Source organism: Cannabis sativa, chromosome X (assembly GCF_029168945.1).
Source record: "Cannabis sativa cultivar Pink pepper isolate KNU-18-1 chromosome X, ASM2916894v1, whole genome shotgun sequence".
Taxonomy (NCBI): domain Eukaryota; kingdom Viridiplantae; phylum Streptophyta; class Magnoliopsida; order Rosales; family Cannabaceae; genus Cannabis; species Cannabis sativa.
This window is the reverse complement of record NC_083610.1, coordinates 54,186,403-54,330,581: the sequence shown is the minus strand read 5'-3', so window position 1 is coordinate 54,330,581 and position 144,179 is coordinate 54,186,403. Positions and strand designations below refer to the sequence as shown.

The 144,179-nt window shown below is 32.2% G+C and overlaps 7 protein-coding genes across 13 annotated transcripts; 2 read left to right on the top strand and 5 right to left on the bottom strand.

Annotated features, from left to right (window-relative positions):
- Positions 1–2,794: 2,794 nt before the first annotated feature.
- Positions 2,795–6,528, bottom strand: LOC115712879 (serine/threonine-protein kinase PEPKR2). Its single transcript, XM_030641297.2, has 4 exons — positions 6,007–6,528; positions 4,815–5,640; positions 3,777–4,070; positions 2,795–3,428 (listed from the first exon to the last, which is right to left on the bottom strand). Exons 2-4 carry the CDS (start codon positions 5,566–5,568, stop codon positions 3,067–3,069), a joined length of 1,410 nt encoding a protein of 469 aa, XP_030497157.1. The 5' UTR covers positions 5,569–5,640; positions 6,007–6,528; the 3' UTR covers positions 2,795–3,066.
- Positions 6,529–15,595: 9,067 nt separating this feature from the next.
- Positions 15,596–28,953, bottom strand: LOC115722422 (uncharacterized). The gene is made up of 2 exons (XM_061106520.1): positions 28,555–28,953; positions 15,596–17,051 (listed from the first exon to the last, which is right to left on the bottom strand). Exons 1-2 carry the CDS (start codon positions 28,910–28,912, stop codon positions 16,843–16,845), a joined length of 567 nt encoding a protein of 188 aa, XP_060962503.1. The 5' UTR covers positions 28,913–28,953; the 3' UTR covers positions 15,596–16,842.
- Positions 28,954–45,063: 16,110 nt separating this feature from the next.
- Positions 45,064–74,761, top strand: LOC115722410 (chaperone protein dnaJ 1, mitochondrial). Of its 7 annotated transcripts, none has more exons than XM_061106779.1 (20): positions 45,064–45,413; positions 45,499–45,592; positions 45,683–45,763; positions 45,846–45,937; positions 46,157–46,240; positions 46,659–46,697; positions 46,998–47,105; positions 47,229–47,270; positions 47,358–47,445; positions 48,059–48,123; positions 48,273–48,335; positions 48,423–48,495; positions 55,098–55,189; positions 56,058–56,129; positions 61,720–61,776; positions 62,758–62,806; positions 62,906–62,978; positions 71,834–71,923; positions 73,619–73,806; positions 74,196–74,761. In XM_061106779.1, exons 1-19 carry the CDS (start codon positions 45,387–45,389, stop codon positions 73,716–73,718), a joined length of 1,389 nt encoding a protein of 462 aa, XP_060962762.1. In that variant the 5' UTR covers positions 45,064–45,386; the 3' UTR covers positions 73,719–73,806; positions 74,196–74,761. The 7 variants fall into 7 exon arrangements, with proteins under 7 accessions (XP_060962762.1, XP_060962767.1, XP_060962764.1 ...); XM_061106782.1 differs by having other exon boundaries at positions 45,072–45,413; positions 73,583–73,806; XM_061106781.1 differs by lacking the exons at positions 73,619–73,806; positions 74,196–74,761 and adding an exon at positions 72,887–73,544 and having other exon boundaries at positions 45,071–45,413.
- LOC115712946 (small ribosomal subunit protein uS15-like) lies at positions 69,081–69,741 on the top strand. The gene has a single exon (XM_061106786.1). It carries the CDS (start codon positions 69,147–69,149, stop codon positions 69,600–69,602), a length of 456 nt encoding a protein of 151 aa, XP_060962769.1. The 5' UTR covers positions 69,081–69,146; the 3' UTR covers positions 69,603–69,741.
- Positions 74,762–74,853: 92 nt separating the features above from the next.
- Positions 74,854–77,765, bottom strand: LOC115712939 (purine permease 1). The gene is made up of 2 exons (XM_030641372.2): positions 76,861–77,765; positions 74,854–75,325 (listed from the first exon to the last, which is right to left on the bottom strand). Exons 1-2 carry the CDS (start codon positions 77,578–77,580, stop codon positions 74,975–74,977), a joined length of 1,071 nt encoding a protein of 356 aa, XP_030497232.2. The 5' UTR covers positions 77,581–77,765; the 3' UTR covers positions 74,854–74,974.
- A 2,949-nt stretch (positions 77,766–80,714) lies between these two features.
- On the bottom strand, positions 80,715–81,230 carry LOC133032278 (secreted RxLR effector protein 161-like). Its single transcript, XM_061106160.1, has one exon. It carries the CDS (start codon positions 81,228–81,230, stop codon positions 80,715–80,717), a length of 516 nt encoding a protein of 171 aa, XP_060962143.1.
- Positions 81,231–107,064: 25,834 nt separating this feature from the next.
- LOC115712930 (purine permease 3) lies at positions 107,065–116,327 on the bottom strand. Its single transcript, XM_030641361.2, has 2 exons — positions 115,515–116,327; positions 107,065–107,719 (listed from the first exon to the last, which is right to left on the bottom strand). The coding sequence occupies exons 1-2, from the start codon at positions 116,268–116,270 to the stop codon at positions 107,324–107,326; spliced, it is 1,152 nt and encodes a 383-aa protein (XP_030497221.1). The 5' UTR covers positions 116,271–116,327; the 3' UTR covers positions 107,065–107,323.
- Positions 116,328–144,179: the final 27,852 nt, after the last annotated feature.

Genomic DNA, 144,179 nt, shown 5'->3' with positions numbered 1-144,179 from the left:
ATGATTTCCTTTGAGCTTGGCTAAACAGAGATAAATAGTTGAGTACTCATTTCAGTAATTATGTTAGTTCACTGAAATATCATTTATAGGTGGCTAAGTGTTTTAAGGATAAAATACATTGAAGGGTGTAACGATAAATTAATCCCTATACGATGTAAATCATCTATAGAGGATCATTGATTATTGGGATTATAACAATGGATAATTAATAGTGTATCTATATCGTGGAGCATATAGAGCGTTCTATGTAACTGAGAGTGCAATTCCAAGTTCTATGGTGGATGCAACGAGGAATTAATAAGTTAGTGAATTTACTTGGTAAATTCTAGATGTGCTTATTGGAAGCTCAGATATATAGGCCCATGGTCCCCATACTAGTTGAGACAATACTACTTGTAAGACTCAATTAATTTATTTTAATTAATCAATTATAATTCTAAAATTAGACTATGTCTAGTTTATGAATTTTTCACTAAGCTAGGGCTTAATTGTGAAGAAAAGAGATTCCAGGGTTTATTTGTTAATTAAGAGATTTTGTTGAGTCTAATTAATAAATATGTTAAATGACAATATTATTTAATAATTATTTTTTAGCTATTAAATAATTAGAATTGAAATTTAAGTGGTTAAATTGGAAAAATAATATTTTTGAGAAAATAAGATGAAAAATTTGAAAAGTGGCAAAATTGTAAAGTGGGGCCCAATATCAATCCATGGCCGGCCACTCTATAGTAATTTACCATTTAATTTTTTTATTATTTTAATGTCAAATAAATCTAACCTAACCCTAAGTGGTTTCCTATAAATAGGTAGTGATGGCTAAAGAAAAAAGATGATGCATCTCATTCCTTCAGTAAAAAATTTGAGCCTCCTTTCCTATACAAAACTGAAACCCTATCTCTCTCTTCCTCTCTTCAAAACCGAAGCCTCATAGTAAAGGACTGAGTGCCCACACACATCAAGTGGTACTCAATCATAGTGTGTAAGGCTGTGAAGAATCTAGTTTCAAGAGAACGAGATTCGAACTCAGATCTTGGTGATACTCTGCTACAGAAAGGATACAAGGCTTAGAGATCTGAGTGGAAGGAGACATTATATTCCGCTGCAACCACTGTAAGGTTCCTGATACTTTATATGTGTTTATTTCATATCGTTTTAGAAGTTCATGTTTAGGATGTTAATAACATACTTGTTAGTAAATCTATATCCTGGTAAAATAATTCCAACAATGCCCACACATAGCAAGTTAGTCCTTAATCATAGTGTGTAAGACTATGAAGAATCCAAACAATAGAAGGAGTTTCGGGCTCAGATCTTGGTGATACTCTGCTACAGAAAGGATGCAAGGGTTAGAGATCTAAGCGGAATGAGTCATTTAATTCTACTGCAACCAATGTAAGGTTTCTCATACCTTTTATGTGTTTACTTTATATCGTTTTAGAAGTTCATGTTAAAGATGTTAAAAACATACTTATTAGTAAATCTAGATCCTGGTAAAATATATTCCAACAGTACGAACACGACTTAACATAAAAAAAAATATGGACACGACACGACAAATTCAAAAAACACGATAAGTACTGAATAAACTAGTCTAAAAATACAGTTAAAAACCTTATAATAATAATAATAATAATAATAATAATAATAATAATTTGTGTTGATCAATTATAAATAAATTAAAATGATGATAAAACTCAAATATAACACAAAATATTATAATTCTGTAATTAAAACTATTAGATAATATAAAACTAAAATTATATATTAATATATTTGTAGGGTATAACTTAAAAATTTAAGTATTTATCAGTAAATATTAAAATTTTAATAATTTTTTTTATATGATTGTAAAATATTATTAAAAAACTATATAAAAATAATTAAAACTATAACAAACACATATAGTTTAGTAGTTATCTCATTAATTATATAAAAAAAAATGTGAATAAGTAGAGCACGAATTTAAACCCGTGTAAAAAAATGGGCTGACTTATTTAGAAAAAATGAACCAGCACGAGTAAAGCTTACAAGTTATATCGAGCTTACCTTTCAAAATTGTTGGCACGATACTGCACTATTCATATTTTTATTTTATTTTTTTACATAATATGGTACAACCTATATTTTAAAAAGCACAAAAAAAAAAATATAGGCCAACACAAACTTATTTAAATCAATTTGAGTGTGACTAATGGGACATTAAGCCTTCTATAAAGTTTAAAGATAAAAGAGTATTAGAGACTTAAATACATTTATATCCATATTTTATTTATCAATCGCTATTTTCTTTATAATGTTATACCTGATAGTGGGTTTGTGTTAAAGAAATAGATTTTATTTATGTTAACTGGTAAACTTTGTAAATGTCTATGAAAAAAATAAGGAAATTTACATGGTATACTAACTTTTGTCATTTTTTTACAAAAATACTGTCAGGCGGTATTTTTTACTTTTTTACTGTGTTTTTTTATAAGTTTCATACTGCAGTATACTATGTTAAGTTTTCACTGGTGTTTTTTAGTTGTTCTTCTGTTGTTTTGAGTTGTTCTGTTTTGTGTTTTACTGGTATTTTATAAAAATACAGTATTTTTAAAAACTTTTCCGTATAACAATATTTTTATAAAAGTTAACCCAAATTCTAATATTTTTGTAAATTTCTCAAAAAATAAAAGTGGTCCAATTCCCGTAGATATTAAAGAACATCACCACATTTGCAAGGTCCAAAATAGAAATAGGTGTTTAACTACTAGTAAATTAATTAAAGCTTTGAATTGTTCCAGTAAACCAGAAATAGAAATATCCAATCACTAAGTTTTATTATTAACTAATATTTATACAAATTAGAGGAAAACACTCCATTCTATTTACACAATCTGTACATGGATTCTCTCAGTTTCATTAGGTTAAAACCGTTATTAGATTAAAAGAAGAAGTCATAGTGAATTCGTCAGATTGTTATTACCCTTAACCCTCTGAAAATTCCACTGGGGCAGGCAAAATTCCGTTCCCCAGCTTAAAAGGATTGGAGATCGTGATACTGGTGTTAGTTTGCCGTCAGCAAGATCAAAATGCTTTACAGAGATTGTTAGCATTTAGGTTAGATGAACGTTGCTGCTCAATTGGACCTGCCGGAACACACAATCTGCTCCTTTTTGGCTCAGAGATTCTCACCCGTGAAACTGCAGTGGCCAGTGCATCTACCAGCTCACTATCATCATCCTCATCTGCTGACTTGCAACTATCAGAAGATGAAAATGAACTTGAATTATCATTGAAAGAACCATCATCAATCCTGTTTCGGTCAAATTTTAATCTGGATCTAATAGCAAGCTGATGGGAAGGTGCTCCAAGATGGTTCTTCATTTTTGTCTTTAAAGGAAGTGTCTTTAAGGTACGTGCAGTATAGAATAGTATCCATGGATGTCCTGCATCAATCATATGAACAAATACACTCAAAACAATATCCAAATTTCAACAAATGTTCATAACAAGATAAACCGGTCACAAAGGACAATCATGCGTAGTACCAAAATCAAAATCATATAAAAAGGAAAAGGGGAGAAAATATAGAAAAATAACTTTCATATATCCTGTTTTGGTTGAATAGTCAGATCATCAAAATTAACCCCTTCTAAACCTGTAGATACACAATTTTATAAATGTATTCAACTATGCTGTACTCCAAGAACATTTTAGCATGAACCTTCACAAATGAAATATGTGGATACACTGAAATAGACTAGTCAATAAATTTAAGCAGAACTTCAACTTACTCAAAACTTCATCAGCTGTAATTCTTGCAGAAACATCCCTTGTCAGCATCCTTCCAATAAGATCTCGTGCAGGCTTAGATACTGATTCCCAAATCCCAGTGTGGAAATCAAGCTTCACAGTCTTGATTGCCTCAAAAACTCCTGCAGAGTCTCCTTTAAATGGCAAGGCACCCACCAGAAGAACATGTAGCAGAACACCAGCACTCCATATATCTGCCTTCTCAGAATATTTTCCTGACAAAACTTCTGGTGCAACATAAGCAGGACTTCCAGCTAAACCAGTCAATTGCTGACCTGTAGTGACCACAGAAAAATTTCTAGGTTTTAATATTTCTGAAGAGAGAGAGAGATGCTTATATACACTGAGCCTAGATTTCAACACAAAATCCAACTACTTGAAATTCTAAATTCATGTTAAGGAAATATGTTAGTAGCTGAACCTTTGGCGTTGTTACTAGTAATATATTGGCCATCACACTAGCGTAAAATTTTAATCCCATCAAAGTACTATAAAAATAAGTTCGTGATAGACAAACTTAACCAAAACCTTTCAGATAGGAGTTAGAACAGACGTAGGTCTTAAGTGGGGCTTCATTGGGTACTCATAGTGGCCAACTTAGATAAAGACACACGGGCACCATCCTACATGGCATAGAGGGACAACAAAATAACTTGTCAAGCTTTAAAGATCCATTCAGGAAACGACTTATGAATGCTTAAATTGGCAATCGTTTGTAAACAGCACATACTGGACAGACTTATTACAAATGTTCCAACATACAAGTACCTGGAGAAAGAAAAGCGCCAAATGCAATCAAACATAAGCATCGTGTATGGAGGGAAAAAAAACACATTTTTGTCAATCTACAGAGGAACCTTAGAAGACAACTGATTAACTCTTCTAAATTGATAATTGTTTCCAATATTAGACATATATATTGCGCATTTTTCAACGTAAAAGTAAAAATATGTACAAGTAAAAAGAATAGTTATCAAATGCATAACACAGATATGAATATACGTGTATATGTTACTGACCATCAGTTATTCTCATGGCAAGCCCAAAATCAGCAAGCTTTATCTTTCCCGATGTAGTAAGAAGAATATTCTCAGGCTTTATGTCTCTATGAACAACCCCCATATCATGACAATACTTGACAACTGACATAACTTCCTTGAATACATTAGCAGCACGGTGTTCTGAATATCGACCCTCTCCCAAAATCTGATCAATCAAGCGTCCCCCAGAGCACAACTCCATGACAAGATGAAAAGACTCGGAATCCTCATACACCGCTTGTAATGTGACAACTCCAGGATGACCAGATAAATGCTGCATTATCTCCACCTCTTTATGAACTGTCTCCTCACCCTTCATGAGAGTCTTACATGCAAATTCTGCACCACTAGCCATAGACCGACACCACCGAACTGAACCAAACTTTCCATGACCAATTGTGGCACCTGATACATAGTCATTTTCTATCTTATTCTTCCTACCAGTTTGTGTAGCGACATCGATGCAACCGATTTTCCTCTTAACACCCCTCCCGGGTGTGCCTAAAGATGAAGCCCCGCATGGTGGTGCAGTAGCAACACCTGCAAGCCTGCTTTTATAGGAAAGAACAGGCTTATTACAAGAATCTTCTTTGCACCTCTTCTTCAGCCTAGTATAATCCTCTAATGAATAATGCGAGGTAATGATCGACGATTGTGAATGGTGGGTTGACGATAGAATGTCTGGTACATTAGGACATGGGTCTGTATCACTTCCTTTTCTCTTCTTCCTCATCAATTATGAATTTTTACTAAGAACTGCGCCTAAATTGCTACAAATCCAAAGACACTATTCTGGGTTCTGATTCTAAATAAAGGAAAAAGAAAAAACACAAACATAGTTAAGCGAATTCTGATCTAATAAACTCATAGTTACCCAGTTAGTAGAAGAATAAATGAAAAGCAAAATAAAAGAAAGTTGCTAAAAAGAACCTTTCCCAGCTTTTTTTCAACTAAAACAAGACCGCAAAATTCACTAAGCCAAATCTCACCATTATAACCCAGGAAAATATCAAGATAGCAAGAAAATCAAAACCCATCTAAGAAATCAAATTACTAAATTTATGTTTCTGAACAACTAAACACCAGAACAAATACCAGAAACCCAATCACCCCCATTATCGAATCACTATCAGAAAACGAAAATATGTAGCGGAAGGAAATAGGAAAATACCTTCTGCAATAAACCAATGTCGTTTAGATTTCAACGTTCCAAAAAGAGATAATAGAGATGCAGAGATAAGCGAGTGATGAACAAGTAAAGGATAAAAAAATAAAAATATTCAGACAGCAAAGTGGAAGATCCAGGATGAAACCCTAGAAATGTGATGTTACTGAGTTTGGGGAAGATTTTACGTAACGAAACAAAAAGATCACACTAAAGCTAGAAAAAGAAAGGTAAAGATAAAGAGGATATAAGATAAAGAGTGAAATAAATAAGAGATATTTTCTCTGATAGTGAAAAAAAAAAAAAGGAAAAAAAAAAAAAGAAATAAAGAAAAACTGGCGGTCGGAACAGGAAATGGATCAACGGGTCAACTTTTTTTTGGCTTAATAATCAACGGGTCAACTTGATTCTTGAATTGTATTGCGATTTGCGATAAGTGGAGAGAGAAAGATCGAGTGCGGCGCGGGTACACAAGAGAACCGTGGAGAGCGGGAAGGTGATAAGGTGGAATTTGTTAACCTTGACTATTTGACAGTGGTCTCGGGGATATCGCCTCCTTGTGAGTGAGATGGTTTGGTGTAAAGTAGAAAAGAGTGAGTAAGAGCATGTGGGGCGCGTGGGGACACACAGTAACCGAGGTGCACGTGGGAATCATGTAATCTGCGGTTGGTCGGTTTATGATGAATAAAGAGCGCAGAGGAAAGATAGTAAGAGACCCTAAAAACTTAAATTTAGTGTTAAATCAATATCAAAAAATTACTATTTTAATTAGGGCTGTGCATGGGTTGGGTTAGCCGGGTTAAAGCTATTTTAGTGGGCCAACCCAATGAGATCGGCCTATTAAATTCTAACCCATTCATATCAAGTTTTAATTATAACCCAACCCAAACCAATCCATTATTGATCAGGTTGGGTTAGGTTGGATTGGGTTACAACCCTTAATTTTTTGCAATTAAAATTTCTCAATTAAAAAAATTGAGTTGAATGATTGAATAAATATAAAGTTCAGGGAAAGTCATAAAAAATTCAAACATCAAAAATAAATTATTACAGTTATCCAAATTCAAAAGAAGTATTAAAATTAGTTAAATTGTCTAAAATAATTACCAACTTAAAATAAAATCGATGTTCTTCTACGTATACATCAATTAACAATGTCAATAGTCTTCACTCTTGTTGATGCTTTGACCTTTACTTTATTGCCTACAATTCAAAAACTAAGTTACTCATGTTATAAATATTATTAATTATGTGGATGTCCAAATCTTTTATTTATTGTCATTAATTGTAATCAACATTCCTCTTTTCCTTAGTTTCCCTTTTTCTTAGTTTCTTAATATCTCACTCTTGTATTTGTATAAATAGGGGTTCACCCCATTGGAATAAACAACTCAGAAATTCTCATTCACTTTCTCTTTCTCTCTTCATCTTCTTCTTTCTTCTCATCTACTTTATATTATTTTATATTATTTTATAACACGTTATCAGCACGAGTCTCTGCCCAAGCTTCAAGCATGAGTCTCTGCCTAAGATCCAATGTAAGTATTTTGTTAAAGTTCTTGAATTGTTTCAAAGTCACGATACACTAAATATATATTTATATATATACTCATCTGACTGAAACAATTTCAATGATCTTTTTTTTTTATTTTATTTTTATCTATATATCTATATATTATATATGTATGTATATGTTTCTATATATTTATTATTGATTTCATATATATATAATGTTCTTATCATTCATAATATTTACAATATATGTGTACCTATGATATGATAGAGAAAATCTATATAAATTATACATATATCCAAAAGATTATGTATTATCGATAAAATATTGCATATATCCTAAAGATTATGCATCATCGATAAAATATTGCATATATCCTAAAGATTATGCATCATCGATAAAATATTGCATATATCCTGAAGATTATGCATCATTGATAAAATATTGCATATATCCTGAAGATTATGCATCATCGATAAAAAAATTGTATATATCCCGAAGATTATGCATCCTCGATAAAATATTGCATATATCCTGATGATTATGCGTCCTCAATAAAATCTTGCATATATCCTGAAGATTATGCAAACGTAATATTCATTATATAATTGATGGATATATAATGAAAGAGATGAATACATATTTATATATATGTTCTTGTATTATTTGAGGACAATGAAAAGTAATCTAATATCGATATAGATTTTGACAAACATTTCCTGAAGTAAATGTTTTATATTTGTCAAAAAAAAAATGATTGTATTTATGTGAATACAACTAAAGAATCATTAAAAATGATTATTATTGATGCAATTTTATAGTGGGTTTTGAATACCTAAAAAGAATATTAAGAAAATTGCATTGAAACATCAAAGTATAAGAATAACAGTGAGCATGACTAATGTTATTTAAATACATGAGACATGTATTTATTGTTCATCATTCCCTGCAGAGAATGATACGAATTGAAGTCAACTACTTTTAAAGATTCTTTGTATTAGTCATGTTATTATACACTGTTATTGCTTGCAATGTTGAAAATTATTGCATGTGACATATATTAAAGATCAAATTTTGCATACATCTTGGAGATTATGCAAAAATTGTATTCATATATTCTTTGAAATATTGTTAAAGAAATTATTGAGTAATTTCTTTTTATATATGAACAAGTAATAAATTTTTAAGAAATTTATAATAATGTTCTACTTGTTCAACGTCATTCCCCGAAGTGAATGTAATGATTTTAAATAATTAATGGCATTGTTTGCTACTCAAATATTTCCAGAAGAAATTGGAAATAACCAAAAGATGAGATACCACACACAATCAAAGTGCATGAAATCTATATATCATGTGTGGAATTGAATAATAGTGGTCGCGTACCTGTAGTACGGACACACTTATACCAAGATAAAAGTATACTTGATTATTTAATAGAATGTGAATTGTACAAACTTATTGTACATTTAGAATATTTAAATATCATTACCTAAAGAGAATGAATAGACATGAAATTCTATTTCAAAGAATATAGATTTCACATATATTGGTAATGCCAGAAGCAAATTAATATATACATATTTTATTATTTCTTGAAATCAATAGTTTCAAACTATTGTTAGTACAGGATATGTATATATATAGTTACTATATAATTCAGTTTGCATATTCCCAAAAGTGGATATATAATTTACTAATATTTGTTAGTGATCCAATATAATCAAAGTGATAAAAAATCACAAAATGATTATTTGAAAAGCTTCCTGAAGAAGTACTCTTACATACAATTGCTACTTTGAGTAGTAAAATATCTTGGTATGTCCCTAGATGTATAACTTTTATCTAGTTATGAAAGTAATAAGAGATGACTTATTATATGTACTGGTTGTACATTTAAATATATAATATATCAAGTCATGATAATTAGACTGATGAATAGTCTATTAATAAATTAGACGACTTGTTAAAAAGATACCAGGAAACATGAATGATATATTATGGTTATATCTATTTGACAATTATAACAACATGATGAAGTTGTCATATACATTTTACATTATACACATCATTGAATTGATGATAGTGATTCCTGAAGAAATATAAAGTTTGATAAACATAATAGTGACTCCTGAAGAGTGTATATGTTTTGGAAAATAATATAATTATATTATTCGTGTATATAAAAATGAAACTTGTAATGATTATGTTGTAATGAATTTACATTACATTTTGAAAGTTTCATTGAAATACAAATTATAGTGAACCTGAAGTTCATGAATTGAATTATTTTGACATGATCAATCATATGCAATAAATTGTCAAAGAATTTGACTAAATTTTGTTGAAGAACCAAAAGATTCTTCTCATTGTTATTTATAAGGCTCAAAAGAAGAATGTGCATATATTTGCACATAGAAAATATTTAAATTATATTTTCTTAACAATCTTGAGCCATTGTTAGATTTTTATTGCATAGTTTCTTATCGATGTGATAAGATTATATAATCATGCATTTACAAAATGTGTAAATTTATGTATTTCTAATTATACACGTATGACTCATTCTTATAAATGAATTAAGTTCATAATGATTGAACTTGAAGCGAAGTTTATTGAACACGAAGTTCAATGTCATATAGTATATATGAGTTTAAACAAATATTGATTCATTGTGATATACTTGAAATCCCTACGGGTATATTAATATTATTAGATATCACAATTTTTAAAAATTCTCTCGATCGGGTGAAAGCAGGATGATGATAATTTTTGAAAAATGATCCTTGCACAAAGTATATAAGAACAATATAGTTCAAAATGATATATACCAACTGCAAATCAATATTATTCAAAGTTGAGATAGAATGAGTTGAAAACGCCTAAAGCGTAAATGAACAATGTAGAAATTATTAATAAATGTTCATTTGATTTGCCCTGAAGTTGTTAAATCTAGAGGTACTCATGGAGATACCTTAATGTTATAAAGTATTAAAATGATAACCGTGATGAAAACGGTACTCGAAAAGACTCCCAAGAGAAGTTAGACATAACACATTTGATCATAATTGAATCCCTGAAGTGATTCTATATAGGTACCTATAAATGATAAACATATTTGAAAAATATGTAATTTAAAGAGATCTCTATAAATTATGTCAATATGGGAGGAAATTATCATTTATTGAAATTTTTGTCGGCAATAAATATTGAATGTTTGCATATGCAATAAACTAACATGAGATAGCAAGGATCATGGTATTAGATTTGTCGAGAATCATCGACATACATTTTGATTTTTGGCCAAAATATTATGACGCAATCCAGGCAAATTTACTCACATAAAGTGAAGTAAGACGTAGGGTGTGCAAATAAATATTTCTAATGAGAAATTTGCATATATGTATTTGTACATAATGAATTGTTGTACAAAGTTTGCATAGACATGAGATTGATTGAAGTAAGGCTTAAATATTGAGAAAATATAATCATTATTTGATTATAGCCTGGAATATATTTTATGAGGATTTATAAGCGTCACATAAATGTTGCAACAAAAGATTATTTATTTGGAGCTCCTAATATAGTGAGAATTTGAAATAAGCCTTATCTAAAAATTCTACAAGAATTTAATACATGTCTTAAGTGATATAAATTCAAAGTCGCGCGCACTATATGACAAAGATCTTTGTATGAAATAAAGACATGTAAGTAAATTATTATTTGAAAAATACCTATGGTTGTCTATGCAATATAAATACGTAAAGTATACGTTGTGATAGAACTCTTGAAGAGTTTTGATTAATTGAAGAACAAACTTTTATTTCTTTTGTATTTCGAGAAATATTAATGTATAAAGTTTGTTCATTAGTATTGAAGTCCTGAAGTACTTCATATGTATCGAGAATTATAGATATATGATCATTTGATATGGAAATTAAGATCATAAAACAAGATGGAATAAATATATGGTCTTGGAGTACCATCATTGTCACAAATGAAAATTTGTAGTACCATTAATGTGTTATGTTCATATCTAATTGAAATTTTAAATTTTCGTATGAACAAAGTTGTGTACACACATGAATGATACAATTAGTTGGATAAAGACTAATGTTCCACAAACCCCTCATCTATAATTTAGAAGTCCATGCATACTGGGAAGAGTTATAGAAAATATATGATCAAAGATTATATATGGTGATATTTTAAAAGTGATAACAATAATCTTATGAGATATATTATCACCAAAAGAATTATGGATCATATGTGCATGAGGGGGAGACATATTCATGTTGCACTCTTTTTCCCTTAGTTCAGGTTTTGTCCCAATGGGTTTTCCTGGCAAGGTTTTTAACGAGGCAACTTGCAAATAGTTATGAATATGAAATATATATTGTACTCTTTTTCCTTAGCTCAGATTTTGTCCCACTGGGTTTTTCTGGCAAGGTTTTTAACGAGGCAACTATAAATCATGTTAACATACTTGCATTTTATGAAGCAAGTAGAGAATGTGTGTGAGTGAGATCATTGACATAGCATATTCGGGAAACATATGGATTGCTCTCAATAAAGAAGTATCAACCCAAGCAATTCTCTATGGATAATACTGCTTGCATCGTTCAACTAAAAGGAGGTACATTGAAGGAGATAGAGTTAGAACACATTTCACGAAATTCTTCTTTATACGCTTCAAGAAAAGGCATATTGGTGTTCAACATATTCAATCAAGTGTCAATCTTACAAACTTATTCACAAAGTTATTACCAACATCAACATTTGAGAAGACGACAGACAAGATCGAAATTCGTCGATTAGAAGATCTCCACAAATGCCTAAATGAGGGGGAGGGAGTTAGTTTACACTATACTCTTTTTCCTTTGACCAAGTTTTCAGCAAGATTTTTAATAAGGCAGCTATTATGGACATCCAAGGGGGAGTGTTATAAATATTATTAATTATGTGGATGTCCAAATCTTTTATTTATTGTCATTAATTGTAATCAACATTCCTCTTTTCCTTAGTTTCCCTTTTTCTTAGTTTCTTAATATCTCACTCTTGTATTTGTATAAATAGGGGTTCACCCCATTGGAATAAACAACTCAGAAATTCTCATTCACTTTCTCTTTCTCTCTTCATCTTCTTCTTCTTTCTTCTCATCTACTTTATATTATTTTATATTATTTTATAACAACTCAAAGTATTTAAATTAAATTAGCATAATAAAATAAAATTATTAATTTATAAAACAATCATTATAAAAAAAATTAAAAAATAAAATAAAACTTCAACATACATGTTCATTATATCTATAAATATACCAAAACTTATGTATCTATAAACAAAACCAACAATAAAGCAACTACAGAGATTAAAGAGACACCAAGTAACTAACATTATTACATAGTGTATCAATAAACAAACTTATGTATCACAACATATCATACAATTTTATTTTATCACTCAAATCAAAGAAGCTTTATTACATAGTGTTAGTAACTAAATAAAATCATAATATGGAGAGTAAAACATATGCTATATATGCATTATTATAGTAGCAAATTGCATTAGTCAAAATTTATATTCAAAACAACAGTAGCTGAGAATCAATTTATATTCAAATTTATTTTTATTTAAATTATAATCAACATACTATTTAAATATCATAGTACAAACTTATAGTGGAACCAAATAATATATAAGAAAAAATAAATAAATATGTAAACAATAGCAAAATAAAAATTAAAACTTCATATACACAATCAAATATTATATTTATTAGAAAAAATAAGGTTAAAAAAAGTAAGATCAAGACCTGAGTTTATTGTCACCAAGAGCAACGAACTCCAACACTTGAGAACAATGAACTCCAGCCTTTGATTGACCGCCGAGATGCTTACGAAACAGAAAAAAAAAATAAAGCTCCAAGTTCCTTCCAACATAGAAAAATAAATGAAAAAGATTAGAGAAGAGAAGAGAAAAAAAATCTTACAAGTTGAAACTTAGTAGGTGGGGCTAGTGTGTGGAGAGTTGGACAGTGGTGGTTCTAGGTGCGAATGGCTGGCGAGGATGGAGATCTGAACGATGGTGCTCGTGCGGCTAGGGTAGGAGAACACTGCTGGAGTTAGAGCCTGAATGAGTGGAAAGGAGGCACAGCAAAGGGGTAGGAAGATGAGTGTGAGGGTGACTGAGTGAGAGAGAAGAGAGCTATGGAGGTTTGAGTTTTTTTTTCAAAATAAAAAGAAAAAGGTTGAGTGAGAGAGAGTGACGGCTGGGAGTGGGTTTGTTGTTGGAGAGAGATGAATGAGTTATGTTGTTGTATTAGGTTTAAGGTTTGCATTTCAAAAATACTATATCTATATTATTTTTTTTAAAATTATTTTTAGTTGGGTTGGGCTGGTCGGCCCAGTTTGGGTTGATTGGGTTGAAAAACCATTAGCCCGATTATCAACCCATTTGGTGCGGGTTGGGTTCTTTTCAACCCATATGAGGTTCGACCCACTAAATGTGACCATGTTTCGGCCCATTTCGGGTTGGGTTGGCCGGTTGGTCGGTCCATTTCCAACCCATGCTCACCCCTAATTTTAATACTAATTTTTTTTTCAATTTCAACTACAACACTAAAAATTACACCAAATATTATATTCTTTATTATTCTATTATTTTATTAATATAATAATAATATTTTAATACTAAATATTTATTAAATCCAATAAATTATATTAGTAAATATTAAATTTTTTAATTTACAATAAACATTACAATATTTTTTTTTACTCTTAAAAAATGGTATTTAATTTACTCTAAAAATTAAAACATCTTAAAAATATTAATTAAATTTTATCTTTGAACTGTTCAATTAATACATTTCAAAACTCAATTAATTAATAAATCATTTATTGAATAACTAGGGAATAGATCCGCGCTTCGCGCGGTTTTAATAATTTTTTTAAAATTTTACATGAAAGAAATTAATTTTTAGTTACGAATAAAATCTCAATTCAGTCTAATACTATTTTATATTTTTTTATGAATAATATAAAGGGGAATTACCCCATATACTGTTTTTTTTTAACTTTTTTTCTTTCAAATTTACGGTTTGGGTTTCTAAAGTGGTTGCAACGCTAGTTGCAATAGAGGTTTCTATACGATTTTTTGTTGCGATTTAGGTTGCAGCGCTAGTTGCAATAGGGGTTTCTTTGTAGAATTCTGTAAAAAATGTAAAAAAAATTGTTTTGAAGTGTAAAAATGAAAAAATCGCTAATATAAAATTATATAATATATTTATGTAAAATTTCTTTTATTTGTAATTAGCACAAATATTAATCATATACAATAAAAATAAAAGCACATTTCGAATAAAGTTATTTATAATAATTAACAGGTATTAAAAATATAATTTTTTTTTAAATGAATCAAATATTATAATGGTATAAATTTTTCTGTAATTAAAAAAATGATATTCATTTATAGTAAAACTTAATTTGTTGTTCATATATTTAAATTAAATATTTTTATAGTTTTTTATTTATATAAAAATATTAATTTAAGTATTAATAATTTAAATATTGTAAATTTTTAATGTTTTTATTGAATGAGAGGTAGATATTTTAAAATATTATTTATTTTGTTGCAGCGCTTCATTAAATTAATGAATCATGATTTGTTATCTTTTTTATTACTATTATTATTTATAATATTAATTGTTTGTATCAATTTTTTAAGTTAGAATAATATTATTATTTTAATTGATGAATATTTTTGTCTCTTCTCTTTCCTAGTGCCATATTTTTTAAACTCAATTAAGATGTATATATACATAAACTAATTAAGATGTATATTCAAAGTAATTATGAAATAAAAAAAAAATTACAACTATTATAAGTAAATAGATAAAAAATAATCAAATCTATAGAAAAAAAAAATATTAATTTTTGGATATTTATGTAAAGTTGATCAATTGAATATATATATATATATTTATATATAAATATATAAAATTAATTGAGTAAGGTATTCAATTGCCCCTACAAAGAGAAATATTAATTTTAGACAAATCGATGTGAATGAAAAAATATTTTACTTGTAGTATTTTTTTAATGAAATATAATATATATTGTGTTTACTTGTAGTTAATAAGTATAATACTCACATAGTTTGTAAACAATGTGAGACTCTTACAAAATATATGTATATATACATTACTTAGAAGACATATTATAAAATAAATAAAATATTAATAGATAAATAGTAAAAAAATGTTCATAAGATGACATCTCATTTGATTTATATTTTTCTTTATATATTGAGAAAAAAAAATAACGTTTAGTTTCATTTTAATAATTTAGTTTGAATATGTTTTTGGCTATTAAAAATATAGAATTATATATATAATCTTGAAATAAAATTAACTCATAATAAATTGTATATTATTATTATATATTACATCAAATATAAAAAACTTATAAAACAAATATTTATTAGATAATTACTTTTAAAAATATAAATTATGAAATGTATATTAAATGAAAGATAAAAAACTATAAGACATTAAAAATAAGATAATAAAAACTCATAGGGTAAGAAATTAATCAACCACCCATAAACAAAAATACTTTTGGATGAATTAATATGACATAAAAAGAATAATATTTATAACCTACATGGATGATGCCTACATCATTTATAAACAATGTGGGACATTTAGTTTCATGTGTTTTTGTAGTTGTTTTCTAAATAAAATAGAAAAAATTCACAAAATTTTAAAAATAGAATAAAAAAAATCTAAGATGTCACATAAACTTATTTTGTGCTTTCCTTTATATTATATATAGATAATAATAATTTATTATAGCCAAATATTTATATTAGTAAAAATATTAATATTACTTCATTTGCAATAAATATTCCATTTAATTTTTACTCTTACAAAATAAATTACATTTAATTAACTCCATAAAATAACACACATTAAATATATTAACTAAATTATACTAATTTTAAGAATTAGTATACTCGTCCCATAGGTGCTTAATTAATGCATTTTGAAGTTTAATGTGGCTTCTTTATCTTTAATTTTTCTATGTCGAGCGAGAAATTCTTGGAATCGAACATTGTCATCACCCACCATCTCAACTTTTGGACTAGGCATTTCAACTCGTTCTTCAATAGTTGCATTAACATCACGTTCATCCTCTACTATCATATTATGCATGATAATACACTAAGTCATTACGTCATGTAATATTTTTTTATTCCATAAGCGTGCTGGTCCTGCCACAATTGCAAATCTTGATTGCAATACTCCAAAAGCACGTTCGACATCTTTTCTACATCCTGCTTGTTTCATTGCAAATAATTTTTTTTGGACCCCGTGGCTCATGAATACTTTGAACCAGAGTAGACCATTTTGGAGATATACCATCAGCTAGATAGTAGCCCATATTGTACGATTTTCCTTTAATGACATAATTAGCTGGTGGAGCTATACCTTCAGCAAGATTAGCAAAAAGATGGGATGTCTCCAACACATTAATATCTTTATTAGTGTTGGAATTTATTTTACCAGGATCTTAGATCTACTCACAAGTATGTTGTTTAAACACCCTAAATATGAACTTTCTAAAACGATAAATTAAACACATCTAAAGTTAAGAAAACCTTACATTGATGCAGCAGAATTAATGTCTCCTTCCACTCAGATCTCTAACCCTTGTATCCTTTCTGTAGCAGAGTATAATCAAGATCTGAGCCCGAATGTCCTTCTTCTTCAAGTTTGATCCTTCACAGTCTTCCAATCTATGATTGAGTTACTGCTTGCTGTATGTGGGTACTCACTCTTTCACTAAGGTCGAAATTTGATGAAGGGAAAAGAAGAGAGAGGGTTTCGGCCAGGTATAGAAAGCGGGGAAGGCTCAGTTTTTCTGAAGAGAGAAATTTCTGTCAGAAAGGCTTGTGAAAACTTGTTATTTGACTGAGCCATCACTTTCTATTCATAGGCAACTACTAGGTTTACGTTAGGAATTATTTGGCATTAAAATAATGAAAATATTAATTTGAAAAAACCTCAATAAGTGGCCGGCCATGGTGTTATGGTGGGCCCCACTTGATTTTGCAGTTTTATCAAATTTTACTTCTATTTTCTCAAAAACGCCAATTTTCCAAGGGCATTTTACATAAATGTATACATTTTTTTAAATAATTACAAAAAATGTGCAAAAAAACACAATTTTAAAAATGCACATATTTGAAAACATATTTACAAAATTTCATACAAATTCTTAATTAAATTATAATAGATATATTAATGATTCAACTTTCTATATTTAGATTTGTATAACTATTTGTATAACTATTTTCTTATTATGTTTTGTTGTGTATGGTATTGTAATATTTTTTTAATATTGCTTATATGTTTTTAGTGTTTTTTTTAAATTTATATATGTTTTTGTTAAACTTGATGGGTTGTTTTTGTTTATTTTTTTAATGTATTTTTTTGGTGGAAGAATTATTCATGCTCCATCTATAAAGGTCCTTTTTTCTTTTTGGTATTTTTATCTTTGTTAGTTTTTTTTTTCTTTTGTTTTTTTTTTTGTGGTGTTTCCTATTATGTTTTGTTGTGTATCGCATTGTAATATTTTTTTAATATTGTTTATTTGTTTTTAGTGTTTTTTTTTTAAAAAAAAAATTTATATATGTTTTTGTTAATCTTGATGGGTTGTTTTTGTTTATTTTTTTAATGTATTTTTTCGGTAGAAGAATTATTCATGCTCCATCTATAAATGTCCTTTCTTTGGTATTTTTTATCTTTGTTAGTTGTTTTTTTTCTTTTGTTGTTTTGTGGTTTTTTTATTATGTTTTGTTGTGTATCGTGTTGTAATATTTTTTTAATATTGTTTATTTGTTTTTAGTATTTTTTTTTTTAATTTATATATGTTTTTGTTAAACTTGATGTGTTGTTTTTGTTTATTTTTTAATGTATTTTTTTCACTTTTTATTATTAATTTAAAACTGTTTATTATTTTTAATCGTTAATTATTTTTTTATTTTATATTTAAAATATTACATCTGTATATTTTAAATATTATTGTTTATAATTAGAATCTTATTATGTTTTTTAATTATTAATATATAAATTTTGTTAATTAGTAGGCTTACTCATTAATATCATATCAATTAGTCATAAAAAATAGTTATACAAATCTAAATATAGAAAGTTGAATCATTAATATATCTATTATAATTTAATTAAAAATATGTATGAATTTTTGTAAATATATTTTCAAATGTGTACATTTTTAAAATTGTGTTTTTTTGCACATTTTTTGTAATATAATTGTTTTTGTTGTACACTAATGAAAAAAACCCTATTTTCCAATTCTAACCTTTTAAATGCCAAAATTAATTATTTAATAACTAAAATAGATTATTAAATAATATTGTCATTTAATTTAATTATTAATTAGACATATAAAGTCCATTAATAAGTAAATAAACCTAGAAACTCTTTTCTTTACAATTTCACCCCTGCTTAGTGAAAATTCATAAAATTAGATATAGTCTAACTTTAGAATTATAATTGATCAATCACGAATCAATTAATGAGTCTTACAAGCAGAATGTTCTCAACTAGAATGGGGACCATGGATCTATATGCTGAGCTTCCAATAAGTGAACCAAATTTACCAAGTAAATTCCTACTTATTAATTCTTCGTTGAATCCACTCTTAGAACTTAGAATTGCACTCTCAGACTTATATAAAGCATATTGTATGTTCCACGATATCAATATGCTATCTCATTTAACCATTGTTATAATCTTATTGTGATTTAAAGATCCTCTATATAGATGATCTACATCGAGATGGGATTTCTTTACCGTTCTCACCCCTCAATGTATTTTTTCCCCTTAAAACACTTAGCTACTTGTAAATGGTGTTTAGTGATCTAATGATTAGTCAGTTAAACAAGAGCTCATCCATTTACTTCTATTTGCTAAGCTCAAAGGGAATCATCACTTTACTTCTATACACCATTAGAAGCTATAGATTCCATATTTATGTTCAGGACTCCCACTCAATCATACTATCATGTTCCCAAAATATACGTATCACCCTGACCTAAAAGTAGGCTTAACTAATAAATCAAAGAACATGAATAGCACTCCTGAGTTGAGCCCAAGCATATCAGGATTTAGATTCTTTTAATCTTAAGATCAACTACTGATATTGACTTGAAAAGATATATATAACGGTAAGTTTGTAATATCTTAACTTAGTTGCAATATCGGTCCAGTCCAATGTATACTCCATACATTCGAAACTAGTATACTTTACTAATGTCTTGGAAAGAACATAACACTTACTCCAAGTGTAAGTACACATCATCGCTGATTATCACATTAGTGTAAATCCAATAACACTGATGAAACAGGGACCAATTCTTTTGATTCATATGATCACAATCACATTCCACTGTGTTGACGATACTGTAATTGTGAATAAACATATGATCTGGATTTAACTGATTCTGTGTGTAAATGTAATAAACATATTCAAACCATTAGCATGTAGAATTCATGCAAACATCAATCACTTCAAATTTCTTATATTGATAACTAATCAGATTGTAAAGAGTTTTATTTAGGGCATAAAACCCAACAAACTCCCACTTGCACTAATATAAAACAAACTGTGCAAATAGGTCAATCTGATGTCTTGATCTTCAGATCAAGTGTAGTATATTTGAATCCACCCAAACTTCTGGAAACTAGTTCATAAATACACTTATGAAACATCCTTTACTATATGCTTTACTCATCAAGGGATACTGAAATCTTTACTGATTTAAAAGTACATCTGAATTAACAGAAGACATATCTCTCATATTTTAAAATATGTAATTGAGATAACACAGTGTAGACTTTTCTTCAGCAATATAACTTTTTGGTATTTTCGAATAGACAAAGTTATAATTCTTCTCTGGTAGAGCTTGAATTATTATTCAATTATTCCTCCACCCCCAAAGTAAGCACCATCTCAAGATCTCGAAATTAGATGGTGAGATACAAGGACAACTGATACACAGTTCCTTAATATCTAACATATAGATCACTTTCATAAATCTTTCTTGAATATCTTCTAATGTTCCCTATTTGATTACATCCCAGATAGCTCCCACTCAATAGCATATGTCTGGTTAAATAATACTTTTAACCTCTGATTGTTTAGAGAGTTATCTAGTTGTGACTTTTGTATTAGTCTGAATCATTAAGTTAAGACTAAGTCATCAACATAGCAGACCAGTATTTGAAGTGAAAAAATACATGCCAGAGATAAAGTAATCAAAATTAAGATACCATCAAATTTTATGAGGATTTAGAATTCTAGGTTCAAGTCATTCGAATGGACTGAACTAGAGTTCTTTATCTTATTCTCATAATTCTGATAAGCTATTCCTATCCATGTGAATGGTTAGATTTGCTTTTCAGTAGTGTTCTTAAGTACCTATCACAAGTATCAACCTAATGAAGATGGGTATAGAATTTTAAAATTCTCCCACTCAATTAAGGTAGTGTGAAACTTTAACAAAGAACTTTTATAGGTATCAAAACTTTTACTTACAACTGTAAAAACGAAATGGAACATACAATCAAGATCAAGAATTTATATTGATAATAGCTGACTCATTATATTACTTCCATGTTTAAAGAAGATATGTGTTACATAGGGAATTGTGGAATAGACTTCACCCCTAAGAATATAGAGATTATGATCCACCCCTAAAGGTTGTAAAGATCATGATTCTCTTAGTGTGATAGAGTTTATGTGGAGTTGAATACTATCCAGAGTTCTATTAGATATAAAAGATCGTTGAACTGCACAGTTTTCTTAACTTTTCTCCACCCCTATCAGATCAAAAGATCTCTTTTTTTTTTTTATTAAACAAATTCTTAATAATTGTATTAGAATTAACAATTATTAATAAACATATAAATAGTTTCTAGTGTATTTATTATAACTCTATGAAGAGTTGTAAATATAATAGAATTTGCATCAATAATAAAAACACTTACACATACAAACATATAAATATAATGTGGTAATAATTGATGAAGATAAAATAAATGAAGCTCATTCTCATAGATTGCAAATTTCGAAAATTAAAAACTTTATTAATAATAAAAATAAATGTATTGCAACAATATGAGAAAAACAGGAATAAATATCCCTAACTAAAATTTGAAATCCAAATTGTCTTTAAACTAAAACAATTAATTCAAAAATAAATTGAAGAGCTTCATCTTCATCTGGACGATTTCACCCTTGGTCCAGCTTTCTGATCCAACTCATCTGAGTTCAAGTAGCTTGGCCTATAAGAAGAAGAAAACAAATAAACAAAGTTAGTCCAGAATCATAAATCCAATTGGATAATAATTCACTAAAACTCTTAAAGTTTATAAAGAGAAATACCTTGTTTCTTTGCAAGAAGTTTAGGACATTGGGGTTTCCAATGACCTTTTTCATTGCAGTAGAAACACTTTCCTTTTAGTGTAGCATCAGCAGAAGGAACAGCCTTTTTATTCTTCATGGCTTTTGTTCGCTTCTTGGTGTTCTTCCACTTCTTCTTTGATTTGGGCTTCGAAGCAGAGGCAACCTTTGCTTCAGGTTTCATCGTCCCATTACCATTTCCAGGATTATGAGGTTTACTCCCTTTCTTCATGGGTCCTCCAATCAAATTTTCATAAGTTTGAAGGTCATTGACTAATTCATGAAAGTCAATTTCCTTCTTATTCATGACATAATTTGATGTGTATGGTAGAAATGCTGGAGTCAGGCTATTCAAGATAAGACTTACTTGAGTAGCACTATCCATTTCAGCACCATGATCCTGGGCTTCTTGGAAATAACTTGACATAAGGAGAACATGGTCACACACGTTTTGATGAGGTTCCATCCGTGCATTAATGTACTTCTTAGTCGCGTCAAAGCGTGACTGAAGTGATGCCTTGCCGAATAGCTCATTTAACTTCGTCATAACTTCAGCAGCCTTCTCGGTTTTAGAAAATCGAGTTTTGAGGGTGTCAACCATGCTAGAAAGCATAAAGTATAGAGCTTTATCATTTGCTTTCTGCCAACGCTCATACTTTTCTTTCACAGCTTTGGAAGCATTGTCCCCAGGCACTTCAAGTGACAGCTCAGTTAAAACAAACAAGGCACTTTCTCCTATGAGAGCAATGTTAATGTTCTCATTCCACTTATTAAAGTTAGATCCATTCAACTTGTTTTCAGTAAACAGTGATAACATGGGATTCATTTTGATAATACAAGATACTACAAAATAATAGAAATCAACAAATAGAAATTAATAATGGTTTAACACAAAATCAATTCAGAAATTATAAGCACATAGCAAGTAGGAATGATATGAGAAAATACTTAAAAAATTCAATCCTAAATAATTTCCAAGGTTTTTCAACAAACTGATATCAGTGTTCCGTTTAGGCGAGAGTCAAAGCTATCATCTATTGAATAGAGTTGTCAGCTCATCTAAAATGTTAAACATTCTAGCAACCTTTTATTCGATCAAGATTGGAATCCAGCGTTGTCCCGTTTAGGCGAGAGTCAAGGCTATTCTATCTCGTGAGCTTCTACCATTGTTTCGCAATTTGCAAGTCAAATATGGTCGCCACCATTAGGGTGATCTATACCATATAAAACACTTACAAACTACTTATCATTCGAGATTAAACGGTGCGAAATTGCTAATGAACGTTCCTCCATTAGGGAGGATTACTCACTAAAACAAACGCGATGTAAAACCCACAATGGAGATCGAATATCTTAATAATAATAAAGCTCATTCTTTAAAATGTATTTTCTTTATTATTCTAATAAATAAATTTTCATTAAATTCGAAATTTAGAATTAAAATTCAAAAATAAGAATTTAATATAATATTTATAAAATTATACTTAGATGGTGATTGAAATAAAATTAATTATTTCCATCTTAGTAATAATCTCAAATATAAATATTAAGGAAATTAATTTAAGTTGAATTAAACTTGATTAATTAGCAACTTAAAAATTTCCTTGAGAATATATTTATTGAGTTTGAAAATTTAAAGTATATAAAAAAAATATACAATTTTCGAAAATAATAATAAAAATTAGAAAAGAAATACTTCAAGCAAAAATATCACCTATCTAGATTTTCTTTTGACTAGTTAATTCAATTTCTAATAATATATATATTTTTAAATTTCTTTTATTATAAATTAATCAATACATGAAAAAACCATTGATTTAAGTTGGCCCAAGAATTAATTAAAATAAATAATTAATTTACAACTCAATCTATTTTTCAAGATAAATTCGAAAAATATTGCATAAATAAAAGGCAATTTTTGAAATTGATTAAGAAAATAAAGGAAAAATATATATATTTTGAAAATTATTTAAATTTAAGTTGAAAAATTAAATTTCAACCTAAAAATAATTTTCTATTTAATTAAGTGTCATGAAAAATAAATATTTAAGTATCATGATGAAAATCAACTTAGATATTTAAATTTTCAAGTTAATTAAATGTATTAAATTCAAGAAATAAATAATTAAGTGTAGAGAAGGCTTAATTATTAATTTCTAGTTTAATACTAGGAAAAATATATTTAAATAAAATTGTACCAAAATTAATTATTTAAATAATTAATTTAACAAAGTATATTATTTTCCTATTTAAATATTAGAAATAATAAGTAGTCTAGAAATAACTATCTAGAAAACATCTTATTTGACTAAGTATCTTTTCAACAGAAATTTGAAAAATATCTAATTTAAGTTATATAGAAAAAATCTAAAACTTAAATAATTTCAAATTTAGATTTAATTAAATATCAAAATTAAGTTATAACCACTTAATTTGAAGATATCTTTTTAAGTTAATATTCGAAAAGATATTAACCTAAAAAATATCTAAAAATATTCCATTTTAAGTTAATATTCGAAAAGATATTAACTTAAAAAATATCTTAAGAATCTTTAATAACTAATGCCTAGGATTCCTCAACTTAATTTTAAATTTAAATAAAATATTCAAATTTAAGTTAGATCAGAAAAATCAGTTGATACAACTAATTTATAACTTAAATAGGAATATTTAATTAAATAAGCTTCAGAAAGAATCTAGTTAGTTAAAATTTTTTATTTAATTAAATACAAGAAAAATACAAATAGTTTTGTCTAGAAGTAATATCTAAAACTAAAGGTGTTTTTCTTAAAATTAACTTTAAAATATTAAAATGAAAATAAATTTCATATATTTTAAAAGTAAATTATGTTGCTAATTCAATTTTATTAGGTCAAACTAATATAATTAACCTAGTATAGTTATTCAAATCAGGCAAATGGGCCTTCACAATTGGGGTAGTTCATGTGAGGGGGTGCTGGGTTCAGTATGTCGTACCCACTTCTATGACTCCCAACTCTCACACAAGGCCCAAAAGAGAGGAATTTAACCTTAAAATCAATAACTGTTATTAATTGAATAGGTCCAATAACTAATTGGACCTAAATAAAATCTATCATATTGTGACATTTTATTTAGCAACAACCTATATGCATCTATATAATAAAATAAATACATAGGCTCACACAGGTACACACTTGGATGGATCCTATCATGTTGCTAGGTCATACACAGATGAAAGAAGATTGTAAAATCTACCTGTTACAAATTATTAACTTGACCAAGGGAGCCATCAGATCATTAGATCTGGCAAAAAGTAACCATGGCTATTTGCAATCAAGTAATAATAGGTTTTGAAAACTTACACACAAGCTAAAACCACATACTCCTGCAACAAGGTTAGCTGGATAGTTGGAAGTAGGATTTATTTAATTTTAAATAAATAAATTTCGAAAATTAAAGTAATTAAATAAATAAATAAAATAAATATTTTATTTTGAAAAATAAAATAAATAATAATATTAATTTATTTTTCGAAAAATAAAAATAAAATTAAAATTTAATTTTCAAAAATAAAAAAAAATATTTATTTAAATTTCAAAATTATAAAAAAAATATTTAAAATTAAACCTACAATTTTGAAAAATTAGGTTTCAACCAACCTAAATATCATTTCAAAAAATTTGCTAACTATTTTTAAAAATTAAATGTTATTTTATAAGTAAAAATTAAATAAAAAATTAGAAAAGATAAATTAAATATCTTTTTCAGATTTTAAATTTAATTTAAATAAATAAAATAACAAAATTTAAAAGTTAGCAAAATATCTTACATCTATTTAAAATTACATGATTATAGTTATCTTATTTTAAATTTAAATAAGGTCAAAATATTTAAAAAAGAATTTAATTTAAAAAATTTAATATCTGACCTTAAATTTAAAAATAAGATAAGATATAATCAAATTTAAAAATAAGATAAATAATTAAGCAAAAAGATAGATATTTACTAATTTCAAATTCAAATTACACTAATATCTTGAATTAAATTTAAAAAATATTAAATTAATTCATTATGATAATTAGAGTTGAATTAGGAATAGTAAATCTATAAATACAAAACTACACAGAAAATCGGAAGTTAATTCCATGAAAAAGCATGAAAAAACGAAGAAAAACGAAAATTTTGGGAGCTGTACGGACAGTATGCCAAGCATACTGTCCGCGCGCGCGTCCCAGGGTGACAGCCGAGAAAACTCGGCGGAACAGTGGAACTTGCAGCCTATGTGCGCACGGAATGGGATGTCATCAGACATCCGCGTGCGTGATTCAGACAAAAACCTGTCTGAACACGCGTATGACCGAGAAAATCTAGGTTGCGCGCGCGTGTAGGTGCTTAGTCACCTTATCTTTTTTCGAATCTTCAAAAAATTATAACTAATTCAAATTAAATCGAAATTGAATTCTGTAAAAAAGTAACTTGCTTAATTTTTTCCATACTATCCAATAAAAATAATTCCAGAAACAAAATTTCAATTATTTTTTACGAAAATTCACAAACATCAATCAATCATCATATAACACTCAATACAACATGAAACCATCCAAATAACAAACAATCGTTTTAAAGTCCAAATTTCATGCAAGTAAATCAATTACCATGGCTCTAAAGCCAGTTGTTGGAATTTATTTTACCAGGATCTTAGATCTACTCACAGTTATGTTGTTTAAATACCCTAAATATGAACTTTCTAAAACGATAAATTAAACACATATAAAGTTAAGAAAACCTTACATTCATGCAGCGGAATTAATGTCTCCTTCCCCTCAGATCTCTAACCCTTGTATCCTTTCTGTAGCAGAGTATAATCAAGATCTGAGCCCGAATGTCCTTCTTCTTCAAGTTTGATCCTTCACAGTCTTCCAATCTATGATTGAGTTACTGCTTGCTGTGTGTGGGCACTCACTCTTTCACTAGGGTCGAAATTTGATGAAGGGAAAAGAAGAGAGAGGGTTTCGGCCAGGTATAGAAAGTGGGGAAGGCTCAGTTTTTCTGAAGAGAGAAATTTCTGTTAGAAAGGCTTGTGAAAACTTGTTATTTGACTGAGCCATCACTTTCTATTTATAGGCAACTACTAGGTTTAGGTTAGGAATTATTTGGCATTAAAATAATGAAAATATTAATTTGAAAAAACCTCAATAAGTGGCCGGCCATGGTGTTATAGTGGGCCCCACTTGATTTTGCAGTTTTATCAAATTTTACTTTTATTTTCTCAAAAACGCCAATTTTCCAATTCTAACCTTTTAAATGCCAAAACTAATTATTTAATAACTAAAATAGATTATTAAATAATATTTTCATTTAATTTAATTATTAATTAGACATATAAAGTCCATTAATAAATAAATAAACCTAGAAACTCTTTTCTTTACAATTTCACCCCTGCTTAGTGAAAATTCATAAAATTAGACATAGTCTAACTTTAGAATTATAATTGATCAATCACGAATCAATTAATGAGTCTTACAAGCAGAATGTTCTCAACTAGAATGGGGACCATTGATCTATGTGCTGAGCTTCCAATAAGTGAACCAAATTTACCAAGTAAATTCATACTTATTAATTCTTCGTTGAATCCACTCTTAGAACTTAGAATTGCACTCTCAGACTTATATAGAGCATATTGTATGTTCCACGATATCAATATGCTATCTCATTTAACCATTGTTATTCTTATTGTGATTTAAAGATCCTCTATATAGATGATCTACATCGAGATGGGATTTCTTTACCGTTCTCACCCCTCAATGTATTTTTTCCCCTTAAAACACTTAGCTACTTGTAAATGGTGTTTAGTGATCTAATGATTAGTCAGTTAAACAAGAGCTCATCCATTTACTTCTATTTGCTAAGCTCGAAGGGAATCATCACTTTACTTCTATACACCATTAGAAGCTATAGATTCCATATTTATGTTCAGGACTCCCACTCAATCATACTATCATGTTCCCAAAATATACGTATCACCCTGACCTAAAAGTAGGCTTAACTAATAAATCAAAGAACATGAATAGCACTATTGAGTTGAGCCCAAGCATATCAGGATTTAGATTCTTTTAATCTTAAGATCAACTACTGATATTGACTTGAAAAGATATATATAACGGTAAGTTTGTAATATCTTAACTTAGTTGCAATATCGGTCCAGTCCAGTGTATACTCCATACATTCGAAACTAGTATACTTTACTAATGTCCTGGAAATAACATAACACTACTCCAAGTGTAAGTACACATCATCGCTGATTATCACATTAGTGTAAATCCAATAACACTGATGAAACAGGGACCAATTCTTTTGATTCATATGATCACAATCACATTCCACTGTGTTGACGATACTGTAATTGTGAATAAACATATGATCTGGATTTAACTGATTCTGTGTGTAAATGTAATAAACATATTCAAACCATTAGCATGTAGAATTCATGCAAACATCAATCACTTCAAATTTCTTATATTGATAACTAATCAGATTGTAAAGAGTTTTATTTAGGGCATAAAACCCAACAATTAGATCCCGGTAGACCAAAATATGCATGCCATATCCAAAGATCATAGTCAGCTACAACCTCAAGAATAATAGTTGGTGATCCACTACGACCCGCATATTGTCCTCCCCAAGTTGTTGGGCAATTTTTCCACTTCCAGTGCATACAATCTAAACTACCCAACATTCTTGGAAAACCTCGTCGTTCACCAATGTGGAGTAGCCTTGCAACGTCATCAGCTTCAGGTGATCGAAGATAGCGACTTCCAAACACCTCCACAACAGCACGACAAAATCGTTTCAAACTTTCTAAAACTGTAGATTCGCCTATTTTAATGTATTCATCAGTAGCATCTGCTGGTACATCATATGCCAACATTCGAAATACAGATGTTAGTTTTTGTAAACCCGATAATCTGAGTTTACCAATACCATCCCTTCATTGGACAAAGTAGTCATTGTGCATTGTTATTGCATCGAAAATACGAAGGAATAAAGAACGACCCATCCGAAATCGTTGCCGAAACATCGACTCTAGAAATCAAGGATTCTCTGCAAAATAGTCACTAAAGAGATTGTGATCAGCATTTTCCCGATCACTGTTGATAACTGTATGACCAGGATAGACAACTACTAGGTTTAGGTTAGGAATTATTTGGCATTAAAATAATGAAAATATTAATTTGAAAAACCTATTTAAGTGGTCGGCCATGGTGTGTTATTGGGCCTCACTTAATTTTGCAGTTTTATCAAATTTTATCTCTATTTTCTCAAAAACGCCAATTTTCTAATTCTAACCTTTTAAATGCCAAAACTAATTATTTAATAACTAAAATAGATTATTAAATAATATTGTCATTTAATTTAATTATTAATTAGATATATAAAGTCCATTAATAAATAAATAAACCTAGAAACTCTTTTCTTTACAATTTCACCCCTACTTAGTGAAAATTCATAAAATTAGACATAGTCTAACTTTAGAATTATAATTGATCAATCACGAATCAATTAATGAGTCTTACAAGAAGAATGTTCTCAACTAGAATGGAGACCATGGATCTATATGCTGAGCTTCCAATAAGTGAACCAAATTTACCAAGTAAATTCCTACTTATTAATTCTTCGTTGAATCCACTCTTAGAACTTAGAATTGCACTCTCAGACTTATATAGAGCATATTGTATGTTCCACGATATCAATATGCTATCTCATTTAACCATTGTTATTCTTATTGTGATTTAAAGATCCTCTATATAGATGATCTACATCGAGATGGGATTTCTTTACCGTTCTCACCCCTCAATGTATTTTTTCCCCTTAAAACACTTAGCTACTTGTAAATGGTGTTTAGTGATCTAATAATTAGTCAGTTAAACAAGAGCTCATCCATTTACTTCTATTTGCTAAGCTCGAAGGGAATCATCACTTGACTTCTATACACCAGTAGAAGCTATAGATTCCATATTTATGTTCAGCACTCCCACTCAATCATACGTATAACCCTGACCCAAAAGTAGGCTTAACTAATAAATCAAAGAACATGAATAGCACTCCTGAGTTGAGCCCAAGCATATCAGGATTTAGATTCTTTTAATCTTAAGATCAACTACTGATATTGACTTGGAAAGATATGTATAACGGTAAGTTTGTAATATCTTAACTTAGTTGCAATATCGGTCCAGTCCAATGTATACTCCATACATTCGAAACTAGTATACTTTACTAATGTTCTGGAAAGAACATAACACTTACTCCAAGTGTAAGTACACATCATCGCTGATTATCACATTAGTGTAAATCCAATAACACTGATGAAACAGGGACCAAAACTTTTGATTCATATGATCACAATCACATTTCACTGTGTTGACGATACTGTAATTGTGAATAAACATATGATCTGGATTTAACTGATTTTGTGTTTATGAATGTAATAAACATATTAAACATATTAAACCATTAGCATGAAAAATTCATGCAAACATCAATCACTTCTAATTTCTTATATTGATAACTAATCAGATTGTAAAGAGTTTTATTTAGGGCATAAAACCCAACAAACTCCCACTTGCACTAATATAAAACAAACTGTGCAAATAGGTCAACCTGATGTCTTGATCTTCAGATCAAGTGTAGTATATTTGAATCCACCCAAACTTTTGGAAACTAGTTCATAAATACACTTATGAAACATCCTTTACTATATGCTTTACTCATCAAGGGATACTGAAATCTTTACTGTTTTAAAAGGACATCTGAATTAACAGAAGACATATCTCTCATATTTTAAAATATGTAATTGAGATAATACAGTGTAGACTTTTCTTCAGTGATATAACTTTCTGGTATTTTCGAATAGACCAAGTTATAATTCTTCTCTGGTAGAGCTTGAATTATTATTCAATAATTCCTCCACCCCCAAAGTAAGCACCATCTTATAGAAATCGAAATTAGATGGTGAGATACAAAGACAACTGATACACAGTTCCTTAATATCTGACATATAGATCACTTTCATAAATCTTTCTTGAATATCTTCTAATGTTCCCTATTTGATTACATCTCAGATAGCTCCCACTCAATAGCAGATGTCTGGTTAAATAATACTTTTAACCTCTGATTGTTTAGAGAGTTACCTAGTTGTGACTTTTGTGTTAGTCTGAAACTTTAAGTTAAGACTAAGTCATCAACATAGCAGACTAGTATTTGAAGTGAAAAATACATGCCAGAGATAAAGTAATCAAAATTAAGATACCATCAAATTTTATGAGGATTAAGAATTCTTGGTTTCAGTCATTCGAATGGACTGAACTATATCTTATTCTCATAATTCTGATAACCTATTCCTATCCATGTGAATGGTTAGATTTGCTTTTCAGTAGTGTTCTTAAGTACCTATCACAATTATCAACCTAATGAAGATGGGTATAGAATTTTAAAATTCTCCCACTCAATTAAGGTAGTGTGAAACTTTAACGAAGAACTTTCAAAGGTATCAAACTTTTACTTACAATAGTAAAATCGAAATGGAACATACAATCAAGATCAATAATTTATATTGACAATAGCTGACTCATTATATTACTTCCATGTTTAAACAAGATATGTGTTTCATAGGGAATTGTGGAATAGACTCCACCCCTAAGAATATACATGTAGGGTACTATGGATAACCTCCACCCCTAAGTATATAGAGATTATGATCCACCCCTAAAGGTTGTAAAGATCATGATTCTCTTAGTGTGATAGAGTTTATGTGGAGTTGAATACTATCCAGAGTTCATTAGATATAAAAGATCGTTGAACTGCATAGTTTTCTTAACTTTTCTCCACCCCTATCAGATCAAAAGATCCTTTTATTAAACAAATTCTTAATAATTGTATGAGAATTAACAATTATTGATAAACATAGAAATAATTTCTATTGTTTATTTAATATAACTCTATGAAGAGTTGTAAATATTATAGAATTTGCATCAATAATAAAAACACTTACACATACAAACATATAAATATAATCTGGTAATAATTGATGAAGATAAAATTAAATGAAGCTCAATCTCATGAATTGCAATAGTGAATTTCGAAAAAAAGAAACTTTATTAATAAAAAAAAATGTATTGCAACAATATGAGAAAAATAGGGATAAATATCCCTAACTTAAATTTGAAATCCAAATTGTCTTTAAACTAAAACAATTAATTCAAAAATTGAAGAGCTTCATCTTCATCTGGACGATTTCACCCTTTATTCCAGCTTTCTGATCCAACTCAATTGAGTTCAAGTAGCTTGGCCTATTAGAAGAAGAAAACAAATAAACAAAGTTAGTTCAGAATCATAAATCCAATTGGATAATAATTCACTAAACTCTTAAAGTTTATAATTTGAAATACCTTGTTTCTTTGCAAGAAGTTTAGGACACTGGGGTTTCCAATGACCTTTCTCATTGCAGTAGAAACACTTTCCTTTAAGTGTAGCATCACCAGAAGGAGCAGCCTTTTTCATGGCTTTTGTTCTCTTCTTGGTGTTCTTCCACTTCTTCTTCGATTTGGGCTTTGAAGCAGAGGCAACATTTGCTTCAGGTTTCATCGTCCCATTACCATTCCCAGGATTGTGAGGTTTACTCCCTTTCTTCTTGGGTCCTCCAATCAAATTTTCATAAGTTTGAAGGTCATTGACTAATTCATGAAAGTCAATTTCCTTCTTATTCATGACATAATTTGATGTATATGGTAGAAATGCTGGAGTCAGGCTATTCAAGATAAGACTAACTTGAGTAGCACTGTCCATTTCAACACCATGATCCTGGGCTTCTTGGAAATAACTAGACATGAGGAGAACATGGTCACGCACGTTTTGATGAGGTTCCATCCGTGCATTAATGTACTTCTTAGTCGCGTCAAAGCGTGACTGAAGTGATGCCTTACCGAATAGCTCATTTAACTTCGTCATAACTTCAGCAGCCTTCTCAGTTTTAGAAAACCGAGTTTTGAGGGTGTCAACCATGCTAGAAAGCATAAAGAATAGAGCTTTGTCATTTGCTTTCTGCCAACGCTCATACTTTTCTTTCACAGCTTTGGAAGCATTATCCCTGTGCACTTCGTGTGACGGCTCAGTTAAAACAAACAAGGCACTTTCTCCTATGAGAGCAATATTAATGTTCTCATTCCATTTATTAAAGTTAGATCCATTCAGCTTGTTTTCAGTTAACAGTGATAACATGTGATTCATTTTGATAATACAGGATACTACAATATAATAGAAATCAACAAATAGAAATTAATAATGGTTTAACACACAAAATCAATTCAGAAATTATAAGCATATAGCAAGTAGGAATGATATGAGAAAATACTTAAAAAATTCAATCCTAAATAATTTCCAAGGTTTTCAACAAACTGATATCAGTGTCCCGTTTAGGCGAGAGTCAAAGCTACCATCCATTGAATAGAGTTGTCAGCTCATCTAAAATGTTAAACATTCTAGCAACCTTTTATTCGATCAAGATTGGAATCCAGTGTTGTCCCGTTTAGGCGAGAGTCAAGGCTATTCTATCTCATGAGCTTCTACCATTGTTTCGCAATTTGCAAGTCAAATATGGTCGCCACCATTAGGGTGATCTATACCATATAAAACACTTACAAACCACTTATCATGCGTGATTAAACGGTGCGAAATTGCTAATGAACGTTCTTCCATTAGGGAGGATTACTCACTAAAACAAACGCGGTGTAAAACCCACAATGGAGATCGAATATCTTAATAATAATAAAGCTCATTATTTAAAATGTATTTTCTTTATTATTCTAATAAATAAATCTCATTAAATTCTAAATTAAGAATTAAAATTCAAAAATAAGAATTTAATATAATATTTATAAAATTATACTTAGATGGTAATTGAAATAAAATAAATTATCTCCATCTTAGTAATAATCTTAAATATAAATATTAAGGAAATTAATTTAAGTTGAATTAAATAAATAATTAGCAACTTAAAAAATTTCCTTTGAGAATATATTTATTGGATTCGAAAATTTAAAGTATATAAAAATACAATTTTCGAAAATAATAAAAAATAGAAAAGAAATACTTCAAGCAAAAATATCACCTATCTAGATTTTCTTTTGACTAGTTAATTCAATTTCTAATAATATATATATATTTTAAATTCATTTATTTTAAATTAATCAATTAAATGAAAAAATCATTGATTGTAGTTGGTCCAAGAATTAATTAAAATAAATAATTAATTTACAACTCAATCTATTTTTCAAAATTAAAAATTCGAAAAATATTGCATAAATAAAATGCGATTTTCGAAATTGATTAAGAAAATAAAGAAAAATATATATATTGAAAATTATTTAAATTTAAGTTGAAAAATTAAATTTCAACCTAAAAATAATTTTCTATTTAATTAAGTGTCATGAAAAATCAATAAATATTTAAGTATCATGATGAAAATGTAAAGCCCGCTTAGTTAATTTGGAAATTAGCAGTTGTTTATGATTAATTATGAAATTATTTATAGCTATTTAAATAATTTATTATACTGTTATTTATGTCATTCAGTAGCTTGCCTATTTTGTAATTCTGGTGCCCGGTAATTTGGAACTCGGCGTTTGGCTCAGTAGAAATCACAGCTTAGTATGTTAGTAGTTTGGGGACGGGTTTTAGACATTGGGAATGTCGGGAATGGCCGGGAATTTAGAATTTCCCAAAAATACCCCTTTAGTATGATTTATGTGATTTTAGTGTGGAGGGGCAAAATGGTCTTTTTGCCCCCAATGACTTCTTGTCTTTTGTGATTTTATTAAATTGAAAAATAAATGTTTAAGTGTTTATTTGATGGCTGAAATAATATGGTATATGTGGCATTTATTCTTTTTTTTTTCTCTCATTTCAACACTTAGAAAATAAAATAGAAAATTTTGAAAAGAACTCTCTCATTCTCTCTCTCTATTTCGGCTGGTGCATGGGGTTTCAAAGGCTGGGTTTTTCCATCAATTTCTAGCTAGATTCTTCATAGCTTTGGGTACTCTTGATTGTGGTATGTATTTCCTAATTGTTCTCCTTTGTTTTCTTGAAAAAAAATGGTGAAAAGTTGAGTAAATGCATGCTTTTTGTGGCTGTTGTGATTGCTGTGTTTGATTGTTGATTTCTGAGGTTTAAATCATGTTTAATTGATGTTAATTGAGCTGTTTTGAAGCATGTTAGTTAGGTTGTTCAAAGCTTTGAATTTTCTATACAAAAATGTGATTTTTGGAAGAAAATATAGTGAATCTGTTTCTGAGTTATTGTTGTTGTTGTAAATTGTTTTCAGAGGCTTAGATAAGCTTGATTAAGTAGAATTAAGCTAGTGAAATGCATGATTAGGTGGTTTTGCTCAAGTTTGAGTTTAGAACTCAAAGCTTGAGCTCCAATGGCATTTTTCGGGTTTGAGGTTTCTGGGTTGTTTTGATGCCTTGGATATGTTCTAGGGAAGGTATAGAACAGGTCTGGAAAGTTTGAGGTGATTTGGGGTTGAATTGTGCAAGATATGATTATTTGATGTTGCTGCCTGCGAGGAACCGGAATTCGGTTGTGCATCGGAATTCGGATGGGTGTCCCGAATTTCCCGAACCGGAATTCGGTTGGGCAACCTGGCCTACCGGTTGGGGAATTTTCAGAAACCCTAGTTTTCCTCGTTTTTATGTTTTAGGGGGTATTGCCATGCTTTTTATCGATAGGGAAACTTTTAGTTCCTAGTTTTAGTCCCCGGGAAGTGATTTAGCGTGTCACTTATAGCGTTGTGATTTTTATGGTTTAGGAGCCAGTAATCCGCCGGCTCGCCTTCCGGTCGGGTTGGCCAAGACACACGAATTCGGAATCCGTAAGATTAGTATAACAAGTATGCATATGTAGATTACATGTTTAGCGTGCATGTAGGAAGCCTGTTAGATTACATTAGATATGTATGTTGGCTTCGAACCATCCAACCCTGTCACGTCGGTACAGCCGGAGTATGACCAAGAATCGAGTATGACCGGCTTGACCGATCAGCCGACACCGGTTGGTGGTTCCGTGCTATTGACGTATCCCGTTCTGCAGACAGCCGGAGTATGACCAAGAAATGAGTATGACCGGCTCGACCGATCGGAGGATATAGTAACACGTCGAGACAGCCGGAGTATGACCAAGAAGTGAGTATGACCGGCTCGACCGATCAGTTGTTACGTGTCAATAGTACCGTCCCTATGAACGTTCGTAACTCGCACCATGTTGGACATGGCAGTAGTGGCTCAGTACCATGTTGGACATGGCAGTAGCGGGACTCAGTATCGTGTTGGACACGGCAGTTAGTATTATGTATGAGTATTATTATGCTTTTCTTACTGAGTCTGTCGACTCACAGTTCTACGTTGATGTGTAGGTAAAGGCAAGGCTAGAGCTGATGGACCGTGAGCGAGCTTATGAAGGTTGTACATGTCGGGGCGGTTAGGCCTGGAGCGTACGATCATCGGGACAGCGAGGCTGATTTTTGTAACTGGTCGTTAGACGACTTTTATTTTATGTATCAGTTAAACAGTTAAACTTTTTGTAAATGTTTTTATAATCGGGATCCCGAGCCTTTTGTAATATTGTTTTATAAGTTTAATTAAAAAGCAAAATTTTAATTAATCACGTTTTTCCATAAACCTCGTTGATTAGCAACGAGCTGCACAGTATGTTTGAAAATCACGTAATACGCCTAAGGTAGTTAGGGTGTTACAGAAAATAACTTAGATATTTAGATTCTTCAAGTTAATTAAATGTATTAAATTCAAGAAATAATAATTAAGTGTAGAGAAGGCTTAATTATTTATTTCTAGTTTAATACTAGGAAAAATATACTTAATAAAATTGTACCAAAATTAATTATTTAATTAATTAATTTCACAAAGTATAATATTTTCCTATTTAAATATTAGAAATAATAAGTAATCTAGAAATTACTATCTAGAAAATATCTTATTTGACTAAGTATCTTTTCAAAAATTTGAAAAATATCTAATTTAAGTTATATAGAAAAGATCTAAAACTTAAATAATTTCAAATTTAGATTTAATTAAATATCAAAAATTAAGTTATAACCACTTAATTTGAAGATATCTTTTTAAAGTTAATATTTGAAAAGATATTAGCCAAAAAAAATATCTAAAATATTCCATTTTAAGTTAATATTTGAAAAGATATTAACTTAAAAAATATCTTAAGAACCTTTAATAACTAATGCCTAGGATTCCTCAACTTGATTTAAAATTTAAATCAAATATTCAAATTTAAGTTAGATAAGAAAAATCAGTTGATACAACTAATTTATAATTTAAATAGGAATATTTAATTAAATAAGCTCCAGAAAGAATCTTAGTTAGTTAAAATTCTATATTTAATTAAATACAAGAAAAATACAAATAGTTTGTCTAGAATTAATATCTAAACTAAAAGTGTTTTTCTTAAAATTAACTTTAAAATATTAAAATGAAAATAAATTTCATATATTTTAAAAGTTAATTATGTTGCTAATTCAATTTTATTAGGTCAAACTAATATAATTAACCTAGTACAGTTATTCAAATCAGGCAAATGGGCCTTCACAATTGGGGTAGTTCATGTGAGGGGGTGCTGGGTTCAGTATGTCGTACCCACTTCTATGGCTCCCAACTCTCACACAAGGCCCAAAAGAGAGGAATTTAACCTTAAAATAAATAACTGTTATTAATTGAATAGGTCCAAAAACTAGATGGACCTAAATAAAATCTATCATGGTGTGACATTTTATTTAGCAACAACCTATATGCATCTATATTAAAATAATAAACACATAGGCTCACACAGGCACACTTTGGATGGATCCTATCATGTTGCTAGGTCATACACAGATGAAAGAAGATTGTAAATATACCTGTTACAAATTATTATCTGGACCAAGGGAGCCATCAGATCATTAGATCTGGCAAAAAGTAACCATGACTATTTGCAATCAAGTAATAATAGGTTTTAAAAACTTACACACAAGCTAAAACCACATACTCCTGCAACAAGGTTAGCTGGATAGTTGGAAGTAGGATTTATTTAATTTTAAATAAATAATTTCGAAAAATAAATAATTAAATAAATAATATTTTAATTTTCGAAAAAAAAATAAAATTTTAAAAAAATATATTTAATTTCGGAAATAAAAAAAAAATTTAAATTTCGAAATTATTTAAAAAATAAATATTTAAAATTAAACCTACTTTTTGAAAAATTAGGTTTCAACCAACCTAAATATCATTTCAAAAATTTGCTAACTACTTTTAAAAATTAAATGTTATTTTAAAAATAAAAATTAGAAAAGATAAATGAAATATCTTTTCAGATTTTAAATTTAATTTAAATAAATAAAATAACAAAATTTATAAGTTAGCAAAATATCTTACACCTATTTAAAATTACACGATTATAAATATCTTATTTTAAATTTAAATAAGGTCAAAATATCTAAAAAGATTTAATTTTAAAAAAATATATATATAAAATCTGACCTTAAATTTAAAAATAAGATAAGATATAATCAAATTTAAAAATAAGATAGATTTTTAAGCAAGAAGATAGATACTAATTCTATTCAAATTCAAATTACACTAATATCTTGAATTAAATTTAAAAAATATTAAATTAATTCAAAATGATAATTAGAATTGAATTAGGAATAGAAATAGTATATATACAAAACTATACAAAAAATCGGAAGTTAATTCCATGAAAAATCGAAGAAAAACGAAAAAATTGTGAACTGTACGGACAGTTTTGCGATCGCAGGAAAATTTCAGCACAACCCCGATTTTTTCAAATCTTCAAAAATTCATAACTAATTCAAATAAAATCGAAATTGAGTTCTGTAAAAGGCTAACTTGCTTAATTTTTTCCATACTATCCAATAAAAATAATTCGAGAAACAAAATTGCAATTAATTTTCACGAAAATTTACAAACATCAATCAATCATCAAATAACACTCAATACAACATGATACCATCCAAAAACAAACAAACAATCGTTTTAAAGTCCAAATTTCATGCAAGTAAATCAATTACCATGGCTCTGAGGCCAGTTGTTGGAATTTATTTTACCAGGATCTTAGATCTATATGAACTTTCTAAAACGATAAATTAAACACATATAAAATTAAGAAAACCTTACATTGATGTAGCGGAATTAATTTCTCCTTCCACTCAGATCTCTAACCCTCGAATCCTTTCTGTAGCAGAGTATAATCAAGATCTGAGCCCGAATGTTCTTCTTCTTCAAGTTTGATCCTTCACAGTCTTCCAATCTATGATTGAGTTACTGCTTGCTGTGTGTGGGCACTTACTCTTTCAATAGGGTCACGAAATTGATGAAGGGAAAAGAGAGGGATGATTTCGGCCAGGTATAGAAAGTGGGGAAGGCTCAGTTTTTCTGAAGAGAGAAATTTCTGTCAGAAAAGGTTATTCAAAGATGTGCATTTGACTGAGCCATCACTTTCTATTTATAGGCAACTACTAGGCTTAGGTTAGGAATTATTTGACATTAAAATAATGAAAATATTAATTTGAAAAACCTATTTAAGTGGTCGGCCATGGTGTGTTATTGGGCCTCACTTAATTTTGCAGTTTTATCAAATTTTATCTCTATTTTCTCAAAAACGCCAATTTTCCAATTCTAACCTTTTAAATGCCAAAACTAATTATTTAATAACTAAAATAGATTATTAAATAATATTGTCATTTAATTTAATTATTAATTAGACATATAAAGTCCATTAATAAATAAATAAACCTAGAAACTCTTTTCTTTACAATTTCACCCCTACTTAGTGAAAATTCATAAAATTAGACATAGTCTAACTTTAGAATTATAATTGATCAATCACGAATCAATTAATGAGTCTTACAAGCAGAATGTTCTCAACTAGAATGGGGACCATGGATCTATATGCTGAGCTTCCAATAAGTGAACCAAATTTACCAAGTAAATTCCTACTTATTAATTCTTCGTTGAATCCACTCTTAGAACTTAGAATTGCACTCTCAGACTTATATAGAGCATATTGTATGTTCCACGATATCAATATACTATCTCATTTAACCATTGTTATAATCTTATTGTGATTTAAAGATCCTCTATATAGATGATCTACATCGAGATGGGATTTCTTTACCGTTCTCACCCCTCAATGTATTTTGCCCCTTAAAACACTTAGCTACCTGTAAATGGTGTTTAGTGATCTAATAATTAGTCAGTTAAACAAGAGCTCATCCATTTACTTCTATTTGCTAAGCTCGAAGGGAATCATCACTTGACTTCTATACACCAGTAGAAGCTATAGATTCCATATTTATGTTCAGCACTCCCACTCAATCATACTATCATGTTCCCAAAACATACGTATCACCCTGACCCAAAAGTAGGCTTAACTAATAAATTAAAGAACATGAATAGCACTCCTGAGTTGAGCCCAAGCATATCAGGATTTAGATTCTTTTAATCTTAAGATCAACTACTGATATTGACTTGGAAAGATATGTATAACGGTAAGTTTGTAATATCTTAACTTAGTTGCAATATCGGTCCAGTCCAATGTATACTCCATACATTCGAAACTAGTATACTTTACTAATGTTCTGGAAAGAACATAACACTTACTCCAAGTGTAAGTACACATCATCGCTGATTATCACATTAGTGTAAATCCAATAACACTGATAAAACAGGGACCAAAACTTTTGATTCATATGATCACAATCACATTCTACTGTGTTGACGATACTGTAATTGTGAATAAACATATGATCTGGATTTAACTAATTTTGTGTGTATGAATGTAATAAACATATTAAACATATTAAACCATTAGCATGTAAACTTCATGCAAACATCAATCACTTCTAATTTCTTATATCGATAACTAATCAGATTGTAAAGAGTTTTATTTAGGGCATAAAACCCAACAGTGTCTATATGGTGGAACATATAGAGCATTCTATATACTGAGAGTGCAATTCTAAGTTCTATGGGTGGATTCAACGAAGAATTAATAAGTCAGTGAATTTAGGTTATAAATTCTTGATCTGCTTATTGGAAGCTCGGTTATATAGACCCATGGTCCCCCCACTAGTTGAGATAATATTGCTTGTAAGACTCATATAATTGGTTTTGATTAATCAATTATAATTCTCAATTTAGACTATGTCTATTTGTGAATTTTTCACTAAGTAAGGGCGAAATTGTAAAGAAAGAGTTTTAGGGGTATATTTGTTAATTATGATACTTTGTATGGTTCAATTAATAAATATGATAAATGACAATATTATTTAATAATTATTTATAGTTATTAAATAGTTAGAATTGGCATTTAAATGGTTGAATTAGAAAATTGGCGTTTTTGAGAAAATCAGATGCATAAAAGATAAAATTGCAAAATTGCAAAAAGTGAGGCCCAAATCCACATTACTAGGGCCGGCCACTTTTATAAGAATTATCCTCTGATATTTTCATTATTTTAATGCCAAATAATTCAAACCTAACCCTAGTGGAATGCTATAAATAGATCGTGAAGGCTTCAGGAAAATTACACTTTTCATTCAGAAAAACCTGAGCCTCTCTCTCTCTACCTTGGCCGACCACTCTCTCTCTCTCTCTTCTTCCTTAAGATTTCGAAACACTTAGTGATTAGAGTAGTGCCCACACACAGCAAGTGATACCTCAATCATAGTGAGGAAGATCGTGAAGAAAGACTTTCAGCAAGAAGGAGTTTCAGCACTAAAGAATCAGAGAAAGAGATCCAGGTTCAGATCTTGATAATACTCTGCGACAGAAAGGATACAAGGGTTAGAGATCTGAACGGAAGGAGTCATATTATTCCGCTGCACCCAATGTAAGGTTTACTAAACTTGATATGTGTTTATTTCATCGTTTTAGAAAGTTCATATTTAGGGTGTTAATCAACATACTTGTGAGTAGATCTAAGATCTTGGAAAAATAATTTCCAACATGGACATCAAGTCGTGATTCGAGGTAGAACTGTCAATCAACATTAGTGACCTAAAATTGAAGATACCCTTGATTAGGGTCACATCGGTTTGTCATTCGACGCCTAGGACATGCGTCATCCATCCAGACAAGACTCCAGGTTGAGTGAAGTCTACGTGCGACCAGGAAGGTCCCGCGCAGACTTGGGAGTAAATGTTATCCAGTCTTTTGCACATTGACGTGGCGATAGAATTAGATGACACATGTCCCATACTTCTAATACCTGGGCAAAGGAAGGTACCCCTAACAGCCTGTACAAGATTCGTCAGCATCTACAATTGTCTGTTGCCCGAGCAGGGTTGTAAAGAAGACATCCGACCAGGTAGAAGCGTGTATGCGCTGAGCAACTTACAAGAGATAAAAACTTCAAAATAATCTCGTTGCGTCCAGACACAAAGGCGATCCCTACAATCGTGGGATTGAGTCAGAAAAATATGACAACATGTTCTTGCTTCCTATTCTATATATTGTAATTATAAAATAATTGTAATTTCCTATTTTATGCATTGTAAGCAAAAAGAAAACCATCCCTAATGCATTAAGTCTCTATAAATAGTGACTTAGCCTCACAATGAAAGGGATCGAGAGAATTGCTGCAGAAATATACTCTATAGAGAAAATAGTGATCTAAGAGAGTTACTCAGAGATCAGTTGTAAGAGCTTTCAAGAGGAAAAACACTTTGTTCCTTCTCTTAAGTTAATACAATACAAGGGGAGTAGGCTATCACTACACTCACGGGGTCGAACCTCTTTAAAATCTGGTGTTCACTTTACCTTTATTGTTTTTGTTTTCTTTTAATTATATTATTCAATCGTTTTATTATTTGACTCATTGTCGTCGACTAAAAGTGAGGTCAACAAAGATTGAGTGTAGAATTATCTCTAATTAGAGGTCATTCTTACTATTTTTTTTATTAATTAAGATTACGTGTGTAATAATTTTAAATTATAAAGAGTTTTGTTAAAACTGTTTCAATAACTAAGTGAAAAAAAAATTACTAAAAGATCTTCAGTACGGGTGTGCATAAATCGGTCCAATCCAATGAGAACCGATCGATCAAATTACAACCGACCGCCAAACAATGGATATCTAATCGTGATCTGATCGGATTGGATGTTATACGTAAAATCTAGAAATTATTACATAGAAAATATAAATTGATACTTTATTTACAAAAATACCTCCATAAGGTAAAGACAACATTTATACCTTTTATGTAATTTTAATTACTAAAATACCACTTACACTATCACTTACACAATCAGACGATGGTTGCAGGGTGGGGTTGTTGCGTGGTTGCGCAGTGGTTGCATTAGACGAAGGGTTCAATCAGACAATGGTTGTAGGGTGGTTGCTAGGTGGTTGGCCGAAGGTTGCATCAAATGAATATTTCAATCAGACGAAAGTTTCTGGGTGGTTGGCTAAAGGTTGCATCAGACGAAGGTTTCAATCAGACAAAATAACTGTTAGCAAAATGTTTATGCAACTGTAATGCAGCTGTTGTGAAACATTAAAAATCAGAACAGTATTTCCACATACCTAAATCTATCTACATGTCTCTTTATGTTTTAAAATGAACAAATTCACTATTAGAAATTTAAAAAACAACAAAAATACATCAGAATAAACATTTTACTATAGTATAATAATGTAATTTTTACTAAACATTTTCCCATTATATTATTATTAATAATTTTTTAATTTATTTTATTTTTAAAAAATCGTATCAAATCAATTTCATTTTAAATGTGTCACGTCGTCGTGTTTTATCTCTTTTTATCTCGTGTCTCGTCGTCCGATACTTAATATTCCTGATCCTAATTTGTAAAGGAAAATTTGTTAAAATATACTTAAAAATTTAGACTATTCTTTTAATATACCACCTTTAAATAAATACTTTAAATATTCTCCAAACACCCTAAAACTCCAAAATTACCCTTACAATTCAAAAGCTCTCTTCTCCCACTCTCTATATCTAACTTCCCCCCCCTCTCTCTCTCTGTTATTCCCATCCAGCCCCAAACCTTTCAAGCCCCGACTATCACGAGCTCCGACCGACCAAGATGACCCACGACCGAGAAGACCCATGACGACTCGCGACGACCCACGAGAAGCACCCAAGACAACCCACGACCACCATATTTTTTTTCTCTGGTTTCTGACCCATCTAACGCTTGTTTTTTGCATTTTTTTTTCTGGTTTTTGACGATGTCGCGAAACATCGCGAAATCTTGAAACATCTCTAAATGTCTCCAATTCACAACAATGCTTGTTTTATGCATTTTTTTTTTCTGATTTTTGACGATGTCGCGAAATATCGCGAAATCATGAAAACATTTTTAAATGTCTCCAATTCACAACATCGCGAAACACATCGCGAAACATCGCTAAATATCGCAAATCATCACTAAACTTCATCCCTGACCTCAGATTTGTTCTATCATTGCAAATACATCGTTAAATATCGCAAAAATCTGGTAAACCATAAGAAAAAAATGCAAAAAACGAGAGAAATTTTTTTGAAATATAAGGCGGCCGAACAACACTAGCTCCGGTGATGGGTCGTCCGACTGGTAGAGTGTGTGCATGTGTGTGGTGTGAGTATCCTAGAGAGAGAGAGAGAGATGGATGTTTACTTTTTATTTGTTTAGAGGTAAAATTGGTGTAAGTATATTTTGCATGATGCAAAATAGTGGATAAATTAATTTTAAGCATATAATATCAAATTTTCCTTTGTAAATTTTATGTAGTCTTTGTACACTTACCAAATATAGGGTAAGTGTTAAATAATAGTCCTCTTCGAGACAAGACAAATGTCTTAAAATGCACTCTTCGAGTAACTCTATTTGAGTAAAAGTTCTATTTACTCCTTTTATACCCAACAATAACTACACAATTACATATTTAGAGTATTTCACCTCTTTGCAAATTACTAATAAGCTCTGCACTATTTTATATTGTAAGAGTAAAGTTGCAACCCATATTTTTTTCCCTAGACTGGGCAAATAAACGGCGGCTTGAAGACGTATCCCTTAAACTCTGGTTTAACTTTCTTGGCGCTTCCCCAACTCAAATAAACCTCTCTTATGTAGTCCCTCTTTCCAACAAGACTAGCAACGGCGGAAGGAAACCTTGAAATTGAATCAACCCTTGGTTGTTTATTCTATTTCTTCAGATTTTGACCGGAGTTCATAACTCTCTCTCTCTCTCTCTCTCTCTCTATATATATATATATATATATATATTACTTAGCAGATACTTGTATCTTCACAATGAGCAAACTGAGGTGGCTCAGCCTGGTGAGAATCAAACCTCTAACGATAATCTGTTTTATTTCAAAATGTTCAATAAAGAGCTTTCAGTAATGTTTTGGTTTGGATGCAGTGTCGGCGGCATTTGCTCACGTCTATGGCTGCGGAGCCGCGTAATAAACTAGGAAAACTCGTCTCGTTGCCCCACAATTCGTTTTGTAGTCGAGGTATTGAGTACTGAACTTTTTAATTATTAGTTATTGAATTACTTTTGATACACAGTTTTTGATAATATGCTTTTCTGGATTTCATTTCAGCTCTGCACTGTTCTGGTTCTGCACACGGGGGAACTGTGGATTTGGGCTCTTCATTTCGGAAGCGTTATTTTTATGCTTCAGGTTTTCGTCTGTATTTGTTGGCGCTCCTTTTTATTTGGTTTCATTTGCACTAAGGTTTTTTTTTTTTTTTGTCTATTGCTAGGGTTCTATTGCTCCCCGGAACGAGACTACTACGAAATTCTGGGTGTTCCTCGAAATGCAAGTCGGGATGAGATAAAAAAGGCTTTTCATGCAGTAAGTTTAACAAAGTGAGACTCGTATAGTTGCAGGAAAGGGTTTTATTTTAATGCTCTACAGTAAACCTTTTGCTCGTTTAAATTAGTGATTTGTTCTGTTTCCATATCAGGGACTCGAGGACAATTATCTCATTTATGTATAGTATATACACAAATATTGTTTACTGCAATTATTCATTTATATTTCTAAGGTTCGTTGTGTTAACATTTTGTGTAGCTTGCAAAGAAATACCATCCAGATACCAATGAAAACAATCCTTCTGCAAAGAAAAAATTTCAAGACATAAGAGACGCTTATGAGGTCCGACATTGTGCTTTTCATTCTTCCTATTTATTGCTCTCCTTTGTTCATTCTTGTGCATATTGAAAAAGTAATTCAAGTGATGCAACAGAAGGTTTTATTTGTTTAGACAATTTCCAAATAGAAGGTAGAAATGTTAAACAAGGAGTCGAGCGCAGTTTTTCTTGTTGGATATACATATTTATGTACATGTATATTTATATATATGCATAGTATGTATACCCACACATTGTTATGTGTAATGTAATGATACTTACACTGGAAAATCAATAATAGCTTATTTTAATGTTATCTTTTGTTATTGAAAATCATTCAATATTGGGATGTTTGCTTCTTTGAATGTAAATATGTGTATATGTGCAATCATTTTCCTAAATAATGTGAATGACTGTTTCATTTACTCTTTGGTGAATTCCAGGCTCTGCAAGATTCAGAGAAGAGGGAAAAATATGACGAGGTGAAACTTTTTTTCCTTCTTCTCCCAATCAGAGTTATATTGCTTATGTTCCTTAGTGATATGCATATGTATTTAACTTGTCCCCTTCCCCATTTCGGGTTTTTTTTATCATCTTCTATATCTAAGATTTTGTGATGACTGTTGATGTTAAGCCGATTTGCTGGAGCCGTGCATAATAGAATAATTTCAGGATGCTGAGACTGTCATTACAATTTTTTTTGTTGCAATTGAAAGATTGTTTCGCCTATAACATGCACCAATTAGTTAATTGGACTCTGCATATGCTTGTTTTTAATGAAGATGCACACAAGGGGCTCAGAAAATATGGAAGGTGCTGGTGATACTCGGGGTTTTCGTTACAGTAATCAGAATAATTTCTCCAGTTCATTCCATAAAGTATTCTCTGAGGTATACTTTCTTTCTTATTAAAATTTAGATATTTCCATAAACTCCTCACCTCATTATTATCTTATTAGGTCTTGTTAAAATTTAGATATTTGAAATAATTATACCTTTTGCTTGACATTGCAGATTTTTGAACACGATTTTGATCGTTTTGCATCTGATATTCAGGTTAGCAAAATTTGCCTCTAGTTTCTAGCTGTCAAATTAATTCCATAGCTTGATTGACTGTGATATGTTTCATATGCATCTTCATAGGTGGAGTTATCACTCTCTTTTCTTGAAGCTGCTAAAGGATGCATAAGACATCTCTCCGTTGATGCTTATGTTCCTTGTGATTTTTGCTGTAAGTTGATCTAGATCTTTTGTCCTATTATGTATAAAGTATCAGCTTTCAATGATGATTTATTCACTGTGAAGCAAAGCTGAAACATGCAGATTAACTGCCTAATATACCTTGTTTTGGTGTTACTTTGTGAGGTAAAAAAGATAGCACACTTAAGTGAGATCACATCAAATGTGCAGTCTCCCAAACTTCCTCATCAACAATATACACTATCATGGAACTCCTGAAATTAGGACGGGTGTTCCTTTTCTACACTCCATTTTAGCCCACGTCCTTTTTTTTTTTACAATACTCGCTTTATTCATAGTGTGCCCATATTTATGTAGATTCTTTAGTTGTATGCTGAATATAAGTATTTTTCAAACGGGATATATCTAATTTTATACTTTGTATAACTACTGATGTATTGATCATTTTGGTATAAAGTTCGAAAAATAAACAACCGTTTTATTTGATGTCCAGATTTGGGCATTGTAAAGAGCCCCTAAATATTCTTGTACAAGTGTCGCCTTATATTGCTCTTGCGTTGTAGACAATTTTTTTTACCAATGTTGTTTTCTTGCTTCAGAAGGTTATGTTATGTTTCTTTTCTTCTCTGTCTATGATGACGCAGATGGGCAAGGTTATGCTGTTGATGCCAAGAAAAAAGTTTGCCCTACGTGCAGAGGTATTGGGAGAGTAAGTGCTTGAAGGATATACAGCGGATAATCCTACTTAAATTTGCCACTTCCTAAGGATGATATCTTCTTTCTTTTCTCGTAGTTTCCAAAGTTTGAAAAATTAATAATTCAGAAACTTGTGCCAATTGCTTTTTATCTCTTCTTTAGGTAACCATTCCTCCGTTCACATCTACTTGTAATACTTGCAAAGGATCAGGCCGAGTAATAAAGGTTGAATGTTAATTCCAGTAAAATTTTATGTGTAGCTTTACTGCTACCAAGTAAAATATAATGGCAGTCTACTATTTGTCTTTGCAGGAGTATTGTGTGTCTTGCCAAGGATCAGGAGTAGTTGAAGGTGTTAGAGAGGTTAAAGTCACAATACCTGCAGGTTGGTTGTCATTATGCTTTCTTGAAAACTGTTTGGTATAAAAAGGTTTATTTGTTTATGAAATGAAGTTGCATGAAATCTTTTCACTTGTGGCAGAGTTTGCAATTTCATTAGTGAGTTGTGATGTACTAAATGAGAAAAAATGGAAATGCATCATAGAACTTAAAGAGAAACCAAATCATTGCTGGGTATTGGGAGACCTTTCTCTCCCAAATAGAAAAGCTCATAAAAATTTCCCAATGACGCCATATATGCCTTGACATTTCCTTATATCGCACTCCCTATTCCTTCCTCTAACAACTTTCTAACTACTTCGCAAATCCTATACATACCGTTACAATCTCTGCTTGGTGTAGATAATTCTAATGAGAAGTCTTTCAACTTGCTCACGAAATTTTGTGAATCTTTTTTTGACTATGCACACTTCAATGATGTTTTCTCTAGCTCCATAATTAAATTAGTGATATTTCTCTCTCTTATGTTTACTTTTTTGAAGTTTATAGTACACAAAAAGTAGCTACAATTTGAGTTTGACATTTAAATAAAATCATTTAGAAATTGAGAAGTGATTTCTTATGCATTTGCAAGAGTTTTAGAGGGTGTGAAGGAGGAGAAATATCAATGGCATTGCCAAAATATGATCCCCACCTTCCCTTTTTTATTTTCATGTTGTTATGTGAAATGAAAAGAATGATATTCAACTTATATTTCATTGAAAATTTATGCACTTATATATTTATATTCAAAGCTTAGAATCTATCTTAGGAAACTATACATCTAGGAAATTAGAATTAAGGTGACTAAATAGCTAAATATAACTAATATACATCTAACATCACTCTCCCTCAAATTGTAGCATAGATATTAATCATCCAAACTTGATTTTCAATCCGAATTCTGAACCCCAATCAAGTTTTCTTGAAGTTGCTGATCTCCAGTCTTCACATTTCTTGTAAAAATCAAATCTTGTTGAATTTCGTGAAAAAATAAAATGACAATCAATTTCAATGTGCTTAGTTTGCTCATGAAACATAGGATTAGATGCAATATGAAAAGTAGTTTGGTTATCACACCACAATTTTACTGATATTGAAGTTTTAAGTCCTACTTTAGTCTAATGCTGATTAATCCACATTATCTCACAAAGACTGTGCCATAGCCTTATATTCTAACTCTTCCCTAGATTGTGACATAACATAATGTTTTTTTTACTTTTCCATGAAACCTAATTCTCTCCAACAAAGATACAATAACTTGAAGTAGATTTTCTTTCTTTATTGGAATTTGCCCAATGTGTTCTGAAAAACATTCTATATGAGTGTGCCCATGATTTGTATAGAAAATACCACATCTAACTGCTCCTTTCATGTAACACAAAATTTGCTCTAACATTGCCCAATTACTGGGGATGATACAAACTGGCTAACAAGACTGGCTGAGTATGCAATATTTGGACGAGTCAGAGTAAGGTAATTTAACTTTCCAACCAACCTTCGATATCTTTTCAATTATAAGATGCACATTTGGGGTCATTGGGGCACTACAAGGCTTTGCTCCCAGTTTTTCTGTCTCAAATAATAAGTCAAGGACATTTTCTTTGAGATAGAAAGATCCCTCTATATAAATTCAACATCTAAGAAATACTTTACCACGCCTAAGTTCTTTGTGTGAAACTAAGTATGAATGAACGGTCGAAGATATAAAATTGTAGGAAAATCTTCCATTTATTAGGGAATATTCTAGTATAGTTGCCATATCACTATTCTAAGAAAGTTATGGGTATTTGTTTGCCTATGTGCCGACTCACGTAAAGCTATATATACACTGTTTTGTAGAAAAAATACTTTTACCCTAGTTTACTTGGTATCAGAGCCAGTCGTATTCCTATGCCCTAATCCCTGTTTCTTTTTGTTCAACCCTCATTCTCTTGCATTATTTATGAAACCAATATTATTCCAACCAATTCCACCATTGTTCCGCAACTTGATCCAGCCAACTCCACTTATTTTTTATCCTCCTTCCATCAAAATCACTACCATTCGATTGAATGGTAATAATTTTCTTAGATGGTCGCAATCTGTCCAAATGTACATGAAGGGCTGTGAAAAAATAAGATACTTGACGGGAGAGAAGGAGCTAGCAAAAGGAGACACTGCTTGTGAGGTTTGGGATGCTGAGCATTCCATGGTTATAACATGGCTTGTGAATTCCATGGAAGAAGAAATCGACTCCAACTATATGTGCTATTTTACAGCAAAGGAACTTTGGGAAAAAGTAACTCATATGTACTCTAATTTAGAGAGCCAATTCCAAATATTCGAGATGAATCTCAAACGTGGTGAGATAAGACAAGGTGAGCAGATCGATCATGCATTGCTGAAAACTAACTTGAACTCATTTGGTATTCCTAATGTCTCTATTTGACATACAAGTAATGAAATAAATGCTTTAAATTGTTTTTGGATATAATCTACTCCGTAGATAATAGATTCCAGAGCTTCAGACCATATGACTAGTTCTTCTAACCTTTTTGACTCTTATATACCTTATTCAGGTTCAGGAGATAAAAAAGTTAGAATAGTTGATGGTTATTTCTCATCTATTAAACTTTCCGAGGGGATAGATCTTAAATCTGTTCTCCATGTTCCTAAACTTACCTGTCAGCAAATTATCTAGAGATTATAATTGTTGTGTGGTTTTCTATGAATTCCATTGTCTTTTTTCAAGACTAAATTTCGGGGAAGACGATTGGCAGTGCTAGGATGATTAATGGTCTCTATTATTTTAAAGGTGAATTATCTGGTAATAAAATTGCTCAAGGGCTTCATAGTATCAGTTCTCTTCTGTTCATGATCAAAGGTCATTTGAGTTTTTCTTATCTAAAACATCTATTTCTAGCATTATTTAAACGATTGAATCCCTTATCTTTCCAATGTGAGAGGTACTTATTTGCCATGAGCCAAAGAAAATCTTATATTAAAATTTCTTATCAGCCCTCAAAACTTTTTTTACCTTTTTTCATAGTGATGTTTGGGGGCCTTCACAGGTTACTACTAATTTTGGAAAAATGTGGGTTGTTAGTTTTATAGACAACCACACGTCTTTGTTGGATTTATTTAATGAAAGAAAAATCTGATGTTTTACAAAATTTAATAGACATTTTGTAAAATGATAGAAAATCAATTTCAAACAAAAATAAGTATTTTGAGAACTAATAATGGAACCGAGTATTTTAATTACACTTTGGGAAATTTTTTAAAAGAAAAATGAATTGTGCATCAATCTTCCTGTCCAGAGACTCCTGAACAAAATGGGGTAGCTGAACGAAAAAATAAACACTTGCTTGAAGTTGCTCGTGTTATGATGTTTTATATGAATATTCCAAAATATTTATGTGAGGATGCTGTTCTTACTTCATCTTATTTAATTATAGGATGCCTGCTAAAGTGTTATAATATCTTACTCCCTTAACATGTTTAAGAAAGTTTTTTCTTGAATCAAATTGTCGAGTTACCTGTTAAAGTATTTGGTTGTACTACTTATGGTCACCTACCAAAAAGATCTAGGTCCAAGTTAGATCCTAGGTCTAAGAAATGTATTCTTTTTGGGTTATCCTCCTAATAAAAAAGGTTATAAATGTTTTAATCCTGCCACTTAACATGTTTACACTACTATGGATGTTTCTTTTTTAGAGAATACCCGAAATTTCTCCAAAAATTTAATTCAAGGGGAAAATATAGTAGAACCAAATTTTTGAAAAATTAGTGAGTCTTTAGCAAACACTTATTCTTGATGTTTTGATACAAAAACTTAGCCCTAGCCTGCTGATTCTGAATCTGAGCTTAGTTTGTCAAAAAAAGAAATGTTATGATTGATTAAAAATCGTAATAACCTTGAGTATGTGATTTATTCAAGGAAAAATATCTTTGAGAAAATAAAGATCACCAAATCCCTGCACAAGACCAATCGCAGGCCTTGAATGATGGTTCAACAAGTACTCTGAGTAATTCTCTTTCTATTCCTACTTTTGATTCATCTCCTATTAGCAGTATTAAGCCTTCTTCTCAATCTAATTTAAATGCTATTGTCGTTCACACTAAACCCATTGCTAAATCAATCCTAGTTGCATTTGACTCAGATGATCTTCCTATTGCTCTTAGAAAAGGAACTCGTACTTGTACTAGATATCCTATTGCCAAACACATCTCATACAATCGTCTATCTGAAATATATAAAGCATTTACTACTACTATTTCAGAACTCGTTGTACCTAGAAACATACAAGAAGCATTGGGGGAATCAAGTTGGAACCAAGTAGTATCTGAGGAAATGAATGTTTTGGAGAAAAATGGAACTTGGGAGATTGTTAAGCTACCGTAAGGGATAAAAATTGTTGGTTGTAAGTGGGTGCTTACAATAAAAAGCAAAGCTAATTGAAGTATTAAAAGATACAAAGCTAGATTTTGGCAAAAGGATTCACTCAAATCTATGGGATAGGCTATCAAGAAATGTTTGTTCCTACAGCAAAAATGTCAACCAAACATGTCAATTTTTAATAGGAGAAGAAGTTTTCAGAATAATTTACTTAATAGGTTTGAACATAGCTCTTAGCAACCAGACAAACTTTTAGTCAAGCAAGTCACCTATGTGGATTGACCTTAATTGCGAACATCAATTTGCATCCTATAGAACGTTTTCCTAAAGGTAAATCGACCAAATTCTTGGTGACAATGTTGTATAAAACATTCATCTCTTTCTAACCATTGCATTATGCCAACCATCATTATGGTTTCTTGAATTGTTTTAGGAATAGAGATAGCGTCAATGGAAACAATAAAAGAACAAGAAGAAAATGACAAGTTGTTATAGGAAACAAAAGATGAAATAAGATAAGTACAATGGTGTTTATCTTTGTGCAACACAATAGGAGGATCATGGTTCGATACTTGATTTTGATGATGAAAGAGCAGGTGCAAGACATGAATTACGAGGTGGATGCCTGGAGTAGACTTGAGTAATAGGAGGCTTGTCAAAAGTTGTTTTTATGACAAGTTTAGAAGTTGTGGTAAAATATATCAACAAATCATCTCCCTGGGGAGTAGGAATAGTAGCAAACGAAAAGTACAGTGAGTCCTTTGTGAAGGTAACTGAGACAAGATATTTGTTAAGAACAATAAAATCTACAACCTTTTTGTAGATATTTGTTAAGAACAATAAAATCTACAACCTTTTTGTAGATATTTGTTAAGAACAATAAAATCTATAACCTTTTTGTAGATGAGAATAACGAAGAAAAACACTTCAAAGATTTGAGATTTAATTTAGTTACATGTGGATAAATATCCCGTACAAAATAAGTAATACCAAATATCCTAGGTTCAACAGGAAACTATGATTTATTGGGAAAAAAGGATTTTGTAAGGGATCTCACCATTAAGAACAAAGAATGACATGCAATTAATGAGGAGCATGTTGTAAAAACGACGTCGACCAAAAAAGTTTTAGAAACATGCATTTGAAATGAGAGCTCTTCAGTTTTAAAATGTCTGTTTTTACATTATGCTATACCATTTTCGGATGCAATATCAACACAGGATGCTTCATGAAGCATGCCACTCTAAACAATATTTAGTGAAATAAAGCTAGTGTATATTTTTGACGTTGTCGCTTGACCAAGTAATAATGGGAGTATTAAATTGATTTTTAATTTCAGCACAAAATCTAAAAAAAAAAAAAATGCAGAATGACTTCATTAATTCTATCGTATCTTTTGGTGGACATAGTTAATTCGAAGCATCTATTATGATTGGATTAGTATAAGGCTGTGTTTTACGCAAAACACTTCATGATTTGACATGATAGTGGCGTGAAATTTGTTGTTTTTTTTTTAGGCATTTAAGAATTATTTTTTTTTATATTTTTTGGTCAAAGTGACAGTGTGGTACTGAAGCATGCCTAAAAAGTTTAGGATCATTTGGAGGTGTTTAAGGTTTTTGGACAAGTTGGATAGGCTTTGGGATGATACGATGCCTTCTGGGGGTGACGCGTCACTTGCGTTTAGGAAATATACGATTTTCAGCAGACGATGTGTCACCACAGAGGAAGCGAAACTTTGCTTGTCTGTTCCGTACAATGTACGTTTTTGGCTCCAAAATCTGTTTTAAACAGTTCTCTACTGGTTGGACCTAATGAAGGGATTTTTTAAAGAGTTTTTGGGACTTGATCACTAATTCTCCCTTTAAATTCTCTTGCTGTCAAAACTCTTAAAAAAGAAAAAAACTCTTGCTGTCAAAGATTCTTATTTTTCTCTAGAATTTCTTATGTTTGTTGTATCAAACTCCTTATTCTAAAATTGTAGAAACCTCAGGCAACTCTTTTTTAAAAGTTCTGGACAAAGTTTCTGAACTTATGCAAGTCTTTGTGTTGATATTGTTTGTTGTACTCCTTTGTATTTATAGATTTTGTTCATTGATTTGTTTATCTTCAATTCTTCATTGCTGTTTATAACCACTACCTCCAACAATTAAATTTCCTTTTGATTTTTTATCTTCATTGTTGTTTATAACCACTGCCTCCAACAATTATGTTTTCTTTTGGATCAGGTATAGATTCTGGAGATACTATACGTGTACCAGGGGCTGGAAACACTGGTGGTCAAGGAAGTGAACCTGGTACCTTATACATTAAACTGAAGGTTTGGTTTTATTTCTTTCATTTTCTTACAATTACAAATACTTTAAGACTGTTTGCTGCAGTTTCATCTGCTATTGTTGACTGCCGAATTTATCACTAGGAGATTTCTTTATATTTTTTTTACCTTTATTCATACAATAAAAGGAAAAAGGATCTCTAAGATCTGAAGTCTCGTTGCTGATTTGATTTCAGGTTTTTATTTAAATCCCTGATTTTAAGAGATTATTTAATCATGTAATAGAGGAGAATTGTTGGCAGATTTGCTGTCAAGCGCTCCAATGCTTCTATTAATGGAATCATCATTAGAGAATTTTAACATGCAATTACAAAAATAAAGGGGGAGAAAATGAAAAAGCCAATACAGAGATGCTCGTGCCTCTCTCTTACGTTTAGTGCGGTTCACCTTTTTATTAGCAGATCATATTATAGGTCAAGCAATTAGATCCATCCTTGCTATTTTGACTTGGCTATCCCTCTCTCAACTTTATATGGTTTGAGGGATCAACGAGTAAATATCTAAATTTTGATGCATAAGTGGGTCCAATGCACTGGAAGATGCACTCTTAATTCTTTGCAAACTGCTTTTTATTATTTTCCCTCCAGAGGGTAAATGAGCCTATTGTTCTTGTTCAAAAGAATTCTGCCACATTTAAAATATAAAACTATTTGACAAAATGACCCTTTATGTCACGTTTAAAATATTCTTTTTAAAGTCTACAATCTTTTCCTTATAATTATTTGGAATGCTTATCATTATTTTTCATCCACAATTCCCCAACCCCATCCCTTGAAATGCATAGTATTTTTGGGCTATGTTGAATCTATTATTCAAGCTTGATCAGGAGACTTCCTTGCTTTGGGTCCTGTAGGTTGCCAAAGATCCTATATTTGCTAGAGATGGGGCAGATGTTTATGTGGACTCCAATATCAGCTTTACACAGGTGAGATTTTTGCCTTACATGTAATCTGTAACATTTACCTGCTGCTCCATTTGACTAGACAGATGTGTACTCTTTCGGAACCATTTTGTTGCATCTTCTTTATTTATAATCTGTACGTACAGGAAGTACATTCAAAGTACTGTTAGATACAGTTTTGGTGTAATAATGTCTAAAGTATTGTTGATGCCAATCATTTTGCCTAAGTATTTTTTTAAAGAAAAAAATAGGTTCCTAGATTGAGGTGCTCTGGCCACTTTACGGCGAATATGACTTTACTAGTTTGAAATGGGAAGTCGATGTTCTGCAAGTGGGAACAAATCTCAGTTTGAGACATAGTTACAAAATCATTGCTGACCTGATTTTGTATATATAGTTGAACTCGTTTACCAATATGACTTTACTAGTTTGAAATGGGAAGTCCATGTTCTGCAAGTGGGGACAAATCTCAGTTTGAGACATAACTACAGAACCATTGCTGACCTGATTTTGTATATATAGTTGAATTTGTTTATCAATATAACAAGTCAATCTTGTATAACTAACACAAAGATGTGCATTTGATCAAAAGAATATTTCATACTGTTAGAATATTAGCTGTAAAAATTAGTGTTAATTGTATTTATTAACTTCCTCTTTAGTCTCCTAACTTTGTATATAAATATATATTATTCTATGGAATACAATACACAATTCTATTCACTATTTTCTACATGATATCAGAGTAATACTTAGAATTGTGATTCGAAATTCGAAATTAGGGTTCATGAAAAAAAAGAGATTAGGGTTCCTTTTTCGGAAACCCTAGTTAGAGTGCGAGTTCTTTCTCACCGCCCACATAAACGGATTGCCCAGCCGCTGAATTACAAAACCTTGAAGTCTGACGGCCAAATTCACCGTGCGTGGGCCCCACGCGCTGCCAATTGCCGCCGCCGCGACTCTCACGCGCCGGCGTATGAGGGCGCGTCTGACCTCTTTTTTGGTGAAGGTCAACGTCCGTCACGCTCCTGGCCCTTCCTCGTCCTCCTTGCATCGGGCTCCAATGGTTCTTCTCATTTTGTGGTTTAATACTTTTTTCTTTCTCGTGTTTGTGTTCATTTTTTAGTGTTCGCTTTCTTTCTTTTCTCTTTCAATTGTTTTTCTAGAGATTATGGTAGAAATAAAATCATATTCGAAATCGATAGTTGTTTTCGATGTTATCTCGTGATTTCTAAAATCATGGACCATAAATTGATTGGTTCGAATTATTTGGAATGGAGTAAGACGATTTGACTATATTTGAGGAGTATTGACAAAGATGATCACTTGACTGATGATCCTAAAAAAAAAAAGATGATTCAAGAAAAATATGACTCCATGAGATGCTTGCTTGCTCCTTCAAATTTAAAATTCTATCGATGATGAAATAATTAGTTTGATTAATCATTGTGAATTGGTTAAAGAACTAATGGATTACTTGGAGTTTTTGTATTTTGGAAAAGACAACATATCTCACATATATGATGTTTGCAAAGCCTTTTATCATGCAGAGAAACAAGATTAGTCTCTTATGAGTTACTTTATGGCATTTAAAAAAAATACATGAAGAGTGTAAACAATGTTGAAGAGAATTGTGTATATTATTCCATAGAGTAGTATATATTTATTTACAAAGCTAGGAGACTAAATGTGAAACTACTAAATACAAGTTACCCTAATTTTTACAACTAATATACATTTAATATTCTAACATTGCCCCTCAAGCTGGAGCATAGATGTTACTTATTCCCAGCTTGTTACAAAGATAATCAACTCGCATCCCATTCAAAGCCTTTGTAAAAATATCTCCTAATTGTTCTTCAGTCTTCACATATCTTGTGGAGATCAGACCTTGTTGAATTTTCTCACAAACAAAATGACAATCAATCTCAATGTGCTTAGTTCGCTCGTGGAACACGGGATTTGAGGCAATATGAAGAGCAGCTTGATTATCACACCACAATTTTGCTGGAATAGAAGTCTTAAACTCGAATTCAGTCAAAAGTTGATAAATCCATATTACCTCACACACAGACTGTGCCGTAGCTCTATATTTTGATTCAGCACTGGATCTGAACATAACATTTTGTTTCCTACTCTTTCAAGAGATGAGATTGCCCCTAACAAATACACAATATCCTGGAATGGATCGTTTATCTATCTTGGAGCAAACGCAATCTGCATCAGAGAAACACTCAATCTGGGTATGTCCATGATCCTTGTAAACTATACCTCGTCCTAGTGCTCCTTTCAAGTAACATAAAATTTGCTCCAATGCTGCCCAATGATGAATTGTTGGAGAAGACATAAACTGACTAATGACACTAACTGAGAATGCAATATTTGGATGAGTCACAATTAGATAATTAAACTTTCCAACCAATTTGTGATATTTCTCAAGATGTTCAAATGATTCCCCATCACGTGTAAGATGCACATGTAGATTCATTGGAGCATTATAAGGTTTTGCTCCAAATTTTCCTGTCTCAGTCCCACTTTTATTGTTACTTTAGTTGATGGTTCACTATCTTCTGTTCTTGGATCTGGCTCCCACACCTTTGCTCACTTTGTCATCAGTCTTACATTTACCTAATTTGTCCTTTAATTTGCTTTCTGTTAGTCAACTCACTCGTAATCTAAATTGTTCAATCTCATTCTTTCTTGATAATTGTTTGTTTCATGATCTTATGACAAAGAAGATTATTGGTAAAAGACATGAATCTGGTGGCCTTTATGTTCTTGATCCACATTCAGCAACCTCTATTGCTTGTCCGAGTGTTGCTTCTGCTTTTAAGGCTCATTGTTGTTTGGGCCATTCATCCCTTTCTTTGCTTAAAAAACTCTATCCTCAGTATAGTAAGGTATCTTCATTAGATTGTGAGTCATGACAGTTTGCCAAACATCATCGTGTTAGTTTGAGTCATCGAGTCAATAAATCTGGTAGTATTCCTTTTGAGTTAGTTCATTCTAATGTTTGGGGTCCTTCTCTTATTTTGTCTGAACTTGAATTCAGGTATTTTGTTACTTTTGTGGATGATTATTCTCGTATAACTTGGTTATATTTAATGAAAAATCGTTCTGAGTTGTTTTCTGTATTTGTGCTTTTTGTGCTGAAATTCAAATTCAATTCAATGTGTCTGTTCGTACTTTGCGAAGTGATAATGCCATAGAGTACACATCTGCTCAATTTCAATTTTACAAGACCTCTAATGACATGCTTCATGAAACTTCTTGTGTTGATATTGCACCTCAAAATGGGGTAGCAGAATGTAAAAACAGACATCTTCTTGAAACGGCATGTGTCCTCTTGTTTCAAATGAAAGTTTCTAAATCTTTTTGGGCTGATGCAGTTTCCACAGCATGCTTTCTTATTAATCGCATGCCATCCTCTGTACTTAATGGTGAGATCCCATTTAAAATTCTTTTTCCTTGTAAGTCATTGTTTCCAGTTGCTTCTCGGGCATTTGACAGTGTTTGTTTTGCTCACGATGTCCGTCCACATGTCACCAAATTAGACCCTAAGGCATTAAAGTGTGTCTCTCTTGGTTATTCTCGTATTCAGAAAGGGTATATGTGTTATTGTCCAGATCTCAACAAATATGTTATTTCTATTGATGCTACTTTTGTAGAAAATACACCTTAATTTTCATCTTCACCTACTCCTCGTTAGGTGGAGGATGATGATTTGTTGGTATATTCTGTCACATTCTCTGCGTCTGATACATGTTCTGACGAGTCTCTTGTTCCGTTACCTGCCTCGGTCATAGCTCCCAAAATGCCTACACCTCCACCACCTCCACCACTTCCTAGGCCTCCTATAGTGTACACTAGGCGTCCACCTCCTCCACCTCCCATTTCATGTCTTGTACCTGCATCTTCGTCATCAGATCTAGAACTTAAAGATGATCTTCCCATTGCACTACGTAAAGGTAAATGCCGATGTACATATCTTATTTCTTTTTTTGTTTCTTATAATCATCTCTCCTTTTCTTTATGCTCTTTCATTGCTTCTTTTGATTCTATCACTATTTTTAAAACTATTCGTGAAGCAATGTCTAATAATGGTTGGCTTGCTGCAATGATAGAAGAGATGAATGCTTTAGTTGCAAATAGTTGGGACTTGGGTTAATTTATCTTCAGGAAAGCAAGCTATAGAGTGCAAATGGGTGTATATTGTTAAATTTAATTAAAATGGAACAATTGCTCGCTTAAAGGCCTGTCTTGTTGCCAAGAGTTATGCTCAAACTTATGGAGTGGACTATTGTGACACTTTTTCTCCTGTTGCTAAATTCACATCTGTTCGACTGTTCATTTTCATGGCAGCTACTTATCATTGGTCTGTGCATCAACTTGATATTAAAAATGTTTTTTTTCATGGAGATCTTGAGGAAAAAGTGTATATGGAGCAACCTCCTGGGTTTGTTGCTCAGGGGGAGTTTGTCGTCTTCACAAATCTTTATATGGATTGAAATAAAGTTCTCGAGCTTGGTTTGGTAAATTTAGTTAAACTATTGAGAGATTTGTTTTGTTGAAAAGTAAGTCAGATCATTCTGTGTTCAATAGATCAACTGTTGGTATCATTTTGTTAGTGGTGTATGTTGATGACATCGTTATTACTAGAAATGATACTAAAGGTATCTCATCCCTTAAGTCTTTCATTCATACCCAGTTTCATCCGAAGGATTTAGGGGTGTTCAAGTATTTCTTGGGAGTTGAAGTTACTCATGGTAAACAATGTATTTTTTTTTTCTCAAAGAAAGTATGTACTTGATTTGTTAACTAAGATAGGAAAATTGGAAGCAAAACCTTGTAATGCTCCAATGAATCTAGCTGTGCATCTTACACGTGATGGAGAACCATTTGAAGATCTTGAGAAATATCGATTGTCATTTTGTTTGTGAGAAAATTCAACAAGCCCTGATCTCCACATGATATGTGAAGACCGAAGAACAATTATGAAATATTTTTACAAATGCTTTGAATGGGGTGTAAATTGATTATCTTTGTAACAAGTTGGACTTAACATTTATGCTCCAGCTTCAAAGGGATTGTTATATTAGTTGTAAAAATTAATTTAATTATATTTAGTAGTTATCTGTTTATTCTTCTAGCTATGCATATAAATATATAAGAATATAATACACAATTTTATTTACCATTTTCTACACATTCAGAACTCATAAGAGAATTCAGTTACATCCTTTCATGAACATCCGATAGAATCTGATGAAAGTATAATTAACGCTTAATATGGCTGATTATTGTGCAAACTTCCATATCTTATCCTAAGACGTTTATATGATCTTGTGGAAGTGTCAAGATCAAAGTATTAGGTTTCGTCTGTAGATATACATTCAGTTTTTATTTTGTAGTGCTTGCTTACATATTAACTTTTAGTAAGGTTTTGTTGATAATTATTATTGTAGTTTTGAAAATGATTTATTATATCTATTTTAATTGATTTATTAATATATTTAATTTGGAATTATATTTAATATAATTACAGAAGTTACTCATCTGCATTTATGACTTTTAAGTTGCAATATAATCTGTAGAGATTTTTGTGTTATTTCAGGCAATCCTTGGTGGTAAGGTTGAGGTGCCAACATTGTCAGGGAAGACACAAGTAAAAGTATGATGCTGCCTCTATCCAAGTCTTCTTATTGATTTTCTTGTATATGTATTACATAATATGATGTGTTAAATGTTTAAGCTTTTAATTTTCATGTTTATCATGTTACCATGGCTTTCTTTTTCCATAAGTGAGGCTCCCGAATAAATTTGGGAGGTGGTGTCTAAGACAAGTGATCTTTGTCTTTTTTTTTTTTAAAACACGATGAGTTAAATGAGTGTTTTCACTAGCGAACAAGCAATCTGGATATTTAACAAATTCCCCCTAGTATGAGTACCAAATTTTCTGTATGTGTGCAATTTAATAACATGATTGTGGATGTAGACAAAATTTTTATATTTACTTATTAAGTTCTCCAGCTTTGGAGTCTCTTGCTATTTCTGTATGCCTCTTATGCCTTAACAAGTTAAATTAATGTGTTTCTCCTTTATATCACGAAGATTATATTTCGAAAATTAGGCACATTAGTGCTGTTCCCTGCATCGGTACAGTACCCTAACTTTTCATGTGCTGGTGCTAAAAATACGTGCAAAGCTACTTTTTAAGATCAATTAGTTTTAGAAATTGGTTCGCCATGTATATCTGTGTTAGCTTCTTGTTCCTATATGGTTTTTTTTTGGTCAAGAAGAAAGAAGCTTCATTAAATCAAATTACAATTGAGCTATTGATGTAATCACTCTATGCTCATTCCTAGTGAGCTTTCTATGAGTAACATTTTGCACCCCATTTTTAAGACTATTTAATCTCCTTATCTATGTAAGCAGCAGTGTAAGAAAATTCATTGTAAATACATTTGTTCCTATTATTCCAAATATGTAGACTGTAGCAGCAAACACATTAGCTAGAATGTCTGTCAACAAATCTTGTTCCTATATGTTTTTTTTTTGCTTACTCTTGTTCCTATATGTTGTTATTAAATAAGATTTACTTATATTCAGCTTTTCACTTACTCTTCATTGCTTGTAATTATTGGCTTCTCAGATACCTATGGGAGTTCAGCATGGACATCTTCTAATACTAAGAGGCAAAGGTTACCAAACTAGTCTCCTACTGTGCTTGAAAGCTTGCTACCTTTTTGTTTTTTGTTATCCTTTAATCCTCACATTTTTGTAAATTTGTGATACTGCAGGACTTCCAAAGCCCGGCCTTCTTATTAACCACCATGGAGATCAGTATGTGCGCTTTAGTATCAAATTTCCCACGTAAGGTCTCGAGGTCTCAACGATCAATGAGTTTCTTTCTTTCTTTTCTTCTTTTTACAAAACTGCCTTGTTTAATTGGATAAGAATACAAGGGTGTAGTATAACCACAGGTATCACAGCAATATAAAATGTGGCACGCACAAAAATAAACCAAAAGAACATTAGAAAATAAACTTTCACTCTCATTGAACTAGAGAATGGAAAATAAAATAAACTCACTCTCAATGAACATTAGAAAATAAACTTTCACTCTCAATGAACTAGTGAATGGGAAATCTATTTACATTATACAGCCAAAAAACAACTCAAGGCCTATTCTTCTCCAAAGGCAGTTTGCCTCATTGATGGGTGAAAGAGTAACATTTTTATTGAAACAAAACTGCCTTGTATTAATTTAAAAGAAGTGTACTTCAAAAATCCACAAGTATCATCAACAAAGAAAGTTGATACAAAGAATTAGGAAAACAGAAACTAGAGAGCGGAATGAATAGAAAAAAATAATTACAAAATGTTATGATCCCATATCGACTAAGAGATTGATTGGTGGTATATAACTACTTAAGACTTGTTAGATATTAGATGTATATTAGCTGTAAAAGAATTAGATATTTAGTAGATATTTAGTAGATATTTAGTCTCCTAACTTTGTATATAAATATGTATTATTCTATGAAATCAACACACAATTCGAATCACTATTTTCTACATGGTATCAGAGCATTGTGATTCAAAATTCGAAATTCGAAGTTAGGGTTCTGAATAAAAAAAAAAAAAGAAAAATTAGGATTTGAGTTTAGGGTTGTTTTTTCGAAAATCCTATTTGGAGTGAACATTTTTTCTCACCGCCCACATAGGAGGACTGCCCAGCCGCCGATCTACGAACCCCCGAAGTCCGGTCGCCGGATTCCTCGCGCGTGGGGCTCACGCGCCGCCTGAAGCTTCTGCGCGTGGGGCTCACGCGCCGGCGCGTGGAGGCGCGTGTGACGGCGCCTTCGACGGCGTTCTGTTGCCGATTCTTCACTGGGTTCTTCTAAGCCCACTCGCATCTGTTCTAGGTTGTAATTCGGTATTTGTTTGTTTTCTTCGTGTTTGGGTGTTCATTCTTTGGTGTTCTTTTGTTCTTTTTCTTTGTCCTTTGTGTTTGCTTTTGAGATTATGGCAGAGATAAGATCAGATTCAAAATCAGTTGTTGTTTCTGATGTTGTTCCCGTGATGTCTAAAATTACGGATCATAAGTTGATTGGTTTGAATTATTTGGAATGGAGTAAGACGATTCGATTGTATTTGAGGAGTATTGACAAAGATGATCACTTGACTGATGATCCTCCTGAAGAAACAAACGATTCAAGGAAAATATGGCTCCGTGAGGATGCTCGCTTGTTCCTTCAAATTCGAAATTCTATCGATAATGAGGTAATTAGTTTGATTAATCATTGTGAATTGGTTAAAGAACTAATGGGTTACTTGGAGTTTTTGTATTCTGGCAAAGACAACATATCTCGCATATATGATGTTTGCAAAGCTTTTTATCGCGCGGAGAAACAAGATAAGTCTCTTATGAATTATTTTATGGCTTTCAAGAAAACATATGAAGAACTTAATGTGCTATTACCCTTTAGTCCTGATGTAAAAGTTCAACAGCGCCAACGAGAACAGATGGCTATTATGAGTTTTCTTGCAGGACTCTCATCTGAATTTGACTCTGCAAAGTCACAAGTTCTCTCTGGTTCTGATGTCTCCTCTTTACAAGATGTGTTTACTCGTGTTCTTCGCACAGAGACTACCTCTTCAACTCCTCTTAATAGCGCCTTGGTGAGTCGTAATAATTCTGCACCGGAAAGAAACTCTACTCCCAGTGGATTTAAAGGAGGTAATTCACAAGGACCTGATAACCGCACACCAAATTCTGGGAGCATCATGTGCAATTATTGTAAGAAACCAGGCCACACCAAGTTTGAGTGTAGGAAGTTACAATTTAAGAATCGACAACAACACTCTGCCAATATTGCAAGCACTAGTGATGCATCTGACAAATCGGTCCTTATTTCTGCTGATGAATTTGCCAAGTTCTCAAGGTATCAGGAAACACTTAAGTCTTCATCTTCTTCTGTCACTGCGATTGCTGATTCAGGTAACTCTAATGTATGCCTTCTTTCCAAATCCTCAAAATGGGTCATTGATTCTGGTGCCACAGATCATATGACAGGTAATTCCCGTCTCTTTTCCACTTTTCAGTCTCACAGTCCCACTTCTGTTGTCACCTTAGCTGATGGGTCAACAGCTTCTGTTCTTGGATCTGGCACTATTGTTCCTACACCTATGCTATCTTTGTCATCAGTCTTACATTTACCTGATTTGTCCTTTAATTTGCTTTCTGTTAGTCAACTCACTCGTAATCTAAATTGTTGCATCTCATTCTTTCCTGATCATTGTTTGTTTCAGGATCTTATGACGAAGAAGATTATTGGTAAAGGACATGAATCTAGTGGCTTGTATGTTCTTGACCCACTTCCGCCAACCTCTATTGTTTGTTCGAGTGTTGCTTCCGCTTTTGAGGCTCATTGTCGTTTAGGTCATCCATCCCTTCCTTTGCTCAAGAAACTGTGTCCCCAATATAGTAGTTTATCTTCGTTAGATTGTGAGTCATGTCAGTTTGCCAAACATCATCGTGTTAGTTTGAGTCCACGTGTCAATAAACGTGCTAGTGTTCCTTTTGAGTTAGTTCATTCTGATGTTTGGGGTCCTTCTCCTATTTTGTCTCAACTCGGATTCGTGTATTTTGTTACTTTTGTGGATGATTATTCTCGTGTAACTTGGTTATATTTAATGAAAAATCGTTCTGAGTTGTTTTCTATATTCTGTGCTTTTTGTGCTGAGATTCAAACTCAATTTAATGTATCTATTCGTACTTTGAGAAGTGATAATGCCAAAGAGTACACGTCTGCTCAATTTCAATCTTATATGACCTCTAATGGCATGCTTCATGAAACTTCTTGTGTTGATACGGCACCTCAGAATGGTGTTGCAGAACGTAAAAACAGACATCTTCTTGAAACTGCACGTGCTCTCTTGTTTCATATGAAAGTTCCTAAACCTTTTTGGGCCGATGCAGTTTCCACGGCATGCTTTCTTATTAATCGCATGCCATCCTCTGTTCTTAATGGTGAAATTCCATTTAAAATTCTTTTTCCTAATAAGTCATTATTTCCAGTTGCTCCGCGAGATGGTAGTGTTTGTTTTGCTCGCGATGTCCGTCCATCTGTCACCAAATTAGACCCTAAGGCACTAAAGTGTGTCTTTCTTGGTTATTCTCGTCTTCAGAAAGGGTATAGGTGTTATTGTCCTGATCTCAACAAATATCTTGTTTCTATTGATGTTACCTTTGTAGAAAATACACCTTATTTTTCATCTTCCACTACTTCTACTAGTCCGGGGGAGGATGATGATTTGTTAGTTTATTCTGTCACATCCTATGCGCCTGCTACATGTTCTGGCGGGTCTCTTGTTCCTTCACCTGTCTCGGTCGTCACCCCCGCAATACCACCTCCACCACTCCCTCGGCCTCCACCACCTCCACCACTCCCTCGGCCTCCACCACCTCCACCACCTCTACCACCTCCACCACTCCCTCGGCCTCCTATAGTGTACACCAGGCGCCCCCCTCCTCCACCTCCTGTTTCATGTCCTGCACCTGCATCTTCATCATCAGATCTGGAAATCTCAGATGATCTTCCCATTGCACTACGTAAAGGTAAACGCCAATGTACTTTTCCTATTACTTCTTTTGTGTCTTATAATCATCTCTCTTCTTCTTCTTGTTCTTTTATTGCTTCTCTTGATTCTATCACTATTCCTAAAACTGTTCGAGAAGCGATGTCTCATCCTGGTTGGCTTGCTGCAATGATAGAAGAGATGAATGCTTTGGTTGCGAATGGTACTTGGGTCTTGGTTGATTTACCTTCCGGAAAACAGGCCATCGGGTGTAAATGGGTGTTCACGGTTAAATTCAATCCAGACGGCACAGTTGCTCGCTTAAAGGCCCGTCTTGTTGCCAAGGGTTATGCTCAAACCTATGGAGTGAACTATTGTGATACTTTTTCTCCTGTTGCTAAACTCACATCTGTTCGACTGTTCATTTCCATGGCAGCTACTCATCATTGGCCTTTGCATCAGCTTGATATTAAAAATGCTTTTCTTCATGGAGATCTTGAGGAAGAAGTATATATGGAGCAACCTCCTGGGTTTGTTGCTCAGGGGGAGTTAAGGCGAATTTGTCATCTTCGCAAATCTTTATATGGATTGAAACAAAACCCTCGTGCTTGGTTTGGTAAATTTAGTTAGGCTGTTGAGAAGTTTGGTTTGTTGAAAAGTAAGTCAGATCATTCTGTGTTTTATAAAAGATCAACTGTTGGTATCATTTTGTTAGTGGTGTAAGTTGATGACATCGTTATTACTGGAAATGATACTGAAGGCATCTCATCCCTTAACTCTTTCATTCACACCTAGTTTAACACGAAAGATTTAGGAGAGTTCAAGTATTTCTTGGGGATTGAAGTTACTCGGAGTAAACAAGGTATTTTTCTGTCTCAAAGAAAGTATGTACTTGATTTGCTAACTGAGACATGGAAATTAGGAGCAAAACCTTGCAATGCTCCGATGAATCCAGCTGTGCATCTTACACGTGATGGGAAACCATTTGAAGATCCTGAGAAATATCGCAGGTTAGTTGGAAAGTTGAATTATTTAACTGTGACTCGTCCAGATATTGCATTCCCGGTTAGTGTTATCAGTCAGTTCATGTCTTCTCCAACAATTCATCATTGGGCAGCATTAGAACAAATTTTATGTTACTTAAAAGGAACACCAAGACGAGGTATAGTTTACAAGGATCATGGACATACCCAGATTGGGTGTTTTTCTGATGCAGATTGGGCAGGCTCCAAGGTAGATAGACGATCCACTTCAGGATATTGGGTATTTGTTGGGGGCAATCTGGTCTCTTGGAAGAGTAAGAAACAAAATGTTGTATCTAGATCCGATCTTTGAATCAGAATATAGAGCTATGGCCCAGTCTGTGTGTGAGGTAATATGGATTTATCAGCTTTTGACTGAATTCGGGTTTAAGACTTCTATTCCAGCAAAATTATGGTGTGATAATCAAGCTGCTCTTCATATTGCCTCGAATCCCGTATTCCACGAGCGAACTAAGCACATTGAGATTGATTGTCATTTTGTTCGTGAGAAAATTCAACAAGGTCTGATCTCCACAGGATATGTGAAGACCGGAGAACAACTAGGAGATATTTTTACAAAGGCTTTGCATGGGGTGCGGGTTGATTATCTTTGTAACAAGCTGGGCATGATTAACATCTATGCTCCAGCTTGAGGGGGAGTGTTAGATATTAGATGTATATTAGCTGTAAAAGAATTAGATATTTAGTAGATATTTAGTAGATATTTAGTCTCCTAACTTTGTATATAAATATGTATTATTCTATGAAATCAACACACAATTCGAATCACTATTTTCTACAAGACTGTTGGGATCCCACATTAACTAAGTACGGTTTTGGTTGGTGGTTTATAGCTACTTAGGCACCCTCCTCTCTTATGGTAGCTTTTGGGAGTGAGTTCTACTACCTAAGTATTTCTCGAGTGGTTATAAACCACCAACCAAACCCCTTTCTAGAGAGGACGTCCATGGTGGTCCACTCTATGATGGACTTTTGCAACGTCGATCGATCCCACTTGAGGGTGCATGCCACTGATACCATTTATTACTATCATAGAGGGTGTTCAAGTAGTTATTAACTACCAACCAATCTCATACTTAGTCAATGTGGGATCCTAACAATATACCTTTTCTTAGAGAGGACGTCCATGGTGGCCCACTCTATGGTGAACTTTTGCAATGTCGATCCCACTTGAGGGTGCATGCCGCTGATACCATTTATTACAATCACAAAGGGTGTTCAAGTACTTACTAACCACCAACCAATCTCATACTTAGTGTGGGATCCTAACATAACACTAGAAATTGTGACTTGAGCAAAGGCAGTGAGGATTATTTCAAAAGAACCTGCCTTCATACCACAACTTTTTGGAGAATAGTTCTGATCTCTTCAGTAACCAGAAGGTTGAAGACGGATCTCTTCAGCGCCTCCAACCATGGGTCGTATGCACAGCTGCGGTAAGGGTATCTCCGCCTCAGCTCTTCCATACAAGAGAAGTTCACCAAGTTGGCTCAAGATCTCTTCTCAAGATGTCGAGGACAACATTTGCAAGTTTGCAAAGAAGGGTCTTACACCATCTCAGATTGGTGTGATTCTTCGTGACTCTCACGGTATTGCTCAGGTTAAGAGCGTTACTGGAAGCAAGATTTTGCGTGTTCTCAAGGCTCACGGTCTTGCCCCCAAAATTCCTGAGGATCTGTATCATCTTATTAAGAAGGCAGTCTCTATTAGGAAGCATCTTAAGAGGAACATGAAGGACAAGGATTCTAAGTTTCGATTGATTTTGGTTGAGAGCAGGATACACAGACTTGCACGTTACTACAAAAAGACCAAGAAGCTTCCCCCAGTGTGGAAATACGAGTCAACAACCGCTAGCACCCTTGTTGGTTAGGTTCGCTACATTAATAGTTGCTGCTGTTTTGGTTTAGAATGTACTATAAGAAGATGAATTAAGTTTTGTTTCTAAATGTGGAGCTTTGTAGTTCTTGACTGTATTTGTCTTGGAGTTGTGTATTTGGTTTTTGGCACTACTTATTCTTAGTTGCTAAAAATACACAGGGTATTTATACAGAGGAAAAGATCAGATCTGATCTTTACAAATAGGAAACTAAATCAGCTAAATAAAGACTTGACCTTAGGATATTTAGTGCAATGTGGACGATTAAAATTATCCAAATTCTGTTATACATAATCACAATCTTTGAATTTTAGGAGTCGCATTGACTAGCTTGATTTCCTACCGTTAGAATTGGATCTTGACTTGGTCCTTTATTCTAGGAGTAGGAAGACAAACCTAAACTGGTTGAATAAAATCAAAGGGATTCTTCACCAGTTAACAATCTTACAAACTGATCAAGAAGACGTAAATATTACATACAAATTCTACAGCAAAATATTCAAACATTAAGAGTGCTTTTGGTAATACTTTTTTAATTAGTTTTTTATTTTTTAAATTAAAAAAGCGAAAATATTTTCTAGAAGTATGTTCTATAAAACCGTTTTCACTTTTTAATTTTTAATTGAGAATCAATATTTTAAAAATTTTGAAAACAAAACAAAGTCACTTTTAAAATTTTTTTAAACAATTTTTTTTTCCTTTTAATCAATATTTTAAACTTCGACCAAACCTAGATCTTGGAAACTCGACCCTAACCGGGACCCCGACCTAGACCTCAGACCCAAACCACGACCTGGACCTAGACCCGGATCTGGACCCAGGACCCAAACCCCAGACCTTAACCTAGACCTCAGACCCGACCCGACCCTGAACCTGATGCAGACCCTGGACCCAAACCCTGACCCGACTCGAACTTGGCCCCAGACCCTAGACCTAGACCTAGACCTGGACCTCGGACCCAATGCCGGACCTGGAACTGGCCTCGGTCCCGACCCTGGGGCTAGCCCCGGTCCCAGCCCCGGACCCCGACCCCTAACTCGAATTTGGACTTAGACCCTGGACCCAAACCCTGATCCAGACCCAGACCCCGGATCCCGACCTCGTCCCTGACGCGGACCCCGGATCCAGACACATTTTTGTTTTTAAAAATAAAATTTGAAAATTTTACTTTTATTTTTGTGGTTAAAAAATTCAAAAACAAAAGTGTTACCAAACACCACCTAAACTAACACCCAACTCTGAAATCTCCTTAGCTCCTCCTCAAGCGTTAATCATTTCCAGCTTGAAGAGCTTGTTTATAACCCTAAACCCTAAACTCTAAGTTTGTTTAGGGTCCAAAGTTTGTTTGAATAATAGAACAAAAGTAATATATTCTTTATTTTTTCTACAATACTGAACTGAAGTTTGTCAACTTTAACGTGGAATTAAGATTCTCTTGTCCAAAACAGCTTTCCCAAATTGTGATTAGCCAATAGCTTTAGACAGTATTGAAAATGGGGGAGTATATACATACATATTGAAAATGGGGGAGTATATACATACATATATGTGCTGTTTTTTTTTCTCTTTACCAAAAAAAAAAAAGAAACTTCGCCCCGTTTGCACCTAATCCTACAATTTTTGAGTAACAGGGATTATAGCAATAGCTATGTAGAGTTTAAGAGCAACTCGAATATCAGACTTTGTGGGAGAAACCCACATGCCTGATCATTTGAGTTACCTCTCTTGGTATGTTCATTCTGTTTTCTAACTATTTTAAATGATGTATTTCAATGCTATTAGTTAGTGAATGACATGAAAATTTGAGACGATAATTTTTATCACAGTAAATTTTTTTGTTGGTTGACTTGTAAGAGTATCTTTTGTTCTTTGAGTAACAACTTTGGCCGTAGTGACTCTCGAATCCCATGAGCTATATGTCTTTGTTCACCCTCAACATTAGCTGCCATTATGGTTGAGTTTTTATCCCAAGTCACAATACTATTAGCCTAAGGCATTCCTGAAATCTTCAGTCAATTTTTCTTATGTTTATAATGTTTGCTAATGCTGTGTCAGCCACTTATTTTATAAGATTTAGTTGCTGGTTCTCTAACATAAGATGAAAACCAGTCGCTTTTACTGGGCTTTGAATTGTCAACTGTGCTTTAAAATTGTAATTTATTAAACTATTGGTGATGGACTAAATGCATTTACCTCCATTTTCATATTTGTTGCCCCGTCTTCAGAAAATTAAATGAACGGCAACATGCTCTTTTGGAGGAATTTGCAAAGGAGGAAATAAATCAAGGAGAAAATAGTTTGAACGAGGGAAACTGGTAAGCCAATGCCTGTCTATAATACTTGTTTTTCTTATTATCTGTGAGAATGATAACATGGTAAGGTCTACTAAATTTAAATTTTATGGTTTGTGGTAGGCATGAATAAGAACATTATATTTGTGATGCTTTGCTTTCTTGTTTGTATTGTTATTGCTGTGTCTTTATGTGAGAAAGGAGGGAAAACATGGTATATACATAGGGGCCATCTACAATGGGGCACACAAAATGTCCTTATAGCGGGGTACGATATAATTGAGGCACTTAAATTATTTTTATGACAGTTGTTTTTTCTTTTTGATGAAATGACAGTTGTTAATTAGTCATAGCAGGCCTTCTACAAGTTTTCGAGAATTTCATGATAACTTACACTGTCCAAATTAGAGTTAAAATAGTTTATTGCCCCAGTACCTTTTTTTTTTATTTTAATGAACTGGAATTTCTTAAAAATTTGGGAAAGGGTTTATGCTATGACTATATAAACATCATTATTAAAAAATTGGGAAAAAACTATTAAAAGTGCTTCAATTAGACCGTGTGTTACTGTTGCGTATCCTAATGTAATGGCTTCCTACATATACTTTATACATGTTTTTTTTTTTTAAAAAAAAATAATAAGGTTAAGGTTCTTAGTATTTTTCTTACCTTATATATTTGGTTGGAAGTAATGAAATGAAATATAAAGGATATATTTTTATTTCATTTTTTTGTTTGGTTGTATTTTTAAGTATTAGAATGTTATTTCAATGGAATGATTTTCTATTATTTTGGTGGAACGATTATTCTATTTTGAAATGGAAAAAAAATCATTCCAATGCAAGATGAGAAAAAACTTAATAATTATTTTATCAATTTTTTTTTATACATTTTAAATTTGATTCTATTCCATTTGTATTCCTATTCTCATTCTCATTCATATTTCTATGTTTTTATTCCTCCAACCAAGCCCTATGTTTAATGTAGGAGAAGGAAAGAAAAATTTGAATTGACAAGTGGATAGACGTTAAAAAAATGTTGGGTTGGAGAGAATTTTGAGTGGGAGAAAAAATGGGTGGAAAATAAAATAGTGGGACTCACCTATTTGTTAATAACTTATATAGTAACAGATTTTTGGGAAAGAATCAAATTCTGGACTGTCACTTGGATCTTCAGAACGAAACATTTTGAAGATCTCTCCTTTTTAGACTTAAGCAGAGATTGGAGTGTGCTGTTGTAATAACCTTGGGTTTCTGTGACTGCTGTCACAAACTTTTCTACAGCTTTTTGGTTTTCTTCAAACAAAAATTATTTGAATCATACTTAAACTCATGTAACCACGGTTTTCCTCCGCCACAAGTGAGGGTCTTCAGTATTTATCGGCTAGGGGCCAGTCTAAGACATTGGCCTGTCTCCTTTTCAAAAAAAAATATAGTAACAGAATTATATATTTACCCTTATTTTGAAATTCATACAAAATTATTGATTGTAATTGTAATTGTATTTTTCATTTTATTTTATTTCATTCCATCGCACCAAATGACATAAGAAAAATACCTTAGGGTTAGTGTAGAAATTGCTAACTCAATCTTCCCATACATTGTAGTGGAATCTTTGAGAGATCTCCATTCAATCCTTTGTTCTCTCATCTGACTGTAATAAAGGTTTTTAAATGGATAACAGGCTTTACCAGCAGCTCTGTACTGGTTGAACTTACAGGTTGCAGAAGTTTTTTGAACATTTGGCGGGTCCTAAGTTTGTGCTTGAACTATCCATGTTCATTTTGATTCTTTTCTTCCTGAGCAAAAATGTCGGATGAAGGCAATTCTAATGGAGACTTCTGGGGCCAATGGTCAATGATAGGAGGATTGCTTCTTGTTCCTACTTTGGAATTGCACTGACACAAGGTATCATTGTTTTATCTTTCTTGCTTTAAATTCATCAGCAATTTGTTGTCTGCTTATAAGCGCTCTTTCTTTTGGTTTCTGATATAGTCCTCTCTAGACACATCAAGTTCTGGTTACTTAAATGTTTCAAGTGACAGTTGATTCAGTATTTTTTACCCTTTCTCTTTTAGTCTTAACCTAACATAGAAGTGTAAATTATATTTATTCCATACTTTATGATGAAGTTTATGATTGGTTTAGACATGCTTCTCGGACTCTTTCATGCGCACATCCGCTTATTCTCTCAGTGTCATGTTATTGGTAGTAGATCATATGGTGTTGTGGCTTTATTTAGCACCAAGTTAAGACAGTTTTGCATACATTGATAACTTTGTTGTATGGTTTTGCAGGGTCCATTTATCAGAAGTATTGTCTCTGTCTGAGAGAGGGAAAGGATGCTTGAGGAATTTTTAGTCGAATCATTATTTTTGCCGAAAGCATATTGATTTTCAGATAGATAGGTGACAGATTGAGATCTAGTAAATAATAATAGGTGATAAATACAGGTTTGGAGTGTGATATTTGATGAAGAGATCTCAGGTCTCGTTTAATGTTTTGGAAGGAGACCATTTGTTATTCAATTTTTGTAGTGGCCAATTCAGTTTCACAGGAAACCATTTTGGGAGCTCAAGAAATCCATGTCGTCCATTTCCAAACAGTGTCCACTTTTGTCCAAGGTGCTGCCAAATTTGAATCACCATATAAAAGCCGCTCGTACACTTCTTGGGAACCGCAGCACAGCAACTTGATATTATAGTTTCTTTATCTGTCGCTGCGTTTTATCTCGACATCTTTCATTAACATTTTGGTTTCTCTGTTTAGCATGTTTGTATTTGAAATTGTTGTGATCTGCAAGCTCAGCAGTCAAGTCTTAATTGGCAAAGTAATTTTGTTATAAACTTTTACACTTTTCTTACTTCGATTTTTTTTGTCATATATTAGCATGTTTACCCCTTCAAAGTGATTGTAACAGTAAAGTTTATTGCTACTTTTGCGAACTCAGTGACATTGCTAAACCCATTAATATTTGGTGCCACACCTTTCGGATGTCAAATGTCTAGACCTGGCTGATTGGAGATGCTTGTACTTCAAACTTTCCCAAGTGGAAATTAACAAAAAGAAAATTATTTCATGAAGTATCTAAAATGCCATGAATTTCTGATTCTTGGGGGGCCGGCATCTTCTTATTTTTATTGGTGTGTTTTATCTCACCATAAAAATAGGAGACAAAGCCCCAGAGAGAGAGTGCAAGTGAGACTCCTTTTTCGGCTTTGAAATTTTCACGGTAAAAAATAACAGCCAAAACCTCAGTCACCGGCAGGAGAGATGCAATTACAATCGCAGATACCAAAGATGAGGCGCAGAAGATGATTCCGATTGCTCCCAAGAAAAATGCTTGCCAAACTATTGCACTCCATACCAGCACCACATAGTATTCCGTTTCACCCATACCGAACTTTTTTGCTTCTCTTGGAATAACCTATCATTAATTAAATAAATGTATCATAATATATATATATATATAACTTTTCTAGTTGATTGAATCTGATAGAGAGAAAAAAAGAAAGAAGAAAAAAGAATATGATAGTTATAGCCACTTGAATGGGCAGCGTCCAAACTAAAAAGCAGCTTCCACTCCCAGCCGTCTTTTATTACTTTTTTTCATGATGGAATTTGATATCTTTATTTAGTTGGCAAAATTTGTACGATTCAGTGATAAGAACTTGGAAAACAACGTAAAGCCAAAAGCCATAGACTTTTCAAACTCAGCTATACCTTTCAGAATTTTGGATTTATCATAACCAATGTACAATTATTTTTTGACATGCAATATACAATTTTTTGAATAGGAAAAAAGAAAAAATATAAAATCTCAAAATCTAATTGCATATATTAAGGCAAGGAATTTTTTTTTTTTTTTTTTTTTTTGAAATTAGCGTAAGTATAAGGCAAGGAAAATGATTACTCATAATTACACCAACAAATTATACACATTGAAATATCATTAATTTTAATATAATTGTAAATAAAAAATATTAAGAAATTGCATAAATGGTCCACACTATTAGACTAATATAAACAATAACGAGTATTGGTAGGTGCACAATAAATGTAATCAGTATATACTAAATGATATGACTACTTAGACTTTTGTATATATTTGTTTTAAGTGTAAGTTTGCTATATGTCTTAGAGTGACGCTACACATATACACTTTTTGTATATATTAGAATAAAAAATTAGAATATTATTAAAGTAGAATCTCTATTTAAGAGATTATAACCAAATAGAATTATACTTGAAAAACAAATTCTAAACACCAAAAAATATCAATATAACAATAATAACAATAAACAATCCTTAATGCTACATTATAATAAAATTATTTTTGAGTAAATATAATATTTATTACAATTTAAAATAAATTATAAATTTTACATAAATAAATTTATAAAATAAAAAATATATGTATATATTTTATTGAGATGTAATTATTCTTATATAGAGGCCTATTTTGTTAATATTGGACTTGAATAATGTATAACTAATTACAATTTATAAATTATTCTTATTTATAATTGTCTCAAAGTGATATTTAATTTTTTTTTTATAATAAATTAGAAGTTATTTTTTAATAAAGTATTTTTAGATGGAGGTTATATTGTATTTACTAATAGTCTTTTAACTTGTTGAAATTGTAATTCAAAGAAAATCATGATGCCTTTCTTTAACACACAAAAGCAATAAGCACCGTCCGTTATATTTTACTTTCAAAGTTCATTCTATCTTATCGATCGATAATCAACTATTTTACTTTCCTTTCTTCTCGAAAAAAAAAAAAAAAACTTGTTTCTTTTTCTTACTAATTAGTCCTTATGTTTGTTCATTGTTTTAATTAAAATATTGATATTGTTTCATTCTAAACTCGTAGTGTAGTAAAATAAACTCCACCAACCAAATGAAATGATCATCAGTGAAAATAAAAATAAAAGAGGAAATATGAATAAAACTAACCTTGAAATCATTGTTAATAAGCATGCCGATGGTGCAAAAAACAGTGGCGAAAAAACACATGACCAACTGAACCTCCAAGACCAAGGAGTAAGTAATCCTCTGCTTCGATTTCTTGTACATCAACTCTACAAGCGGCAACACAAAGCCGTACAGAGCGGCCGCCGAGAGTGTCATAAAGAACCCCACTATGTACTCCTTCTCCGACTCTCCCTTGGGCCGGTCACCGCTCGTGTGGAGGGCCAGCACGGCCCCACCCATCGTCAGCAAAACGACAGCGTTTACCGAATACGACGTGAACTTCTGTTTCACTAGCAGATAAGCGAATGCGGCCGTGAATCCCAGGTGGGACGCTATTATTAGTGACAGAGTCGAGACCGGTAGCCGAGCCACGCCTTCCGCGTACAGGTAGTCGTCTAAGCCGGTCAGCAAGCCGATTAAGGCTGAGCTGAAGAACAAGAATGGCTTCATCTGGATGGGCTTAGCGGTTCTTGTGCAGCGGCGGCGGCGTTGGTAGTAAGCGGCGGCTAAGGGGAGTAGAATGATGGGCCAGCCACCGGTCTCGAGCCAGCTGGAGAGCCAGACTCGTTTGCCGCCGTGGATGAAGTAGAGCCGCATGACTAGTGGCCCCCCGCAGTTGCCGAGGGTTAGTAAGATGCAGCTTAGTATTAAAAGGCTTCTTTTTTGTTTGATTTTGGTGTTTTGATCTTCTTCCATTTCCATGGTAATAATATGGATTATGGATTTCGGACTACCATATCCCTTTTTATTTCTTGAAGTTTTTCTTTTAATATTATTATTTATCTTTTGATAATGATAAAGGATATTTTCAAGACATCAAATTATCAGTAAGAAAATGTTTTAGACTTTTTTTTTTTTGGAACATTGAAAATGTTTTAAATTGATGTATCTATTACAAAAAATGTTATAAATTTATATTTATATTTATCTATATAAATGGACACTTTTTAATGGGTATTAGCTATGAATGATCAGTAAATAAATTTAACTATAAATATTAATTTTAAAAATATTAAATCATCAAATTTTAATCTAATAACAACTAATGAAAGAGAAATTTAAATGTCTATACTTAGTTTAACTACTTAATTAAAAAAATATCTCTTTTTATAATATATCAAAAATATATTCATATAAAAATATTGTTGTAAATTCAGCAACAATAACATCAAGAATTCAATCTAAAACCTGCATTAAATCAACAACTTGAATAGCAATAACACACACAAATAAACCAGTTAACAACATAAAGTAACAAAACTGAATTGAACTAGAAGGAGACAACAAGATTTATCCTGGTTCCGGTCCTAGAGATCAATTCGGTCCCTGGCCATACTCCAGCTGAGAAAACATCACCAATTCTTTCATTAACATAGAGAACAAGAGAGTAGAGATACAAGCACCAATACAAGAGCAATCACAACTCTGCAACACTCGAGAAACACACCAGAGAAACAATCTCAGTTTCTCATCTCCTACCCGAGTACACCCTCTGTTCTTGACCCCTTCAAAAACATGGTTTCACAGCTTAGAAAACTAAGCACTCACTCGCTAAACTCTCTCTCAATTCTCTCCTTACAAAAGTGAAAAGAGTAGTCTATTTATAGGTATAACTCACAACTAGAAAATAGGTGTATAACAGTACCAACTAACTAACTAACATAACAAAAAGTTAGTTAAGTTAGTTAGTGTAGGTGAGTTAGTTTTTAGGCTGGTTTAGAGGATCAACTTCCACAAATTTCCACCTTGATTCTCTAAAGCAAACTACCAGCAATCTTTTCACAGAAGCCTTAATGATGTTGATATCTCAAATTTGTTCAGCAAGTACCAATGTTCAGCAAACTGAGACAATGCATCAGTTTACTGAAAGTGAGAACCTTAGTTCCCATGTCTGTAGGTTGTCACTTGTGTGTGTTGGGGATTATTTTACCAGGATATAGATTTACTACCATGTATGTTGTTTAACATCCTAAATATGAATTTCTAAAACAATGGAATTTAAACACATATAAAGTTCAAGAAACCTTATATTGGTTGCAGCAGAATTAAATGACTCTTTCCACTCAGATCTGTAACCCTTGTATCCTTTCTGTAGCAGAGTATCACCAAGATCTGAATCCAATCCTCCTTCAGTTGATTGGATTCTTGACTTCACAGTCTTACACACTATGATTGAGTACCAACTTGCTATACATGGGCATGTACTCTATCACTACAGGGTTCAAATTTAGAAGAGAGAAAGAGAGAAAGAAGGATTCGAAATAGAGAGAAGAAGAGAAGGCTCAAATTTGACTGAAAGGCTTAAGTGCATCAATACTATCATCTTTCAATTTGAGTCCATCACTATCTATTTATAAGAATCCTTCTAGGTTTAGGTTTGAGTTATTTGACATTAAAAAATTGATAAATAAATGGTAAAATCATGCAATAGTGGTTGGCCATAGGATGTGGGCCCACCACTTGCAATTTTGCTATTTTTCAACTATTTATCCTATTCTTTCACAAATGTCATATTTTCCTATTCAACCACTTAAATGCCAAAACTATTTATTTAATAATTAAAATTAATTATCGAATAAAATTGTCATTTAATATATTTATTAATTAGACTCAATAAAGTCTCTTAATTAACAAATAAACCCTAGAATCTCTTTTCTTCATAATTAAGCCCTAGCTTAGTGAAAATTCATAAATATTATATAGTCTAATTTTAGAATTATAATTGATTAATTAAAATCAATTAACTGAGTCTTACAAGCAATATTGGCTCAACTAGTATGGGGGCCATGGGCCTATATAACCGAACTTTCGATAAGCAGATCTAGAATTTACCAAGTAAATTCTCTAACTTATTAATTCCTCCTTGCACCACTATAGATTTGGAATTGAATACACTCTCAATTATATAGAACACTCTATATGTTCCACGATATAGATACGCTATGAAATTTTTTAACCATCGTTCTAATCCCAATAATCAAAGATCCTCTATAGATGATTTACACCGAGTAGGGACAAATTTATCGTTTTACCCCTCAATGTATTTTATCCTTAAAACACTTAGCTTTCTATAAATGATAATTCAGTAAACTAATATAATCACTGAAATAAGAGCTCTTCCATTTATCTCTATTAAGCCAAGCTCGAAGGAAATTATCATTTCACTTCTATGTCCAGATAAAAGCTATAGATTCCATATCTATGTTTAGCACTCCCACTTAATTGTACTATCATGTTCTCAAACTATACGTTCAACCCGAACCAAATGGTAGGCTTTAACTAACAACTCAAAAAATACAAATAACACTCTTGAGATCGAACCTAACCATGTCAGGGTTAAGATATTTTGATCTAAGATCAACCAGTGATATTGATTTAGAAAAATACAACAGTAAGATTATAATATATTTACTAAGATCAATATCGGTCCCAGTCCAATGTATACTCCATACATCCGATGCTAGCATACTTTGCCAATCTTCTGGAAAGAACATAACACTTATCCAAGGTGTAAGTAAGCTTTATCACTAACTATCACATCAGTGTAAATCCAGTGCACTGATGAATCATGGACATTATCTTTTGAAGCATATAATTACAATTACCTTCCACTGTGTTGACATCACTGTAATTGTGAATAACTATATGTTTTGGACTTAATAAAAATTGTATACATTAAACCATAAACATGAAAACTACATGTAAACATAAATGACTTCTAATCTTCTATTGATAACAAATCAGATTATATTGAAATGGGTTTTATTTAAGGCATAAAATCCCAATAGTGTGCACCTTTTCCAATCCAGAACCCTGTCCTCAATCTTCTCTTGAATCTAGTATAGTCTAATGTCAATGTGCTTGCTCTTCTCATAGTATACAGGGTTCTTACATAGGTGAATTGATGACAGAATATCAGAATAGACTGTCCCTTTGTCTTTGAGTAGTTGCAACTCTTGTAGTATTCCCTGTAACCAAATAGCTTCCTTGAAAGTTTCAATGGTGGCCATGAATTCAGATTTTGTAGTTGATAGTGCCACCACTAGTTGTTGTTGTGATTTCCAACATATGCAGCTTCTGTTGACCATGAACACATAGGCAGTAGTAGATCTTCTGTTATCCCTGTTTGATGCATAATCAGCATCAACATAGCCTTCTAATCTCACATTTGATGTGTCTTTTTGATAAATGAGACCATACTTGATTGTACCTTTCAAGTATCTAATCAGCCACTTCACTACATTCCAGTGTTCTAACCCATGGTTTGCCATAAACCTGCTTAATACACTCAGAGAATGAGCTATATGAGGTCTAGTACTAACCATGATATACATTCGACATCCAACAGCCATAGCGTAGGGTACACCTTTCATGTTTTTTCTCTATGTTTCAGTTTTAGGACAATATTCATTCGACAATTTAAAATGCCACGCAAGTGGCACAGCAGTGGCCTTAGATGAATCCAAGTTTAATTTCTTGATTACTTTCTCAATGTAGCTTCTCTGAGTCAGTGTCATCTTCCCTTCTTGCCTACTTCTTATGACTTCTATTCTCAGAATTTTCTTGACAGCTCCCAAGTCCTTCATTTCAAATTTAGAATTAAGTTTGTTTTTAATGGCTTGACTTTCAGTCTTTTCTTTGCTAATGATCGTCATATCATCAACATATAGTAATAGGTACACAACCTTAGGTGTCCCTATTTCCTTGTAGTAGAGACAAGAGTCAAATTTTGATCTTGAAAAGCCAATACTTTGAACAAACTGATTGAACCTTTGAGTCCACTGTCTGGGTGATTGTTTCAACCCATACAAAGATCTTTTAAGCAAGCAAACCAGATCTGTTTTGCCATTTTCCACTTGAAAACTAGGTGGTTGCTCCATGAAAATCTCTTCATCCAGAAAACCATTTAAGAAAGCAATTTTGACATCTAACTGCTCAACCTCCAAGTCATTGTGTGCATCAATGGCTAGCATCATTCTTATGGTTTTGTACTTTACAATGGGTGAGAAGATGTTTGTGTAATCTACCCCCTCAACCTGTGTGAACCCCTTAGCTACCAATCTAGCTTGTATCTAGGTGGCTCTCCCTTTGTCATTCCCTCTTTCTCTTTAAACAACCATCTGCAGGAGACAACTTTCTTATCTTGTGGCCTAGGCACCAAAATCCAAGTTTTGTTCTTCTTCAAGGAGTGCATTTTTTCACCCAGAGCAGCAAGCCACTTTTTCTTTGATTTGCAAGCAGTGGTTTCTTCATAGGTAGTAGGTTCAGGATCACTTTCAGATTGAACCACAGCTAAGGCATAGACTATCAAATCAGCCTCAGCATGCATGCTAGGGGTTAGATCCTCTCTCCTGGTCCTGTCTCAAAGATTTTCAACCTGCTGCTACTTGCACATGTGGTGCTATGAAAAACCTCTTGGATTACTACAACCAGAACCAAGTTCTTCAATTCTCGATTGGTTTAAATGAATCTTATGGCTCTGTCCAAGCTCAGATCTTTTCAACCAACATATTCCCTCAATTTCCAAGGTCTTTTCCATGATCGTTCAAGAAGAACGACAAAGAACCCTTGGATCCTCTCTTTCTTTAGACGCTACCACCCGCCCATCCACAAACCATCCTACTCAATCTCGCACAAAGAAACCACGACCATCTTGCTCCAATTGTGGCAAACCGGGGCATCTTGTGGAAAAATTCTATTTCATCCATGGATTTCCCCTGGATATGGTGACAAGATAAAGCAGACAAAGGCAAATCTGCTGTTAATTTGGCCACTTCCAACGAGTAACTCACTGATTCAAATGAGGCTTCTACCTCCAACATTAATCTTTATTTTTAGTGTCAGCAACTAATCTCTTTGCTTAGTCAACAACTCAACAATCAAGCTCCTCGAGTTGACCCTACACCTGCACCCGCATCTAATATGTCTGGTAACACTCCTTCCCCTTTTTTCTCTTGGATTGTTGACTACGGTGCTACACACCACATGTGTTGCAATAAACTATGTTTTGCATCTTTTTCAAATACTTCTTTCCCTAAAATTGTTCTGTTACCAAATAGAACATCTATTCCTATTGAAAATATTGGCACAGTTTACATCTCACCGCACATTTCTCTCCATAATATTCAATCATTTAGGTTCAATCTTTTTTTAGTCAATGATTATCTCAACAACAATGCTCATGATGTGGTTTTTCGCACAAATTGTTGTTATATTTAGGATCCATCTCAGACTTTGTTGATTGGGACAACTAGAAAGCAAGGAAATCTATACCAGCTTCTTCAAAGCTGTTCCATCGCAACTGCCTCTTGTCAATCTTCTCTTATAGTTCATAAGAATGTAATTGAAAGGCCAAATCGCCTTATTTTCTGTTATGTAGACCAATGGGACAATCGCCTTAGTCACCCTTCCATGTATATTTCCAACATGATCAATAAAAAGATTGATAGTTCTTTTTCTTCACAACTAAATCCTCATTGTTCCATTCTCCATTTAGCCATGGAAAAAAAGCTACCATTTATTTTTCAAAATAACTTTGCTGCTGCTATTTTTGACCTCATTCACATTGATATATGGGTGCCTTTTAATATAATCAGTGTGGTAGGTTACAAATATTTTTTAATAATTGTTGATGAACACTCAAGGTATACTTGGACATACATGCTAAAAACTAAGTCTGAAGTTCAGACCATTATTTCGTCCTTTCATAGCATGATATGTACTCAATTTTCTACCTCTATTAAAATACTTAGACATACATGCTAAAAACTAAGTCTGAAGTTCAGACCATTATTCCTGCCTTTCATAGCATGATATGTACTCAATTTTCTACCTCTATTAAAACTATTCATTCAGATAATGCTAAAGAGTTCAATTTGACAACTTTTTTTTGCCTCTAAAGGCATTATACATCATCATTCGTGTGTGGACAAACCACAACAAAACTCAGTTGTGGAAAGAAAACACCAACACCCATTGAATGTGGCCCGGGCATTGAGTTTCCAATCCAATGTTCCTTTAGTATATTGGCCCTACAACATTCAAACAACCACCTACTTAATCAATAGGATCCCATCAGTCCTATTCAAAGGCAAAACACCTTTCTTTCTTCTACACAACAAAGAACCAAATTATGATCACTTAAGAACATTTAGGTGTTTAGCTTATGCTTCCACCCTTGATTCTCAAAGGCATAAATTCTCCCCTAAAACCAGAGCTTCTGTTTTTCTAGGATACCCTGACGGTATGAAGGCATACACTCTTCTTGACCTTTAAACCAATCAATTATATCACTCCCAAGATGTGGTATTTCATGAAACTATATTTCTTTTCCAAAATCATACTTCAGAAAATGATATACATAACCACTTCACACCCCATATTTTACATGTTCATAGTCCCATTACCTCTTCTCTTCAACCTTTCCCTTCTCCTAAGGATCCTCCTGAGAAGAAAATAACATATGGCCGGACTATCAAAACTCCAAATAACCTTGTGACTACATTTGTCATGCTACATCTACATCCTTTCCACTCTCAAACTTTTTGTCATATTACAATCTATCTCCATCATTCAAAATAGCCATCCTTACAACCTATACTGCTATAGAACCAAAAAGCTATAAAGAAGCTTCTAAATTCTCCAAATGGCTCAATGCTATGGATATTGAAATCGATGCTCTTAAAAGAATAATACTTGGATAATTACAAAACTCCCACCCGGCCACAAGGCTATTGGGTACAAATGGGTGTATAAGATCAAATACAACTCTCGTGGAGAATATAAAGCTCGTCTTGTTGCCAAAAGCTTCTCCCAACAACAAGGTGTCGATTCAAACATATGCCCCAGTCGCAAAGTTCAACACGTTAAAAGTGCTCCTTGCACTTGCAACCATGAATGACTGGACTTTTCACCAATTAGATGTCAATAACGCCTTCTTACATAGTGACCTCCATGAAAAAGTATACATGAAAGTTCCCCGGCTATCCATGTCCTGCCAACTTTGTCTGCAAATTGCAAAAGAGTATATATGGCCTCAAACAAGCCTCTCACCAATGGTATGAAAAACTTTGTACAACACTTCTCAATGATGGTTTCAAACAGTCTCTATCAGATCATTCTCTCTTCATAAGACAAACATTAACATCTTTTATTGTCGTTCTCATTTATGTTGACGATATATTAATTTCTAGCAATAACACAATTGTCATTACCTCATTTAAAAAGTCCTTGGACAGAAAATTCAAACTTAAGGACATTGGTTCCTTACGATTCTTGGCTTAGAGATCAACCGTTCCAAAGAAGGCATAAATATATCACAATGGCCATTCACACTTCAACTCCTCACCAATACAGGTTATACTGGTGTAAAACCAGCCTCCACACTTATGGATCCAAATTTAAATCTCACCAAAGATCAAGGCGAGCTCCTGTCCGATCCTACTTCATATCAGAGTCTCATTGGTAAACTTATCTACTTAACCATTACTCAACCTGACATTACTTATGTTGTCAATAGGTTAAGTCAATTTTTAACTCCCCCCAAGTACCCCATTTAAATCTCACCAAAGATCAAGGTGAGCTCCTGTCCGATCCTACTTCATATCAGAGCTTGATTGGTAAACTTATTTACTTAACCATTACTCAACCTGACATTACTTATGTTGTCAATAGGTTTAAGTCAATTTTTAACTCCCCCCAAGTACCTCATTTACATCCTACACAAAGGATCCTACAATACCTTTAAGCTACTTCGTGTCAAGGCATTTGTTTTCTCATCCAAAACTACTACAAAACGCCCTGCTTATGTAGAAACCAGCCTTTCCCCCCAGATTGTCCCCTGTCTTTTTTCTCAGATGCAAACTGGGGTGGCTGCTAGGATACAAGGCATTCAATTTCTGGCTATTGTGTTTTTTTAGGCTCTTCTCTTATCTCCTGGAAGTTCAAAAAGCAGCCAACTGTTTCTCGTTCATCAGTTGAAGCCGAGTATCGGGTAATGGCCAATGGCCCTTGTGAAGTAACTTGGATCCTTGCTCTCCTCAAAGATCTCGAGGTCAACCATACTCCTCCTGCCAATCTCTACTACGGCAACACTGCTGCAATTTATATAAGTGAAAACCCTGTCTTTCATGAGCACACAAAGTATGTGGAGATAGATTGCCATTTTGTCCGCAAGAAAGTTCATCAAGGAGTCCTCAAGTTACTACATGTTTCTTCTCGGAACAACTTATATAGCTGATATATTTACCAAGGATTTGTTTCTTTTTATTTTTTTTGAAATTGTTTCCAAGATGGGTGTCATATATTTAATTTTATACACACCATCATGAGGGAGGCTATTAGAATTTGTAATAAGCTTTACCTTAATTGTAATTAGTTGTTAATTAGTTGAGTTTGTTATAACGGATTTGAGCTTAACTCTGTCTACTACAACCCTATATAAACTCTTCCTTGCTCTGTAATAAAACAATTTTTTCCAGATATAATAATCAATAAAAAGAGTTTTTGTAACGCCCTAATGCTAAGGCACGCTACAGTGCTTTTTCAATTACAGTGTAATCTTCGCTAATCGAAGAGTTTTCTTGAAAAACGTGTCAAATTAAAAATTTTGTATTAATTAATAAACTTTATAATATATTAAAATATTTACAAGTACCGGGATCTCGTTTTCAAACTTTTAAAGGTAATATTTCAAAATACACATTGTTCAGGTCGCACAGCGACTATCAAAATACAATTTCCAAATGTCCCGAGACCGAACACTCCAGGTCGCGCTGCTTTGACATGTACAATCCCATCCGAACTCAAGTTCACTCCAGTTCAGTTATCGCCTTTCCTTTACCTACACATGAAAGTAGAACTGTGAGTCAAAAGACTCAGTAAGAAAAGCATATAACATATCATACAACTTTTGACTTGTAACTAGGCGCCCATACACCTATTTACAAGGCTTAACAAATGATTAAGAACGTTCTTAATGGTTGGTGCTAATGACCATGATATCACCCACTACCAGCACTATGATCGCACTGCGGGACCGGCACTATGTTCGTGCCGCCATGATAGCATCAATAGCACCCAAGAGTACAATTGGCCATGATATCACTCTTAACCAGTACTATGCCCGTACTGCTGAACCGACACAATTGTTGTGCCGCTATGATAGCGCCAATTAATACTCTCTGGGGTGAATATCACTCTTAACCAGTACGATGCCTGTATTGTCGAACCGACACAATTGTTGTGCCGCTATGATATCACCCAAAACATGTACAGTCATACATACATCATGCATGCATCTCATATAACACGCTATATACAGTTCTTACCTGTTTTCCGAATTCAAGTGTGCTGGCCGACCTGAACGGAAATTCTCGCGCTAGATGGATGCCCTAATCACATTAATTGTAACACTGATGAGTGACTCACTAAATCACTCTCCGGGGACTTAGAATTGAACGTAAAAGTTTCCCTATCGATAAACAACAAGGCAATACTCTAAATATCTCAAAATTGGGAAAAACTAGGGTTCGGAAAATTCTCCCAACCGGCAGACCGGTCCCAACCGGAAGTCCAAAAACTGGACACCAACCGGTCGACCGGTTGGTACAGGTCCCCCAGAATCGGTCGACCGGTTCTGTGCTGGGAACACAAAAACCAACACCCTAAACTCAATTCAATCCCAAACTTAACCAAACTCTCTAGGGTACCTATACAATGCATAACCAACCATTTCCAACCAGAATTTCACAGAATAAACCAAAGAAACTCAACTTGCCATTAAAGCTCAAAGCTTGAGTTTCAAAACTCAAGCTTGCTTAAAACTAACACCAAGCATTAAAATCAACTACCAGAACCCTTAATTAACCAATATTGAGCATAAAAACCTAACCCTAACCATTTCTAAACTTAACAACCACCATAATTCAAAATCATGCTTGAAACCAAAGTAAATTCAACTAAAAACTCATAACTCAAAAGATAAAGGTTTCTAGGGTTTACCTCACTTACTACAACCTTGAATCCTTGATAAATTCCAGAGAAATGGAAGAGGAAAAATTGAACCTTGCCCTTGCTTGGTCCCAGCCGAAAGAAAGAGAGAGAGAGAGTTAAAGAAACAAGTCTCTTTTCCTTATTTTTCTTTCTTTTTCTTGATTTTTCTTTAAATGGAAAAAGGGTTTAATTAACTAATTCATGCTGAGTATTCACTTGCTAGGTGTCATTCACCTAGGGCAGCCACCTATCTCTTAACCAAATAAAATGACTAAAATGCCCCTTAACTTAAAACTAGGGTATTTCTAAAACTAGGGGTAAAATGGTCAAATCCCATAACCCCGATCAATCCCGATAATTATTTTCTCTACAATATTCCCCGCTAAGAAATAAAGTTCTAAACTTACCCATGTGTTCAATCTAGCCATCCATCGCATTTTCCGTTGTCGCCGAGCAAAAATTACAAATATTGCTTTCACATATTAATCAAACAATACCCCTAGAGTTTAATAAAATCTCCGAAATTGAGAATTACAACTCGAATATTTATTTTTAAATATTGGGGTCCAAAATAATTAAATTCATAAATAATAATAAAATAATAGAAATTAGTGCTAATTGTCTTTTCTAATCCAATTTACTAAGGCGGTCATTACAATTATCCCCCCGTTAAAAGGATTTCGTCCTCGAAATCTAACTTGAATAACTCTGGATATGCTGAGTCCTCATATCAGACTCCAATTCACCGATCCTCCAGAGCACTTAATTAGAACAATAGTCTTGTTCCGAATTTGAATAGGTTGTTCTTTATAGGATAAGTCTAATTGCAGTTCAAGGGCTTCATAACTCAAGATATGAGTCGGGTCTGACACGTATTTTCTTAACATGGAAATATGAAATATGTCATGAACAGCCGACAATGCTGGTGGTAAGGCTAGCCGATACGCTACCTGCCCGACCTTCTCAAGTATCTGAATTGGCCCAATGAACCTAGGGCCTAACTTACCCTTCTTCCCGAAGCACCTAATACCCTTCATTATAGTGAAACCCGCAGAAAACATGTTCCCCTGTCCAAAATGTAACATCTCTGCACCTCAGGTCAGCATAACTTTCTGCCTGCTTTGAGAAGCAAGCATCCAAATTTTTGATTTTATCAATAGCCTCAGTGGTCCTCTGCATTAACTCTGGACCCAAGTACTTTCTTTCTCCAATCTCGTCCCAATGAATAGGGAAACGACATTTTCTACCATATAACATCTCATAGGAAGCCATTCCTATAGTACTATGGTAGCTATTATTGTAGGAGAACTCAATTAAAGGAAAGTACTTACTCCATGAACTCTCAAGTCCATGACACAGGCTCGCAGTAAATCTTCCAATATTTGAATTGTTCTTTCTGACTAGCCCTCAGCCTGAGGGTGAAAGGTTGTACTAAACTTTAACTTGATACCCATAGCCTTCTGAAGACTCACCCAAAACTTCGATGTGAACTTTGGATTCCTGTCTGACACAATAAATTTAGGGGCTCTATGGAGACGAATGATCCCCTTACATACAACTCAGCATACTGATCCACTGAATATGTAGCTTTCACTGGTAGAAAGGGAGCTGATTCTGTGAATTCGTCCACTATGTCCCTTACTGAATCATACATTCCCGTAGTTCTAGGTATTCCAGTTACAAAATCCATTGCAATGTCCTCCCACTTCCACTCAGGAAGGACTAAAGATTGTAGTAACCCTGTCGGCCTCTGGTGTTCAGCTTTAATTTGCTGGCAGGTTAAACACTTGGACACATAATCCACCACTTCTCTTTTCATCCCAAATCACCAAAAATAGGGTTTTAAATTCTGATACATTTTGGTTGTTCCTGGATGCAATAAGTAAGTGTGGAATGAGCTTCATCAAGTACCTCCTTCTTGATCTCTTCAGCATTAGAAGTATAAACTCAAGCTTTAAATAACAATATTCCACTGCTCGAGACTAAAAAGTCTTTAGGCCGACCGACCATTACATCGTCTCGAACCTCAACTAATTCAAGATATTCCAATTGCGCTTTTCTGATTCTTTCTAATCGATCAGATTGAAGTGTTAAACTGTGTAACTTTCCAACTACGAATTCAATCTCTGCGTTAACCATTCCAAAGGCTAGTTAAGGGGCTAACAGAACAGTAGTACAAACTTGCCCGGAACCCTTTCTATTCAAAGCATCAGCCACAACATTCGCATTCCCGGGGTGATATAAAATCTCATAATTGTAGTCCTTAACCAACTCTAGCCATCTTCTCTGTCTCACTATTAAATTCTTCTGGGTGACAACGTACTTGAAACTCTTATGATCAGTATAAATATCACACTTTTACCGTAAAGATGATGTCGCCATATCTTTAAAGCAAAACCACCGCAGCATGACCTAACTCATGAGTTGAATAGTATTGCTCATAATCTTTTAGTTGACAAAAAGCATAAACTATGACTCTGTTAGCTTGCATCAGAACACATCCCAAACCTTGTCTGGATTCATCACAATAAACCACAAATTTCTTTGGATCTGATGACAAAGCTAACACCGGAGCTGTTATCAAACGTTGCTTCAACTTCTGGAAACTTGTTTCACACTTATCTGACCACATAAATCTCTGATTTTTCTTGGTCAATTCGGTTAGGGGCATAAATTTTTTAAAGAATCCTTCGACAAAACGTCGATAATACCCTGCTAAGCCAAGAAAACTTCGAATTTCCGTCACAAACTTGGGCCTCGGCCAATACTTCACTTACTCCACCTTGTTTGGATCAATCATAATCCCATTCTACCCAACAATATGACCCAGAAAGGACACTTCAGACAACCAAAATTCGCACTTTAAAACTCCGCATACAATTTGTGGTCCCTAAGTCGCTGTAATACCATCCGAAGATGATGCTCGTGCTTCCCTTCTGATTGAGAGTATGCAAGAATATCATCGATAAACACTATAACGTAGTTATCGAGGAAATCCTTGAATACTCTATTCATAAGATCCATAAAGGCCGCAGGAGCATTAATCAATCCGAATGATATTACCAGAAACTCATAGTGCCCATATCTGGTTCTAAAAGCAGTCTTCGGTATGTCTTCCTCTCGGATTCTGAGTTGACGATAACCAAATCATAGATCAATCTTTGAAAATACTGCCTTTCCCTGAAGCTGTTCAAACAGATCATTGATTCTGGGCAACGGGTACTTATTCTTAATCATCAGCTTGTTTAGTTCCCAATAATCAATACACATTCTGAGGGAACCACCTTTCTTTTTCACAAACAGAATCGGAGCTCCCGAGGGCGATACACTAGGTCGAATAAACCCAATGTCAAGCATCCCCTGAAGTTGTAACTTAAACTCCTTGAGTCTCGCTGGAGCCATTCTATATGGAGCTTTAGAAACAGGTTCGACTCCAGATGCCATATCAATTACGAAATCAATTTCTCGTTGTGGCGGCGCGACAACTCCGGCAACTACTCGAAAAATATGTCGAGAAAATCTTCCACCGCCCTGACTGCCTCAGGCCCAAATGTTTCAGGTCTGCAGAAATCAATTACCATTGCTAGAAATTCTACACAGTCACTGCATGGTAAATCTCTAACCCTTAATACAAAGATAACCAAGATCCAAGACCCCAGGACTGATCCATCCTAAACAAATGGATCTTCACCTTCGGCTGAAAAGTCACCATTTTCTGCTTACAATCTATACTGGCCGAACACTTAAACAGAAAATCCATTCCCAGTATAATGTCAAACTCAATAAATTCCAATTTTATAAGGTCAGCGCTCAACTTCCTATCTTCGATCCTAACCAGCATAGACTTAAAGCGCCTATTAGAGATAACCAACGCCCCACTAGGCATTAGGGTTCCAAACCCTATTTCTAAAATATCACAAGGCCTTATCCAAAAATATTAATTATTCACATAACTATGTATGAACGTATAGCTCCCGAATCAAACAACACAAAATAAAAGAAGTCATTTACAGGGAGCTGACCTGCCACCACAGAAGAGCTCGCTGCGTCATCAGCTTGAACATTAGCATACACTGGAGTAGGAACAAATATCGCTTCTTACTCTTGCTCTACTTTCTCCACATGTGAGAAATTTCTCTTAAAATGCCCAACCATACCACATTGAAAACATACTTTTCGGTTACATTCTCCGGGATGGTGTTTCATGCAACGTGGGCACTCAGGGTAAGAATACCCCTGGCGTCCTCCTTTGGCTTGAAACCTTCGAAACCGCTTATTCTGTCTTAAACTCACCACTGATGACGTAGGTTTCCTCTTCCGCTCAATCATGGAGTTCCTACCACTTCCACCATAATCTGGATTCAGGCAGGTAATATCCTAACCCTCTGCCATAATCTCCTGAGGTCTCGGAATAATTTTCTCAGGGCTTTCAGCCCAAAAAACATTCTTCATATTTGAATCTCCCTGAAGGACTGAAGGTTCATGGATCCAATTCTTTCCATGCAATGATTCCACTTGATTACCAGCCATTCCATGCTTCGCTGGTAATACCGAATAAAAAATGATTGGCATTTGTGGTAAAGATACTATAGGAGACCTTTGTTGCTTCAACCTCTGAATCTCTTCTTCATGTCGTTGAATCACAGCTTCCATTTTTGCAAACCTTTGCTCCAAATCCAACGGAGCCTGTGATTGATAACCATCACTCCTGTCGAAAACCCTCCAAGGACTTTCACCTTGGTTACAGGGACAACTTGGACTCCATTCTCTCCAACCGTTACTAGCCCTGGCCACTTTATTCTGACTTTCCATATTGCACCAGGTGTCCATTCTATAAGACTAACCTGTCAGTTAGTAAGTCAGTCTGGTCAGGCAACAGCCTATTTACATACTTACTACCGCACTTACGGATTTTAAGGCAATGCACTTTAAAATAATTAATTAGTTAAAATCTATTATGCTTCCTAACATGCTTTCACATTCACAATTATTTAAAATACTAGACAAGTACGGGCTTACTGAACCGTGAACCGAGCTTTCTCTGATGAAGATTGTACATGTCTTAGCAAGCTTCGGTAGACAAACCTGGCGGTTCTGATACCAAAATTGTAACGCCCTAATGCTAAGGCACGCTACAGTGCTTTTTCAATTACAGTGTAATCTTCGCTAATCGAAGAGTTTTCTTGAAAAACGTGTCAAATTAAAAATTTTGTATTAATTAATAAACTTTATAATATATTAAAATATGTACAAGTACCGGAATCTCGTTTTCAAACTTTTAAAGGTAATATTTCAAAATACACATTGTTCAGGTCGCACAGCGACTATCAAAATACAATTCCCAAATGTCCCGAGACCGAACACTCCAGGTCGCGCTGCTTTGACATGTACAATCCCATCCGAACTCAAGTTCACTCCAGTTCAGTTATCGCCTTTCCTTTACCTACACATGAAAGTAGAACTGTGAGTCAAAAGACTCAGTAAGAAAAGCATATAACATATCATACAACTTTTGACTTGTAACTAGGCGCCCATACACCTATTTACAATGCTTAACAAATGATTAAGAACGTTCTTCATGGTTGGTGCTAATGACCATGATATCACCCACTACCAGCACTATGATCGCACTGCGGGACCGGCACTATGTTCGTGCCGCCATGATAGCATCAATAGCACCCAAGAGTACAATTGGCCATGATATCACTCTTAACCAGTACTGTGCCCGTACTGCTGAACCGACACAATTGTTGTGCCGCTATGATAGCGCCAATTAATACTCTCTGGGGTGAATATCACTCTTAACCAGTACGATGCCTGTATTGTCGAACCGACACAATTGTTGTGCCGCTATGATATCACCCAAAACATGTACAGTCATACATACATCATGCATGCATCTCATATAACACGCTATATACAGTTCTTACCTGTTTTCCGAATTCAAGTGTGCTGGCCGACCTGAACGAAAATTCTCGCGCTAGATGGATGCCCTAATCACATTAATTGTAACACTGATGAGTGACTCACTAAATCACTCTCCGGGGACTTAGAATTGAACGTAAAAGTTTTCCTATCGATAAACAACAAGGCAATACTCTAAATATCTCAAAATTGGGAAAAACTAGGGTTCGGAAAATTCTCCCAACCGGCAGACCGGTCCCAACCGGAAGTCCAAAAACTGGACACCAACCGGTCGACCGGTTGGTACAGGTCCCCCAGAATTGGTCGACCGGTTCTGTGCTGGGAACACAAAAACCAACACCCTAAACTCAATTCAATACCAAACTTAACCAAACTCTCCAGGGTACCTATACAATGCATAACCAACCATTTCCAACCAGAATTTCACAGAATAAACCAAAGAAACTCAACTTGCCATTAAAGCTCAAAGCTTGAGTTTCAAAACTCAAGCTTGCTTAAAACTAACACCAAGCATTAAAATCAACTACCAGAACCCTTAATTAACCAATATTGAGCATAAAAACCTAACCCTAACCATTTCTAAACTTAACAACCACCATAATTCAAAATCATGCTTGAAACCAAAGTAAATTCAACTAAAAACTCATAACTCAAAAGATAAAGGTTTCTAAGGTTTACCTCACTTACTACAACCTTGAATCCTTGATAAATTCCAGAGAAATGGAAGAGGAAAAATTGAACCTTGCCCTTGCTTGGTCCCAGCCGAAAGAAAGAGAGAGAGAGAGTTAAAGAAACAAGTCTCTTTTCCTTATTTTTCTTTCTTTTTCTTGATTCTTCTTTAAATGGAAAAAGGGTTTAATTAACTAATTCATGCTGAGTATTCACTTGCTAGGTGTCATTCACCTAGGGCAGCCACCTATCTCTTAACCAAATAAAATGACTAAAATGCCCCTTAACTTAAAACTAGGGTATTTCTAAAACTAGGGGTAAAATGGTCAAATCCCATAACCCCGATCAATCCCGATAATTATTTTCTCTACAATATTCCCCGCTAAGAAATAAAGTTCTAAACTTATCCATGTGTTCAATCTAGCCATCCATCGCATTTTCCGTTGTCGCCGAGCAAAAATCACAAAAATTGCATATTTCACATATTAATCAAACAATACCCCTAGAGTTTAATAAAATCTCTGAAATTGAGAATTACAACTCTAATATTTATTTTTAAATATTGGGGTCCAAAATAATTAAATTCTTTTTACACTAAAAATACAAAAAGGCTAACTTTATTACATATATACTACAACACGGTGAAAGCAACTTTTATATACTTTTGCTTAAGTTTTTTACATTTTTACCACATGCACACACAGATCATGCATTTTGACACGTGAGTGACATATATCATCACATCAATCACTCTATACATCATTTCCCTCTTTTTCTCTTCTTTTTCCTATTATTTTATATTTCTTTTCAATTTTTTTTTTTTAAAATATCAACCTCCATAGTTGAACACTTCCCCCTCCACAATCCCAACTCCATTTTTCATTTTTTTTTTGTTCTTCAAATTTTTTTTCAACTCCTATTAACTAAATTCCATAACCGTTTTCTCTCTTTTTATTTTTCTCTTAATCCATATATAAATATGGCTGTAACTTGTTTTTCATTAACTTCTTCCCCTGTTCAAAAGAAAAGCTCTAAAATTGGGTTGAAATCTTTAGCTAATAGAAACAAGGGTAAACGTCTTGTTGTTGATCAGGAGGATGACTCTGATTTTGCTCCTCCATTGTCGAAACATGGGCGAGCTCCTCCAAAGAAGAAATCGAAGGTGGCTGCCCAGAAAAAAATTCGTCAAGATGATGCTCAAAAAAATAATCAAGTTGATGGTGGTCTTCTATCTCAGGTTTGTTTTCGGTTTCTTTTTGGTTTTCCCCCATTTTTGAAATTTTTTCATATTCAACTTTTGTGGGTTTTGTGTTTATTGATTTCTCATTTTGTAATAGTTTTTTCATAGTTTTTTAATAGTGTAAACACCTTCTGTATGTATTTTTTTTTAATATGTTTTTTTATCTAGTTGTTTCCTGTCCATTTTTATATCATCAATGGGTAACAATGAGATTTATCATGGATGTTGATGTTCAAAGAGTTTTTCCTGTATTTTAGTTTGTATACAGTTGTTTTGTAGTTTTATTATAGTTTTGCTACTTGCATATGTTATTTCATTATAAAACTAATATGCAACTATTTTGCACAAAATTTACTATGTATAACTACTATTTCTTAGTCCCCGTCAAATTAAATTCCTGCATAATATATAAACTATCATAAAACGATAATGCAACTATAAGGCAACCAAAACAAAAAATAAACAGACTTATACGTAACTGGTTGTACCTTAATTCGAATTTACTCTTCTTATTGTGTTTCTAAAAAAATATATTTATATTGGAAACCAGTAATCAATCAAAATGCAATTGTATATAACGTAGATGTATTATTCATGAGGTTTTTTTTTTAAATTTTTCACATCATACATTGTTTTGGATTTGGTGGGAGCTCCAGATCTATTTGTTACAGATCTACATTTCATGAATATAGATTTCGATATTAGGGGGAGTTATTTTGATCGAATAAAACAAAAAACAAATGTGTAATTTTAGTTTCTTCACAGTTTTTTTGATTTTTTTTCGTCATTTTCTGTTTAGATCATTGCAGGTCTTCTTTTCCAGTTGATTTCGCCAGAATTAATAGTTGTATTTTTATCGTTTTGGTTTCATTTTGGTTGTTTTGCGGTTTTGAAACGATCACGGTATTTTCACCTTCATGGTTCGCTCTGTACAGTTGAAGGCTTAGTGCATGTGGTGTTTTTGTAAATATTTGTATGTGGACTGTATAAATGTTTAATGGGCCGGCCCAAAGTATTCTTGTAATTTTTTTGGGCTATTTACAAAAATATGGGAAAATAAAGATAAGTTTTGATATATATGGCATAAAAACTTAATTACACTAAATATGACATTTTTTTAAAAAACTTACAAATATGGGAAAAAGTCTTGAGGAATGCCATAAAAAACTTTAAATTTGTGTTTTTTTTATTTATTTTTTATTTTTTTAAAAAATAAAATACTAAAATAAATAAAAAATGATCTCAACTATAGATATTATTTTTTTTTACAGAAATTAAACTTGTTTTTTTTTTTTTAATTTAAACTACTATTTTTTTCTTTGTTTTTTTGTTAAAAACTAATTATTTCATTAAAAGCAGCAGAAAAAAAAAACCAGTTTCATCAACATCATCCTGAAGAAAAAACAATATAAAAAATTATAATCTGAAGATAATATAAACTTTAAAAATCAGTTTCATCAACATTGAAAGAAACTATTAATTTCATTAAAAGAATAAAAAAATAGTTTCATTATGTTATTAGAATTTTTTTTCAAGTTACTTTTTTATTATTTTGTTTCTAGGTTGGAAACTTACACTTATATTTTGTTATTAAATTATTGGTAGGCATTATGTGTTGTTTTGATTATATTTGTGATTAGTATTTTTTTTTTGTATATTTGTGTGTGTGTATGTTTTTATTTGATTGTCTGATGAAACTGGTTTCAATTAACTTTATTATTAACATTTGTATTTTGTTATGATTTTTTATAACGTCAAAACTGGTTTCACATGTCGAAACTGGTTTAACAGGTTTTAACTGTTCTGTAATGGGGTTGCTCAATTTTTATGATATTATTATATATTTTTTAGTTTGTATAAAACCAGTTTTATTATTGTATGATATTTGAACAACAATTTTTAATTTATTTTAATTAATCAGTTTCTGACACACATATTATTTTATTATTTTCATAACTGGTTTTTTTAAGTAACTAGTTTTTATAACTATTTTTTTAATTGTTGTTCATAATTGAGTTTTATTCAATTTTTTATTAATTTATTTCAAGAAACTGGTTTTTATTTGTTTGTTTTTATTTTAGTTGTTTTATTAACTGGTTTCTCACATTCCACTGTTTTTTTTTTGTTATTCTTTTATGGTTTTTATTGCACTTTTGTCTCTTTAATTTTCTTTGTTTCTTTTTTTTTTCTCTTTGATTTTAATTTATGATTCTCTTTGTTATATTTGTTGCATATTGTATGTTTAAATTAACTTTAATTTTTGAGCAAGCAAATAAAAAATTAAATGTCAAAATAAAGAATGAAGTTAGTTTGATTATTAGGTATTGATATAAAATTTATATGTTCGAAACTGGTTTTTAAATTTAGTATCGTTAATTTGTAAAAGTTTATTAGTTATTAGGCATTGTGTATTTTTTATTATGTTATTGATGAAACTATTTTTTTTTGTCTCTTTTAATGAAATAATTCGTTTCTTTTAATATTGATGAAACTGGTTTTTAAAGTTAGTATCGTCTTTAGATTGTAATTTTTTTTCATTATCTTGTTGATGAAACTATTTTTTGTATTCTTTAAATGAAATTATTAGTTTCTTTCAATGTTGATGAAACTAGTTTTTAAAGTTTAGATTCTTTTTAGATTATAATTTTTTATATTGTTTTTTTTTTCCAGGATGATGTTGATGAAACTGGTTTTTTTTTCTGTTGTTTTTAATGGAATAATTAGTTTTTAACAAAAAAAAAAAACAAATAGTAGTTTAAATAAAAAACAAGTTTAATTTTTGTAAAAAAAAATGAAATATAAAAATGTACACTTATTATATATATTAAGAGAAAAAAATTAGGTTGAGAAAAAAAATTAAAAAAAAGAGAGAGAGACACAAACAGAAATTAAAAAAAAAAATAGAGAGAGATAAGCGAAAGAAAGAAAAAAAAAAGTAGGACTTAAAAGTTGAAAAGAAAAAAGAGAGCCAAAATTGACTAAAAAATATATAAAAAAGACAAAAAAAAAAAAAAAACTTTTTGAAGTTTCAATTGTTAGAGATTTTATAACAATGGAAGAAAATCAAGATTTATTACAACTCTATTGTAAAATAATACAAGGACTAAACTAAGAAATTGATTAAATATATGTTACAATACATATATATATATACACTTTATATTATATATATATGAAAGGTAGAAGAGAAGATTACAACACATGTAATATAAAATATGTATATATATAACAAGAGAATAATATATATATATATATACACTCACTCACAACCTTGAGTGTAGATTAGTGGGGATCACCATGACTTGAACAAGGTATTACACCTTTGTCCAAAAGCTTATTTCCCCCTATCTCTAAGCACTAAGGGAACTCTCTAGGAAATAGCTTTGGGAATTATCAAGCCTTTTAGGGTTTTCTAGCAAAGTGCTTTCTTGATAGAAAACTTCTTCTCCAAAATGAGCATCTTAGACCTCTTTATATAGTGTTTAGGATATCACAATTTGAAATTCAAACTCATAACCTCCATAGGTGTTATGGACTCAAATGTAACTCTTACATACACCACAACTCCTATGGCATTAAGAATTTCAAATTAAGATGTGTAACATCTTTTTACACTCTTAATGTTGGTGATAATGGTGGAGGTTACTCATAGTAACAAGTAACTCCCCAAATATTACAAAAAGATGACAACTAATATATTGTCATATGTTACATACTATTAGTTTATTACACATATTTAATCTATATATTATATTATTATAAATAATATAACAATCCCCCACTAGATTAAATATTATCTCTTTAGTAACAAACTTGTAACTTTTGTAACATTTATTTAATCAATCAAAAATATTATATCAAAATATAACATTCCCCCACTTTGATTGACTAAATACACATTTTTAAGAAGTTTTGCTTAGGTGCATTAGATAAAATGTCTTTCGACTTGAATTTTATTTTAGTGTAATTACCACAAAGTTTGATGAAATTTTGGTTGTCGTAGCATTGAACCATTATTCCTTTAATACAAACCGGTGATAACACACACACCCTCGCTAATGCTCACTTGAGACCGCATGTCTCGCTCTTGCACCGTTAATGGCCATGTGCAAATTCCAATTCATGGACTCTCTAGAGAATACTCCCAATTCTCATAAGAGGCGGCACCACCTCTAGTCCATATAGGTGGAGTTTTAGTGTCTCACCACTCTTTAGACACTTCTTAAGCTTAAGTGAGTTTTCTTAAGCTTAAGCTCCATTAAAAAACCTTTCGGTTTTAACCCTCAATTTTCACCACATGTACTCATTCATAGATGAGACAATTGAGTACCATATTCACTCTATTGACTTGTTATTACCTATTGAACTTAAGACTAGATGTTTACTAGTGTTAAGATAGGTTACCATCAATGAGCAAAACACTAAGGAAGTTTAGGTCCCATCCCTCGAAAATTCTTGCTTTAATCTTGTACGGAGATTAAGCGATTTGTTATAACCTCTCACTATTGATTCCATGTGAATCATGCATGCCAAAATATAGTGTTCACTTTGTGACCACTTTTCTCCTTAAGTACTTAAGCTTTGAAAATTCAATCATAAAAGATTAATTTTCACACAACTCAAATTCTCAATAATTTTGATACCAAGCATATCAAAATTAAACATTAATTTAGACACCAAACATGTCTAAATTACGCTTTATTTTGAGACACCAAACATGTCTTAAACTTTTCACATTAGAGTATCACTCCCACACTTTCACATTTCACTATCAAGATAATATCTTGATTTTAAAATATAGAATACCACTTTGTCTCTATAATTTCTCTTAAATTTAATTTCCTTCTTGAAATTATTTTCACCAAAATTTGACACCAAATATGTTAATCTTTTCACATATGCACATAGCCAAACTTGATTTAGAATTTGAATTCAAAATCAAAAATATCAACAATGTCTCATCACGTACATTTTGATTAAATTTGTGGTACACCCCCACATTTCTACCATAAAGTATATAAAATATCACTTTTGTGTATTTTCCTCTTCAAATGACTCTTTAAGGCCACTTTAAAAATACCATTTGACATTTTTAGTTTTCTCAACAAAACTAAAATATCAAACTCACATTACTACTCATAAAATAATGTGATTATTTTTACTCATAATTTTAAGGTTATCTCCTTATTGAGATTAGCCCAAAATTATACCAAAATTAACAAAATTCTCATCAATTTTGTTCACAACTTTGATCATTTAAGATTCAAAATTGCTTCTCCAATTTTGTTATCTTTTCACTATTTTTGAATCCACATTGATTCATTTACTTTTGAGTCCAAAATTGCTCTTCCAATTTATGGCTCATTTCACAAGTTTGGATTCACTTTTAATCCATTTGTTCTTGCTTATGACAATGCAAGTCCAATAAAAGTGTAACTCTCATAGTCCACTTTTTCTTATCTCAAATATGAGATGCTTATCTCTTATAACCCAATAAAAGATGTAACTTCTCAAAAGCCATCTTTTATTATCTCATAAAGTGAGATGTTCACTACTAAATTGAAAAAGAATTTAAAATATTCTTTATTCACAAAATAGATGATAATAATTTCCACATTAATAGCAATAAACAATATTATATTATTACTATCAATATTATTATCATATTATATAACTCATACATTAATATAATATGTATGTTACTAATCAACATCTTATGTGTAACATACACATGAGATCAATATTAAATTCACAATATATATATTACATATCTCATATATATAACATATATACTATAATATACATATATATCATATACACATAATATATACATTAATTACACAACTATATATGTTACATACCTCACACATATATAACATATATATACACATTAATATACATGATATATATTATATACACATATATAACATATATTATGTATGCATGTCTTATATAAATACATAAAAATAATTATTTCTACATATTTAATCTCACTAATATATATTATATCACATGCTCTACATATATATAATATATATTACTCATATATACATGTTATATATTATATATCTCACATATATACATAAAATAACATGATATAAATTTCAAATATCATATATATAATATGATATAAACACATGATCACATATATATAACTCATATATATATAATATATATTACTATTATATAAAATATAGTAAATCACATAATATACACCACCATGCTCACCCATGAATGGTTTTTACATAAAATCTCTTATCCTTGTATTCTCACAATCTTGATTTATCACCTCTTCCATTGAAAATGAATAAGCTTTTGATTGTTAGAGATTTTATAACAATGGAAGAAAATCAAGATTTATTACAATTCTATTGTAAAATAATACAAGGACTAAACTAAGAAATTGATTAAATATATGTTACAATACATATATATACACTTTATATTATATATATATATATATGAAAGGTAGAAGAGAAGATTACAACACATGTAATATAAAATATGTATATATATAACAAGAGAATAATATATATATACACTCACTCACAACCTTGAGTGTATATTAGTGGGGATCACCATGACTTGAACAAGGTATTACACCTTTGTCCAAAAGCTTATTTCCCCTATCTCTAAGCACTAAGGGAACTCTCTAGGAAATAGCTTTGGGAATTATCAAGCCTTTTAGGGTTTTCTAGCAAAGTGCTTTCTTGATAGAAAACTTCTTCTCCAAAATGAGCACCTTAGACCTCTTTATATAGTGTTTAGGATATCACCATTTGAAATTCAAACTCATAACCTCCATAGGTGTTATGGACTCAAATGTAACTCTTACATACACCATAACTCCTATGGCATTAAGAATTTCAAATTAAGATGTGTAACATCTTTTTACACTCTTAATGTTGGTGATAATGGTGGAGGTTACTCATAGTAACAAGTAACTCCCCAAATATTACAAAAAGATGACAACTAATATATTGTCATATGTTACATACTATTAGTTTATTACACATATTTAATCTATATATTATATTATTATAAATAATATAACAGTTTCAATAAGTAAAAAAGAAAAAAAAAATTAATAAAAGTATAAAAGTAAAATGTTCTTGTCAAATTAAAAATGTAATGTTTGAAAAAAAATGTAGTATTTGGTGTAAATTTTTCAAATAAAAAGAAACCCTAAAATGTAAGTGTAAAATAAATTAAAAAATAAATAAAACTAATTAAGCTAAAAACAAAAACATAAAATATGGGATTGGATAATAAGTTTATAAAAATATGGCATATCAAATACCATAAAAAATCTTAAATGTGAAAAAATGCCATAGAAGAGTGGCAAACCTAAAAATGCCATATTTTTCTAACTTTATTATGAAATCTCATATTTCATGTAATTTTCATTTTTTTTTTCTTTTTTTTGTATTTTTCTGTTTTATTCCCTAAATAATAATAAAATAATAGAAATTAGTGCTAATTGCTTTTTCTAATTCAATTTACTAAGGCGGTCATTACAGCTTCACTCTCTCTCTCTCTATTATGGTATTTTCAGTGCTATTGATGTTATCTCCATTAGAGATCAAAGAAGCTGCCGTGGCTCGTGGTTGTATATTCCTCATATTAGGTTGGGATTGAGTATCCATTGTAGAGTCAATAACATTGAGCCAAGTAGCGTATGCCAGATAGCGATTGACCAGGCCATCATCCATCATAGTGGGGAGGTAAGTGTCTAGGCTCTTAATTTAAAGTGATGCCTTATTATTGTGTGGCCATATGGCAAGTGTCCCATTATTAATTATTTTGATATAAAGGTTGTAGGACATGGTTTTCGGACGGAGAACTTGCCTAGTAAACTGCCGCTAGAGTTAAGACACATTTGATTTGATTAACTGAAGGTTCTCCTACACAAAAATGATTTGGACCGAACCATTTTCAAATTTAAATTTACTAAAATATTGAATTTTCTTCAATATTTATTACTTAATCTCTCCCATAAGTGATGGTATTTATTGCCGATTTGCCGTTTAATGTAAGATATATTAATCTCTCCACTCCACAATTTGTCTTCTCCCTATAATATTTTACATTATCATTATTGCTATTGATTTTTTTTTTAATAATTAGGTTTCACATTAAATTAATGACAACTAACTACTCAAAACATCCAATATTTATTGCTTGTATACAACAGATATATATATATATATTTATATAATTTGACTTTTTCATATTGCAGATAAAGAATATATATAATAATGGAAAGATTTAAAATTAGGTTGATGAAGATTTTTCTTTTTACAAATTTTCTATCTAAATTTTTAAGGTCACTTTAAAGTTTTTCTTAAATGATTGAAATTGTTGAATTTAGAAATTTTATCTAATTTTATTAAATTTTACTAATATGACGATTATTTTTGTACCAAATTATATGTTCGAACTTTTATATATATTAAGTCGTGCTCTCGAATTTTTACATGTATTAAATTATACACCTTAAACTTTTATCCGGTCAGACTTCCGTTAGTAAAATTAAAAGAAAATTTTGAATCCAATAATCTTAATAGTTTAAGAAAATTTTTGAATGTGTTAAAAAATTCCGAAGACATAATTAAATACATACAAAATTTTTAAAAATAAAAATCTTAATTAACGCTTAAATTTTTTATATATATATATTTTTATATATATGTACATGGTTCGTGACTTACGTACCTTCTAATTTATTCATAAACCACCACCAAATATAATTAAATTAATGAGACAAAATTTGAAGACAAATATATCGAATTAAATTTTAAACCTATATATATTAGATATTTATAATATGACTTAATTATTAATTTATAATATTAATAAAAAAATAAATCTAATACAGTACTTCTTATATATATATTTAAATATTTAAAATATAATTTTAAATTTATTTATAAAACATATATATATTTAACTAATTTTATTAAATAATAATAAAAAAATAAATATAATTATTTTAAATAATATAATTAATAAATTTTTTATAAAGTATTAATTGATTAAATTAACGTCTAATTCAAATTAAAATTAAAATTTATATAAAAAAATAATTATCAAATTTTGTTAATATTTTTAAATAATTGTCTAAATTATATTTTAATAAATAAATTAAATTTAGATTTTTAAAATTATTTTTCTTTTTTAAAAATAATTAATTGATTGCTAATGGATTAACAAAAATTGAAGAAATAATATTTTAAACTAACAATTTTTGTGGAATATTTACATTTAATATAAAATAGATGTAATATAATAAAGATAAGATTAAAAATAATAATAATAATAATAATAATAATAATAATAATAATATATTTTTAAATATGTGTAATAAATTTAAATTTAAAGCATAATATTAAATATTTTTAGATGTATAAAAAGATTTAAATTTAAATTACAATATTTAAAAAATAAAAAAAAAATCATCACATTTAATATGATATATATATTTATACCATCCCCTCATGGCCAATTATTCATGCATATATATATACTAGCAAAAATTACGTGCGAGGCACGTATACTAAATTTTATGCTAGTTTTTTTCTATGTTATTTAAAAATGATACAATTAAAAATTAAAGAAAAAATATTATTAGTTATTAGGTGAGATTATTATTATGTGTATTTAAATATTATAGTTTATAATGTTGTCAATTAAAAATAATATATTTAGTGTTTAAGAAAGCTTGATGATTTAAATATGTTCTTAAGTTAATCCAAAAATAAATTAAAAGGTGATGTTCTAATACTTAAAGAAACATTACTTAAATGGGTGTAAGATAGAAAGAAAATTAAAAATCAATCTCTAAATTGTTGATAATTGAAGATAGCATTTGTCTGAAAATTGTAGATAAGAAAACTAATGATAGTCATTGGTGGATTTCAATCTTCATTTGCTTCGATAGAGACAATAGTGTAATTTTTGTATTTTGCACTTTTCATTCTAGCCGGGTCCGCATATATCTGGATTGTCCATTTTTTCATTGATAAATTAAATATGGTAGTGTCGACAAAGCGGCGGTGTTCCTACAAATCGTGATGTATTTTCATTTAAAATGATTAGACATGGTGTGCATAGCTTATTTAATTAAAAAAATCAACTTATGAAAGGCATGTAAAACTATTTTATTTTTTTTAAAATTACACCTTTGCGGTATATTTCATTAGTTGGGCAGCAGTACATGGAAATATTTTTTCCACAATATCTGCGAACATGACAGCAGATAGGCTCTTTGTATTGTCATCAATTTCAACATATGCTATAGCACTGTAAAATGCATAATAAGATTGTTAGTATCTTTTTTTTTATTATTATTTTAACTTAATTTCAATAACATCATATGTTTTTTGTAATATACCGTGGTGTAAGAAATCCTTCCTGGCTGCATGATGGCTTCTCACATATAATTTTTTCATTGCGATTGTATAAATCTATTTTTTTATGACATGCGTCACATAACATGTAATAAAAACTCTGGACAGTATCAATTATTTTTATTGCCGCCTCAATCCAAAAATATTTTTTCTACATCCAAATTAAATGGTGTTAATAATAGTAAGATATTGAAACAAAAGTTTTATAAAGTAAATATAAAACTTTAATATTCTAAAGTTCTACATCAACTCTGAAATTTGGATGTTAGTCACTATTTCGCTAATATATTTAATTGTGCTTCTAATTTATGAGCACGTGATCAAAAACAGTGCTGTAATGTACTCTTCTCGATTTGTTTTTTTTTTTTTTTTTTTTTTTTTTTGCATCTAATGCCTCAAGTTTAATTATGATAAGTTTTGGCGGGTTTTAGTAAATGTTTTTCTTTTTCTGGTTTGCATTAATAGCTAGAACATGGAGAAATTAATAAGATTGATATTCCTTTTTGTCGCAACATGTACAAAGCAGCATAATTATAATAATGCTTCAAGTTGCTATTATTTTTATTTAACAGAAGACAAAATTATAAATTTTATGACTTCTTAGTTATACTGTATGTGCTAAAATATAACTTTTTCTTTTAGTGAGTGTTTTTATAGGAAAATGGTAATTCTAGAAGAAAAGAAGAGAAGAAGAAGAGAAAAATCATAAATGTACAACAACAAAAACTCAATCGTATTTTTTTTTTTAGATTTAATGGGATTTATTTTATTTATTTTATTATATATAAATAAAAAGTGACCCATGAATTTCTCATAAATTATTTTATTTTTAATAATAAATTATTTTATTTTTAATATAAATAAAAAGTGACCCATGAATTTCTCATAAATTATTTTATTTTTAATAGTAAATCATTTTATTTTTAATATAAATAAAAAGTCTTCCACGAATTTCTCATAAACCAAGAATTCGGTTATATAGGCATACTTTATATAGAATAGATATATAACATCATTACTAACCCTAACAATGTCTGTATAAATGTAAGTACGACAAGGAGACATTTTGTCTTAACACTCTATTTTGCCATATATAGTCATTACCCTAATTAATGCAATTTAATATATGGATAACTCAACATATTATTATATTTTAAATTTAAAATGAGATATCCCATATGAAATTGTCGTAGGTATATATATAGTGATCTCAGGCTGATGGGGTGTGAATATGAGGCATCTCTAAATGTAGTTGGGGGGAAGTGGTGGACCTATTCTTCAATATCTGCGCCTGGGCTTCTGCCTCTTTTTTAAGTTTCTTGGTTTGTTTGATTTCCCCATAGAAATATGAAACGAAGCCCCACAACGAAAGTGCAAGTGCCACACCTTTCTCGGCTTGGAAGTTTTCTTTGTAGAAAATAACAGCTAATATCTCTGTCACAGGAAGAAGAACCGCAATAACAATTCCAGAGAGTAACGACGACGAACAGAATATTATTCCTATTGCTCCCAAGAAAAACCCTTGCCAAATTATTGCACTCCATACTAGCACCACGTAATACGTTTTTTCTCCTAATTCAAATTTTTTAGATTCTTTAGAAATAGCCTGAAATAGAGTTAATAAACCAAATAATTATTAATTAAAATTATTCCAAAATTTAAACACTTATATTAATGAATATTATCTATTGATTGTTATTAAAAAAATTTAATTATAAATATTAAACTATTACCATCCAATAATCAATAATAAAAAATGAATTTAAATTTTTATGTTTAATTAAAAAAATTATATTGAAAGGTATCTCTTTTAATGCTAAATAAAAAATGTATTCATATAAAAATATTTAAGTTCAACTTAATTTTTTTATAATCTTATTTTTTTTTTTGCTAAATCAATTTATTTTTACTAATTATTTTCAACTAGTGAACAAAGTGATCAAGCCTATGCAATCTAAAATTGAACAAAAAAAAATTAATTAGGTAGAAAAATTAATAGGAAATCACCTCATATGTTATTTTTTAATTTCTTCTTTCTATTTTTATGATTTTTTTTTTTGTTTTATTATTTTTACTATTTAAATTGTTATGTTAGCTGTAATTTAAGTTGCTGCATCATTGAGACTGAGAGTTTTACCAAACAAGCAAGAGAAAGAGATAGAGAAAACAGAACTCTGTGTATTGATCAATGAATGAATATTAACAGAGTACAAAGAGAATGAACTTATATACAGTGATGAATTGAGAGACTTAGCCAACTGTAACTAACTAATTTCTAACAAACTCTAACTAACTACACCAGCTGTCATAACAACCTTCAGCTGTCATAACAACCTTCCTAACCAACCAAGGACACAACTAACTCATCTTGATACTCCCCCTCAAGATGGATGGTATATATTTACCAATCCCATCTTGCCTTTTAACACCTTGAACTGATTAGGAAGTAGAGCTTTTGTTAGAATGTCTGCCACTTGTTCTTTTGAGGAAACATGATCTGTCTTGACAATTCCTTGCTGAACTTTCTCTCTTACTAAGTGGCAATCGATCTCAATATGCTTCGTTCTCTCATGGAAAACTGGATTAGCCGCAATGTGTCGGCCGCCTCGTTGTCACGGTACATGATGGCCGGTCCTTTGTGTTCGACTCCTTAACTCTTTAAGCAATGAAAGTACTAAACCAATTCACTTGTAGTATTAGCCATAGCCCTATACTCAGCTTCTGCAGAAGATCTTGAAACGGTTTGTTGTTTTTTACTTTTCCAAGATATGATTGAATCTCCAAGGAAAACACAAAAACCACTTGTAGATCTCCTAGTATCAACACAAGCACCAATACGCATATATGCTCTCAATTGTATCTCGGATGCGGCAGAACAGGAAAATTCCTTGTCCAGAGTGGATTTCGTATATTGCGTAATCCTTTGAGTGCCTTGTAAATGTTTGGCTTTAGGCAAAGCAAGAAACCGACTTAGCTTATCGACCGAATAAGCTAGGTCTCGGTCTAAAGGATCACCAAGTATTGCGGCTTGCCAATTATCCTTCTATATAGTGTAGCCTACTTTAATTTGTCGGCAAGAAGTTTGTCATTCTCGATTTGTGACAGCTTCAAATTCGTTTCCATAGGTGTATCTACTGGTTTACTTCCAAGATAGCCAAGGTCTTCTAGTAATTGGAGAGCATAGGCTCTTTGAGAAATGAAGATGCCTCTGTTAGACCTTGCTACTTCAAGACCAAGGAAGTATTTAAGATCTCCAAGATCTTTAAGCTTAAACCTGTTATGCAACCGGTTTTTAGCTTGTCGAGGTCAATAATGTTATCGCTTGCAACAATGACATCATCAACATAAACCAATAGAATAATGAAGCTTGTTGGAGAGTGTCTCATAAACATGGAATGATCTGTTGCAGAATGTGAGAACCCCTTCTTCCAACAATGCAAGAGAAAACTTTTCAAACCACCGTGCAGATGCTTGCTTTAATCCATATAGTGATTTCTTAAGTTTGCATACCGCATTTCGTGGTAATGGTGTCTCCCTTATGACAATACCCCGGAGGTAGAGTCATATAAACATCCTCATGCAAATCTCCATGGAGAAAAGCATTGTTCACATCAAGTTGATGTAAGAACCACCCTTTAATGGCAAAGAAGAGCTAAAACCAACTTGACTGACAAGCTTGGCAACAAAGTGCAAAAGTGTCAAAGTAATCTACTCCTTCTTGTTGGCTATATCCTTTAGCAACAAGTCTAGCCTTGTGCCTTTCACCGCATCCATCGGCATTCGGCGCCTTTTCTTTATAAACCCATTTGCATCCTATAACATGTTGCCCTTGGGGAAGAGGAACCACAACCCAAGTGTCATTTTTCTCTAAAGCTTCAATCTTCTAATCCATAGCCTTGTCCCAAACAAGGATACCTTTTGCTTGTTCAAAAGAAGTAGGTTCTTGGAGGGTGGAACTAGCAAAAGCCATTGATCTGAACTTGGGAGAGAGCTTGGAATAATCAAGAACCTGGTGCAAAGGATATGCAAAGGATCGGCATACCGTCCCGAGAAGCAACGTAAAGATTGTTAGATGATAAAAAACGGTGATAATCACTCAAATATGATGGCCTTGTTGTGGTTCTAACAGTCTTTTGAGGGGCAAAGAAACACCAGAAGAACTGGTGTGTTGAGAATGGTTCTGTGATGCAGAACTTGCACCAGATGGTGTGAAATGAGTAGGAGCATCAGGTATTTCAGCAGATTCAGGCAAAGAAAAGAAATTATGATATTCAGCAGGGCAGAGCTTGAATCAACAAAAGGGAAAATGGTTTCATGAAAAGTGACATCCCTAGAGTGAAATATTCGTTTGTATTAAGGTCTAAAAGCTTGTAAGCTTTCATACCAATCGGGTACCCCAAGAAAACACAAGGCACAAACATGGAGAGAACTTAGATCTAACTAAGCAATGTGGAAGCATAGGCAAGGCAACCAAATGCTTTCAAATGTTCATAATCCGGTTTGGTAGAGTTTAGAACTTCAAAAGGAGTTCTAAATTTGATTGGGTGTAGAGTTCGTTAATCAAATAGGCACTCGTACCTACACAATGATCCCAATAGGCAAGAGGAACATAAGATTGAAAAAGCAATGCCCTAGCAACATTAAGAAGGTGTTGGTGTTTTCTTTCTACTACAGAGTTTTGTTGGGGTCTTTGAACACAAGAGTGATAGTGAACAATACCTAAAGAGCTAAACAATTCAAAGAATTGTAACTCTTTAGCATTGTCAGATCTAACACCCTTAATTTGAACACCATATTGAGTCTTAACAAGCCGTAAAATCTAGGTATAACCTGTTTGAGCTTGTATTTGGTTTTGATAAAGCTAACCCAAGTATACCTAGAGTTGTCATCAACAATGGTGATAAAGTACCTACAACCAGCAAGAGTAGGTGTATTGAAAGGCCCCCATATATCTATATGAATGAGATCAAAAATATGAGTAGCAATGTTATGGTGAGAGACAAAAGGAAGCCTTCTTTGTTTAGCATAATGGCACACAGAACAGTGAAAGTTATGAGACAAATCACTGTAAAAACTCAAAGCTTTATTCATGGAATGGTTTTTGATATGCCAGGGGTGGCCCATTCTATACAAATAGTTTGCTCACTTATTCTAGAATCGAAAAAGAAAAAACAAATGGTACACTCGTTTTTAGGATCCGAATGCAAGTAATAAAGCTTCCCAATCTTTTCACCCATCCCAATCATTTGCCTTTGCTACTCGAATATCACAATTTTTATCATGAAACAAAAAGGAGTAAGCATCATTATACTTTAGAGTAGATACGTATAATAAGTCGTGTTGAAAAGTGGGAACATACAATACATTGTACAGAGGCAGATTTGGAAAAACATTCACAGTTCCAATACCTTCAACTCTAGCACTACCACCATGTGGTAATTTAACATGAGTGACAGAATTGTCACTGTGAATATCATGAAACAGATCTTTATCAAAACAAACATGGTGCGTAGCACCAAGATATCAATAATCCATTTAGATTTAGAAAACAATAAATTCTCACCGAGAAAATGAGAGATCATAGGTGCTTCCTTTGGGAAATTTGGAGAGTCTCACGTCTTTGGGACAAGTAATGCCATCAATTTCGACAATCGCATAAAGACTTAAACTTGAAACCAGGATCTTGATCTCCTTAACAACATCACCACCATTATTTTCGTTTCCTTCGAATTGGTCTCAATATTTGCGAGATGGCTTCACATTTCCATTCCCAACAGTTCAAAGATTTCTATTAGGAAATTTACCATATAACTTGTGTCCAGGATAGCCATGCAACTCCGTAGCACTTCGACATAACGTGGCCCCACCACCACTACGTTGATGACAAATTGTCTTAGGTTTAAAAGGCCGGATAAAGACCACAGAATCGTGAGTGGACTCGTAAATGATTTATCATGATCGAAGAATTAGATCGAGATTGAGAAATGTTACTCAAAGATATGATCTCTTGTCTTTCCTCCCCGAATGATAGATGCATAGGCTTTGTTGATATTTGGAAGCTGGCTCTTGCATTAGAATCCGAGATCTAGCAAAGACTTTGTAAGACTCATTCAAACCAAATCAGAATTCAAGAACACGATCTTCCTCCTGATGATCTTGATAGGTCTTTATGGCTCCACAAGTGCAGGCTGGAGGAGGTCGATATTCTTGAATGAGATCCCATAGAGTTTCGAGACGAGTAAAATAGCCAAGGATGACGGTATTAGTTCCCCGAGCCAACGATTGCGTTGTATCCGATAGCTTCAAAAACACGAGGAGCATTTTTCCGGTTAAAACGTTCTTCAAGATTTGTCCAAATCACGTTGCATTCTCCATATACATGATGCTCTCGCCTATTTCATTCGACACGCATGAAGGATCCAAGAAATTACCGTACTATTACATCGATGCCATACCAAAGTCATCATCGTCTTCATCGAGCTCCTCGGAAGTTTGCTATCGACGAACTTCACTGTTCCTCGCGATTAAAGCTACGCTCATGGCCCTCCGCCATGAACTATAATTTTCACAACCCGTAAGAATCTTAGGAACGGCCGGCTCCCTGGATGATCACCGTTGGACAAAAAATAAGGATTTCTAAGATCATCGAATAAGATCTACCACGGGATCCAATGCAGAGAATCGATTCGAATTTTCAGTCGAGCTTCGAGTTTGAGCTCCTCCACCCCGAGCCATGATGAAGAAGAAGAAGAAACAGAAGGAAACGAAAATGGATCTTACACAGAGTCTGGCTCTGATACCATTTTACCAAACAAGCAAGAGAAAGAGATAGAGAAAACAGAACTCTGTGTATTGATCAATGAATGAATATTAACAGAGTACAAAGAGAATGAACTTATATACAGTGATGAATTGAGAGACTTAGCCAACTGTAACTAACTAATTTCTAACAAACTCTAACTAACTACACCAGCTGTCATAACAACCTTCACCTGTCATAACAACCTTCCTAACCAACCAAGGACACAACTAACTCATCTTGATAGAGAGTGCATATTTCTTTTTTACCATTAAGAATATGGAGGACAGTAGTCAATCCAAATGAAAATATACTTTTATTCTTTTATTTTTTTGTCAATACAAGATAGAAATATAGAATATAATAGGGTAGGTTAGAATACGGAAAGAGAGCAATTAATAAAGGAACAAAGATATGAGTGGTGTAACAATATATACCATTGTTATAATCGAATCCTAGTCAAGAAGAAGGAAACGAAAAAGACTATCATTTCACAAACTTTTTTTTGGCCAGGTCAAATAATTATAAAGAATCTTTCCAAAAGTTGTCATATTAATTATTTTTTGAAAACTTGTCAAAAATCTTTGAAAATTGAGGAAAAGCACACACAATAATAATAATAATAAAAATAATGTTTGGTGTAAATGAAATAAAAATTGCACACTCGAGTACGAGGATTGATTTGTGATCGTATTTCTTGAGTGTTTATAATTCTGGAGGTGTGTGAAAAGTTATAGTGCAATTGAATTTGAGTGTTGTTAGAGTTAATTATATAATTTGACATTTTTATTTCACGTATAATTATACTAATTGTGTAATTGGAGGTAATAGAGAGTTCCAATTACATAATTGAAGGTAAATGGTATTAACAAATGATATAGTTACAATTTTTATTAAAATAATATCTCTAAATATCAATTTTGAATTAGATAGGTGTTTTGACACCTTTAGCTTCTCTTTTTAAAATAAATTATAGAAAAAATAATTTCTAAAATTCCTTTTTGTAGTAGTGTACTCTCTTCAATTCTCATGCCCCATAAGAATTAAGAGTAATTATATTCTGTAATTATTTAAAATTTTTCTATTTTAAATATTTACTACTAAAAAATATTATTTTTCTTTATAAATACTAAAATATTAAGAATTCATGTATAATTACTATTTCATATCCAAACCCATCTTATATTTTTAGAAGAGTACGCCTTATTATTAAAAAAATAAACTTAATAATTTTTAAAAAATACTCTTAATTTTTTTTAAAAAAATTTCCTCACATTATTTTATATTAATTTCAACACTTATTTTGATTTTATTTTTGTATTTTTTAAATCATTTATAAAAATTTATATAATCTTTTATTTATTTTTATTGTCATAATATTTAAAATATAATAATAGGTATATTTTTTTTTTAAGAATATAAATTAAAAGAAAAAAATTTAAAAATTTTAATTTAATTAAAAATATAAATTTTTTATAAAGTAAAAATTATTGAAGTAGAGTGCTTTTAAAAATTTGTTAAATGTAAATAAAGTTTCCCTATTCTTAAATACGGTGTAATTACACTTATTTCCAAACTTACCCTAACAGATGGAGCAATCAAAATAGGGGTTATTTTACAACAAAAAAATTACAAAAATATGGTTTCACAAAATTTGAAATAATTTTATGATTTTTTTGATTTTATTTATAGAAAATACGGTATTTTCATGTTGTATTCTTATTAATTTGTTGTTTATTTTTTGTTATTTGTATATTATTTTTTTGTTATTGTTTTGATGTTATTTTTATGTTACCGTAATTTTTTTTTTTGTTATTTTCGTATTATTTTTATAAAATATTATAAAATAAAAATTCAAAAGAAATTTAAATGTAAAAATATAATTTTTTTTTTTTAAAAAAATAGTGCATCAAAATATGTATCATACAGGCCGGATAGAGAGTCGGGATGTTATATCGAGATCTCCGAATCCGAAACGATGAAGATAGAATAATTAATTAATCAAGTATTACCTCAACCTAACCTTTTGTTATTTGGTTCCAAGTAAATAAGTTACGCAAATATCAATATACCGTACTATTATTAATATTGTCAATTGTTAAAGTCAATGTTTTACTGGCAGATGGAGTAGTGGTTATACTTTATAATTTTATTTCTCATATTAAATATTTATATGGTATATATATATAAATAAATTGTAGAGCTAGCACTCCCAAGATACTTCGAGAAAAATGAGATACATACAACAAAAATGAGATACATACAACTATATATATAATATTTAAATAGTTATAAAAAATAATATTTTAACAACATACTTTGAAAAATTGGCTAAAGAAGTTATTGATGAGTGTGCTCTAAGAAGAGACTAAGACGTACTAATAATAATATATATATATAATTAATAAATATGTGCTAAATTATATTAAAAATTAGTAACAAAATGAGTTGTTAGTAACACTAAGAAGAAAAGATCTTTTACTCAAAAAAAAAAAAAATAAGAAAAAAAGAAAAGATCTTGAGCCACCTTCGTCAGCGGATCATGATCGATCATCAGTCAGATTAATTATAACAATAATAATAAATAAGTGAAAGATCAAACCTTGAAATCTCTGTTAATAAGCATGCCGACTGTGCAAAAAGCAGTTGCGAAGAAACACATGACCAATTGAATCTCCAAGACCAAGGAGTATGTAATCCTCTGCTTCGACTTCTTGTACATCAACTCTACCAGCGGCAATATGAGGCCGTACAGAACCGCCGCGGCTACCGTCATCAGAAACCCAATCACGTAAGATTTCTCCGACTCTCCGTTGGGCCGGTCACTGCTCGTGTGGAGAGCCAGCACGGCCGCACCGGTAGTCAGCAAAACGACAGAGTTTACAGAATACGACGTGAACTTCTGCTTAACAAGAAGGTAAGCGAATACGGCTGTGAAAGCCAACTGAGATGCGATTATAAGGGACGATGTCGATATCGGGAGACGAGCCACGCCGTAGGCGTACATGTAGTCGTCGAAGCCGGTCAGCAACCCTATCACGGCTGAGCCGATGAACAAAAACGGCTTCATCTGGATGATCTTGTTGGATGGGTTGTGACTGCGCCGGCGTTGGTAGTAGGCGGCGGCTAAGGGGACAAGGATGATGGGCCAGCCACCTGTCTCGAGCCAGCTTGAGAGCCAGACTCGTTTGCCGCCGCGGAGGAAGTAGAGCCGCATGATTAGTGGTCCCCCACAGTTTCCTATTGTTAATAATATGCAGTTAACTATAAGCAGGATCCTTCTTTGTTTGGTCTTTCTGTTCTCATCTTCCTCCATTTCTTTGAAGCTAATTTGTTTTGGACTTGGAGTTTGCTCCATTTAATTTGACAAGTATTGTTAGTGTGGGGACTTATTTATAATGATATGAAACTGCCACCTTTGACATAACATTTATTTTTCTACAAACATAAATAGACATAAATATGCCTAAATAATTATAATAATGAGTATTGCTATTAGGCACTAGTGGTGCCTAGCACTTCTCGACATGTCACGTTGCGATTGGCTAGCGATGTTAGATAAATTAACAATTAACCCAAGATCTATTTGTATATAACATAGAACACAATAATAAGATATAATAATTAGGTATGTGTACCTGATTGATCCATAGCAATTATCTCTGTTTGATCCACAGCAGTTACTCCACTTTGATAGTGCAATACTATCAACTAAGTCTTCCTCCCTAGATCTCTAAATCAGAAGCAGTTTATTTATCTGATTATCAAAAAGTATACAATTGTGATGAGACAATATGTATTTATAGAGTTAGGGAGGGGACTTAGCTACAAAACCCTAGTTGGGCTGAGCCTCCTCATCAAAGGCTTCAGTCAACTAGAAAAGCCCACACTTCTGCTTCACCTAGACTTTACACACAGATGCTAAGCCCATTAACAATTGATCACCAACAACATGGGCTAACACAGCAAAGAACTATCCAATCAACCCAAGTTTTAATAAAACCAATAAAACTTAATGTAAGCCCAAATAAAAAGTCTAACATTCTCCCACTTGGGCTACATTAATTTTAATACATATATATTATATATCAAAATAATTTTATTTGAAAACGACTCATGGATTGAACAACAAGAAAACATTTGTGGCCACTTTAAAAAATGATAGTTCTCTGATAGCATCTCAACATACCGGTCCAATTTAACCTTTGGTAATGAACTATGACAATCATATTGTTTTTAACTCAACAAAAGACATTAATAATCACAAATACCAAAGTATTAAATCGACATGGTCAATAAGTCTAGTAGTGTGGTAAGGAATTATATTCAACATGTGATCAATTCAAAATAACATAATATCCTTATCAGTCCTCAATTTCACTGATACCGTGATGCTTAATAAATAAGCCAGTGAAATTAAACATACAATACTTAATAAATAAGTAAGTGTCACTAAACTTGCTTAAAACATTAAGCCAACAAAATATCATTGTCATTTAGTAAATATACTTAAAATACAATGATCACAACAAGATATGAACTACATGCTTTCAATTCAATCATTCTCGAGAATACAACAAAACATAACTGAAAGCATAAACATCAAATAATCAAAAAAGTATTAGCCCACAAAGTAGTTCATAGCATCAACAAGTAAATTACATATAAATGTAATCTCAAAAGATAAAACAAGAAACTCCCACTAACCCAAAGGAACAAAAGATTATAAAATGCTCATATCAACAACATGTTATCAAACAATATGGCACTTAATCCTTCGGTTAGAGGATCTACAAACATCAACTCGGTCTTTCAATATTCTATCACAATGTCTCCTTTCTTGACCAAGTCTCTAATAGTGAGATACTTTATTTCCATATGTTTGGAAGCACTACTAATCTCATTATTCTTTGAAAAGAAAATAACAATATTATTATCACAATAGATTAGTATAGGAGAGGAAATAGAATCAACTAGTCGTATCTCTAAAATCAAATTCTTTAACCATAAAGCTTACAAAGATGCCCCATAACATACGACAAATTCAACATATATAGTAGATTATGTGATTAAAGTCTATTTAACACTTTTTCAATAAATAACAGCATCAACAAAAGTGAAAATATAGCCAGAAGTTGACTTTAAATCATCTGCACAACCACCAAATTTGAATGTGAATAACTAACAACTCGAAGATTGTCAACATGCTTATACACAAGCATAAAACTCTTCGTTCTTTGCAAACATCTTAAAACTTTCTTGGCTGCAACCCAATGATCATGGCCAGGATCAGATAAATATCTCCCAAAAACATCGACCATGAAAGCAATGTCAGGTCTAGTGCAAACCTAAGGATACATCAAACTCCCTACTGCATTTTCATATGGGATATTCTTCATTGCTTCTCTATTTAAGTCGTTCTTGGGACAATGTTGCTTAGTAAATTTGTCCCTTTCAGAATAGGAACGAATCAGCTTTATACAAATCCATGTTGAACCTTTTGAGCACACGATTAATGTAAGCTTCTTGAGGTAAGCCAAGAAATTTTCAATTCTTATCATGATGAATCTCAATCTCCAAAACTAAAGATGCCTTTCCAAGATCTTTCATATCAAAATTGGTAGACAGAAAACTTTTGGTCTCATTTAGTAATGATAAATCACTGCTGGCAAGTAAAATATCGTCTACATAAAGAACAAGAAAAATATGATGACTCCCACTGATCTTTATATAATTACACTAGTCAAACTTGTTCTCGATGAAACCCAACAGTGTCACAACCTTATTAAACTTCAAGTACCACTGGTGAGATGCCTGTTTGAGACTATAAATGGATCATTTCAATTTGCAAACCAAATTGTCATTTCCATTTTCCTCGAAGCCTTCAGGTTGAGACATATAGACTTGCTCACTCAATTCTCCATTCAGAACAACAGTTTTAACAATCATTTGATGTAACTCTAAATCAAAATGCGCAACTAAGGCCATAATAATTCTGAATGAATCTTTAGTGGAAACAGGTGAGAAAGTTTCAGTGTAATCAATACCTTCTCTTTGAGTAAAGCCTTTAGCCACTAAACGGGCTTTAAACCTTTCAATCTGTCCCTTTTTATCCCTTTTTAGCCTTTAAAATCCACTTAAAACCTATTAGTTTAAAACCATCAAGTAATAAAACTAACTTCCACATATACATTATTTTTTTGTCCATGAACTTAATCTCATCATCCATAGCTTCTATCCATTTTGAAGAATGTGGATAATTAGGTGCTTCACTATAAGTGAGAGGTTCCACAAAATGACCAAGATTACATTCACCTTCTCCAAGGTAAATAAAATTATCATCACACCTTATTGACATCTTTTGTCTTTGAGATCTCCATATAGGAGGTACTTCTGGAATAACCTCTATTTATTGACCATCATTTTGAATGACATATTCCACAATTAGATTTCTCTGATAACATGACCCTCATCAACAACAAAACCTTCTTCAATAATAGGTTCCTCATCAATAATAGGACCCTCGTCATCTTAGATATTAGGAGCAATATATTCATCAGTAATGGGAGTGTTATCAACTAGAGTAAGAATAAGACTGCTATTATTATCATCTCTTGAAAAAGACATAGGAATAAAAATTCCTTTAGATGACTCCCTCGTTTCAAGAGATGTTGAAGGAATATTTTTAGCAACATCAAATTCTAAAAATTTAGCAGTCTGAGATTCAACAATTCGCGTACCACGAGTAGGATAGAAAAAGCGATAGCGTTTTGAGTGCATTGGATAACCAATGAAATAACAGCGATTGGTTCTCGAATCTAACTTTTTCAAATTAGGATCATAAATCCGTACTTCAGCTGGACAACCCCATACATGAAGATGATTAAGACTAGGCTTCCTTTCAATCCACAACGCAAAAGGATTTTGAGAACAGATTTACTGGGAACACGATTTAAAATATAAGTTGCAGTCATGAATGCTTCACCCCATAAAAACTCTAGAAGATTTGATCTACTCATCTTGCTTCTAACCATATCCATGAGAGTGTGATTTCTCCTTTCAGCAACGCCATTTTGTTCAGGTGAACCTAACATAGTGTATTGAGAAACTACACCATTTTTGAGAAAATATGCAGCAAAAGGCCTCATGCGTAGTCCATATTCTGAATAACAACCATAATTTCTCCTCCACGATCTGAAAGAACAACTTTGATGACTCTTCCTAATTGTTTCTGAAGAACATTTCGAAAGATTTTAACTTTATCAAGAGCGTTGAATTTTTCTTGAATCAAGTGAAGCCATATAGAGAAAAATCATTTTTGAAAGTTATGACATACTTGTATCCTTAACGTAGTAGTCAATTTTGTACAAGTATAATCAGCACAAGTATCCCAGCCAGAAGCATCAACAGGAGGAAGAATTTTAGCTAGAAGTAATTGATCAACTCTTTCTTTAGAAATATGACCCAATCTATCGTTCCATAATAATAAGTATGTTATCGTAATATAAGATTTCTTATCCACAATATTCACAGCATTGAAAAAGGAAGCTAAGGAAGTCAATGATAATTTGAAAAGAATATCAGAGTAAAAACAGTTTCCAATTATTCAGAGTCAAACATATTGTCAACACTATAATTGGCAAAAAGAAAAGAAAATTATTGTTTAACTAAAAGCGGAAGCGAAACTGAATTACTTTAAAAGCAGGAATCAAGAAAGTACTGTTCAAAACAATCTGAACACTAAGCGGTAATTCAAGAATTAATGTGCCAATATAAATAACGTCAACTCCAATATAAGTGCCCACTGTAAGCATTGACTCCCTCTCACTTGGCTTTCTGAGATCCCTTAGCCCCTGGCTGTGGTTGCTTATTTTCATATTTTCTTTATCCTTTGTTGGGCTTGAGTTGAGAAACAAAGTGAGAAGAATCATTCTTCTCATTTTGTTAGCTTGCTTGTTTCAGCTATATACTGAGAAATAAGGTTACTAACACTCCATATTTTACTATAAGTGTTTAGGTTGTCTTGGTAAAGCTAAAAGAAGTAAGAAGTTCATGAAGAACTTGAAGAATGGTGTAAAAGTCAGGAAGAGGAATATTATGATCTTTCAACTTGGACTGAACATTAAAAATTTTAGAATAAAATCTCGCACTCCTTTTAATTCATCATACTTAATGGTTGTCATTTCATCCATAAGATGTCCAGCTTCAGCGTTTTCACCAGTGTCATATAGTTTTTCTACAACATTGAAAAACGCTTTTGTATTTGAGGTGTTTGGCAAAGCATTAAATGAATGTTATGGAATTGAACTTTCATAGCAATGAGACTAAGATGATTTGAATTTTTCCAATGTGCATGAAGAATTTTTGGGCAACAATTCTGATATTAGAATAAGATCAGCAGATTTTTCTTCTCGAAAGCATGAGTCCAAATCTATTATGCCTAAAGTAATTTTCACATCTCGTTTCCATGTCTTAAAGTTGGAAGCATTCAGAATTCAGATGAAAACGTTATTGTTGTTCTTAGAAAGGAGACCAAGAAAAGTCCAAAAATTAAAACTTGATCAAGCTATATGAGCCAAGCAATTAGAAAATATTGTAGAGTCAACTGGTCATTATAAACTCTCCTTTGGGGTGAGAATATAACACACACATGATCTACCTTCATGAAGTTAACAATAAAGAAAAAATACATATCAATTAAGAATTTATTACCTTTGGGCAAATAAATTTCTTAAATAATATATATTAATTCAATCAAAAAATAGTAAGAAATATATATATTTAAATTATTACCTTTGGGCAAATAATTAAAATATACACATTTAATATTAACTCACTTCATGGAATGTGAACTAATATGTATAACTACTACCTTTGGGCAAGTAATTACACATATAGCCAACCAAAATAAATATTTTCTATAACATATGAAATTTGGTGATAAAATAATCATTAAAAATTTAATAATTTTCAACCAAATTTCCAAAAAGTTATATATAAATTGCTTGTAATATATTGATAATAAAAAAAATAAAGTGTCCACCATAACACATTATTTTTACATCAAACAATCAAGTTTTAAAATTTTATAACAACAAATAATGGAAAAATGTGAAAGAAAGAATATTGGTGGAGATTACATAGTCAAGATAAATCAAATAAGAGAGTGACTATGTCATATGTAACCAGAAGAAACCCAAAAAATTTTCTATGATCGACAGATTTCGAAAAATCATCAAAAAATATTTTTAATAATTTTTTAACTACATAATTATCATAAAAATAATAATAATTATTAAACGGAGTCAAAATATTATTTAAAAATCATAGAAAAATCAGAAATTAAATTCTTAAAACGCTAGAAAAAATAATCGTCAAAAAACGACGTCGGACGGCGGCGCACGCGCCCCCACGCGCCGCTGCCGAGAGTGGGCTTCGCTGGCAGGACTTCATCTTCAACCTTGGGCGGGTCTGAAACCGGGTCGCGCGACCCAGTTATCTCCATTCGGGTCGGGACGAAAGAAAACGGCCAGAAACTCGACGAAAATGACGGAAAATTGAGGGGTTTGGGTAGGTTTTGTAAATCTAATCTACCTAAGGATTCAATTTGGGATGAAACATCCAAAATAATGGTAGATCAAGAAATTGAATCCGAAAATTTCAAACCAAAAAAAAATAAAATCTTGAAACCTACGGGTTTTGGACTAAATCGTTAATGGAAATAGGTAGTTGTATTAGAAAACAATGTACAATCATTTATGCATAATCAATTTCAGTCAATTATAATCATAATCAAAAAATCCAAATATAATTTTATCATTCAAAAATACAACAACCCTAAAATTTTAATCTTGAAATTCTCTTAATTTACTCAACAATTTTATGCAAATAATATATCAAAAGAAAGAGAATTTAATGAGGAATAAAACCCCTAAACTTTTAAGATTGAAAAACAAAAAATTCAACATAAAATAATAGCGAAATTAATATGTAATTATGGATAATTAACATATACAAATTAATTATACTAATTATAGGTTCTAAATCATATACAATAGGCTATCTGATACCACATGTTAGATAAATTAACAATTAACCCAAGATCTATTTGTATATAACATAGAACACAATAGTAAGATATAATAATTAGGTATGTGTACCTGATTGATCCATAGCAATTATCTCTGTTTGATCCACAACAGTTACTCCACTTTGATAGTGCAATACTATCAACTAAGTCTTCCTCCCTAGATCTATAAATCAGAAGGAGTTTATTTATCTGATTATCAAAAAGTATACAATTGTGATGAGACAATATGTATTTATAGAGTTAGGGAGGGGACTTAGCTACAAAACCCTAGTTGGGCTGGGCCTGCTCATCAAAGGCTTCAGTCAACTAGAAAAGCCCACACTTCTGCTTCACCTAGACTTTACACACAGATGCTAAGCCAATTAACAATTGATCACCAACAACATGGGCTAACACAGCAAAGAACTATCCAATCAACCCAAGTTTTAATAAAACCAATAAAACTTAATGTAAGCCCAAATAAAAAGTCTAACAAGCGATACTTCTTAAAAATTATTATATTAAACTATGTGGGACCCGATACTTAATTGGACGAATACCGATACTGACACATAAGAGGGTGCTAGATACCACTGGTGCCTTTAACATTTCTCTTATAATTATACACATTTTATAGTAATTCACCCAAAACCATATTAAATGTTATTATTTTAAAACTAGTTAACGAAGCCGTAGCAACTGCGGTATCTATAATAATGTTAAAAATTTCACACTAAAATATATATTTTTTTATTACACATAAAACATAATAAAATTATAAGTTACTATCGAAAATATTAAAAAATACATATAAATAGCAAAAATATTTATTCTTGTTTCTTCAATGTGTTTTTTATTCTTCATGAATCTCCATATTTATTTTCATAGAAAAACTTCAAATTAAATAAAAATATATTTAAACAATATATAATAGAGAATTACTCATGTTGACCGAGGTTTTCGGCAACCAATAAAATAATAATAGATTAAAGAGCTGTAAGAAATTAAGAGAAGGATTTTTACGTGGTTGGGGCGTTAATGAGCCTTAGTCCACGAGTCTGTATATTTATGAGTGTATTTAATACAGAGTATGTTCCTGGTGAGTCTTTACTCTTCTTGCACTTATGCAACCCAAAATTCTCGACCCCCATTAATGAGCTTTGAGGGGGTATTTATAGTGTTTTTGTGGGGTGATTACCAGAAATATAGTACAAGTATTTCTGTGACTATCAATAAAGTTGGGTATTCCCAATGAATATACCATGGGTAATGCATGGTCAAATCCCTAGGTGCTGTAGGGATTTTATGTGGAATGTCCTTATTGCCTTTTGACTGATGTGACTCTTCACAGTGTAGCCGTCATTAGACTTAAGTGATCATAGCTTTGTAGGTGCAGATCGGGGGTTGTGTCGTCAGACTTTATTGCGTGTGGCAGTTCCAACACGTTTCCTCCCATGCGGCATTAAATGCGAGATGAATGCTCAGAGGAAGCCTGACATCTCCCGGAGGTGCTTGGATATCACTTAGGCCTCCGGGAGCATAGGAGGCTTTGTATGCCTTCTCCGAGAGGTAACTGCCGGATAACATCTTTCTTCACAAAGACTTAGCCATTAATTTGAATGTTTAAGACCTTCGTGTCCACGTGTCCCTGTCTGATTGGTCTACGTATATTGGGCAAAATCGGGGGCAACATTTACCCCCAAGCCTTGTTTAATTGAAAAATGAACAAGGCTTGTTTAGATGCCTCCGGTTGGCTCCTCGGTTTCCTGGCACGTGCTTCGGGCGTGTGAAGGTGTATTTAATGATCATCATTACTGCAGCGATTCACTTTTGCAGGCGTTGATTCGTTTCATGCCCATTAATTGATACAGTGCATTAATGGGTGTCAGACGGATACTCAAACTTGTCCACCGCCTTAATTACAAATCAATCTAGCCGTTGGATCTTGGAATTCGAATCGTGCGCCTCCCTGGACGTTCGATTGGTAGGTGATTGCGCCTGTTCCACATGCACCTTGGCCTATAAAAGCCACCATCCTTCCTTCATTTGGTTACTTTCATCCTTTCACCAAATTTCTTTGAATTTTCCAGAGAGAAAGAAAACCCTCAAACCAGAAAACCTTCAAACACTATAGGTTTCTTACTAACCTTCATTCGTTACTGTCAGTCAACATTTCTTCGTCGATCAACAACAACTCCCAGTTCTAACACTTTATGTAAGTTTCTTCGCATCCCTTACTCTATCGTTTGTGTTCATGGCATGCTTTACTGTTCATCTGTTTGTTTTCTGGGTTTAATGTTCAAAGCTTCTGGCAATTTTTCGCCTTGAGTTTCTGTGTAACACGTTTAGATTTCTCTCTTCTGGTGTTTGAGTCACTCTTATTTTCCACATTATGTTTTTCCAAAGGCCCATCTGTTCTTTACGTGATGACCTTCAATGGTACAAAGAAGACTTTGTCTTTCTCGATTTTTACCCTTTCTCTTTCTTTTCCTTTCTTTGCTTACGTGTAATGGTACTATCTGTAAGATTCTTGCACCCGACTTTTATCCAGGAAAACCTTCTAAGGCTTTCTTGTTGACATCGGTCCGGAGGGGGCCTCTTTCCAGCGGTTAGGGGACCAACATTCCCTTTTTTGATTTAGGGTTTGGTATGGGGCCTGACTGCTGGAATTTTAACTCTTTTTCAGAACCACAATGTCTACATCTGGTTCCAAATCTTCCAAGAAAGCAGGAAAACGCCTGGCCACCCTGGAAGAGGTGATGGTGGGTCCCGTCGCCCAGGAGGGGTATAGGCCTCGTGCCATGGGATGGGAAGCGGTCGAGCTTCACTCTACCTTAACTTGCCCTCACCAGCTGGAGCACATCGTAGTGGTGGCCGGCATCAAGCCTGCGACTTCCGGGACGTACCACCGGCCGCCCCGTGACGCGGAGACGCCCAATCACAATTACGGAGGCTTTGGAGCTTGGAGCCAGACGCATTTGATGATCGGGGCTATGCTTCCCCTTCATGATTATTTCATTAATTTCCTTGTATTTGTCGGCCTTGCGCCATACCAACTTATTCCACAAGCTTACCACCTGCTTTCAGGCTTATTTATTTTTTACTCTGCCCGGGGATGGGGCTCTCCCAGTCCGGCAGAGATATTGTACTTTTATGAACTCGTTTCTGTCCCAAGAAGGGGGACAAACTTAAGGACGACTTTTACGGCTTCCGGGCCCACCCTTTGAATGAGGGCTCAGTCCCTTTCAACCACCAAAAACACGTCAAGGAGTATCGTCACCGCTTCTTCTTCTCCTCCGGGTTCCGAGCTGTGGAACACCCGGAGCTTCTCATGGAGTGGGTTAGGATCCCTCCGTATGAGCGGACCGCGCCTACTCAGCTCTTCCTCCAACGGGCCAAGACCTTCGCCACTTATGACAAGAAGGATCTTGATGTCGGGGGATTGGTCACGACGGAGAATTGCCGGAAGGCCAAGATGATCCTAGGGCATCAGTCGGTGGAGGATTCCAACCTTTCTAAGGTTATCTGCCCGAACGTAAGGGTTCCGGCCGCGGAGAAGACCTTTCGGGAGGAGATCATTGCCACCACAGAAGATAAGTACCGAGAGTACCTCTACCGGAAGGCCCAGGAGAAGGCTTATACTAAGGCCCAGGCGGATACTGGGAGGCCCCTTCGCGTGGGGAGCCCGGTTGAAAGGAGGGCCCAGGCGGATGCTGGGAGGCCCCTTCGCATTGGGAGCCCGGTTGAGAAGAGGGCCCCCAGACCAAGGCCTACCGTCCAGGTGCCGAATACGGGGGCTCCTGATGCCAGCACTTCCGGCTCTGGTAAGTCCTCTTTAACAATACATTACGTCCCTCCTGTTCGCGAATATGCTAGCCTTAGGCCTGTAGGGTTTGATGAACATCTCCTTAGGTTTAGGATGCCCTCTACCCGGTGGGGGGGATCATGCAAAGGAGTATTATTTCTCCAACTTAAGAGATTATTTAGGTCGGTCACGGATGGGTTCTGGACCTCCGGTGCCCGTTCCCTTGGATCCTTCGGCCTATCTTTCTTCTAGCTGGTTCCGTCCCTTAGACATCTATCTCGGGGATGATGCAGCCAGTGTTAAGATTCGGAACGTTGATGGGGCCGAATTAGAGAGTCAGGGTAGGACTAGCTTGATTGCTTTTTAAGTGTTTACTGCTTTCACAGATATTCTAACACTTAACTCTTTTCTCTTGTTGCAGTAGCTAATCCCATGGAGGCGATCTTGGCCACTCTTGCTGGAGCCCACAGTCCTGATGCTGCTTCCCTTCCTCCCACTTCTTCCCAGATGGTCACACCCCGTGAAGGCTTCTTCCAGTGCCCCTCCAAACACTATTGACTTAGTGGATGAGGAGGAGGTACTTCTTGAGGAAGCTAAAGAAGGTCAAGAAGAGCAATGGGATCATCCTGGGGAAGTTGAAGAAAGTGAAGAAGAGCAAGAGGTTGCTCTCGTGCGCAAGCGCAAAGGCAAGATGGTTGCAGAGGAACCATCCAAACGGCTGCGGAGGGTGGACACTCCGGCCCCGAGTCATGATTTTGGGATCCCTTCCGAGGCAGAGGAGTTTACAGTGCCTCACGACATTGTGTTAACTCCGGTCCCCGGAGATGAGGCGAGGCAAGTGTTGGAATTATTTTACTAGGATCTTAGATCTACTCACAAGTATGTTGTTTAAACACCCTAAATATGAACTTTCTAAAACGATAAATTAAACACATATAAAGTTAAGAAAACCTTACATTGATGCAGCAGAATTAATGTCTCCTTCCACTCAGATCTCTAACCCTTGAATCCTTTCTGTAGCAGAGTATAATCAAGATCTGAGCCCGAATGTCCTTCTTCTTCAAGTTTGATCCTTCACAGTCTTCCAATCTATGATTGAGTTACTGCTTGCTGTATGTGGGCCCTCACTCTTTCACTAGGGTCACGAAATTGATGAAGGGAAAAGAGAGGGATGATTTCGGCCAGGTATAGAAAGTGGGGAAGACTCAGTTTTTCTGAAGAGAGAAATTTCTGTCAGAAAAGGTTATTGAAAAACTTGTGATTTGACTGAGCCATCACTTTCTATTTATAGGCAACTACTAGGTTTAGGTTAGGAATTATTTGGCATTAAAATAATGAAAATATTAATTTGAAAAACCTATTTAAGTGGCCGGCCATGGTGTAGTATTGGGCCTCACTTGATTTTGCAGTTTTATCAAATTTTATCTATATTTTCTCAAAAATGCCAATTTTCCAATTCTAACCTTTTAAATGCCAAAACTAATTATTTAATAACTAAAATACATTATTAAATAATATTGTCATTTATTTTAATTATTAATTAGACATATAAAGTCTATTAATAAATAAATAAACCTAGAAACTCTTTTCTTTACAATTTCACCCCTGCTTAGTGAAAATTCATAAAATTAGACATAGTCTAACTTTAGAATTATAATTGATCAATCACGAATCAATTAATGAGTCTTACAAGCAGATTGTTCTCAACTAGAATGGGGACCATGGATCTATATGCTGAGCTTCCAAAAAGTGAACCAAATTTACCAAGTAAATTCCTACTTATTAATTCTTCGTTGAATCCACTCTTAGAACTTAGAATTGCACTCTCAGACTTATATAGAGCATATTGTATGTTCCACGATATCAATATACTATCTCATTTAACCATTGTTATAATCTTATTGTGATTTAAAGATCCTCTATATAGATGATCTACATCGAGATGGGATTTCTTTACCGTTCTCACCCCTCAATGTATTTTGCCCCTTAAAACACTTAGCTACCTGTAAATGGTGTTTAGTAATCTAATAATTAGCTAGTTAAATAAGAGCTCATCCATTTACTTCTATTTGCTAAGCTCGAAGGGAATCATCACTTGACTTCTATACACCAGTAGAAGCTATAGATTCCATATTTATGTTCAGCACTCCCACTCAATCATACTATCATGTTCCCAAAATATACGTATCACCCTGACCCAAAAGTAGGCTTAACTAATAAATCAAAGAACATGAATAGCACTCCTGAGTTGAGCCTAAGCATATCAGGATTTAGATTCTTTTAATCTTAAGATCAACTACTGATATTGACTTGGAAAGATATGTATAACGGTAAGTTTGTAATATCTTAACTTAGTTGCAATATCAGTCCAGCCCAATGTATACTCCATACATTCGAAACTAGTATACTTTACTAATGTCCTGGAAAGAACATAACACTTACTCCAAGTGTAAGTATACATCATCGCTGATTATCACATTAGTGTAAATCCAATAACACTGATGAAACAGGGACCAAAACTTTTTGATTCATATGATCACAATCACATTCCACTGTGTTGACGATACTGTAATTGTGAATAAACATATGATCTGGATTTAACTAATTTTGTGTGTATGAATGTAATAAACATATCAAACATATTAAACCATTAGCATGTAAAATTCATGCAAACATCAATCACTTCAAATTTCTTATATTGATAACTAATCAGATTGTAAAGAGTTTTATTTAGGGCATATAACCCAACAAACTTCCACTTGCACTAATATAAAACAAACTGTGCAAATAGGTCAATCTGATGTCTTGATCTTCAGATCAAGTGTAGTGAATCCACCCAAACTTCTGGAAACTAGTTCATAAATTCACTTATGAAACATCCTTTACTATATGCTTTACTCATCAAGGGATACAGAAATCTTTACTGTTTTAAAAGTACATCTGAACTAACAGAAGACATATCTCTCATATTTTAAAATATGTAATTGAGATAATACAGTGTAGACTTTTCTTCAGTGATATAACTTTCTGGTATTTTCGAATAGCCAAAGTTATAATTCTTCTCTGGTAGAGCTTGAATTATTATACAATAATTCCTCCATCCCCAAAGTAAGCACTATCGCATAGAATTTCGAAATTAGATGGTGAGATACAAGGACAACTGATACACAGTTCCTTAATATATATCGTATAGATCACTTTCATAAATCTTTCTTGAATATCTTCTAATCATCCCTATTTGATTACATCTCAGATAGCTCCCACTCAATAGCAGATGTCTGGTTAAATAATACTTTTATCCTCTGATTGTTTAGAGAGTTACCTAGTTGTGACTTTTGTATTAGTCTGAAACTTTAAGTTAAGACTAAGTCATCAACATAGCAGACTAGTATTTTGAAGTGAAAAATACATGCCAGAGATAAAGTAATCAAAATTAAGATACCATCAAATTTTATGAGGATTAAGAATTCTTGGTTCAAATCATTCGAATGGACTGAACTAGAGTTCTTTATCTTATTCTCATAATTCTGATAAGCTATACCTATCCATGTGAATGGTTAGATTTGCTTTTCAGTAGTGTTCTTAAGTACCTATCACAATTATCAACCTAATGAAGATGGGTATAGAATTTTAAAATTCTCCCACTCAATTAAGGTAGTGTGAAACTTTAACAAAGAACTTTCAAAGGTATCAAACTTTTACTTACAACAGTAAAACGAAATGGAACATACAATCAAGATCAAGAATTTATATTGACAATAGCTGACTCATTATATTACTTCCATGTTTAAACAAGATATGTGTTTCATAGGGAATTGTGGAATGGACTCCACCCCTAAGAATATACATATAGGGTACTATGGATAACCTCCACCCCTAAGTATATAGAGATTATGATCCACCCCTAAAGGTTGTAAAGATCATGATTCTCTTTGTGTGATAGAGTTTATGTGGAGTTGAATACTATCCAGAGTTCATTAGATATAAAAGATCGTTGAACTGCATAGTTTTCTTAACTTTTCTCCACCCCTATCAGATCATAAGATCCTTTTATTAAACAAATTCTTAATAATTGTATGAGAATTAACAATTATTGATAAACATAGAAATAATTTCTAGTGTTTATTTAATATAACTCTATGAAGAGTTGTAAATATTATAGAATTTGCATCAATAATAAAAACACTTACACATACAAACATACAAATATAATGTGGTAATCATGATGAAGGTAAAATAAATGAAGCTCAATCTCATAATTTGCAATATTGAATTTCGAAAATAAAAGAAACTTTATTAAAAAAAAATGTATTGCAACAATATGAGAAAAACAGGGATAAATATCCCTAAACTAAAATTTGAAATCCAAATTGTCTTTAAACTAAAACAATTAATTCAAAAATAATTGAAGAGCTTCATCTTCATCTGGACGATTTCACCCTTTGGTCCAGCTTTCTGATCCAACTCAATTGAGTTCAAGTAGCTGGGCCTATAAGAAGAAGAAAACAAATAAACAAAGTTTAGTCCAGAATCATAAATCCAATTGGATAATAATTCACTAAAACTCTTAAAGTTTATTAATGGAAATACCTTGTTTCTTTGCAAGAAGTTTAGGACACTGGGATTTCCAATGACCTTTCTCATTGCAGTAGAAACACTTTCCTTTAAGTGTAGCATCACCAGAAGGAACAACCTTTTTATTCTTCATGGCTTTTGTTCGCTTCTTGGTGTTCTTCCACTTCTTCTTGGATTTGGGCTTCGAAGCAAAGGCAACATTTGCTTCAGGTTTCATCGTCCCATTACCATTCCCAGGATTGTGAGGTTTACTCCCTTTCTTCTTGGGTCCTCCAATCAAATTTTCATAAGTTTGAAGGTCATTGACTAATTCATGAAAGTCAATTTCCTTCTTATTCATGACATAATTTGATGTATATGGTAGAAATGCTGGAGTCAGGCTATTCAAGATAAGACTAACTTGAGTAGCACTGTCCATTTCAGCACCATGATCCTGGGCTTCTTGGAAATAACTAGACATGAGGAGAACATGGTCACGCACGTTTTTAATGAGGTTCCATCCGTGCATTAATGTACTTCTTAGTCGCGTCAAAGCGTGACTGAAGTGATGCCTTACCGAATAGCTCATTTAACTTCGTCATAACTTTAGCAGCCTTCTCGGTTTTAGAAAACCGAGTTTTGAGGGTGTCAACCATGCTAGAAAGCATATAGTATAGAGCTTTGTCATTTGCTTTCTGCCAACGCTCATACTTTTCTTTCACAGCTTTGGAAGCATTGTCCCCGGGCACTTTAGGTGACGGCTCAGTTAAAACAAACAAGGCACTTTCTCCTATGAGAGCAATATTAATGTTCTCATTCCATTTATTAAAGTTAGATCCATTCAGCTTGTTTTCAGTCAACAGTGATAACATGGGATTCATTTTGACAAAACAGGATACTACAAAATAATAGAAATCAACAAATAGAAATTAATAATGGTTTAACACAAAATCAATTCAGAAATTATAAGCACATAGCAAGTAGGAATGATATGAGAAAATACTTAAAAAATTCAATCCGAAATAATTTCTAAGGTTTTCAACAAACTGATATCAGTGTCCCGTTTAGGCGAGAGTCAAAGCTACCATCCATTGAATAGAGTTGTCAGCTCATCTAAAATGTTAAATATTCTAGCAACCTTTTATTCGATCAAGATTGGAATCCAGCGTTGTCCCGTTTAGGCGAGAGTCAAGGCTATTCTATCTCATGAGCTTCTACCATTGTTTCGCAATTTGCAAGTCAAATATGGTCGCCACCATTAGGGTGATCTATACCATATAAAACACTTACAAATCACTTATCATGCGAGATTAAACGGTGCGAAATTGCTAATGAACGTTCCTCCATTAGGGAGGATTACTCACTAAAACAAACGCGGTGTAAAACCCACAATGGAGATCGAATATCTCAATAATAATAAAGCTCATTCTTTAAAATGTATTTTCTTTATTATTCTAATAAATAAATTCTCATTAAATTCAAAATTAAGAATTAAAATTCAAAAAATAAGAATTTAATATAATATTTATAAAATTATATTTAGATGGTGATTGAAATAAAATTAATTATTTCCATCTTAGTAATAATCTTAAATATAAATATTAAGGAAATTAATTTAAGTTGAATTAAATTAAATAATTAGCAACTTAAAAATTTTCTTTGAGAATATATTTATTGAATTCGAAAATTTAAAGTATATAAAAAATACAATTTTCGAAAATAATAAAAATAGAAAAGAAATACTTCAAGCAAAAATATCACCTATCTAGATTTTCTTTTGACCAATTAATTCAATTTCTAATAATATATATATATTTTAAATAAATTTATTTTAAATTAATCAATTAAATGAAAAAATCATTGATTGTAGTTGGTCCAAGAATTAATTAAAATAAATAATTAATTTACAACTCAATCTATTTTTCAAAATAAAAAATTTGAAAATATTGCATAAATAAAATGCAATTTTCGAAATTGATTAATAAAATAAAGAAATATATATATTTTGAAAATTATTTAAATTTAAGTTGAAAAATTAAATTTCAACTTAAAAATAATTTTCTATTTAATTAAGTGTCATGAAAAATCAATAAATATTTAAGTATCATGATAAAAATCAACTTATATATTTAGATTTTTCAAGTTAATTAAATGTATTAAATTCAAGAAATAATAATTAAGTGTAGAGAAGGCTTAATTATTTATTTCTAGTTTAATACTAGGAAAAATATACTTAATAAAATTGTACCAAAATTAATTATTTAAATAATTAATTTCACAAAGTATAATATTTTCCTATTTAAATATTAGAAATAATAAGTAGTCTAGAAATTACTATCTAGAAAATATCTTATTTGACTAAGTATCTTTTCAACAAAAATTTGAAAAATATCTAATTTAAGTTATATAGAAAAAAATCTAAAACTTAAATAATTTCAAATTTAGATTTAATTAAATATCAAAATTAAGTTATAACCACTTAATTTGAAGATATCTTTTTAAGTTAATATTTGAAAAGATATTAACCAAAAAAATATCTAAAATATTCCATTTTAAGTTAATATTTGAAAAGATATTAACTTAAAAAATATCTTAAGAATCTTTAATAACTAATGCCTAGGATTCCTCAACTTTATTTAAAAATTAAATCAAATATTCAAATTTAAGTTAGATAAGAAAAATTAGTTGATACAACTAATTTATAACTTAAATAGGAATATTTAATTAAATAAGCTCCAGAAGGAATCTAGTTAGTTAAAATTCTATATTTAATTAAATACAAGAAAAATACAAATAGTTTTTCTAGAATTAATATGTAAACTAAAAGTGTTTTTATTAAAATTAACTTTAAAATATTAAAATGAAAATAAATTTCATATATTTTAAAAGTTAATTATGTTGCTAATTCAATTTTATTAGGTCAAACTAATATAATTAACCTAGTACGATTATTCAAATCGAGGCAAATGGGCCTTCACAATTGGGGTAGTTCATGTGAGGGGTGCTTTGAGTTCAGTATGTCATACCCACTTCTATGGCTCCCAACTCTCACACAAGGCCCAAAAAGAGAGGAATTTAACCTTAAAATGAATAACTGTTATTAATTGAATAGGTCCAATAACTAAATGGACCTAAATAAAATCTATCATGGTGTGACATTTTATTTAGCAACAACCTATATGCATCTATATAATAAAATAAACACATAGGCTCACACAGGCACACTTTGGATGGATGCTATCATGTTGGTAGGTCATACACAGATGAAAGAAGATTGTAAAATTTACCTGTTACAAATTATTAACTTGACCAAGGGAGCCATCAGATCATTAGATCTGGCAAAAAAGTAACCATGGCTATTTGCAATCAAGTAATAATAGGTTTTGAAAACTTACACACAAGCTAAAAGCACATACTCCTGCAACAAGGTTAGCTGGATAGTTGGAAGTAGGATTTATTTAATTTTAAATAAATAGATTTCGAAATTAATAATTAAATAAAAAAAAATTAATTTTCAAAAAAAAAAAAATATTTATTTTCGAAAATAAAAAAAAAATTAAATTTCGAAATATTTTTTAAAAAAAATTTAAAATTAAACCTACAATTTTGAAAAATTAGGTTTCAACCAACCTAAATATCATTTCAAAAATTTGCTAACTACTTTTAAAAATTAAATGTTATTTTATAAATAAAAATTAAATAAAAATTACAAAAGATAAATGAAATATCTTATCAGATTTTAAATTTAATTTAAATAAATAAAATAACAAAATTTAAAAGTTAGCAAAATATCTTACATCTATTTAAAATTACATGATTATAATTATCTTATTTTAAATTTAAATAAGGTCAAAATATCTTAAAAAAAATTTAATTTAAAAATATATATAAAATCTGGCCTTCAATTTAAAAATAAGATAAGATATAATCAAATTTAAAAATAAGATAGATTTTTAAGCAAGAAGATAGATACTAATTCTATTCAAATTCAAATTACACTAATATCTTGAATTAAATTTAAAAAATATTAAATTAATTCAAAATGTTAATTAGAATTGAATTAGGAATAGTAATAGTATATATACAAAACTATACAAAAAATCGAAAGTTAATTCCATGAAAAAGCATGAAAAATCGAAGAAAAACGAAAAAATTGTGAGCTCTACGGACAGTTTTCGCGATCGCAGGAAAATTTCAGCACAGCTCCGATTTTTTTTGAATCTTCAAAAAATCATAACTAATTCAAATAAAATCGAAATTGAGTTCTGTAAAAGGCTAACTTGCTTAATTTTTTCCATACGATCCAATAAAAATAATTCCAGAAACAGAATCGCAATTAGTTTTCACGAATATTTACAAACATCAATCAATCATCAAATAACACTCAATACAACATGATACCATCCAAAAACAAACAAACAATCGTTTTAAAGTCCAAATTTCATGCAAGTAAATCAATTACCATGGCTCTGAGGCCAGTTGTTGGAATTATTTTACCAGGATCTTAGATCTACTCACAAGTATGTTGTTTAAACACCCTAAATATGAACTTTCTAAAACGATGCAGCGGAAGTAATGTCTCCTTTCACTCAGATCTCTAACCCTTGAATCCTTTCTGTAGCAGAGTATAATCAAGATCTGAGCCCGAATGTCCTTCTTCTTCAAGTTTGATCCTTCACAGTCTTCCAATCTATGATTGAGTTACTGCTTGCTGTGTGTGGGCACTCACTCTTTCACTAGGGTCACGAAATTGATGAAGGGAAAAGAGAGGAATGATTTCGGCCAGGTATAGAAAGTGGGGAAGGCTCAGTTTTTCTGAAGAGAGAAATTTCTTTCAGAAAAGGTTATTGAAAAACTTGTGATTTGACTGAGCCATCACTTTCTATTTATAGGCAACTACTAGGTTTAGGTTAGGAATTATTTGGCATTAAAATAATGAAAATATTAATTTGAAAAACCTATTTAAGTGGCCGGCCATGGTGTAGTATTGGGCCTCACTTGATTTTGCAGTTTTATCAAATTTTATCTCTATTTTCTCAAAAACGCCAATTTTCCAATCAAATTTTATCTCTATTTTCTCAAAAACCATTAGCATGTAAAATTCATGCAAACATCAATCACTTCAAATTTCTTATATTGATAACTAATCAGATTGTAAAGAGTTTTATTTAGGGCATATAACCCAACAGCAAGAGCTTCGGATAGCCAAGTACAATTACGCCCTTGACGAGTACTCCCGGGGGCATGCCGAGGTGGAGGCCTTGAGGAGGGTTTTGCGAGCGGAGGTGTAAAATTCCCTCAACGAGGAGAACTATCTGAATCCGTGGGATCTAAACTTGGACCCCTTGACGGACTGGTTTAACCGTTTCCTCGGGCCTACCTTGGATCCTTTTGCCGCTGAGATGACCGGCGAGTACGTCTCCCAGCTGACTCGGTGTGCGCCCAAGAGGTACGCTGCTTGTGCATCCTTGAACTCTGTCTTCCAAGTTCAGGATCTCAGCCACGCCTTGGCCGCGGTAAGTACTTTGTGATTTACTTCTTTTCTCATTATTTTACTTAAGGCCTTCACTCACTTTTGCTTCCCTTTTCAGATTACTGCCGAGGCTAGCCGCCTTTCCAAGACCATCATTAATTAAGGCTTCGTCTTGTCCGAATTTGGGGGCATAGACGAAGTCGTGAAGATCCTGCAAGACCTGTCTGCTGAAAGGCAAGCGTTTCGGGAGGAAACTGCGCGGCAGGAGGCTCTGGCTAAGGCCAAGTTCGAGGAAGAGGCCAAGCAAAGGGACGCCCAAGTGGAGGCGATGATCCGAGAGGAGGTCCTTCAGAGGGATAGGCTGGAGGCGAAGCACCGGGAAGCGTTGAGGGCAGAGGGCGAGGCTACTGCTAAGGCGAAGCGGGAGCTTCGGGAGGCCAAGGAGGCCTTAGACGAGATGGCCGCCAAGGTGAGGTCCCTAGAGGAATTGCACCAGGCGGACTTGGAGTTCAGGGCTAACTTGGCTGTGGAGCTGAAGGAGCTCAAGGACTTTAAAGACCAAGCCTTGAAGAAGGCTAAGAAAGATGAGCTCCTCTCTCCTATCTCCTGGAGCCGTTGCATCAAGCGCTTCGATGACGGCGTCTACATGGCCTGGTCAATGAATGGCCAGAGTATCAAGCTTGACTTCTACCCAAAACCTGCGGAGATGATTGCCAAATTCCGGGAGAAGAAGAAGAAGCTGGACGCCATGCTTGGGGTGCGCATTGGCCCTCGCCTTCCTCCTCGCATTGATTAAGCCATTCCGAATCCAGCCCATTTCAACCAAGATTTTTCTTATCTTTTTTTTTATTTACAACTATTTTGCTTTTATTTAAGACAATCTTTATTTAATAGCTGTTTTATTTTCTAAGGGGAAACATGTTGGAAATTATTTTACCAGGATCTAGATTTACTAACAAGTATGTTTGATTAACAACCTAATATGAATTCTAAAACAATGAAAATAAACACATATAAAGTTAAGAAAACCTTACAGTGGGTGCAGCGGAATAATATGACTCCTTCCATTCAGATCTCTAGCCCTTGATTCCTTTCTGTAGCAGAGCATAATCAAGATCTGAATCTGGATCTTCTTTTCTCCTTCTTTGATGCAGAATTTCCATAGTCTTACATACTATGATTGAGATACCACTTGATGTGTGTGGGCACTTCTCACGCACAAGGAATTCGAAATTTCTCTCTTATTTTCGTGATCTATATTGCATACAAAGACACACCAAGAGTAAAGAGAGGGGGCGGCTATATATAGGAAAAGGGAATAGCTCAACTTTCCAAATAAACAGTTTCCTCTTTTACTGTGTAATTGATTAACTGCCTTATTTAGTGTGATCCACCACTTTCCTATTATTGCTAGGCTTTGATTAGCAATTACATGGCAATTAAAATTGAAAATAATATTTGGGAAACAAGCAAAGGGGTGGCCGGCCATGGTGTGTTATGGGCCTCACTTGGATTTTGCAGTTTTCTCAATTTTATTTCTATTTCTCCAAAAATGCCATTTTTCCAATTCTAACCATTTAGATTATTAAATAATATTGTCATTTAAAATAATTATTAATTAGACATGCAAAGTCTCTTAATTAATAATTAAACCTAGAAACCCTTTTATTTAAAATTTCATCCTTAAACTGTGAGAATTCACAAATTAGACATAGTCTAACTTTTAGAATTATAATTGATTAATCATAAATCAATTATAGAGTCTTACAAGCATTATGGTCTCAACTAGTATGGGGACCATGGGTCTATATAACCGAGCTTCCAATAAGTCGAACTGAATTTACCAAGTAAATTCCCTAACTTATTAATTCCTCATTGAATCCACACTTAGAACTTGGAATTGCACTCTCAGTCATATAGAACGCTCTATATGTTCCATGATATAGATACGTCATTAGTTATCCATTGTTATAACCCTAATGTGATCAATGATCCTCTATATAGATGATTTACATTGAAAAGGCACTACTGTTACCGCTACACCTTCAATGTATTTTATCCTTAAAACACTTAACCCTGTATAAATGATATTTCAGCTAAGTGAAATGAGATCTCCACCATTTATTTTCGTTTGGTTAAGCTCGAAGGAAATCATCCTTTACTTTCTATTCGCCAGATAGAAGTTATAGATTTCATATTTATGTTAGCGCTCCCACTCAATTGCACTACCGTGTTCCCAAAATGTACGTATCACCCTGACCCAAAAGTAGGCTTAACTAACAAATCAAAGAACACGGATAACAACAACGAGATTGAACCTAACCATATCGGGATTAAGATCATTTGATCTAGGATCAACAAGTGATATTGAATTGAATAGATATTACGGTAAGTTTTTAATATATCTAATCAAAGTTCAATATCGGTCCCTTAGATGTATACTCCATACATCAGATGCGAAGTAAACTTTGCCAATGTCCTGGAAAGAACATAACACTTTTCCAAGGTGTAAGAATACCTATCGCTGATTATACCATGTTAGTCTAAATCCAGTGTTCTGACAAATCAGGGAATAAACTTTTGAACATATAATTAAGATTATATTCCACTGTGCTGACAACACTACAATCTTTAACAAACTCATATGTTCTGGACTTAAAAAAAAAATTCATACATTACATACATATAATCATAAAATAAATCATGTGAACCATGCAACATAAAATGTTATTTTTGATCTTTATTAATAAGTAAATCTGATTATATGAAATGAGTTTTATTTAGGGCATAAAACCCAACAAAACAATGATTAAGGCCTGTCTCCGGACCCTTTGTATATATTTTTTTTGACCTGCCCTTATCTTGGAAATTATCTTACCAGGATCTTAGATCTACTCACAAGTATGTTGATTAACACCCTAAATATGAACTTTCTAAAACGATGAAATGAACACATATAAAGTTTAGTAAACCTTACATTGGGTGCAGCGGAATAATATGACTCCTTCTGTTCAGATATCTAGCCCTTGATTCCTTTATGTAGCAGAGCATTATCAATATCTGAACCTGGATCTCTTTCTCTGATTCTTTAGCGCTGAAACTCCTTCTTGCTGAAACTCTTTCTTCACGATCTTCCTCATTATGATTGATGTATCACTTGCTGTGTGTGGGCACTACTCTCACACTAAGAATTTCGAAATTCAAGAGGGAGGAAAGAGAGAGGGAGTGGTCGGCCAGATAGGGAGAGAGAAGGCTCAGGTTTTTCTCTGAAGGAAAAATAAAAAATTTAAGTGTAATTTTCCTGAAGCCTTCACTATCTGTTTATAGCATTCCACTAGGGTTAGGTTTGAATTATTTGGCATTAAAATAATGAAAATATCAGTTTAAATTCCCTACAAAAGTGGCCGGCCATGCTTAGTGGATTTGGGCCTCACTTTTTGCAATTTTGCAGTTTTATCTTTTCTGCATCTGATTTTCTCAAAAACGGCAATTTTCTAATTCAACCATTTAAATGCCAATTCTAACTATTTAATAACTATAAATAATTATTAAATAATATTGTCATTTATCATATTTATTAATTGAACCATACAAAGTATCATAATTAACAAAATTGCTAATGAACGTTCCTCTATTAGGGAGGATTACTCACTAAAACAAGCGCGATGTAAAACCAACAATGGAGATCGAATATCTTAATAATAAAGCTCATTATTTAAAGAGAGTTGTATTTTCTTTGATTCTCTTTATTTAATCTATTTATTTTAAATATATATTTATTAAAATTTCCAATTTAGAATGAAAAATTCTAAATATAAATTTTAATTTAATATTTATAAATTTTACTTAGATGGATATGAAAATAACATGAATTATTTCCATCTTAGTAATAATTTCCAATAAATATTTAGAAAAATATTCAATTTAAGTTGTTACAAAATTAATTTAAATTAATTTACAACTCAAATTTAATTTTCTATAAATATATATTGCATTTCGAAAAATTAAAGTATTCAAGGACTCAATTTTCGAAAATGCATGTTAAAATAAAAAATTAATCCTGGAAAAATTATTCTAATTTAATGTTGGCCCAAAATTAATTAATAAAATTAATTTACAACAAAAAATATAATTTTCCTATTTAATTAAATATATAAGAAAAATTTCAAATATTTAAGTATGATGATGAAAATCAACTTAAATATTAATTTTCTATTTAATTAAATACTCTAGAAAAATACTTCAAGCAAAAATATCATCTATCTTGATTTTCCTTTGACAAATTAATTCAATTTCTAATAATATACTTTAATTCAATTTATTTTAAATTAATCAATAAATGAAAAAAATCATTGATTTAAGTTGATCCAAGAATTAATTAAAATAAATAATTAATTTACAACTTAATCTATTTTCAAGATAAATTCAAAATCATCTTGCATTATGAAATGCAATTTCAAAAATTGATTAATAAAATAAAGAAAAATATATTTTACTTCATTTATTTTAATTAATCATTAAGTGAAAAAATCATTGATTTAAGTTGGTTCAAAATTAAAATAAATAATTTACAACTTTAATCTATTTTTCAAATAAAATTCAAAATTCCAGCATTTAAGAAATGCAATTTCGAAATTTGATTAATAAAATAAAGAAAAAATATATTTTGAAAATTATTTAAATTTAGTTGAAAAAATAAATTTCAACTAAAAATAATTTTCTATTTAATTAAGTGTCATGAAAAAGAACTTAGATATTTAATTTTCAAATTAATTAAATGTATTAAATTCAAGAAATAAATAATTAAGTGTAGAGAAGGCTTAATTATTAATCTCTAGTTTAATACTAGGAAAAAAATATACTTAAAATAAATTATTTAAATAATTAATTTCACAATGTGTAATATTTTCCTATTTAATATTACAAATAATAAGTAGTCTAGAAATAACTATCTAGAAAATATCTTATTTGACTAAGTATCTTTTCCACAAAATTTGAAAAAATATCTAATTAAAGTTGTATTAGAAAAAAAAAACATAGAACTTAAATATTTTCAAATTTAAATTTAATTAAATATCAAAAATTAAGTTATAACAACTTAATTTAAAAATATTCTCTTTTAAGTTAATATTCGAAAAGATATTAACTTAAAAAAATATCTAAAATATTCCATTTTTTTAAGTTAATATTTGAAAAGATATTAACTTAAAAAATATCTAAAGAATCTTAATAACAAATGCCTAAAATTTCTCAACTTAATTTTGAAATTTTAAATCCAAAAGATATTCAGATTTAAGTTGGTTAGTTGTAGATAACTAAATATCAACTAAAATAGGAATATTTAATGAAAAATTTAAATTAAGCTTCAGAAAGAATCTAGATGGTTATAATTCTATATTTAATTAAATACAAGAAAATACATATAGTTTAGCTTAGAATAAAAATTCTTTAAACTATATTTTTCTTAAATTAATTTCAAAATAAATGAAATTAATTATGTTGCTAATCAATTTTATTAGGTTAAACTAGTTTAATTAACCTAGTACAGTTATTCAAATCAGGCAAATGGGCCTTCACAATTGGGGTAGTTCATGTGAGGGGGTGCTGGGTTCAGTATGTCGTACCCACAACTATGGGTCCCAACTCTCACACAAGGCCCAAAAGAGAAGAATTTAACCTTAAAATGAACAACTGTTATTAATTGAATAGGCCCCAAAACTAAATGGGCCTAAATAAAATCTATCAAGAACTATGACATTTTATTTAGCAACAACAACCTATATGCATCTATAATGAAATTAAACACATAGGCTCACACAGGCACACTTTGGATGGGTCCTATCATGTTGCTAGGTCATACACAGATGAAAGAAGATTGTAAATATACCTGTTGCAAATTATTTACTTGACCAAGGGAGCCATGAGTTAAAATCAAATCATTGGATCTGTCAACAAGTTAACCATGGCTATTTGCAATCAAGCAATAATAGGTTTTAAAAACTTACAAACAAGCTAAAACACATACTCCTGCAACAAGGTTAGCTGGATAGTTGGATGTATGATTTATTTAATTTTAAATAATTAATTTCGAAAAAATAAATAATTGATTAAATAAATAAAATATTTTCGAAAATTTAAAAAATTTGAAAAATTTTGAAATTTTAAAAAAAATATTTAAAATTAAACCTACAATTTTGAAAAATTACGTTTCAACCAACCTAAATATCATTTCAAAATTTGCTAACTACTTTTAAAATTTAATGTTATTTTATAAATAAAAATTAAATAAAAAATTAAAAAAAGATAAATGAATATCTTTTTCAGATTTTAAATGTAATTTAAATAAATAAAATAACAAAATTTAAAAGTTAGCAAAATATCTTACATCTATTTAAAATTACATGATTATAGTTATCTTATTTTAAATTTAAATAAGGTCAAATTATTTACAAAAAAAAAAATTAATTTAAAAATTTAAAATCTGACCTTAAATTTAAAATAAGATAAGATATTATCAAATTTAAAAATAAGATAGATAATTAAGCGAAAAAGATAGATATTGACTATTTCAAATTCAAATTACACTAATATCATGAATTAAATTTAAAAAATATTAAATAAATTAATTAGGATAATTAGAATTGAATTAGGAATAGTAAATATATAAATACAGAACTACACAAAAAATCGGAAGTTAATTCCATGAAAAAGCATGAAAAAACGAAGAAAAACGAAAAATTTGCGAGCTGTACGGACAGTATGCAAAGCATACTGCCCGCGCGCGCAGAGAAGGGTGCATAGCCGAGGAATCTCGGCGCTGGAGGAGCCCAGCAGCATTTCTGCGCGCGGAATGGGGTTTCAGACACCCCATGCGCATTTTCTCGGACAAAAAATTGTCCTAACACGCGTCTGGCCGAGGATTTAGGCCATCCGCGCGCGCATGTCTTAGTAATGTCACCCTGATATTTTCTGAAACTTCAAAAAATCATAACTAATTCAAATTAAATCGAAATTGAGTTCTGTAATAAAGTGACTTGCTTAATTTTTTTTCATACTATCCAATAAAAATAATTCCAGAAACAGATATTCAATTATTTTTCACAAAAATTCAAAAACATCAATCAATCATCAAATAACACTCAATGCAACATGATACCATCCAAAACATCAAACAATCGTTTTAAAGTCCGAATTTCTTGCAAGAAAATCAATTACCATGGCTCTGAGGCCAGTTGTTGGAAATTATTTTACCAGGATCTTAGATCTACTCACATGTATGTTGATTAACACCCTAAATATGAACTTTCTAAAACGACGAAATAAACACATATAAAGTTTAGTAAACCTTACATTGGGTGCAGCAGAA

Excerpts from the sequence above, each read along its gene's own strand:
- LOC115712879 (XM_030641297.2), bottom strand. The coding sequence starts at position 5,568 with ATGAGGAAGAAGAGAAAAGGAAGTGATACAGACCCATGTCCTAATGTA. Across the intron at positions 4,071-4,814 it reads TGCCATGAGAATAACTGATG|GTCAGCAATTGACTGGTTTA; the intron begins GTCAGTAACATA and ends TGGTCACTACAG. Across the intron at positions 3,429-3,776 it reads TACAGCTGATGAAGTTTTGA|GACATCCATGGATACTATTC; the intron begins GTAAGTTGAAGT and ends TGATTGATGCAG.
- LOC115722422 (XM_061106520.1), bottom strand. The coding sequence starts at position 28,912 with ATGTTGGCATATGATGTACCAGCAGATGCTACTGATGAATACATTAAA. Across the intron at positions 17,052-28,554 it reads TGGTCTACCGGGATCTAATT|ATATTAATGTGTTGGAGACA; the intron begins GTTGGGTTTTAT and ends ACACTAATAAAG.
- LOC115722410 (XM_061106778.1), top strand. The coding sequence starts at position 64,134 with ATGGCAGAGATAAGATCAGATTCAAAATCAGTTGTTGTTTCTGATGTT.
- LOC115712946 (XM_061106786.1), top strand. The coding sequence starts at position 69,147 with ATGGGTCGTATGCACAGCTGCGGTAAGGGTATCTCCGCCTCAGCTCTT.
- LOC115712939 (XM_030641372.2), bottom strand. The coding sequence starts at position 77,580 with ATGGAAATGGAAGAAGATCAAAACACCAAAATCAAACAAAAAAGAAGC. Across the intron at positions 75,326-76,860 it reads TTATTAACAATGATTTCAAG|GTTATTCCAAGAGAAGCAAA; the intron begins GTTAGTTTTATT and ends AATTAATGATAG.
- LOC133032278 (XM_061106160.1), bottom strand. The coding sequence starts at position 81,230 with ATGGCTGTTGGATGTCGAATGTATATCATGGTTAGTACTAGACCTCAT.
- LOC115712930 (XM_030641361.2), bottom strand. The coding sequence starts at position 116,270 with ATGGAGCAAACTCCAAGTCCAAAACAAATTAGCTTCAAAGAAATGGAG. Across the intron at positions 107,720-115,514 it reads TTATTAACAGAGATTTCAAG|GCTATTTCTAAAGAATCTAA; the intron begins GTTTGATCTTTC and ends ACTCTATTTCAG.